The sequence below is a fragment of the Stegostoma tigrinum genome, chromosome 18 (genome assembly GCF_030684315.1).
Source record: "Stegostoma tigrinum isolate sSteTig4 chromosome 18, sSteTig4.hap1, whole genome shotgun sequence".
Taxonomy (NCBI): domain Eukaryota; kingdom Metazoa; phylum Chordata; class Chondrichthyes; order Orectolobiformes; family Stegostomatidae; genus Stegostoma; species Stegostoma tigrinum.
Window position 1 is genome coordinate 48,143,550 of NC_081371.1, and position 144,179 is coordinate 48,287,728.

The window sequence follows — 144,179 nt, forward strand, 5'->3', positions numbered from 1 at the left end:
AGGTTCTTTACTCTGAGGGTGGTAAGGGCATGGAATGTCCTGCCTGCCAATGTAGTTAACTCAACCACATTAGGGGCATTTAAACAGTCCTTGGATAAGCATATGGATGATGATGGAATAGAGTAGGGGGACGGGCTTAGATTAGTTCACAGGTTGGCGCAACATTGAGGGCCGAAGGGCCTGTTCTGTGCTGTATTGTTCTATGTTCTATGTTCTATGAAATAAAGACAAAGAAAGCTGGAGAAATTCAACAGTTTATGGCATCATTGGTGGAGCAAGAAATGGAATTATGTTTCATCGGCACAGTAAAGAATGGGAGATTACAGGTTCTGAGCAAGGGATGGCTAGGCCAAGGGCAAAAGGAAACTGACTTGGGGTGAAAGACATGGGACAATGAATGACAGAAGAGTTAGTCTAACAGGCCCAAAAGGATGGCTGATGGAGCAAGAATAGAAACAAAAGGAAACAGTCAGAAATACTCAGCAAGTCTGTCCGCACCTGTGGAGATAGAGAAACAGAGTTGACGTTTCAAGTCTAGTAAAACTCTTCTTCAGAATTAATGAGGCCTACAGAGAATCAGAAGGTATTGCTGTCTGAAAGTGAAACGAGAAACCAAAACATGGTAAGTAAATGAAAGAAAGTAGGCACGGAGATTAAAGTCTGACATTATTAAACTCGTGTTGTTAAACTCAAATGTTGAGTCTGGCGATGGTAAAGTGCCTGACGTTTCTCTCCCACAGATATTCTCATAAACTGCTGAGTACTTCTAGCATTTTAAGAAAACAAACGGGACATTGGTCACAACAATAGCAACTTTTTAACAGAATCATCTGCAATGAAGTAGGGGACTGACTGTGGGATAATGGTAATTCCATTGTCAATGGAATAGCAATCAGAGGCAAAGGCTAGTACTTTGAGACATGGGTTTAAATCCCACCACAGAAGCTGATGTAATTGAAATTCAACTAATAAAAAAATTGAAGTAGAATATTACTCTCTGTAATGGTGACCTTGAAATTACATTCAAAAATCTGCTGCTGGTCTAACCAGGCACACGGCAGTGTGGCTGACTCCATAATGCCCTCTGAAAGGGTCCGGCAAGTTACTCCATTCAAGGGATGGACAAAAAATGCAGACCTTTCCAGAGCAGCATTGATGTGCAGAGGGATCTTGGAGGTTCAAGTCCACAGTTCCCTGAAAGTGGCCACACAAGTGGGTAGGGTGGAAAGAAGGCTTATGGCATACTTGCCTTTATTGGTCGGGGAATTGAGTACAAGGGTCAGAATGTTATGTTGCAACTTTATAAGTCTTTGGTTAGGCCATACTTAGAATATTGTGTTCAATTCTGGTCACCACATTACATGAAGGATGTGGAGGCTTTGGAGAGGGTGCAGAAGAGGTTTAGCAGGCTGATGCCTGGGCTAGAGGGTGTGAGCTATGAGGAGAAGCTAGAAAAACTCGTGTTGTTTTCTCTGGAATCACAGAGGCTGAGGGGAGACTTGACAAAAATCTAAAACATTATGAGATGCATTGATAGGTTTGGTAGTCAGAATCTTTTTCACAGAGTTGAAATGTCTGACAGGGGGGTGGTGGTGGAGCATGTATTTAAGGTGAGGGGGGCAGGTTCAAAGTAGATGTTGGGGGGAAAGTTTTTTACTCAGAGTGGTAGGAGTCAGTAACACACTGCTAGGGGTAGTGGTGGAGGCAGATACAATAGGGGCATTTAAAGGACTTTTAGATAAGCACATGAATATGCAAGGAATTGAGGGATATGGGTCAAGGGCAGGCAAAAGGGATTAGTTTCATTTGGTGTCATGTTGGCACAATATTGTGGGACAAAGGGTTTGTTCCTGTGCTGTACTGTTCTATGTTCCAGATACTCACATCCATAAATGAATAAAAGAAATTGAAGACTAACATGGAATTACTGCATCTCAAGCATGAATTTTGGATTAGGTTCCCCTTCAGTGTAAACTCCAATATTGCACATAAAACATTCAGATTTGTACTTTGAGGACGTGACAAAGTTGATCGATGAGGGAAAGGCTGTAGATGTCATATACATAGACTTCAGTAAGGCGTTTGATAAGGTTCCCCTGGCAGGCTGATGGAGAAAGTGAAGTCACATGGGGTCCAGGGTGTGCTAGCTAGATGGATAAAAAACTGGCTGGACAACAGGAGACAGAGGGTAGTAGTAGAAGGGAGTTTCTCAAATTGGAGAGTTGTGACCAGTGGTGTTCCACAGGGATCTGTGCTGGGACCACTGTTGTTTGTGACATATATAAATGATTTGGAGGAAGGTATAGGTGGTCTGATCAACAAGCTTGCTGATGACATTAAGATTGGGGGAGTAGCTGATAGTGAAGGGGACTGTCACAAATTACAGCAGAATATAGATAGACTGGAGAGTTGAGCAGATAAATGGCAGATGGAGTTCAGTCCAGCAAATACAAGATGATGCATTTTGGAAGATCAAATTCAAGGGCGAACTATACAGTAAATGGAAAAGTCCTAGGGAAAATTGATGAACAGAGAGATCTGGGTGTTCAGGTCCATTGTTCCCTGAAGGTGGCAACGCAGGTCAATAGGGTGGTCAAGAAGGCATATGGCATGCTTTCCTTCATTGGGCGGGGTATTGAGTACAAGAGTTGGCAGGTCATGTTGCAGTTGTATAGGACTTTAGTTTGGCCACATTTGGAGTACTGCGTACAGTTCTGGTCGCCACATTACCAAAAGGATATGGATGCTTTGGAGAGGGTGCAGAGGAGGTTTACCAGGATGTTGCCTGGTATGGAGAGTGCTAGCTATGAAGAGAGGTTGAATAGATTAGGATTATTTTCATTAGAAAGATGGAGATTGAGGGGGGGGACCTGATTGAGGTCTACAAAATCATGAGGGGTACAGACAGGGTGGATAGCAAAAAGCTTTTTCCCATATTGGGTACTCAATTACTAGGGGTCATGAGTTCAAAGTGAGAGGAGGAAAGTTTAAGGGAGATATGCATGGAAAGCTCTTTACGCAGAGGGTGGTGGGCACCTGGAACGTGTTGCCAGCGGAGATGGTAGACATAGACACGTTAGCGTCTTTTAAGATATATTTGGACAGGTTCATGGATGGGCAGGAAGCAAATGGACACAGACCGTTAGAAAATAGATGACAGGTTAGACACAGGATCTTGATCGGCGCGGGCTTGGAGGGCCGAAGGGCCTGTTTCTGTGCTTTAGGCTTCTTTGTTCTTTGTTCTTTGTACACAGTCATTGCTGCGTTGCGCTGCTGCAATTATCAAATGATATGGAGCCAAACTTCTCATTTTGTGTGAAAGGTGTCCCTGTTCGTAATGCAACACAGAGTGTATTTTGCGCTCAACTTCAAAATCATGCTGCCCAACTTCGTTTCAACTTCAGTTTCTCAGTAGAACTCATTGTTGTGGAAGGCTGTGGAGGCCAAGTAATTGAGTGTATTTCTGATAGAGATAGATAGGCTCTTGATAAGTAAGGGCATCAAGGGTAACGGGGAAACGGCAGGAGAATAAGGTTGGGAAAATAACAGCCATGATCAAATGATGGAGCAGATGTGATGGGTTGAATGGCCTAATTCTGCTATTATATCTTATGGTCTTATGTTTTACCTGAAGCAGCGAAGTTTGAGTGCAGATGTCACTGAGGTCTACAAAATTGAGGGCGATAGATAGGGTCGATAAGAATAAACTTTCTCCCTTAGTAGAGGAGATTACTAGAGGGCATACATTTAAGATAAGAGGTTTAGTGAGGATTTAAGGTGAAATATTTTCACCTAGAAGGCAGAATACCCGGAACTCACTGGCAGAAATGGTGGTAGAGGCAGCAGCCATTACAACATTTGAGAAGTGTTTAGATGCACACTTAAAATGCCATAGCACACAAGGCTACAGTCAAGTGCTGGGAAATTGGATTAGATTATATAGATGCTTGAAAGCCAGTATGGACTGAATGGGATGAAGGGCCTCTTCCGGTGCCGTAATACTCAATGACTCTATAATTCAGCATTATTAAAGTTCAGATAAATTCCTGGGGAGTAGCACTTCCTTTGGGAGAGATGTGATCTGATAATCTCCTCTGACAGAAATCGTCACTGAGACCTCAGTATGTCCTGCTCTTGAACTTCTTAAGGGACACAAACAATGCTGTACATTACCAAGGAGTGTTGCCTCTATAAGGGGTTCAGTACTGGAGGCTGGTTTGTGATGTAAAATGACACCAACAGCATGGGTTCAAACCCTGAACCAGCTGAGATTACCATGAAGGCTTCTCCTTTTCAAATGCTCCCCTGGTCTGGGGTATGGTGACCCTCATATTAAAATGCTGCCGAGAGGTCAGTGGGATTGATTAAGAGTGGAGGTAGTGGGTGTAGCTTGAAATTGATACAGGGCTATGGTAGGGATCAGGTAGTGGTACTAGGTTGCAGAATTGATAGGCTGGCTTTGTCATTGTCTGTTCCAGTACCTAGGTCAATATGGTCCTTCCAGCTTCAGTTCCTTTGTTCAGACTTTGTAGTGTTTGATACAACTGAATGGCTTGCCGGGCCATTTTAGATGTTTGAGAATCATCATATTGCTACGGGTCTGGAGGTAGCCGGAGGCCAGCCCAAGGAAGGGTGGCACATATTCATCCCAAGAGGACATCAGTGACCAGCTGTCCTTTAGCTGTAGTTCAGTGGATAACATTCTCATCTCTGAGTCACATAGTTTTCAAATCAAGCCTAACACCAGGACAAAGGTAAAGCTGTTGATAGGAATGATACTGTTGTTCGAGGTCCCAGCTTTCAGACTAACTGATAAACTGAGGCCCAGTCTACTCTGTCTGGGTGGGTGTAAAAGATTCTATGACTCAATTTCAAGGGAGAACAAGAGAGTTCTCTGGTGGCCTGGTCAATGTTCACTCATCAACTGAGATTATTTAATCAGGATCATATTGCTGATTGTGGGAGCTTGCGGTGCACAGTTTTGGCAGATGTCTCATATTGCAGCAGTCCGAAAGGGTACCTCAATAACAGAAAAGCGCTTTACGTTCGTGAGGATATGAAAGGTGCTCTAGAAATGCTGTTTAGTTCTTTCAGTCACATCTTAGTGGCTGAAACACATACAAAACCTAAACCAGACAAATTCCAAGGTTATTTAACAGAGTTAATTTGGAGGAACAGCCCGGGACTGGACTGATGAGAACAGTCTGGTTATAAAGGCCAGTAACATGTGAACAAGGGTAGTGAGTATCTGGAACTTATTTCTGGAAATGGTGGTTAAGATACGATCCTTGTGGTGATCCTCAAGTTAAACTACTGCCAGCCATCTGTCTCTTTAATGAGAGCATCCCTATGGTCAGGTCAGAATATGGAGACCTCACTTTACTATACCTCTCTACAGTAGGGACTGACCACCTTGAACGCAGGATTTGCAGTTGCTAAATGGTAAACTAGAATGCAGGGAGATGGCAGAGAGGCAGAAAATTGGCACCACGCAAAAGAATTTGGGTAGCGCTGCAGGCCAAATGGCCTCTTTCTACTCTGTAACAATTCTTTGATTTGGTGAAATGAATAAATAAAATCATGGCTTTGTTTTTGAAATAAAAACACAGTAACTGACAATTTCATTCAAATAAACATATTAAAAATAAGACTGGCACTTTGCAATATGAATCTCCGGTGTGTAAATTCACCCAATTTCCATTTGTTTTTCTGTTCCCTTATGGATTACCTTTTTGCTTGGAATAGCTACCCTTTTGGCAGAACACTAGGTTGCCCCGAGACGTGTCCAGCTTTCAACAGAACATCCAACGACTGGATTGGCAAAGTTTATGTTCCTGATTGCATTTCTTATCGCCAATAACGTGAAACCGAGAGTGGGCATTTGTCACAAGTTCTTTTCCACACACACACAAAAAACACACACAAATCGCAAGTGGGCATGATTAATGAATGCCAGGAAACGGAGCCGTCCTTTTCCTGGCTGGTGGGAGAGCGCTCTCAGGAACAAAAGTTGCTGTCCCCACTTTGCCTGGTTGGTCCACCAAATGACTTGAGCCCCTGAAACGAGGGGGTTCCCTCACGCACCACTTTCAATCCCATTTGTCTTTTCTTTTGTGGGGGAAAGGGACTTTGTTCTTAACGGCGGATCCCACGGCAGACACCCCCCCGGCCAGGCTGGATGCCCCTCCTCTGAGCAGCCCGATGCCCAGTGTTGGCACCGCGGTGACGGTTGTCCTGGTCACCGTGTAGCCCTTGATGCCCAGCCAGGCCACTCCGCCCACCGTGGCCCCGACAGCCCCCTTGGTCGCTCCGAGAACGCCACCGGCCACCCGCGACAGCAGACTGCTCTGACACTCCGGGTGGTCCTTCTCAACATCTGGAAATGGTAAAGACGAAGATCTGTCAGTCCCCACAGCCTGATTCTTCCAGGCTCAGTGTGCCAGCCCTCCACTACCCCCACCCCCCTCACCCCAATGCCACCACCCGCACCTCCTCACCCCTCCACGGGGTGCCCTGGGGCCACTCTCTCACCCCAACTAAAATTACAACAAGCATCTATTTTCCGCTGCCGCTTGTGGGATCTTGCTGTGCAGTGGACAGATGCACTGCACTTCAAAAAGTCTCTCACTGGCTGCGAAGCGCTTCGAGGTTTGAGTGGGGCGGCGGGGTGGGGGAAGCGGAGGCTGCGATGGAAGCCACACAAATGCACCTCTAGTCAAGGTGCACTGCATCGTCTAAGGGCGGTCTGACTGCAGCGCTGTATTGGTCTCCCGCGTTGTTCCTGGTACGTGTCCACCCCCGCGACAACTCGGAGGAAACAGTGCAGGGGGACTGCGGTCACCTATACACCTGGCCGGGGTAGAGTTATCTCATCTGAAGGGAGTTCCCGGGGCTTTTACCCCATTTGCTGGGGCCGCTGGCATTCCACAAATAACCAGATGCTTTGAATTCCGTGTTGCATTTGGCCCTGTCCGGAAGGTGAACTCGGAATCTCGGTGTAAATCCATCACCTTCGTTGTACCATCAGTTAATTGGGGTGGGGTGGGGGGGGGTGATACACAGTGAAGAACGATTTTTATAAAAGTGATGCTCCAACAATCCTCACAAGATTCCTCCCGAGAGCGGTTTGGTGCATTGACAACACATCCCAGTCATATATATTTATATCTAGCTCTATCAGAGCATTCCCCAGCTCATCCTGTGCTACAGATTGTAGCAGTCTTTCTATTCAATGTCTCAATTAGAGGCGAAGAGTCCGAGGTCGACAATATCCCACGCACCGTGCAGGGCACAGACACAGGAAATCAGACGCTGAACCAGAATCAGGTCAGTGGTGGGAGCTAAACAGAGTCCCTTGGCACAGAGCCGAGTGTAAGCCTCCCAGAGTGTAACCAGCCCCTCCTCAGTGTGTCTGAGCTAACTGCCCCCCAACAGCGACAGACGGTGGAGCACGAACTCTATCGGTCAACTTGCGGGAAATCAGACACCAGCTTCCCTCTCTTTAGTTGTTCAAATGTTTAACAAGAGCTCGGAGAAATTGTCACATACTTCCAGAGCAACACAAAAACAGGATGGCGTCTGATTAGAAATACCTGCCCTTTACTGACCGTCCTTTGGCAAAGGCGCTATGCCGTATCGTAAAATATAAGTTAGCCATATATGAATTTATATATAATGTTTGACAGTATGTATGAGTTGTCAATATATCCGAGTTTGTCTACATAATATATATTTGTCAGATTCTTAAATGATCACGATTGATTAGGTTATCCTATATTTACAACAGGGCACTGGGATGGGGGTATGTAAACAGGACACTGGGATGGGGGTATTTAAACAGGACACTGGGATGGGGGTGTTTAAACAGGACACTGGGATGGGGGTATTTAAACAGGACACTGGGATGGGGGTATTTAAACAGGACACTGGGATGGGGCTATGTAAACAGGGCACTGGGATGGGGGTGTTTAAACAGGGCACTGGGATGGGGGTATGTAAACAGGACACTGGGATGGGGGTAGGATGGGGGGTATGTAAACAGGGCACTGGGATGGGGGTATTTAAACAGGGCACTGGGATGGGGGTATGTAAACAGGACACTGGGATGGGGGTATGTAAACAGGACAGTGGGATGGGGGTATTTAAACAGGGCACTGGGATGGGGGTATGTAAACAGGACAGTGGGATGGGGGTATGTAAACAGGACACTGGGATGGGGGTATGTAAGCAGGATAGACACTGGGATGGGGTATTTGTGAATCCAAATCTTTAGCAATGGAGTGGAATGTTGATGGTCCTGTAGTAAGCTACTCAGTTCAAGGATAATTAAGGTTGGGCAATGAATGCTGGCCTTGCCAGTGATACCCACATCCTATGACAGACCACATCCTATGACAGAATAAGGAATGGAGGATTTATGTGTGTAGGCGCTACAGCATGACAGCTAAAAGGAACAATACCTCCACTGTCAGCCTGAGCTGGATGGGGATAAGTCCCACTTGACTGTGTTGAGAATGCAATCTGCACTGAGATGCCAGTGCGGAGGGGGGGGGGGGGGCTGCACTACTGAAGGTGCCAACTTCTCATTCTCTTGTTATACCAAGACAATCTGCCTGCTCACTTGGACATTATTGAGAGAAGTTTAAGGAATTTGCCTTCTAATCTAAGCAAGACTCCTCTTTGTTAAAAGACTGTTGTATCTCTTAAATAACCAACTGGTAAGAGAGGGAGAGTGGTGGGGCTGTTTCAGAGTGGGTCAGATGCTAATCCCAAATCTCTGCAGATTGATGTAATGGCATCTGCTTGAGATGAGAGTTTGGTTGGGGGTGGGGGTGAGAAATAGATACTCCACATCTCATTTACAACCAGATCACAGGTCACAGAACCCAGGCTCAGTGTGTTAATGAAACATACACACATAAATATTTACATATAGTCTCTCTCTCTCTCTCTCTCGCTCTCTCACATACACACACACACGCACGCACAAAGTATCTCTCTCACACACACACGGTATCACACACACAGACTATCTCTCACACACACATAACTCAAACACAAAACATAAACACTCTCTCATAAGCACAAACACAGACTCACACATGCACACACACAAGTCAAACACTCTCTCACCTGCGCGCACGCACACACACTCACCGATGTACACACACAGCTCAAACACACTCTCATGCATATGCACACACTTTCACACAGACCTTGCACACAACTTACAAACACAGTTTCTAACACTGTCGTACAGGATCTCACATGGTCTCACATCAATACACACACACATACACACTCCCCACCCCCAGACACTCTCTCCCACACACACACACACACAATCTCTCTCTCTCTCTCACATACACACATCACCCTCACACACTTTCATACAAACAGTGTTGCTTGGGTAATGAGCAGGGACAAGGGGACGTTGAACCATTAAGTGAGTTGCTTCAACAGTGAGAATGTGAGGTCGGGCCAATTACATGAGGCTGATGATGGCGTGGTGTGGATGCCCAGCAGAGCAGGGGCATCTGAGGGCAAGAGTTGCTGCCAGTTGCAAATTTCTGCATGCAGAGTTCCTTCAAGGGCTGCTTGAAACAAATTTTGCAAATGAAATGAGCAGCTACTGAATGAGAAAATTTTCAAAGGCTCATGTCAGAATTCCAATTATAATCAAGCTAATTGCACAGTTCATCTGCACTTGACATTTCTTCCTCTGCATCTGTCCTTTGCGTTCAGTACAGAGGATGCAATGGTGCTAATTCACAGAATTACTACAATACAGAAGGGGACCATTGTGTCTGTGCTGGCTCTCTAAGCATTTTACCTTGGCAGCAGTCCCCTGCCTATTCCCTGCAAACCTGCAGACGGTCTCTATTGAAATAAAAATCCAGCCGCCTCTATCGCCCTTCCAGGCATGTATATTCCAGAACCCAACTACTCACTGATGGGGAATGTTGAGGCAATCTCCCAGCCCAAAGTTTATTGGTACCAAAATTATAAAGACAGAACATGTAAGCATTTATCTTTTGGGAATTTGCTGAAACTGGCTACCATTCAGAACTTAGGTACTAGAAGTTGGAGAAAGTTATTGAGCTTCTCGAGCCTGCCCTGCCATTCTATAAGACATGGCTGATCTGTCCTGAGCCTCAACTCCTCCTTTGTGACAGCTCCTCAAAGCCCTCAACACCCCAATATATCATGAATCCGTCTGCTTTGCCTTAAAACGTTTCAGCGATGTTGCCTCCACAACTCCCTGGGGTAGGGAGTGCCAGGTATTCACTACCCTCTGGGAGAAGAAATTCCTTCACATCTCAGTTTTGAATGAGTGTTTCCTTATTTGTAACTTTATTCCCTTGAGCTTCTCGAGCCTGCCTTGTGCGCTCTTAGGAGGTGAAAGTATCAGCATTTATTGTCCATCCCTAACTGCACTTAGAGAAGCTGGTTGTAAGCTGCTGTCTTGAACCACTCAGTCCACATTGCATAGGGACAAACACAATGCTTTCAGGAGTTCCAGGATTTTGACCCAGCGACACTGGAGGATAGGCAGTGTATTTCCAAGTCAAGGTGGCATTCGTGGCTTTGAGAGGACCTTACAGGTGCTGGTGTTTCCATTCTTACCCATCAAACATTGTGGGTTTGGAAGAGGCGCCTACATCTGTTATACCAGTTGTTCCAACAAGAGCTGCACTTTTTAAGTGGATGCAAAGCATTCTGGGGCTTCCTAAGGTTACATGCAAGGCATGACATTTCTGTGCAATGTATGCCTGCAACTTCATTCTCAAAGGTTCCTATAGGAGTTAATAGCATCGGCTGTTTATATGAAAATGGTTCTACTTCAGTCTGAAGTGCAGTGGCAAACAAAAATAAAACTAATGAAACTAATGGAGCACTTTCTTTCCCCATCCAATAGCTTCCACTTGAATATAACACAGTGCACTGGGCAAATCAGAGTAGGAAGCAATTCATAATTTATAACTGCATGGGGCATTGCATGTGCACCACAGAGATTTAACAACACACCTTGACTGTCAGCCCGTTACCTTTCTAAACCCTCTGAAATATTTATTGAGAATGAGGGAACAGAACAGTGGTTAGTGGGGGTTGTTCTTGCCACTCTGCAGTCTCTTTGCATTATAACTTGCGTCTGCATTGCAGGATGAATGCTGCATCGTATGTTCGCTATTGCTTTGAAGTCAGGCATTTGTTGTGGAGCAGAGTGCAACTAAATTTATCTTGGTGTTCCCTTTTGTCATGCTGATTCTTCCAGGGCACATTTGGGCTTAGTTTCCTAATTCCTGGTCAGTTCTCTGGACTCCACGCGGTTCCCTGGCCTCTCACAATCCTGTGGATTGTCCAGTTTCCAGAGTGACTCCCAATTTAGAGTCACAGAGGTTTACAGCATGGAAGAAGGCCCTTCAGCCCACCAAGTCCATGCCACCCAGTTTTCACAACCATAACTACGGGGGTTCATGGACTCACAGCCCAAATGTTTGTTTTGTGACACAGTGGAGTCCATGGGAAATGTATATATTGGGTGTGGGTGTTTGCACTCCCTTTTTAGTTTTCTGAAAGACCGCCTCCTTGTTTTTGGTAGTACTTCAGCCCCATGCTCCTGATCTTTGGGCACCTGGTGCGAGGGGAGTAGGCAGGTCAGAGGATCTCCTTGTGGGTCTATTCCTGGGCCTGGCCAACCTGGTCATTAATCGGTCCAGGCAATGGGCTGTGAAGGGGGTCATTTCAGCCAATTGCCTGCCTCTCTTCCATGGCTGTGTTCGAGCCCACAGGACCTTGGAGAGAGTGCGGGCAGTGTGTTCCAACTCTTTTCATTTTTTTAGGGAGAGGTGGACACCATGGGGATTGGAGTGATTTATTTCCCCCGCCAAATGCTATTTTGATTTCATCCTTACCCTCCCCCTTACTTTTGCTTTCATGGAAGCATTGCTCCTACCAGGACACTGCTTGCCCCTGGTTCCCTGGCCACATGGATGTCTTTTTCTTGGAGGTAGAAAATGTTGAATAAAATTAGTTGCAAAAAAAAATGTCAGGCTCACTAATATTCTTTAAGGAATCATATCTGCTGTTCTTAATAACAAAGTGTGGAGCTGGATGATCACAGCAGGCCAGGGAGCATCTTAGGAGCACAAAAGCTGACGTTTCGGGCCTGGACCCCTCATCAGAAAAAGGGGATGGGGAGAGGATTCTGAAATGAATAGGGAGAGAGGGGGAGGCGAACCGAAGATGGAGAGAGGAGAAGATAGGTGGAGAGGAGAGTACTGGGGAGGGTGCAGGTAGTGAGGGGATAAGTCAGTCCAGGGAGGATGGACGGGTCGAGGGGGTGGGATGAGGTTAGTAGGTAGGAGATGGAGGTGCGGCTTGAGGTGGGAGGAAGGGATGGGTGAGAGGAAGAACAGGTTAGGGAGGCAGAGACAGGTTGGACTGGTTTTGGGATGCAGTGGGGGGAGGGGACGAACTGGGCTGGTTTTGGGATGCGGTGGGGGAAGGGGAGATTTTGAAGCTGGTGAAGTCCACATTGATACCATTGGGCTGCAGGGTTCCCAAGCGGAATATGAGTTGCTGTTCCTGCAACCTTCGGGTGGCATCATTGTGGCAGTGCAGGAGGCCCAGGATGGACATGTCATCTAGAGAATGGGAGGGGGAGTGGAAATGGTTCACGACTGGGAGGTGCAGTTGTTTATTGCGAACCGAGCATAGATGTTCTGCAAAGCGGTCCCCAAACCTCCGCTTGGTTTCCCCGACGTAGAGGAAGCCACAATGGGTACAGCAGATGCAGTATACCACATTGGCAGATGTGCAGGTGAACCTCTGCTTGATGTGGAAAGTCATCTTGGGGCCTGGGATAGGGGTGAGGGAGGAGGTGTGGGAGCAAGTGTAGCATTTCCTAAGGTTGCAGGGGAAAGTGCCAGGTGTGGTGGGGTTGGAGGGGAGTGTGGAGCGGACAAGGGAGTCACTGAGAGAGTGGTCTGTCCGGAAGGCAGACAAGGGTGGGGTTGGAAAAATGTCTTTGGTGGAGGTGTCGGATGCGTTGTATCCAGAGGTTGGTGGGTGGTATGTGAGGACTAGGGGGATTCTCTTTTGGTGGTTATTGCAGGGCCGGGATGTGAGGGATGAGTGCGGGAAATGCAGGAGACGTGGTCAAGGGCGTTAACCTCCGGATACAACTTTGCAAAGTAAAACATAAATTGTGGTTGAATGGCTCCCCCCAGTGGAGGTAAGGGCACTCACACAGCATTGTGCCTTTGGCCAGGAATGAGACCTCTCGTTGTCAAATCGATTCCAACTCTGAGACAACACAGATTTCCAAGTGCACTGTGTCTGGAAGACACCAACCCTTCAGTAATCCCGAACGTCTGATGATGTAGAGAGAATTGCTGGATTCAAAACAGATGGAGGGGTGGATCTGGTAAAGGACTTTTGGCCAAATGCAAGTTTCTGAATCAGAAGGTTATGTGTTGCAAGGTTCCAGTGCAAAGATTTGTCACAATCCTGTACCAGCCTCTGCGCTGTGTTACCCAGGCAGTGTTGTTGGAAATTGATGAATTTTCCTATATACTTACTATGTTGCAAGAGATTTAATTTAACAGCTATTTCAGCAGTGATTAGCTTTCCATATTTATGGTGTGGGAAAACAAAGAGGAAATATGCACCAAAATACAAAGGTCACGATGCACAATGAACTTACTTCAACAATTGATTGGGCATAAAATGCACCCTATTATCGGTGTATTATTATATGGGAACCTAAGAAGGGTTTGTACTTAGAAGAGATGGGAAATAACCTTTAAATGGAGAAGGGCAGTTGACAATGGTCAACCTGGCATCATGAGTACCTGCCTGTGGTCATTGGTCAAAAAGAGGTTAAAATAATTGATTGAGAAAAGATTTACAAGGATGTTGCCAGGGTTGGAGGGTTTGAGCAATCGGGAGAGGCTGAATAGGCTGAGGCTACTTTCCCTGGAGCATCAGTGGCTGAGAGGTGACCTTATAGAGGTTTATAAAATGATAAGGGGCAAAGAAAGGGTGAAGAGCCAAGGTCTTTTCCCCTGGGGTGGGGGGAGTCCAAAACTAGATGGCAAAGGTGAGAGGGGAGAGATTTTAAAAGGACCTGAGGGACAACATTTTCACGCAAAGGTTTGTGTGTACGGAATGAGCTGCCAGAGGAGGAGGAAGCTGGTACAATTATAACATTTAAAAGGCATCTGGATGGGTATGTGAATAGGAACAGTTTAGAAGGATGTGGGCCAAATGCTGGCAAATACGGCTTCATTAATTTCGGATATTTGGTCAACGTGGATGAATTGGACCAAAGGGTCTGTTTCCATGCTGTACATCGGTATGACACTGAATGTGGGTGCCATGGTGGCACTGTGATTAGCATTGCAGCCTCACAGTACCAGGGACCTGGGTTCGATTCCAGCTTTGGATGACTGTTTGTGTGGAGTCTGCACATTCTCCCTGTGTCTGCGTGCTTTTCTGAAGATATGTGCATCATGTGGATTGCTGATCCTAAATTGCCCAGGTATGCCACAGGTATGTGCAAGTTAGGTGGATTGGCCGTGGGAAATGTGGGGTTATGGGGATGAGGTAGGCAGGTAGGGGGGATGGGGGAGATGTCTGGCAGGATGCTGTTTGGAGGGTCAACGCAGACTCAGTGGGCCAAATGGCCTCTTTCTACACTGTAGGATGATTCGAATCATGGGGACTGGTGTGGGTTTTGGAGTGTGGGGAGATAAAGGCCCTTTCTGGGGATTAGCATGTCCTTCATTAAGTACAAGATGCAAAAACACAAAGCAGAGCAAGGTGTCCAGCTTTTCCCAATGGATGACTGCTCCTTCAATCTGCCACCATGAGTAATATCTCCAGGGCAATACCACCACCTTGTACCTTCCCCACCTGTGAATCCCCCACCTCCCGTACTCCAACAAACCCAGTGCAAGGGGGGAAGGATGGCCCTAAGTGCAATGGAGGTAAAGTGCAGGATAACTCCATTTCCTTCCTGCTCCCAGTGATCATGTCAACCCATGTACACTTCAGGCAGACGTAGATTTAAAGGTTTTTGCCAAAAAAGACAGACTTGAGAAGTAAAAAATTAATCACACAGTGAGTAGTTGGGGAGATTCATTCTCTGAAAATGAGGTGGAGGCAGGTTCAATAAAGTATTGGGTCATCATTGGGTTAGAAAAATACGCAAGAATTTGTGTAAAAGCCCGGAGACTGACTCTAGGCAATGATGCGTACTGAAGTGCCAGTGCAGGCATGATGGGTAGAATGGCCTCTGTAACTGTTCTGTGATTCAGTGAACCCACAGAAAACAATTTAGAATGAAACTGAAAATCCTCATGCTCATCTCCATCTTTTACATGAGGTGGCTATTGATTACTCTGCTCTGATCTTGCGCCAAATATGTTTGAGGACAATACACTAGAACATGGAAACAGGGGGAGGCTATTCAGCCCCCATTGAGCCTGTTCCACCTGACAATAACTTGGTAGTTGATCCATTTTCCCCAATTTTGCTCTATATCTTTTGACATCATTACTCAACAAAATTCCATTCTGCAAAATTAATTAAGTTCCAGTTGAACCCCATATCCAAAGCCTTTTGAGGGGACAGAGCTATTCCGGAGAAATTCCAGGTTTATTAATTGAATTTAAGTGTCTTTGCCATTTCCCCAGGCCAGTAACCTGGGTCTCTGGATGACTGCAATACCAGTGTGTGCTATCAATACAGCAGCTTGCTCATGGCCCACAGATACTGTACTCACCTTCAGTTGGAAGCTCCCTTAGGTACGAGGGGATGTCCTTCTGATCACCACTTGCTTGTTCCATTGGCTTCTGTCAAGAGAAATATGTGAAGAAACATTTCTGATTGATTGAATTTTCTTAAGTCTTGCAGATCCCTAGGGACAAGGGGGGAAAATTGATAAGGGGGAGCTGGTGGATAGTGTTTACTTAAACTTTCAATAGGGCCCCACAGAGGAGATTAGCATGTAAAATCAGGGTGGATTTGACATGGATAGAGAACTGCCTGGCAGACAGGAAACAAAGACTATCCCTGGAAGATTAAATGGGTCTCCTTCCAGGTGGCAGGCAGTAAGAAGTTGTATACCACATAGATCAACCCTTAGATCCCAGCTATTTACAACGTACATTCATGATTGAAATGAGGGAACTACATGCAGGTTTCCAAGTTTGGGTGGAAGGGTGAGCTGTGAGGAGGATGCAGCGACATCTCAGTGTGATTTGGACAAGTTAAGTAAGTGGGCAGATACATGGCAGATGGAATATAACGGGGTAAATGTGAGGATATGAGGCTGAGAGGTGACCATAAAGAGGTTTATAAAATCACAAGGGGCATTGGTAGGATGAATAGCCAAAGTTTGTATCCTAGGTGGGGGAGTCCAAAACTAGAAGGCAGAGGTTTAAGGTGAGAGGTGAAAGATTTAAAAAGAATTTAAGGAGCAACGTTTCATGCAGAGGGTGGTGTGTGTATGGAATGAGGTGCCACAGGAAGGGGTGGAGGCTGGCACAATTACAACATTTGAAAGGGATCTGGATGGGTTATATGAATAGGAAGGGTTTCGAGGGATATAGGGCAAATGCTGGCAAATAACACTAGATAATTTAAGATTGAGATAAGTAGGAATATCTTCACCCAGAGAATGGTCAGCCTGTGGAACTCTCTCCCATAGGAAGCAGCTGAAGCAATAACATTGAATGTTTTCAAGAAGGAGTTGGATAAACTTCTTTGAGCTTAAGGGATCAAAGGGTATTAGGAGGAAATGGAAAAAGGACTGGGCTTGAATCGCATTGAATAGTAGAGTAGGCTGAAAGGGCTGAATAGACTTTTCGTGCTTCTATTATCTATGCTGCTTTGAGAATCCACTTAATGGGTTGAGAGGTATTCCGATGCAGCGTTAAGGGGATAGGTGGGCTGGGGTAGATATTGATTTTGTTCAATGTTCACAAGTAAGGAACAGTGAATTGCTATTTAAGCTGAAGGGTTAATCCCTCTCTGGCCTAATTTTTATTTATATTTAGCAATTACCTGCTAGCAATCATCTATTGTTATCTTGAATGCCTCAACTGAACCATCCAGTCATTACCTTATAGAATCGCAGGGCAAGCTTGAGGGGCTGAAACTGCTCTTAACTCATATGCTATGCTTTCATGTTCTTTCTGCTGAATGGTCTCCATCCATGCTGCACCATGCTGAGTCTTCGATTCGTGCCCTCCCTGATACAAGTCAGCTTCCTTCTTACATGGGCAAGATGATTAGGGCAGGAGAATGTTGCTTTAGAAGTGTGTTAAAGACCACAAGTTCATCATAGCTGGTGACTTCAACCAGGCCAACCTCAAGAATGAGCTACCAAAATACCACCAACACATCTCCTGACCCACCAGAAATCCAAGCATCTTTGACCATTGCTCCACAACTATCAAAGACGTCTACCACTCCAAACCCCATCTGCATTTTGGAAAATCAGATCATAATGCTGTGCTCCTCCCCCAGCTTTCAAGCAGAAATTGATGTGTGATAACCCAGTACATAAAGTAGTGCAGTATTGGTCTGAGGCAACTGAAGGGCTTCTATGGAACAGCTTAGAGTCGGTGGACTAGTCCATATTCAGGAACTCAGTGAACAACCTAAATGAGTATGGCACCACCATATCAGACTTTGTTAGAAAGTGTGTAGGTGACTACATGCTTCCAACCAGAAACCATGGATGAACCTGGAGACCCACCCCTTACTGGAATCCAGGTCTGAGACATTCTAGTCAGTCAACCCCGACCAATACAGGAAACACAGGTATAACCTTGCTAAGGCCATCAGGGTCGCCAAGATACATACCAAACTAAGCTTGAGTCCCAGACCAACCACATGGACATCCCTTCTTTCTCGCAAGGCTTATACGACAAAATGGACTACAAAGCAAAGTCAAACAGAATCATGAGCAACAGTAAACCCATATACTATGAATCCAATGATTTCTACGCTCGCTTTGAACAGAAAGGCAGTGAAACAATGTCACCTATCCCATCAGACTCAAGTGTACCTGCACCCTTAGATCAGCCTTCCTAATAGTGAACGTTGGGAAGTGACTGGTCCGGATGGAGACCCCAGCCATGCACCCAGGTCCTTTGCTGACCGACTACCAGGAGTACAATCTGAAGTCACCAGCTGCTTCAAGAAGACCGTCATCACCTCAGTGCCAGTGAAAAATCAGGCAGCGTGCCTCAAAGGCTGTCGCCTCTGGCTCTGACATCTACAATCATGAAGTGCTTCAGGATCATGGTTCACATCAACTCCAGCCTCCCAAAATGCCTTGATCCTTTGCAACTTGTCTAGAGGCGCAACAGGTCCATGGCAAACATCATCTCCCTAGCCCTACGCTCATCCCTGGGACATCTGGATAAAAAGAGTACATGTGTCAGGCTCCTATTTACTGCCTCCAGTTCTGCCTTCAACAGTATAATTCCAAACAAACTCATCTCCAAACTCCAGGACCTAGGTCTCTGCTCCTCCTGCTGTAACTGGATTCTTGACTTCCTGACCAACAGACGGCAGTCAGTAAGGACCGGCAAAAACAGCTCCTTCATGATAATCCTCAATACCGGTGCCCTGCAAGGCTGCATATTCATCCCCCTACAATACTCCTTATCCACACACAACATGTGCAGCAACTCCGTTTACAGGCTTGCTGACGACACTACCATTCGAGGTCGAGTCTCAAACAACGTCTAGACAGAGTACAGGAAGGAGACGGAGTGCTTGAGGCATGATGCAAAGACGACAATCTCTCCATCGACGTTAGCTGCTCGTTGACTTCAGGAGGTGGAGTTGAGGGCACACCCTTGTCTGTATCAATGGTGCTGAGGTGGAGATGGTTCAGAGCATCAAGTTCCCAGGAGCGATGATCACCAACAAACTGTCTCACTCCATCCACATTGACACTACAATTAAGAAACCACGACAAATCTCTTGTTCTTCAGGGGGCTTTGATGTTCAGCATGTCCATAAAGACTCTTACCAATTTCTACAGATGGACCATAGAAGTATTCTATCTGGATGCATCACAGCTTGGAATGGCAACTGCTCGTCCTTTTCGCAAGAAACCACGTGGTGCGTCAAGTCTGCTCTGCCATTCAATGAAATTGCGGCTGAACTGATAATCCTCAACTCTGCTTCCCTGCCTTCTCCCAATTGCCCTTAATTCCCCTCCTGTTGAAAAATCTGTCTGTCTCTACTTTGAACATACTTAATGACCCACCCTTGACAGCCCTCTGTGGTAAATGCACAACACTCAGAAGAAATTCTTCCTCATGTTAGCCTTAAATGGACCAATTAATTATTCTGTCATTGTGCCTTCTGGTTTGTGACTGTCCCTCTAGCAAGTTCCCCCAGAATATTATACCTTTCAATAAGGTCACTGCTCACTCTTCTGCTTCCAATGAGTAACAGGCCTCACCTACACATCCTCTCCTCAAAAGGCAGTCCCTTGTGGTGTTTGTGGTGTGGGGAAGAGGTCAGGGGTAGGGGCGGGGAAGGAATTTTGCACGAGATTTCATCGCGAGGTAACCTCAATATATTTGCGACGTCTCTGCAGGACATCCTCCCTCCTTTCACCGATGTTGTAGGAGCCGGTCGGAAGATCCTGTATGGGAATCAATAGAAATAAAGACTTTTAATGGAAGAAGTTCACACTCCAGGATTGACCCCACCTCCAAAGCGTGGATGTCTGAGTTACCTGTATGGCTCACATCCCTCCACAAAGAGTCTGAATTGAGAGTTGGTGTTCTGCCAAAAGGAAATTGGTGTTTGTGGCAATGTCTGGAACTGCAGGGTAATGCAGTCAAAGGGCCTGGGACGGTGGAGAATTTCCAACATTTCACCTTTTCTCATTGTCTCACCGAAAGTGATTTTGGCCATGGGCAATTGATGCATTTGGGCCTGGGATTGTCCCAATTATTTCAAACCGCTCCGTGAGTTTCCTAACCATCTTTGGGATAAGGTTACATAGAATGGTTTTCAAAGAGCTGGTTACTTTTACTTCATGCAGAATGGAAGATTAGCCTCCAGGAACATGTAATCATCTCAGTTAGAAGCACACATAGGCCTTTCAGCCCCTAAAACCTGCTCCATCATTTAATAAGATCATGGCTCTTTGGATCATGGTTTTCCCCATTTCTGCTTACTCTGAACAACCTTTCACTTACATACTTATCAAGAATCTATCTCTTGTCTTGCAAAATATTCAAAGGCTTTGCTTCAATCAGCTTTTCAGGAAGAGAGTTCAAATAAACATATGAACCTCTACGAGAAAAGAATTTTCATCTGTATGGTAAATGGGTGATCACATTCTTTAAACTGGTTCTAGACGATGCTGAAGTTGGGAGGGCAGACTTAAATCATTGGGCCAACAGAATAAAAGTACTTTCTTTCAACACTGCTTTCTCTCAGCACTAGCTATCAAAAGGTTTGTGTAGGGAAAAAGAAAGGATCTTGGACAAACACCTAAGAACCATCCAATTAGAAAATAAGGAACACATTTGCTTTCTGAGAGATAGTAGGAACTGCCGATGCTGGAGAATCTGAGATAACAAAGTGTAAAGCTGGATGAACACAGCAGACCAAGCAGCATCAGAGGAACAGAAAGGCTGACGTTTCGGGTCAGGGCCCTTTCAGACCCAAAACGCCAGCTTTCCTGCTCCTTTGATGCTGCCTGGCCTGCTGTGTTCATCCAGCTCTACACATTTGCTCTCTGTTTGGCTGTGAGAAGGTAACATAGTACAATGACAGACAAGTCAGGCAAACAACTGAGAGAGAGTGTTGTTGGGGGAGGGGTGGTGGGGGTGCGGTGGTGTTTGGCAGAACACAGCAATGTGATGAAACCTCTGGATCACCTTCCTGCAGGAGCTGGCAACTTTGATGTTACTCATTATTTTGTTATACTGACCATGTTAATGCAATCATTACCCAGACAAAACTTCAACTTTAAAATAATCTTTTCTCAGAATGTTTGTCCCCTACACCAATTGGACAGCAAGCAGTTCAAGAAAGACACTCACCATCACCTTCTCCTGGGCAATTAAGGATGGGCAATAGATGCTTGCTTTGCCAGTGACACTCACATCCCATAAATGAATAATGTTTTACTAAAGGAAAAGCAGATGTTAGCAAACTGGAATAAAAACATGAAATGGTGGAAGGGATAACAAAGTGTGAAGCTGGATGAACATGTGCTCCTAAGATGCTGCTTGGCCTGCTGTGTTCATCCAGCTCCACACTTTGTTATCTCGGATTCTCCAGCATCTGCAGTTCCCATTATCTCTGATCACAAATGCTGGAAGGGGTCAGGAAGCCTGTGTGGAGACAGAAACAGAGCTAACATTTCACTGCACTGATAGCAGCTATCATATCAGTTTCCACAGCTCCAGGCTACAAGATGGAAGTGAAGGTGGGCGTTGAAAGAACTGTCGACACACCTCACCAGTGCACAAAAGGCAGGCTCAGCAGTGGATACAAAAAGGCCAGCTCACACACAAAGAGCAGATCACACACAGTATAAGTAACTCTCACAATATAACTCACACACGATAACACACACAGTAAAACTGACACAGTGTGTCTCAATGTAACTCACTCACAGTGTCACTCACTGACACAGTGTAACTCATTCGCAGTGTCACTCACACAGTGTAATCCACTCTCAGTGTAACTCACAGATACAGTGTAATTCAGTCTCAGTGTCAGTCACACACAGTGTAATTCACTCTTAGTGTAACTCTCATACAGTGTAATTCACTCTGTGTAACTCAAACAGTGTAATGCACTCTCAGTGTAACTCACACAGTGTAATGCACTCTCAGTGTAACTCACACACAGTGTAATTCACTCTCAGTGTAACTCACACACAGTGTAATTCACTCTCAGTGTAACTCTAATACAGTGTAATTCACTCTCAGTTGTCACTCACACACAGTGTAATTCACTCTGTGTGACTCACACACAGTGTAATTCACTGTGTGACTCACACACAGTGTAATTCACTCTGTGTGACTCACACACAGTGTAATTCACTCTGTGTGACTCACACACAGTGTAATTCACTCTGTGTAAACTCTCATACAGTGTAATTCACTCGCAGTGTAACTCACACAGTGTAATTCACTCTGTGTCACTCACACACAGTGTAATTCACTCTCAGTGTCACTCACATACAGTGAATTCACTCTGTCAGCCACACAGTGTAATTCACTCAGTGTCAGTCACACACAGTGTAATTCACTCTCAGTGTCACTCTCACAGTGTAATTCACTCTCAGTGTAACTCTCATACAGTGTAATACACTCTGTGTAACTCAAACAGTGTAATTCACTCTCATTGTAACTCTCATACAGCGTAATTCACTCTGTGTAACTCACACACAGTGTAATTCACTCTCAGTGTCACTCACACAGTGTAATTCACTCTGTGTAACTCACACACAGTGTAATTCACTCTCAGTGTCACTCACACAGTGTAATTCACTCTGTGTAACTCACACACAGTGTAATTCACTCTCAGTGTCACTCACACAGTGTAATTCACTCTGTGTAACTCACACACAGTGTAATTCACTCTCAGTGTCACTCACACAGTGTAATTCACTCTGTGTAATTCACACACAGTGTAATTCACTCTCAGTGTAACTCACATACAGTGTAATTCACTCTCGGTGTAAACTCACACTCACACGGGGCAGCTCCATGCTCTGGGCACAGGCTCAGCATCGCCTCTCGGAGTGAGTCCGGGGGGGGGGGGGCGTCCCACGTGGGAACCGCCTTATTCACGTCACCATGGAAACCAGCTTTTCAATTTCATGTGTCAACATTTGGACAGGTCACTTCCGGTCAGTGCTGTGACAGTGCGGAGCCCAGGACAAAAACAGAAGTGGCTGGAAAAGCTCAGCAGGTCTGGCAGCATTTGTGCAGAGCGAAATCAGAGTTAACCTTTCGGGTCCAGCGCCTTTTCCTCAGTTCTGAGCTTTTCCAGCAACTTCTGATTTTGTTCCTGATTTACAGCATCCGCAGTTCTTTCAGTTTTTATTGCGTTACCCCGGGATCACTGAAGAGGGAGGTGGGAGTTAATTGGTATATTCTCAGTTTTGTTAAATTGCCAAAATTAGTAAAAAGAAGTAAACAATTCATCCAACTAACCAAACTTAATTGCAATGACCAGTAAAGATATAGCTTTGATTCCCAGAATCACTCATTTATCATATTCTTGTATTTAAACAAGTTACATCTATAGAGCACCTTTAACATTAAGAAAACATCCCAAGGTGTTTCACAGAAGTATGGTACAAAATTGCCCAAAGCACTTTAGAGGTGATTCAGATGGGAGGTTATAAATGTTTCCAGTCAATCTGTTAAAACTCACCTCTGGAGCAGCTGGGACTTGGGCCCAGATCTGCTGGTTCAGAGGAAGGGACATGACTGCGGTGCAACAGCTGTTATAATCTTGGTCAAAGGAGTCGGTTTCAGGAGAAATGAGAGGTTGAGAGACTAGATTTCAGAACTTGGGATCTGGATGCTGAACACACAACGATTGTATGTGGATACTTTAGGGGTTGGAGCTGGAAGACCACAGATCGCCAGATATAGGGCTGGAAAGGGTTACAGAAATTAGAGAGACAATGCCATTTGAGGGCTTTGAAAAGAAGGATCAGACCTTTAAAACTGGGTTGTTGCCTATACAGCTTAGCAATGACCTCCTGAGCATCCATTCTTATAAGACAATGACTATGAATGCATTAAAGACCACAAGATGTAGGAACAGAAGCAGGCCATTCATATTGAATTAGAGAGGGATCAGAAAAGATTTACCGAGATGTTGCTGGGAAAGGAGGGTTTGCGTTATATAAATGGGCTGGGAATTTTTTCACTGGAATGTAGGAGGTTGAGGGGGTGACCTTATATAAGTTGATAAAATGAGGGGCATAGATTAGATGAATAGCAAAGGTCTTTTCCCTAGGGTGGGGGAGTTCAAAACAAGGAGGCATATTTTTAATTGAGAGGAGCATGCGTTAAAAGAAGTTGTCCCTCACTGTCCCTTTTAAAACTGAGAGTGATTAGTGTGTGAAATGAACTGTCAGAGGAAGTGATGGATGCAGGCACAGTTACACAGTTAAAAAACTTTTGGATAAGTACACAAACAGGAAAATTTTGAGGGATTTGGGCCAAATGCAGGCAAATGGGACTAATTTAGTTTGGGAACATGGTCAGTGCGGATGAGTTGGACCAGAGGGTCTGTTTCTATGCTGTATGACTCTATAATTGTCTCTAATTGTCCTCAAGGAAATGGTGGTGAGCTGCCTCCTTGAACCATTGCAGTCCTTCAGAGGTTAGGTGTTGGGGAGGGAATGGCCCACTCTGCCATTCAATAAGATCACGGCTGATCTTTTCGTTGCCTCAGTTCTACATATCCACCCTCTCACCATAACCCTTAATTCCTTCATTGTTCAAAAAAATTGCCTTAGCTTTCGAAACATGCAATGAGAAAGCCTCAACTGCTTCATTGGGTAGGGTATTCCACAGATTCCCACCCTTTGGGTGAAAATGTTCCACCTCAATTCAGTCCTAAATCAGCTCTCCCTAATTTTGAGGCAATGCCACCTAGTTCTGGTTTCTCCTGCCAGTGGAAACTTCCTCTCTACTTCTATCTTATCTATTCCCCTCATAATTTTATGTGTTTCTACAAGAAACCCCCTCATTCTTCTAAATTCCAATGAAGATAATCCTAAACTACTCAGTATCTCCTCATAAGCCAACTCTGTCAACTCTGGAAACAACCTAGTGAAGCTCCTCTGCACCCCCTCCAGTGCCAGTACATCCTTTCTCAAGTAAGGAGACCAAAACTGTACACAGTACTCCAGGTGTGGCCTCACCAGCACCTATACAGCTGTAGCATAACCTCCCTGCTTCTAAACTCCATCCCTCTAGCAATGAAGGAAAAATTCCATTTACCTTCTTGATTACCTGTTGCACTGGCAAATCAACCTTCTGCAATTCAAGCACAAGGACACCCAGGTCCCTCTGTACAGCAGCATGCTGCAATTTTTTACTGGTCAAATAATAGGTCTTTTTACTGCTATTCCTATCAAAATAGGTGACTTCACATTTGTCAACATTGCACTTCATCTGCTAGACCTTTTCCCATTCACTTAAACTACATCCCTCTACAAACTTTCAGAGTCACCTGCACACTTTGCTCTGCATCTGTCACACTCCAGGCGGTAGAGTTTGGAAGGTGCTGTCAAAGGAATCTGGTGAGTTTCTGCAGTGCATCTTATCATGTCTTTGTCAGGTACTGTCTTCCAGTTGTCAGTGTGAACATCCACTATCCTCCTCACACTTTGCTTTCAAGTGGGCATGTGTAATACAACCAAGCAGAGTCTGTATGGCTTCATGGAGGGGAAATTTTATTGGAGCTCTTTGAAGATATAACAAGGAGGATAGATAAAGGGGAAACAGTATACATAACATACTTGGACTTTCAGAAGGCATTAGATAAGGTGTCACACATTAGGCTATTTAATAATAGAGGAGCCCACAAAGTTGGGGGTAGTATATCAGCATGGGTAGAGGATTGGCTAGCTAATAAAAGCTGCAAAAATGGGGACAGAATGGCAACCTGCAAATTAGGGGTGTGCCACAGGGATCAGTGCTGGAGCCACAATTACTTACAATGTATATTAATGGCATGAGGCAAGTGAATGTACTGTCACCAAGTTTGCAATGGTACAAACGTAAGTGGGAAGGCAAGTGGCGAAGAAAACAGTCTGCAGAAGTCTAAGTGAGTGGGCAAAAGCTTGGCAGATGAAATGCAACGTGAGAAACTGTGAGGTCATGCATTTTGACACAAACAATAGAGGAGCTGAAGATTATTAAAAAGGAGACTGCAGAAAGCTGCTGCAGTGAGGGATTTGAGACTCCTCGTGCAGGAATCACAAAAAAAACTAGCACATGAGTTCAGCAGGTAATAGGGCAGGCCGATGGAATGTTGGTTTCTATTTCGAAGGGAATGGAGCATAAAAATGGAGAAGTTTTGCTAAAACTGTACAAGGTGTTATTCAGGGCGCAGCTAGAATACTGTGAACAGTTTGGGCCCCTTTATCTAAGGAAGGACATTTTAGCATGGGAGGCAGCCAAGAGGAGGCTCATTAGGGTGATCCTGGGAATGAAGGAACTGTCTTCTCAGCGCAGTTTGGAGAGATTTGGGACTATATTCATTGGAAGCAAGAGAGGTGACACAATTGAAATAGAAGATTGTTGGGAATCTTGCCAGGATAAATACAGAAAGGTTGTTTCTCTTGTATGTGAATCTAGGACCAGAGAGCATCATCTCAGAATAAGAAGTCACACATTTAAGACAGAAATGAAGAGGAACTTCTTCTTTGAGGGGATGGTGCAGGACGGAGGGTTTAAGATTCCTGGGACACTGGGACTGGCTCTGGGGAAGGCAGATCTCCTGTACAAGCCAGATGGTTAAACATGAACAGAGGTAGGACTGGGTGCCTTGTGGGGTGTTGTGTTGATACTGTTGGAAGGGCTTTAAACCAACTTTCAGCGAACCAAGACAGAATAATAGAGATTAATGCACAAAAATGCTGTGGAAGTAAGCTAGTTCTAGTGTAGAGAATAGTAAGTTTAATAGGTGAAGTTTGAGTAGGGGAGAAAGTATTGGAATCTGAATATAGTGTAATAAATAAGATTAGGGAGTTACAGGCACAGATTGCCTTGTGAGATTCTGATGTTGTGCTAATAACAGAGGCCTGATTTAAGAAACATTTTCCAAAAATATAGTGGGGGGGTTGTTGGTTGGTGGCAGTAGGTAAGTTGCAGTATTGTTTAGGAAAACATTGCAGTGCTAGCGAAAGTGGATGTTTCAAAGGATTCAAAGTTAGAATCTGTTTGGCTTTGTCTAAGGAATGAAGATGGTGTCAGGTGTAACATATAGACCACCAGTAAGTGGGAAGGATGAAGAGGAACAAAGTTGTAAGGGAATTACTGAAAGATGTAAACATCACAGAACAGTTATAATGGGGGTCTTCGATTACCTGTATGTTAACTGTGTTAGTGGTAGGTGCAAGGGCCCATAAGGGGCAAGGTTTCCATCATTGTTGTTCAGGACAACAACATATAGTTGTTGGGTACTCAGTGTAACAGGAAGGGAGGCATTCTTAGACCTGATTCTTGGGAATGAGATGGACCTTTTAGAGCAAGCGACAGTGGGTGAATATGTGGGGGACAGTGATCATTGTATCATAAAGTTTCGGATGTCAGTGGAAAAGGGCATTGGTCAAACCAGAATAAGAATAGCCAACGTAGGGAGAGCAAGATTCATTCAGACAAGGACAGAGCTGGGTCAGATAGACCGGAACCAATATTTGGCTGTGAAAATAGTAGCTGAACAATGGGCTACCTCCAAAAATGAGGTGGCTTGGGCACAGTCAAGATATATTCCCTCAGAAGCGAAAGGCAGGACAAACAAATCCAGAGTTCCGTAGGCCAGCAAGGAGATGGCAATTTAAGATAAAAAGGAAACAGTGTACTTATGATGGGTGCCATCTAGTAAATACAATTGAGAACCAAGTTGAACATAGGATTGAGAAATGAAGGTGAGAAAACAAATACGAGAAGCAAAGAAGTACAGTAAATTTATTATTAACTAGCACCAATGGGACCCAGAGTGTGTTGATTGATTGAATATTCTAGATAAAGAGGTCCATGTAAACAATGTAAAAGCACACACTAAATAATATAGGGGGTATACACTTCACTGTTATACAGCATAAACCACTTAAACAATAATACTACTTTGCCTTAAATAAAATTTACCAGCAGAGAGCTTTCAACTGACAACTGAGATCGCAATATTTGAAGAGAAATAGAATCAACTGTTGATATTTCATTTGACTATTCAATTGAACAACCATAATATTTACATTGCAGTAAATAAGTTTAAAAACTATAATAGTCAGAATAATACAGTAAGCATCACAGTATTTGAGGTGTACAATTTTAATATAATGAGATCTGATTGTCTCTGTACATAAATCATTAAAAGTTGCAGGTCAGGTAGAGAGGGCTGTTAATAAAGTATACAGTCTTCCAGGCTCCATTAATATAGTCAGTACAAGAGTGAGAAGGCTATGTTGATTTTATAGGACTCTGGTTAGATCTCATCTTTTGTGCACAGATGTGGGCAGCTCCTTAGGACAGAACCGAAAGTGTTGGAGAGAGTGTGGAAGAGGTTTACCAGAATGGGATGAGAAACTTAGTTACAAACAAAGATTGGAGAAGTTGAAATTGTTTCCTTGAGCAGAAGGATGATTCAACATTAAATAAAATGTTTCAAAATCTTCTGAGGTCTGGACAGAGGCTGAAGAAGGGTCTAGGCCCGAAACGTCAGCCTTCCTGCTCCTCTGATGCTGCTAGACCTACTGTGTTCATCCAGCTCTATACCTTGTTATCTCAGATTCTCCAGCATCTGCAGTTCCTACTATCTCTGGTTTAAACTTTGCTCGTGGTTAAAGCAAGATAATTTTGATTTTAATCTTGGCGTTCCAATTTTCTGGTGCAGTTCACAATATGAACACTGGAGGGTGCTCAAAGCTAACAGGATGCTTCAAAATAATAAAATGTGAGGCTGGATGAACACAGCAGGCAAAGCAGCATCTCAGGAGCACAAAAGCTGACGTTTCGGGCTTCAAAAACCCTTTCTGAATCAAGCCAAAAGTTTTACTCCAATCCACGGTCCAGTTGAAGACTGTTATCCATCCAGGATTAAAGCTGCTCCTTTCTCAGGTTCGCTCCATTCTCAGGTTCGCTCCATCCTGTGCATCCAGGTATCTTATTGTGCCACTTCACAAAAGTGCCTTGATTTTATTTAATGTAGATAAAATTTCTCTTCAATAAGTTTTTAAAGGTTTTATCTAAAGTTGATGGAGGGAAACCACTTCCTCCATAGAACAAGGGAGAATCATCTGAAATTCTAGGCCATTTGAGGATAACATTATGTGCAATGTTTTCATACAGAGGATAGAATAGGCCCTGTTTTACCTCAGGTTACTTTAATAGAATCTCTACAGTGTGGAAGCAGGCCATTTGGCCCATCAAGTCACACACTGACCATCTGAAGAGCATCCTATCCAGACCCACCCCCCACTGACCCTGACCCTGACCCTATCCCTGCATTTCCCGTGGCTAATCCACCTAATCTGCACATCTTTGGACTGCAGGAGGAAACGAGCAGACAGAGGAAATCCACACAGACACTGGGAGAATGTGCAAACTACTCACGGACAGTAACCTGAGGATGGAATCGAACCAGGGTCACTGGAACTGTGAGGCAGCAAGTCATAACCACTGAGCCACCATGCCAATGCTTTAAAGAACTGTGCTCTACAATCTAAAATGAATGGTTAAGTGTGAAACCTGACAATCTGAGCAGTGATGAAAGATCTCTAGCTGATGAACGCGGCTCAGTGGGTAGCGTTTTTGCCTCTGAATCCAGAACTTTTAGCATGAAGGTCACGGCCAATATTCCATTGTGATACAGAGGGTGTGCTGCACTGCCAGAGGTGCCATCTTTCAGGTGAGATGGTAAATTGAGGCTCTATAGGGGAGGTGATGGCCTAGTGGTATTATCACTGGACTGTTAATCCAGAGACCCAGATAACATTCTGGGGACCAGGTTTGAATCCCACCATGGCAGATGGTGGAATTTGAATTCAATAAATATCTGGAATTAAGAATTTAATTATGATCATGAGTCGATTGTTGGAAAACCCATCTGGTTCACTAATGTCCTTTAGGGAAGGAAATGCCATCCCTATCTGGCTTGGCTTATATGTGACTCCAGACCCACACCAATGTGGTTGACTCTCAATGCCCTCTGGGCAGTTAGGGATGGGCAATAAATGCTGTCAGTGATGCTGTCATTCCATTAATGAATTTTTTTTAAAAATTTGCCCTCTGTTAAATGGCAACACAGCATCTTTCATGTACACCAAAGGGATGGGGAGTGCCCCCTGGTGTCCTGACCTATACTTACCCCTTCATCAACATTGTGGGAGGGGTGGTGTTGAGGGGGTAAAAAGAAGCATTTTCCAGTCACTTGTCACATGGCTGTATGTGTGGGAGCTTGTTGTATGCAATTTGGCTCTTTCAAGTCCTACATCATTGGCTCGTTTCTACTTATCAAGCCCACCCTTGTAGGCAAAGCAGTTTGGAAATAAAGCACATCCCTGATCAGAAGCCGGATAACTTTAACCAAAGGGCAGTGGGGTTCAATCAAAAATCATAACAATAGCTTAAGGGAGAGCCATCCTTCTCCTCAGGTCTGAGACAGCCAACGGAAGGATGTACGTAAGAACATAAGAAATAAGGGCAAGAGAAGGCAGTCCAGTTCATTGAGTCTACTCTGCCATTTGTTGAAATGATTGTTGATCTATACCAACCATAAACTCTCTCTCGTCCATGTTTAGACCAAATATTGTTGAAACCAACAAGTAGATTAGGAGGTGATGGTTTGGTAATATCACTGGGCTAATAATCCAGAACCTCTGTTTAATGTTCTCCGGTCATGGGCTCAAATCCCATAATTGCAGGAATTGAAATTTGAATTGAATAAAAACCTGAAATACAAAGCTAACTTAATGGTGACTGTATAGCCATTGTCAAATTTTGAGACAAAAATCTGTCTGGATTAAAGAAAATCCTATAGGGAAGGAAATCTGCTATCCTTGGTTAGCCTGGCGTACATGTGACTCCAATTTCACAATAATACAGATGTCTCTTAAGTACTGTCTGGGCAGTTAAGCATGGACAATAAATGCTCACATCCCACGAACAAATTTCAAAAACAGGTTGTAAAGATTTAATCCATCTGCATCCTGTCTCTAATTGCCAGACAGGACCTGGGATGGTGGGATGAGAGCAGTTCTCTGGGAATCCCTAGCTAGAATTATTGTTTTTTTCAAGTAGATCAGATTGTACCCCTCTCATCCCTGATTTCTTTTCAAAATGTTGCTTCATTTTATGAGAAGGTAAGTTCTATTCACATTTACATAGCCAAGCTCTTTGATAGCATTTCTGATTTTTCACATTCTGGTTGGAACACCATTAGAATTATTGCAACCTCCCTGCAGCCTTCAGCTTTCTTTGTCACCAACAACCACATGACCAATTTTTATATTGTCCGTGAGCTTTGTAATCCTGCCTTTTTCCCAACAGTTAAATCTAAAGCATTGGCACATATGTCAATAAGCAAGGGCCCTGTTACCAAGCTGTGCATTTTTCTGTTTGTCACAGCTTTGCTAAAATCAATGCAAGTTTCGTCTAATGTGCTCTCTGCCAAGCAGCCTCATCAAAATCAGCTAGGCTCAAATTTCCCTTAAATCTGGGTTCTCAATGAATGTGTGCCTTCCTAAATGACATTTTACCCAATTTCTCCAGTTTTTACTAAGATTTTCCCACCACCAATGTTCAGATGACTGGTTGGTTGGTCTATCCCTTCCTCTCTTTTCAAATGAAAGTATAACAAGCAATCATGTAGTACCACGCTGATAATCTGAGAGAGGAACAGAAACAATAGACAGACCCTCTGATTCTTAAAGAAGAAAACATAATAGCAGGAAAAGCTATTTGCCAATATTTTGCCCACTACTTCACCTATTAATATCTCTCTGTAAACTGTATCCCTCTGTAAATTTGTTTTTTTATGCCTATTATAGTGTTGTCTGCAAATTTGGCAACAGTACATTTACTTCCTTCTTCCAAGTCATTAATATATATTGTCTATAGTTGTGGTTCCAGCACTGATCCCTGTGGAATCCCACTGTGTCTTGGGCCACCAACCTGAAAAAGAATCCCTATGATTCACTCACTGTTTCCTGCTCATTACCCAATTGTCTATCCACGTCAATGATTTCCCTCCAACTCCTATCTTATGACTTAACCTTTTGTGAGATATCTTGTCGAATGCCTCTGGAAATCCAAACACAGCACATCTACTGGTTCCCCTCTATCCACTATGGTTGAGACATCCTTAGAAAAACTCTAAATTAGTTGGATATGATTTCCCCTTCATGAAGCCATGCCGAGTCTGCTTGAATAGATTATGATTTTACAAATACTCTGCCGTTACTTCCTTAATACTTGATTCCAATGCTTTTCCAGTAACAGTTGTTAGACAAATTGGCCTATAGTTATCTACCTACTTTCTGCATCCCTCACTTTTTGAATAGAGATGTCATATTAACAGTTTTCTAATCCTTTGGTACATCTCCAGAATCCAAGGCGTTTTTGAAAATTACAACAAATCTCTGTAGCTATCTCTTTAGGATCCTAGGATGCAAACCATCAGAGCCAGGGGACTTATTTGCCTTGAGCCCCCATTCATTTATCTAATACTCTTTCTCGAGAGATGGTACTTAATTCCTCCCTTTGTCTCCTCCCTCCCTTATTCTGTGATATTAATGGGATGATCAAGGTATCTTCCATCATAAAGACTGATGCAAAATATCTGTTTAACTCTACTGTCTCCTTGTTATCCAAAACTGTCTCCCCAGATTCCTTTCCTATGTTGATTTGTGACCTCTCTTCCTTTTTATAAATTCAAAGAAATTCTCATTGTCGGTTCTTATATTTCTCACTAGTTTGCCCTCATGGTTTATTTTCTCCATTTTTTAAAATCTTCTTTTGCTGGATTCTGAACTGATCCCAGTATTTGGGGCTTTCATTGACTTTTTGCCTCCTAACAAGTCCATAGGACATAGGAGCAGAAACCAGGCTGTTCAGCCTATCGAGCCTGCTCCATCATTCATTCATGGCTGATCAATTTCTCAACCCCATTCTCCCGCTTTCTCCCCGTAACCCTTGATCCCCTTGGTAATCAAGAACCTGTATATCTCAATTAAATAGACTCAATGACCTGGCCACAGACTTCTGTGGCAGTGAGTTCCATAGATTCACCACTCCCTGGCTGAAGAAGTTTCTCCTTATCTCCGTTCTAAAAGATTTTCCCTTTACTCTAAGGCTGTGCCCTTGGGTCCTAGGCTGTCCTACCAATGGAAGTATCTTCCCAAAATCCACCCTGAGCACGCCGTTCAGTATTCTGTAAGTTTTAATTAGAATCCCACCCCATCCTTCTAAACTCCATTGAGTACAGTTCAAGAGTCCTCAAACGTTCCTCATATGTTAAGCTTTTAATTCCTGAGATCTTTCTCATGAACCTTCTCTGTACACCTCCTGGGCCAGTACATCCTTCCTGAGGCATGGGACCAAAATTGCTGACAATACTCTAAATGTGGTCTGACCAGACCCTTATAAGTTCTGCTTTAATATTCTAGTCCTCTTGAAATATATGCCAACATTATGTTAGCCTTTCTAACTACCAAATCAACCTGCAAGTTTACCTGAATAGAATCCTGGAATAGAACTCTCAAGTCCCTTTGCACTTCAGATTTCTGAATTTGCTTCCCATTCATAAAGTAGTCTATGCCTCTATTCTTCTGCATGACCTCACACTTTCCCACGTTGTATCCCATCTGCCACTTCTTTGCCCACTCTCCTAAACTGTCCAAATCTGTCTGCAGCCTTCCTGTCTCCTCAATACTTCCTGTGCCTCCACCTATCTTTGTATCATCTGCAAACTTGGCCAGAATGCCCACAGTTCCTTCATCTAGATCATTAATGTAGAAAGTGAAATTTTGCGGTCGCAACACTGGCCCTTGTGGAACTCCACTTGTCACCAGCTGCCATCCTGAGAAAGACCCCTTTATTCCACTCTGCTTTGTGCCAGACAGCCAATCTTCTATCCATGCTAGCACCTTGCCTCAAACTCCATAGGACCTTATCCTAGCCCGGGAAGCTAACTTCCATTGACGTCTCTTGATCTAACCTGCACATTAACTCCTCAAAGAATTCTAATAGATTCGTCAGGCATGACCTCCCCTTGATGAAGCCATGTTGACTTTGTCCTATTTTACATACACTTCCAAGCATTTAGAAATCTCATCCTTCACAAGGGACTCCATAATAATACCAACAGCTACGGCCAGGCTAAGTAGTCTGCAAATGCCCGTCTTTTGCCTTCTCCTTTCTTAAACGGGGGGATTATATGCTTTTTCTTTCAAATTAACACTCTCCTTAACTTGCTTGGTTAGCCATAGTTGGTTTGCCCCCTCCTCAGAATCACTCCTTCTTGGTTGGATGTATTTTTGCTGAGCTTCATGAATTACCTCCTTTAAGTGTCTGCCACTACTTGCTTACTGTCATTTCTACTAATCTGGCTACCCAGGAAGGAGATAACGTCTCCAGAGGAACTGCACAGGAGATTTAAAAGAATGTTGCCCGGACTTGAAAATTGCTACTATGCGGAAAGGTTATATAGACTGGCATTGTTTTCCTTCGAACAGAGGAGACTGAGGAATGACTTCATTAAGGTCTCCATAATAATGACGGTTGGATACGAGTGGACAGGGAAGATCTGTTGCCCCCTAGTGGAGAGGTCAGATATCAGGGGCCGTAGATTTAAGGTGATTATTTGAAGGATTAAAGGGGGCTTGGGAAAAAAAGACTGATTTTTCCTGGATGACTGGAATGTGCTGCCCAGTTTCGTGATTGAAGCTGAAACCCTCAATCACTTAAAAAGACCCTGGATCTGTACCTGAAGCAGTGTATCCTGCAAGGCTACGGACCGAGTGCTGGTGGGTGGCATTAGAATGGGCTCATACAGCAAGTGCAGATACAATGGGCTGAATGGCCTCATTCTGTGCTGTAACCTATTTCTGCATCTGAGGTTCTAAGTCAGTCTGCTCGCAACCTTGGTGTAATATTTGACCCCAAGTTGCGCTGTTGACCATGTATCTGTATCATCACTGAGGCTGCGTATTCCCATTCATATTACATTGTCTGACTTTGTCTCAACCAATTTGCTAAAGTCCCCTTGTGTTACCTCTTAACTTGGCTATTCTAAAGCCTCCTGGCTTTCTTTAATTTTTCTAAGGTCATTCAAAATTCTGCTGCGTGTGTCTTGACTTGTTCCCAGTCCTGTTCCCCATTGCCCCATTCTGCATTGCCTCCCAGTTGAGCAATGCTTTGATTTTAAAGTTCTCATTCTTGGTTTCAAACCTCCCCACAATCTCATCCCTCCCATTTCATGACTTGCTCCAGCGTCCACAAGTCTCCAAAATATCGGTTCCCCTGTCTACATAGCTAAATGGTGAGTTATACAATTCGCTGTGAAAAACAGAGACAGAATATTATTTAAGTGGTGATATTATCAGGAAATGTGGGTGCGCAGAGGGATCTGGCTGACCTTGTGCACTGTTCAATGAAAGCAGACAGGCAAGTGCAGCAAGCAATTAGGGAGGCAAATCCATTGAAAAAGGATTTGAGGTCAGAAGTAAGGATGTCTTACTGTAGATCTGTAGAGCCACGCATGCAGTTTTGGTCTCCATACCTAAGAAAGGATAAACTTATCATAGAGAGAAAGCAGGGAAGGGTCATACACTGATACTGAGAATGGCAGTACTGTTCTATCAAGAGAGAGTGGTTCAACTGCTTTAATTTGATTTTAGAAAGAGACGAGAGGATCTGATTGCACATATATCTGAATGCAGTTAGGCACTTATTGTAGGCGCCACAGTGGCTCAGTGGTTAGCACTGCTGCCTCGCAGTGTCAGGGACCCGGGTTCAATTCCACCTTCAGACAACTATCTGTGTGAAGTTTACACGTTTGCTCCTTGTCTGCGTGGGTTTCTTCCCAGAGTCCGATGATGTGCACACTAGGTGGATTGGCTGTGCTAAATTGCCTGTAGAGGGATGTGTAGATTCAGTGGGTTATGGTGGGGGGGTGGTGGTGGTTCTGGCTGGGATGCTCTGAGGGTCAATGTGGACTTATTGGGCTAAAGGGCCTGTTTCCACACTGTAGGGATTTTATGATATAGTTGTAACAGGGCTAGACAGACTAGATGCATGGAGTCTAGAAACAGCAATTACAGTCTCAGAATGCATTGAACCATTTAGGACTGAGATGAAGCAATATTTCTAAACATAAGAGACAAAATTGTCAACTACCCTAACACAGAAGGGCGTAGAGGCCAAGCCACTGAATATATTCAAGAAAGATATATTTTTTTTCTATGTATTAAAGACTATAAGGGTTATTTAGGGATGAAGAGATAATAAGCCATTGAGAGAGAAGATCAGCATGATCATGTTCAATGTAGAACAGGATGGAAGGGCCAAAAGGCCTACTCCTGCTCTTAATTTCTTTGTTTCTTATTCAGCCCTCTTAAGTACCTGCCGTCAGTGACTGCCCTTTTAGCTGCCTGGATTTCAATCTGCCCATACCTCTTGTGATCTAAGATGTGTGTTTTATATAAATTTTAATAATGTATTTTAAGTTTAGATTTTGAACTAGTGGCATGTGGGCTTTGGCCAATGAGGGAGTTTAATGATTAACTTGACTGTATTTCTGGAGCAATGTTTTTTTTTGAAACCAGTAAGTGTAAGAGTGGGAGAGAGAGCGTTCCTGAAGTGCTTATGGGAAATCATTTCCACTGGGCCAATTTTAAGATCAGAGTAAACATTAAAAGTATTAGCCTATTTTCAGTTAGAACAGTCAAGAATTGACTTTATTCTCCCCTTGGGTAAGAGGAAAATACCCAAACTTTGGAAAGCCTTTGGTTTGATGGTTGCTGATGTCCTGGTTGAAGTGTCTGTAGGTCATTTTTCTCCGTTAAGACATTACATAAAACACACCCCCCTCAACCAAGCTCTTTCTCACCTGACATAGCGTTTCCTTATGCAACTCCACATCACATTTGATGTGGAGTTGCGTAAGTGAAGTGCCGTGGGATGTTTTGAGGCATTGTGTAAATATTTGTTACTGTGAAAAGGGACCTTGGGCTGCTAATTTTCTGCCACGGGTTTAATGGGTAATTAATGTGCAGTGACATGGAGCTGACTGGGAGGCTGTGCTGGAGTTTTCAGTTTTGCCGGGCTGTGCGTAGATAGGCACAAATTGCCTAGCAACTTCCATCGTGTTCCCAGCAAAACCCTGGGAGATGCTGCACAGTATCGTACGAAACCAGCTGCGGTGTCAGAAAGCAGGGATGTTGGGAGGATGTGGTGTGGAATTCAGAGGAGATGTGAGGGGGCGTCCACAACAGGAAACTGAGCCTGGGGTTGGAGTCACTGTGACAGTTCCCACCTCCCCATTCAACTGCTCTCTGGGCTGCATCAAACTAAGCAAACAGTCGAACCACTTTTGTTTCTGCAAGTGCTTCGGCTAAAGGGATTAGTCCGTGCTCCAGGTTTGGGTGGGAGGAGAGCAGGAGGAGGGTGCTCTGACCAAAGCTGGCAAGTAAAGACAGCCTGTGAATGAAGGGCAGCTGTAATGAGATTACCGTAAGCACAATAAGTAGTTTAGCCTGGTGGTCTGGAGGTCCCAGAGCGGACACGGATTGCACTCTCTGGGTCTCTGGCTGCCTGACTGAATGTTGAGGGAAAATCCTTTTTAATCTAGTTTGCAGTTCTCTTGGGGGATTTATTTGTCATTAAGTAACAATCAGGGGGATTTCACCAACATCAATCAGGATAATTAAATCAACAATGTGAGTTCCTGGTTTCAGAATCCTGTATCAAGGCAAGAAAAAAATTAACCTCTCTGAGTGCTGTCAAACTGGTAATATTGTGCATGTAGCTATTATTTCTCAGTTCAATTATTATCATCAGGTAGGATCTCTCTTTTCTTGTTTTTTTTTCTTTTTCCTTTTCTTGTTCTTTTTCTTTCTCTCTGTCTGTCTGCCTTTTTCTCTCTCTCTCTCTCTCTCTCTTTCTCTGTCTCTCTTTCTCTTTCTCTCTTTCTCTCTGTGTGTGTCTCTCTCTCTCTCTCTATGTGTCTCTCTTTCTTGTGTGTGTGTGTGTGTGTGTGTGTGTGTGTGTGTGTGTGTGTGTGTCTCCCTCTCTCTCTGTCTCTCTCTATGTATCTGTGTGTGTGTGTGTGTCTCCCTCTATGTCTCTGTCTCGCTCGCTCTCACACACGTGCTCTCTGTCCACTGTTGCTATGTTGCATGACTATGAAAGCTTAAACTTTGCCCAGCCCGTGCTAAACTAATTTGAGTCAATTAGTTGACATCCTTTTAACAATCACTCAATGCATCTCGAAGTGAACATAAATGGTGACACATTGAAAAGCTGCTAGCTGCTCATTCCAATCTGCCCTCTCCACTGCCACTTCTTCACCATGGTTTCTGGGCTCCCTGGTCACAACTGCATCTCTCCACCATTAACGAACAAGACTGGCTAGTTATCACCAAGAACATAGAATCACCTCTTTTATCCCAGATATTTCAGTCCTTCATTTACTTTTAAAAGAATTCGCTAAGCAGGGGAGCATAATTATTTTGATCTTTCTGAAATTTGAGCAGATTATTCTGTGTGTTTGTGCTGTTCAGACAGGTTGGGGGCAGAAAGGGGACTTGTTCACTGTCTCCTTTGGCAACCTTTTATTTTTGTGACAGCGACATTTAATCTGTATTGAACATGGGTTGGTAAGGAAGCCCCTCTCTGATGTTGGGGCCTCTGCCACATTTGCTACAGAGGGGGACAGCGGGCAGAGAAAGGGCACGATTCGCTGACATCTGTTTTCCTAGGGCCCTCCTCTGTCCAGGTTGGAGAACGGGAGTGAGAGATGTCCTCCTGAATGGCCAGAGGTCACCGCCGCCGTTGGCTGTCTCCCAGTGATCCCTCCCCAGTCTGTGCCATCTTCTCTCTCCATCTTCCTTCTCCCATGAGGGAGGGATCTAAGCCCCCACTGGTCACAGCGTTGTTAATGCTGAGCCCAAATGCACAGGCCAAGAGCTGAACAACTAGATCTGCTATGAGTACAATGATTCCCAGCCATTCGGCCCAAAGTTTTTTTTTCTGTTACCCTTGCTCTGGAGAAATCTTGCTCTGCATGAAACAGCCATTCTATAGCATCTTGACTGACTTTCCTGGGTTCACTTCAGAACCTCAGCTCCCCTGAGAGAAACCACGGAGTAGGGAGAAAGACTTAGGACTGAAGCTGGAGAAGGAGTGCGGAAGGGGTCGTGTGCACGTACCTGGTAAAATCTTACAATGTTATTGCCCATTGCCTGTTTCTGCAGCTACCCCTCACTGTACACCTGCCCTCTGCCTTGGCGTGCTTCCTCTGGCTTGCTGTGAAATGATTAACCATTGTGTTTTATGTGATGAAACCCTCCGAACAAAGTGAATTCAGAAAGGAGCTGTCAATTATTTGGTCCTGATTTTTGTGAAGAATCCTAGATTGAACTAAAACTTGAATTTGTCTAGTGTTTTCCATAAGACAGCCATTCCCTGTAGAAGGAAATCTCCCATTTCTGATGTGACCAGTGGTGTTCTGGGTCACCATGGTGGAGACTGGTGACAGAAATTCCAGTCTGTTGGAACTGTGACAGTGTGATTTTAAAGAATGTGCTGAGAGCGTTTTGAGTAAACCCCTGTGCTCCTTCCAGGTTTGAAATAGGAAATATCCAAACCAGGGCCCAGGAGTAGGACATTTTCATCTCTCGTGTAGATCCATCTCAATTGTCCTCTGGTTATACCCTCTGTGCTGTGCTCTATAGCTGTGTTAACACCCTGCACACAGCATCTTCAGTCTCATGTGTTTGTTAATGTCTTGTTGACCCTTAGTTACAATCCTGTTCATCCACCAGCACATGTTGTCTCCTCTTCCATTTAATTGGATGGGGTAGACATCTTGCTTAGCCAAAGCTTCTATTTTAAAACATTTTCCCCTGCCTCTATTGCCCAACCCCCAACATACTGCATTTTCCCCTGAACTAGAGAGCAAAATAAAGTTACCAACCTACTTCACAACCTCTAGCCTGAAATGGAGCTTCCCTGCTGGTGGTGCTAATTGTGTGTTTGGAAACTCTCAGTACCCCTGGGCCTTTATAGACAAGGCAGTCTACAAATAGACACCAATTCAGCTGGTATTACAGAGGTGATCTTGCAATGTGTGTGTAGGCTGCTTTTCAAACATTTCCAGTTCTCGGTTTTAAAATGCTTAAGTTCTTTTAGATAATTTAGACAACCTGTTCAGAAATGTTATGACACATGCCTCTTGAGCAGGCAAGACTTGAACTTGAGCCTTTCAGCTCAGAGGTAGGGACACTATCACTGCACCACATGTATCCAGTTTAAGTTGTTTATGGAGCAGCTGATTTACAATAACATGGGCTTCGATTTTCAAATGAGGAATATTAATAAATTAAGTTGTTGACTGTTTTATCAATAAGTTGAGTCTAGTAGGGATACCTGAGGCCAACTGAAACTGGAACAGATGATGGCCATCTGTTAAGGGATAACTGCGTAAGTACATTTTTAACGTGTGTGCACATCTATATTGGCAACAAATAATAAGCATGCAGGGGTTTTGTGATGTGTAATTTGATGTAAACCTCTGATTCTGTCCAAGTGATCTCTAACCTCTGGTGTTTGACAGTGACTACAGTACGATCACTTTTCAATTTTACTGCATCCCTCCCCCACCTGAGAGCAATGACTATTTTCGGCATCAAAACTTTTTTTAAGATTTGTTTTCGGGATGTAGGTGTCTCTGGCTGGCCCAGTATCTATTGTCCGCCCCTGATTGTCCTTGAGAAGGTGTTGGTGAGCTGCTTTCTTGAACCCCTGTAGCCCACCTGCTGTGGGTTGACCCACAATGCCATTAGTGAGGAAATTCCAGGATTTTGACCCAGCGACAGTGAAGGAATGGCGATATATTTCCAAGTCAGCACGGTGAGTAGCTTGAACAGGAATTTGGTGATGTTCCCATGTATCTTTTTTTTTCCTTTATTCATTCATGGGTTGTGGGTGAGGCTGGCTGGGCAGCATTTATTGCCCAATCCTAATTGCCCAGTAAGGGCAGTTAAGAGTCAACCAAGTTGCTGTGGGTCTGGAGTCACATGTAGGCCAGACCAGGTAAGGATGGCAGTTTCCTTCCCTAAAGGACATTAGTGAACCAGATGGGTTTTTCCCGACAATCGACAATGGATTCACAGTCATCATTAGGCTGTTAATTCCAGATATTTTATTGAATTCAAATTCCATCATCTGCCATGGCAGGATTCAAACTCAGGTCCCCAGAACACTATCTGAGTCTCTGGATTAACAGTCCAGCAATAATACCACTCACCTCCCTTATCCTTTTAGATGGTCGGGGTTACCAGTTTGGAAGGTGCTGTCAAAACCATCTTGGTGAATTGCGACAGTGCATCTTGTAGGCAGTACACACTGCTAGTTGGGATGATCAACAACCTTCTGGATAGTGTTGAGCATTTTCAGGATCTGCTATTTTCCTCTTCCCTGTGTTGCTGTCTGATTTATTTATCTAGGGTTCTTGGAGTTTTAAATCTTCTTTCTGTATGATTGTAGCAATGCTAGTAATTTTGGCTCTTTCTGTTGCCAAGCAGTTTCAGCGGAAGAAACCAGTTGTCCTTGAGTGAAAAATAACACAGTCCAGGGTTTACCATCAAGATTTCAACATTTATTTAAGCTTGCTCCTATGGATGAGTCATTGAAAAGGCTGAGTTAACCAGACACAAAAACAAAGTTGCTGGAAAAGCTCAGCAGGTCCGGCAGCATCTATAGAACATAGAACATTACAACACAGTACAGGCCCTTCGGCCCTCGATGTTGTGCCGACCTGTCATACCGATCTCAAGCCCATCTAACCTACACTATTCCATGTACGTCGACATGCTTGTCCAATGACAACATGAATGCACCTAAAGTTGGCGAATCTACTACCGTTGCAGGCAAAACGTTCCATTCCCTTACTACTCTCTGAGTAAAGAAACTACCTCTGACATCTGTCCTATATCTTTCACCCCTCAATTTAAAGCTATGCCCCCTCGTGCTCACCATCACATCCTAGGAAAAAGGCTCTCCCTATCCACCCTATCTAACCCTCTGATTATCTTATATGTCTCAATTAAGTCACCTCTCAACCTTCTTCTCTCTAACGAAAACAGCCTCAAGTCCCTCAGCCTTTCCTCGTAGGACCTTCCCTCCATACCATGCAACATCCTAGTAAATCTCCTCTGCACCCTTTCCAAAGCTTCCACATCTTTCTTATAATACGGTGACCAGAACTGTACGCAATACTCCAAGTGCGGCCGCACCAGAGTTTTGTACAGCTGCAGCATAATCTCTTGGTTCCGGAACTCGATCCCTCTATTAATAAAAGCTAAAACACTGTATGCCTTCTTAACAGCCCTGTCAACCTGGGTGGCAACTTTCAAGGATCTGTGTGTATGGACACCAAGATCTCTCTGCTCATCTACACTACTAAGACTCTTACCATTAGCTCCGTACTTTTCCTTCCGGTTACTCCTACCGAAGTGCATCACCTCACGCTTGTCTGCATTAAACTCCATTTGCCACCTCTCAGCCCAGCTCTGCAGCTTATCTATGTCTCTCCGCAACCTGCAGCATCTTTCGTCACTATCCACAACTCCACCGGCCTTAGTGTCGTCTGCAAATTTACTAACCCATCCTTCTACGCCCTCATCCAGGTCGTTTATAAAAATGACGAACAGCAGTGGACCCAACACCGACCCTTGCGGTACACCACTAGTAACTGGTCTCCAGGATGAACATTTCCCATCAACTACCACCCTCTGTCTTCTTTCAGCAAGCCAATTTCTGCTCTAAACTGCTATATCTCCCACAATCCCATTCCTCCACATTTTGTACAATAGCCTACTGTGGGGACCCTTATCGAACACCTTGCTGAAATCCATATACACCACATCAACCAGTTTACTCTTATCTACCTGTTTGGTGACCTTCTCAAAGAACTCAATAAGGTTCGTGAGGCACGACCTACCCTTCACAAAACCGTGCTGACTATCCCTAATCAAATTATTCTTTTCTAGATGATTATAAATCCTATCTCTTATAACCTTTTCCAACACTTTACCAACAACTGAAGTAAGGCTCACTGGTCTATAATTACCAGGGTTGTCTCTACTCCCCTTCTTGAACAGGAGAACCACATTTGCCATCCTCCAGTCTTCTGGCACTATTTCCATAGACAATGACGAGTTAAAGATCAATGCCAAAGGCTCAGCAAGCTCCTTCCTGGCTTCCCAGAGGATCCTAGGATAAATCCCATCCGTCCCAGGGGACTTATCTATTTTCACACTCTGTTGGATTTCTAATACTACTTCCTTGTGAATCTCAATCCCACCCAGTCTAGTAGCCTGTATCTCAGTATTGTCCTCGATAACATTGTCATTTTCAAGAGTGAATACTGTCGAAAAATATTCATTTAGTGCTTCCCCTATCTCCTCTGACTCCACACACAACTTCCCACTACTACACTTGATTGGCCTTAATCTTACTCTCGTCATTCTTTTATTCCTTAAATACCTATAGAAAGCCTTAGGGTTTACCCTGATCCTATCCGCCAACAACTTCTCATGTCTCCTGCTGGCTCTTCTGAGCTCTCTCTTTAGGTCTTTCCTGGCTACCTTGTAACCCTCAAGCACCCTAATTGAGCCTTCACATCTCATCCTAACATAAGCCTCCTTCTTCCTCTTGACCAGAGATTCTACTTCCTTCGTAAACCACGGCTCCCACGCTCTATAGGTTCCTCCATTCCCTGACAGGTACATACTTATCTAGGACACACAGGAGCTTTTCCTTGAATAAGCTCCACATTTCTAATTGCCCATCCACTGCAGTTTCCTTCCCCATCCTATGCTCCCTAAATCTTGCCTAATTTCATTGTAATTGCCTTTCCCCCAGCTATAACTCTTGCCCAGTGGTATACATCTATCCCTTTCCATCACTAAAGTAAACATAACAGAATTGTGATCGCTATCACCAAAGTGCTCACCTACTTCCAAATCTAACACCTGGCCGGGCTCATTACCCAGTACCAAATCTAATGTGGCTTCGCCCTCTATTGGCCTGTCTACATACTGTGTTAGGAAGCCCTCCTGCACACACTGGACAAAAACTGACCCATCTATAGTACTTGAACTGTCGTGCTCCCTGTCAATATTTGGAAAGTTGAAGTCCCCCATGACAACTACCCTGTCTCTCTCACTCCTATCGAGAATCATCTTTGCTATCCTTTCCTCGACATATCTGGAACCATTCGAAGGCCTATAGAAAACTCCCAACAGCGTGACCTCTCCTTTCCTGTTTCTAACCTCAGCCCATACTACCTCAGTTGACGAGTCCCCAAACATCCTTTCTGCAACTGTAATGCTGTCCTTGACCAACAATGCCACACCTCCGCCCCTTTTACCATCTTCTCTGTTCTTACTGAGACATCTAAATCCTGGAACCTGCAACAACCATTCCTGTCCCTGCTCTATCCATGTCTCTGAAATGGCCACAACATCGAAGTCCCAGGTATCAACCCATGCTGCTAGTTAGAACATAGAACATAGAAAAGTACAGCACAGTACAGGCCCTTCGGCCCACGATGTTGTGCCGTGGAATAATCCTAATCCAAAAATAAAATAACCTAACCTACATTCCCCTCAATTCACTGCTGTCCACATGCATGTCCAGCAGTCGCTTAAATGTCACTAATGACTCCGCTTCCACTACTACCACTGGTAAACTATTCCATGCGCTAACTCTCTGGGTGAAGAACCTCCCTCTGATGTCTCCTCTATACCTTCCTCCTAACACCTTAAAACTATGACCCCTTGTGGCAGTCAATCCTGCCCTGGGGAAAAGTCTCTGGCTATCGACTCTATCCATGCATCTCATTACCTTGTACACCTCGATCAGGTCACCTCTCTTCCTCCTTCTCTCTAGAGAGAAAAGTCCGAGCTCAGTCAACCTCTCCTTGTAAGACAAGCCCTCCAGTCCAGGCAGCATCCTGGTAAACCTCCTTTGCACTCTCTCCAAAGCCTCCACATCTTTCCTATAATAGGGCGACCAGAACTGGATACAATATTCCAAGTGTGGACTCACCAGGGTTTTGTAGAGCTGCAGCATAACCTCACGGCTCTTAAACTCAATCCACCTGTTAATGAAAACCAAAACACCATATGCTTTCTTAACAACCTTATCCACCTGGGTGGCAAATTTGAGGGAGCTATGCACTTGAACACCAAGATCTCGCTGTTCCTCCACTCTGCCGAGAATCCTGCCTTTAATCCTATATTCAGCATTTAAGTTCGACCTTCCAAAATGCATCACTTTGCATTTATCCAGATTGAACTCCATCTGCTATTTCTCAGCCCAGCTCTGCATTCTGTCAATGTCTCGCTGAACCCTGCAATAGCCCTCTATACTATCAATGGCACCTCCAACCTTTGTGTCATCAGCAAACATACCAATCCACCCCTCAATCTCCTCATCCAAGTCATTTATAAAAACTACAAAGAGCAGAGGCCCAAGAACAGAGCCCTGCGGGACACCACTCAGCACTGACCTCCAGGCAGAATACTTACCATCTACAACCACTCTCTGCCTCCCGTCAGCCAACCAATTCTGAATCCAGACAGCCAAATCACCCTGTATCCCATACCTCCTGACTTTATGAATAAGCCTGCCGTGGGGAACCTTATCAAATGCCTTGCTGAAGTCCATGTATACCACATCCACTGCTCGAACCTCGTCAACCTGTCTCGTGACTTCCTCAAAGAACTCAATAAGATTTGTTCACCCACCTTATTTCGGATGCTCCTGGCATTGAAGTAGACACACTTCAAACCAACGTCTTGCTTGCCGGTGCCATCTTGCATCCCTGAAACTTTATTTCGGACCTCCCTACTCTCAAGCTTTTCTATACTCAGAGAAAACAGAGCTAACCTTTCGGGTCTGGTGACCCTTCCTCAGAACGCTGTTAACTCTATTTTCTCCTGCACAGATGCTGCCAGACCTGCTGAGCTTTTCCAGCAACTTTGTTTTTGCTGATTTACAGCATCCACAGTTCTTTTGGTTTTTATTGCGATAACCAGACTATGCTGAAGGAGTAGTGGAGAGGGACCAAATGGTTAACTCTTTCAAAGTGTTGGCACCAACGTGATGGATTAAATAGTCTCCTTTGGTGCAAAGTGATTTTGGATTTAAAAATTAAATTTCTTCCATGGGATTTAGCTGCTGCTGGAAAGGTCAGTACTTATTGCTTATCCCTGTTCGCCTTCGAACCTGGTGACTTGCTGGACCGTTGCATGGGACAGTTAAGAGTCAATTACATTGCTGTGGATCTGGAGTCACAAGTATGCCAGACATGAAGGCTGACAGAGCTCCCTCCCTAAAAGACAGTCATGAACCAAATTGGCTTTTGGGACAATCAGTCATTGTTTGATGGTTTTGATTATTGAGACTCATTTCAATTCCAGAAACGATTGATCGAATTTTAAACTCCTCAATGATGGGAATTGAACCCATATCACCAAGGCATTGACCTAGGGCTTTGAAATTAGCAGAATGGCATCATCTCCCCCTTTACATGTATGTTGTCACATTACTTTTTCAAAATATATATTTTACTCATTGTCAAAATGCATGATATAAGTTTAATGTAACATAAAGTGCAATGCAGTTCAATTTCTTTTAGTACTTAACACATTTACACATCTTCTGTTTCCAATATCTGTTTTCATTTTATGTCGATAGTTTTGTGGTATTACCACTGAACTGTTAACCCAGAGAACCAGGTAAATGCGGGGGACCCAGATTTGAATCTCGCTGTAGCAGATGGTAAAATTTGAATTCAATAAAAACCTGGAATTAAGAGTCTAATGATGGCCATGTAACCATTGTTGATTGTCAGAAAAGCCTATCTGTTTCAGTAATGTCCTTTAGGGAAGGAAATTACCATCATTACATGGCCTGGCCCATATGTTACTCCAGCCCTACTGCAATATGGTTGACTCTTAACTGCCTGTGGGGCAATTAGGGATGGGCAATAAATGATGGCCTAGCCAGCATCAGCCACATCCTGTGAATGAAATAAATTCACTGGTATATACAGAATGAGGAACTCTGTGAACTTCCCAGTCACCTGGTGGGGAGGACCTGTCTCCTTTTTGAGGCTGCTCCAAGCTTTCCAATGTCCTCAGCACATAGTCCTAGACCCTGCATTGTTCCAGCCTGTAACACTCAGTCTTAGGCATCTCATTGTACTGGGAGACCAAAACATTTCAGGCAAGACAGAAGTCTTCACTGATTAGTTTTGATTTATTATTGTCACAGGTACTGAGATTATGTGAAAAGTATTGTTTTGCATGCTAACCAGACAAATCATACCTTACATAACAACATCAGGGTAATAGAACAGAATGCAAAATATAGTGTTGCAACTACAGAGAAGGTGCAGAGAAAGATCAACTCTAATATATGAGAGGCCCATTCAAAAGTCTGATTTCAACAGAGAAGTAGCTGTTCTTGAATCTGTTGAGATGTATTTTCAAACATTTGTATCTCCTGCCCAATGTAAGAGTGTGAAAGTGAATATAACTGGGTGGGAGGGGTCTTTGATTATGTTGGTTGCTTTCACAAGGCAGTGAAAAGCATAAGTGGAGTCAATGGAAGGTAGGCTGGTTTTAATGATGCACTGGGCTGTGTTCACAACTTTTTAGTTTCTTGCAGTTCTGGGCAGAACAGTTGCCGTACCAAGCTGTGATGCGTCCAGATAGAATGCTTTTTATGGTGCATCTAAGCAAATTCATAAGCGTCGATGTGGACAGGCTGAATTTCCTTAGCCTTTTGAGGAAGTAGAGGTGTTGGTGAGCTTTCTTGATTGTAGTGTCAACATGGATGGACCAGGACAGATTGTTGGTGATCTTTACACCTAGGAACTTGAAGCCCTTGACCACTTCCACTTCAGCACCATTGATACAGACAGGGGTGCATTGTCCTCTCTGTTTCCTGAATTTGATGACCTACTGCTTTGTTTTGCTGACACTGAGGGAAACATTGGTCCTCCAGGTGCAGCGGATTGAATAGCCACAGAGTGCAGAGTCCTGAGTTACAGTGCTGCTCAGGATGGACCTGTGTAATAACTACAGCTTCTAGAACATTTTTTAGGACATTTAGAACATGACAGCACAGTACAGGCCCTTCGGCCCTCAATGTTGTGCCGACCTGTCATACCGATCTGAAGCCCATCTAACCTACACTATTCCATGTACGTCCATATGCTTATCCAATGACGCCTTAAATGTACCCAAAGTTGGCGAATCTACTACCGTTGCAGGCAAAGCGTTCCATTCCCTTACTAGTCTCTGAGTAAAGAAACTACCCCTGACATCTGTCCTATATCTTTCACCCCTCAATTTAAAGCTATGCTTCCTCGTGCTCGCTGTCACTATCCTAGGAAAAAGGCTCTCCCTATCCACCCTATCTAACCCTCTGATTATTTTATATGTCTCAATTAAGTCACCTCTCAACCTTCTTCTCTCTAATGAAAACAGCCTCAAGTCCCTCAGCCTTTCCTCATAAGACCTTCCCTCCATACCATGCAACATCCTAGTAAATCTCCTCTGCACCCTTTCCAAAGCTTCCACATCCTTCTTATAATGCGGTGACCAGAGCTGTACACAATACTCCAAGTGCAGCCGCACCAGCGTTTTGTACAGCTTCACCGTAACCTCTTGGTTCCGGAACTCGATCCCTCTATTAATAAAAGCTAAAACACTGTATGCCTTCTTAACAGCCCTGTCAACCTGGGTGGTAACTTTCAAGGATCTGTGTATATGGACACTGAGATCTCTCTGTTCAGCTACACTACTAAGAATCTTACCATTAGCCCTGTACTTTGCCTTCTGGTTACTCCTATCAAAGTGCATCACCTCACACTTGTCTGCATTAAACTCCATTTGCCACCTCTCAGCCCAGCTCTGCAGCTTATCTATGTCTGTCTGTAACCTACAGCATTCTTCATCACTATCCACAACTCCACCGACCTTAGTGTCGTCTGCAAATTTACTAACCCATCCTTCTATGCCCTCATCCAGGTTCCCTCTCTTTATCGATCAGCTCTGCATTGTCACAGTGCATGTTGTCACATTGAATGTTCTTGGAAAATAGAAGAACTGGAATAGCTGATAGTAGCCTTGCTCTGTCCTTCTGGTGTGCATTGACTACAGTTGCCTGTATGGTGTCTGGTAAATCTTTATAGTTATATGCATGCCGTCCTTATGCCTGTGCCTCCTCTCTCTTATTGACAGTAGATACTCTGTGACCAGTATGGCTATGTATAGTGCTACAAAGGTATGTAGAGTATATGAAAACACAGTGTGGATCTGGAGGAACACGGCAGGCCAAGGCAACAACAGAGGAGCAGGAAAATTGACATTTCAGGTCGGGACCCATCTTCAGAATTTTTTGTGAAGAAGGGTCCCGACCTGAAACGTCAACTTTCCTGCTCCTCCGATGCTGCCTGGCCTGCTGTGTTCCTCCAGATCCATACTGTGTTATCTCTGACTCCAACATAGGCAGTTCTTACTATAACTGTATAGGGTATGTGGTGTATTTAAGAGATAAAGTGCTTTTCTAAGCTTAGAGATTTATACAGAAAAAAGGAAATTGTCTGCATGTAGCCGAAGATGTACAGCCAGTTCTAAATTTTGAAATGTGTATCAATTAGCTGTATGATTGGAAACTTTAGGCATGCTTTGATGTTTTGGCAACGGCTAGACTCTGCCAATTAATTTAAACCAAGCATTTAGCAGTTGAAAGCCAATTGAATTTAAATCTAGTGGTTTTGACCCACAACCTGAGCTACAAACCTACTCAAGAACCTCGGACCAGTGCTATTGTAAGAAAATTGATATGCCATCCAAGGTGTATAAGGAGAGGGTTTTTGACAATCAGTGTGACAGCAAACTGAGAAATAAGCACCCAGCTCTCATAAGAAACTGCTAAGCTGTCTAAGAAAGCATTATCTTATCCATAAAAGGTACCAGAGCACTTCTAACTGAGAGTCTTCAGAGAGAAAACATCTGTGACAGCAGGATCAGCAGAAGAAAGGCATTTCTGACTGGGGAGACAGTGGAGAAGTCAGAACATTCCAGAAGACACATTCTATGTGGATTTTGAGAGACTAAGTTTTAATTTATTTTTCTTACTACTTGGGTTATATAAGTGGGACTTGTGTTTATTGGAATAGCATACCAGTAGAAGTTTTTTCAGTTAGGGAATAGTTAGGAGTTGGGGGGATTGTTTAGTTCGTTAGTAGTTCTGCTAATGTGTTCACTATTAGGGTTAAATTAATAAATTGTTGCTTTTTACTTATTAAGTGAATATCAGGGATGTTTTTTTCATTTAACCTCCCTTCTCCATGACAGTAACTTGTTGAATTCCCTCATTAGAGCAAATAACCATGGTTTTGATCAACGCTTTGATATGAGAAGAGATTGGTGTTTTCAGGAGTTTGTATTAATTCATTCATAGGATGAGTGCATCACTGCCTAGCCCAAACCTAACTGCCCAGATGGCAGTTAAGAGTCAACTACATTTCTGTGAGTCTGGAGTCACATGTAGGCCTGACCAGCTAAAGATAGCAGTTTCCTTCCCTAAAGAAAGGAAAAAGGACATTAGTGAACCAAATGGGTTTTTCTGACAATCAACAATGGATTCATGGTCATCATTAGACTCTTAATTCCAGAGTTCTATTGAATTTAAATTCCACTATCTGCATCGTGAGTTTCAAACTTGGGTCTCTGGATTAACAGTCCAGCAATAATACCACTAGGCCATCACCTCCCCTTTTAGATGGGACTAGTTTACTGTCAAAGGAAAAGAAATTTTGTTTCGGTTTCACCTTCTCCCAACCCTCTGAGTGAAAGAAGTTCCCCTCATCCCAGCCTTAAATGGCTGTCCCCTTTATCCTGAGACTACAAGCTTTCTCCTCAATTCTGCTCTGATCGCGTTGATGGCCCCAACATGGTTAACCAGGACTGGAAGAGTTAATGCACTTCACTCTTTTGTGAGATTCCCAAACATTTTACTGGGAGGTTCCATTGTGCTCAGCCTTGGCTCCTGTATCCTTTATTCTTTGGCTAATTTTGCTCATTTCTCTTGTAAGCTGTCTAGCAGAAAAGAAAGGCTTTGGGTCTGGTAATGCCCTGTAGTCTGTCTTTATTGAATTCCACGTCGTCCTTTTAAATGGGAGCATAATTTATCTTGTTTTTTTTAAGCACTGCAATGAAGGCTTTCAAAGAGCCGCTGCTTTCTTTCCCAGCTGCATTTGTTGATGGTACAGTCAATCTGGGTCCCCACTCTCTTCCTCCTCTCCCCTCCACCTACTCTCTCCAATGGGCCATAAAGCATCTACAGCTGTGGTCATTATTGGCTGAGATTTTCTGAATAAAGCACATTGGGGACTTAAATATACAGCTCTTCCAGACCCCTCATCAAAAGGTGACAGTTATAAAACATTTCAGCTTTTCACACTGCAAGCGAGGAGAAGCTGTGAAAAGCACTAATTTAATTGTAAGTATTTTTAAATATAGATCAGGAGCAGGGTGGAAAAGTTCAAGGCTCAAAGAGCAGTGTCTCCAACAACACAAAGGTAGTGTTTCAGGGAGGAGAAAGAAAGATACGATATCTCTGGAAATGGTCAGCAATTATACAGTTGGAACTTTTTAAAATAGATTTGCGGAATTAATTCAAGCATTGTCCACTCTTTGCTTTAGTTTTACCGGTAAAGTAAGACAGATTCCTGCAATTAAGTGGGATTATAGGCAGAAGACGTTTCAGTTCATAACATTCCTACCAATAAGCTTCTCTGTTTAAGTTTTTGACATGTAACATTTCATTACTGAGTGACATGCCTAGAAAGCATGAAGCTGGGGCTGGGCTTTGTGACCACAAATCAGGCAGCCTCTTTCACACCCCCCCAATAAATGATTGACTTTGATCAACTTTTTGTTTGCACCCTAACCCTGCTCCCACTAAGGGTTTTGTGGCAAGTTGCTGTGTCTAGGGGAGTTGGGGCAAGGGAGGCAATGGGGGTGGGGGTTGGTATCAGGAGGTTTGAGACCCACCTGAGGATGGGCCGTTATTGAATGGTGGAGCAGATACAGGGCTGAATGGCCTACTCCTGTTCTTATTTCCATATCTACTTGTGAATGCCACAAAGGTATATCACAACCCATTAGATTGACATTTTAAAATAAAAACCTCCCTTCCGCCTGATGCCCAGCCTTTCTGAACATGAAATGGCTGTTTTATTTTTAAAGAGAAAGTAGTATTTTTTTTGGCGTGTGAACCAAATTGTTCGCATTGTCGCACTAACACAAACCTAATTGTTGCAAACGTCAGAATGAATCAGGACCACCAACCTTTTGCACTGCAACAGAGAGGCTTTATTCACTTTGTACAATCCTCTCCATCTCTCGGTCATGTTCAGCTGCAGACCCTTTTACTCAACACTAAGAGGTTTGCTGACATTTGTTTGTCATCCCTTCCCAGAAGCCAGTCTGTAACCAGCAGATGATGACACACCAGTTATTCAGAAACTTTCGTCAAATCTTCATTAGTATCTTGGATTCTTGTGGCCTCCAATGATTGTGTTTTTATGTTCGTAAGCCTAATCATAAGTGTTTCAAAGTTAGAATCATGGAATGCTTATGGCACAAAAAGAGACCATTCAGTCCGTTGTATCCATGCTAAATCTAAGAGCTACACAGCTAGTCCCACAGTCTTTCTTCTAACTCCATTGATCACATACATTTCTCTTCAGATTATAACCCACATCTTTCTTAAAGCCCTTTAATGGCAGTATCCTCCATCACACTGTGTTTTATGACTGTTGTTGCATATATAACTGGGAATATAATGTTAATTCATTGGGCCATTGTTGATGTCAAAGAAGCCATGTTCATAATTGGGAAAAGTCTGTTTTATGCGTCTTAAGTGGTTTAATGTATTAATGTGATAAGTAAAATCTTAAATGCAACTTAAATCCCTTTACTGAATTCACAGTTTGAACTCATGATTGCAGAATGTTACCCTGGGATCAGATGGGACATGAGGAAAAGCTTTTTTACCAAGAGGCAGGTGGGTGTCTGCAATTTGCTGCTGGAAACGGTGATGGAGGTAGGGACCCTAAACTCTTTTAAAAATGCACCTGGATCTGCACCTTAAGTGCTGTGAGCAATAGGGCTATGTGCAGGAAGATGGGATTGGAAAGGAAGCCTGGGTGTCTTTGGGTCAGCATGGACAAGATGGGCCAAACATCCCACTTCTGCGCTGTATCATGTCCATGGTATCGTTCTAGGTAGCTAGTCCAGTGACATTACCACTACCACTACACTGCTGTCTCTCCCACAATCTGTTTCAGGCACAGAAGGGGTTTTGGTACAGCTTTAGGGCTCCTCTTTATTTCTTGGTGGTACCCAGCCCAGTTTTCTATCCTGTATTCATGTAACCTGGGTGATATCGTCTCATGATCTATCATTATAGTGAATCTTGGGCTCTGCAGTAGACAGAACTAAGTATAACCTTAAAAAATTGAATTTTGTTTTTCTATTATGTGTTAAGAGGAAAAGGTTTATGGTTTTTCATTTCTGCGAGTGGTTAGAGAGTGTTTACAAATGTTTGTTCTCAAGTGTTTGAATGAGGTAAATAGCTTAGTGTTTGGGCAAAAAGAAAAGGCTGTAAGAAAGTTAGGCTGTTGCCTAGCAACAGGATATCCTTTGACCAGAAGACAGAAACAGTTATCTTTTAGACAGTCCATCCAGATGAACAGTACATCACTCAGGAAGAGAGAGCCTGCAAGAGTAGCAGTGCAGTTTAGCAGTCTCCAGAACAGTCAAGGTGGGAGCTCTGAGTGGATTCACGTTAAAGTAAGGGAAAGCTCCAGAAACAGAACTGTTAACATTTTGGGGTTCAATGACCCTCCTTCAGAGCCTTCATTGAGACGAGTGATCAATTTCAATGTTGTTAATTGAGGGGCTAACTGTTCCCTACCTGCCTTTCAAATGATGCCAGGCTCAGGGATTCATCGAGCTTCTCTGTGGACCTGCCCGCACAGTAAGAGCAACCCCCCCTTATCTGGCATTATTGGCACTACTAGAGCTACCAATCCCACCCTCCCACTGAGGAGGCTCACTCTTGGCCCGATAGCATGTTCTGACTGAAGGGCAGATATCTTTAGGTACATCACCAGCCTTGTGAGGCTTTGGAGAAGTGGGCGGAGAAAGGAGAAACAACACAAACCCTACGCTTCAGAAAGTCCAACTGTCAGCATTTGAGCTTAGAAAGAAATCAAGGGTGACTCTGTAGTGCAGTACTGAAGGAGTGCTGCACTGTTGGAGATCTTCCAGCTGAGATGTTAAACTGAGGTTCCATTACCCTCCTATGAATGTTAAAAAGAACCTTTGGCACTATTTTAAAGAGGAGCAGCAGAGTTCTGGCTCAATTTATCTCTCAATCAACATCACAAAAATTGTCAGATTTGTTAGTGGTGGGATCTTGCTGTGAACAGTTGAGCTGCTTTGTTTCTGCATTACATTACAGTGACTACTCTTCATTGGCTGTGAATAATTTTGAGAATTCCAGTATTAATGAATGGCAGTAGATAAATGAGAAGCCCAGACAAAATTTAACATCCACCTATGTAAGGAGGTATTAGGATGGAGACCAAAGGCTTGGTTCAATGGATAGCCTTCAATCCAAGACTTGAAGGAAGCGTATTTATCGAGGGAATTTTGGGATTCAGCGTGGCAAAGCCGAGGCCTCCAGTGGGAGGGACACGGTAACGTGTGAATGACCACCTGGAGGGATTGGGGTGAGCAAGACGTCATTGGAGGGGTTTGATAGCAAGGATGAGCATTTTAGATCTGAGCATTTGTTTTAACACCCTGAAAATATCCCAAAGAGCTATCCAGCCAATGAAATACTCCTTGAAGTAGAGTATATGGGAAATGTAGCAAGCTTCAAAAGCGTCAACTGGATAAATGAGCATTTATCTGGTGCTAGCTGAAGTTAAGTATTGATCCAGGTGCTCTGCCCTACTCTTCAAACTATACCTTGCTAGACTTTTTGGGGGTTAGTTAAGAGTCATCCACATTGTTTTGGGTGTTAGTCTGGAGTCACAAGTAGGCCAGATTGATGGCAGATTTCCTTTCCTAAAGGGCATTGGTTAATGAGATACTCTTTTTAAAAAACAAATTGATTCACAGTAAACATTACTGAGTTTAGATTTATTCATAGAATTCTGCTATGGTAGGATTTGAATCAATATCCCCAGAGTAGTATACCAGGCCTCTAGTCTAATGACATTACTACAATTTCACCATCTCCCTTTAAGGATAAAGGGTCTTGAGTCATAGCAAAGGTGTTGCCTTCTAGTGTCTCAACTAACACTCAGCTTTTACTCAACGGCAGCCAAAACAAAATACTTGATTCTTGATCTCACTCTGTTTGTTTGTGAGATCTTGCTGCGTGCAAACTAGCAGGCCTAGACATTAATTAATTGCTTGAGAAGGGAATCATAAAGTATGTGGTACTTTGCTATGTATTCACTCATTACCTGGATGCAATTACATTTTGCTCAAAACATAAGTTTGGAACTTATCAGGACCAAAGCAAGAATACCAAATGATCACAATGATCCCAAGTGTGCTTATAGCTACATAAACGACCAATTAAAGATAATCATTACAGTCTGTAATGTCTATACTTACCAGAAAAGACAGAACTCTTCTATTAGCACTCACTTTCTACAAACAGGAGGAATGTATTCAAACCTTGTGACTTTCTTGAAATACTTGGGAGTTTGAGGAGCCTATAGTATGGAATTAAGGAGCCCTAGCAAAACTGGAGGCCAAGGGAAGCAGTTTGTTGGAGCCATAGCAACACAAAAGAAGATGCTTGTGGTTGATATTGGTGAGTCATCTCAACCACAGAACAATATTACAGGAGTTCATCAAGTTAGTGTCAGAAATGAGGATGTTTGCTGATAAATGCATAATGTTCAGCACAGCTCTCAACTTCTCAGGTATTGAAGCAGTCCTGCAGTAAGACCTGGACAACATACAGGCTTGGACAGACATGTGGCAAATAACAATGGTGCCATTCAAAAGCCAGAGAATGACCATCTCCAACAAGTGAAAATCCAACCATCACCCCTTGACATTTGGTAGCACTGCCATCACTGAATCCTCCACTATCAACATCTTGGGGATTATATTGAACAGAAACTGAACCCAACCAGCCATTTAAATACCACGCCTAGAAGAGCAGGTCAAAGGCAGCGAATTCTGTAGAATGGAGTCTGTCCATCATTTATAAAGTATAAGTCAGAAGTATGATGGGATACTCGCTACTTGTCTGGCTGAATGAGCTCCAACAACGTTCGAGATCAATACCATTCGGCACAAAGCGACTGTTTGGTTGGCTCCTTATCCATTACTTTCAATATTTCCTGCCTCCTCCATCAATGCACAGTAGCAGCAGTGTGTATTATCCCCGATACACTGCAATAACTCACCAGGACACCTTCAAGAGCACTTCCTAAATTTGTGACCCCTGAGAAGGACCAGGGCAACAGATATATGGGAACACCACTAAATGCAAGTTCCCCTCCATGCAGCACATCATCCTGACTTGGAGATGTGAATATTCCTTTGCTGTTGCTGGTTCAAAATCCTAAGAATATTTTTGTTCTTGACACCAAATAGACTGCAGTGTTTCATGAAGGAAGGCCATCACCCCCCTTCTCGAGGGCAGTTAGGGATAGGTAACAAATGCTGGCCTGCCTGGCCAGTGAGACCCAAAAACCGTGGAATGAATTAAAAAGAAAGTTCCCTGGGTGTTGCCATGGAGAAAGCTAATCAGTGTAGATTGGCCAGCCAATCAGCATCCTTGTGTCCAGTAGCATAAATTGTTGTGATTATTTGAATTTTGGCATTCTTGTGTTTGTCCTGATGAGTGCAAAATGAAATGGAAAGTTTCGGAAACATGTCTCACTTTTCAGCAAGATTGAAATGACAAATGACTGAAATATAATTTTGCTCTGACTGCTTGAAGTACAGCTAGCCATGTAAGTGAATAGTGAAGAGAGAGTGCAGCCTGGGCGATGAATCCACACAAATTGCAAGGACTGGAGAGGACGTTACCCTGCTAATGGTTTCATTTGTAGGTGTGATTTTGAACTTTGTGTGATCTGTAAGTGAACTCCTAAGGAAAGAAAAAGTGGGAGCCACTTGTCTTCACTTGGGGAGGCTCCTAGTTGCTTCAGTTGATGTTGCTTCCAAGCGTTTGAACCTCCGCAATATCGCTGCACATATCGGAAATCGTCACACAGGAATGTTGCAGTGCTAGCTGGGGCAGGAATCAACACATCCAGTGGGATCCCAGTTTTCAGGCGAGGCTGATGGGAACAACAATACCCAAGAAAAGCTGATTGCTACAGTGCAGGTAATTCAAGAGGGAGTTAAGTCTGTCTTATTTTCTTGGCTGTTTTACAAATTGGTTGAAAGGTAGGATGGAAGCAATTTAATGGAAGTTTTCAAAAAAATCGGATAATTACCGGAAGAAAAGACTTGTCCACGGGGTTGGGGCAACCAGACAGCTCTTTCACAGAGCAGCCCTGATGGTCTGAATGGCCTACTTCAACAGCAACATGTGTTTATATTAGCACCAATTAACATATTCAAAAATCCCAAGGCCCTTCCCGGGAACTTTACAAAACAAAATTTAATCCTGAGCCAGAAAAGGTATTAAGGCAAAATAAAACTCCAAAGAATTGCAGATGCTGGAAATTAGAAACAAAAACAGAAATTACTGGAAAATCTCAGCAGGTCTGAAAGCAGAGTGTCATACAACACGGAAACAGACCCTTCGGTCCAACTAGTCCATGTTGACCATAATCCCAAGTTAAACTAAACCCACCTGCCTACACTTGGCCCATATCCCTCCAAACATTTCTTATTCATGGGGAGGCAATGGCCTAGTGGTATTATCACTGGACTGTTAATCCAGAGACCCAGATAACGTTCCGGAGCACCTGGGTTCAAATCCTACTGTGGTAGATGGTGGAATTTGAATTCAATAAAAAATATCTGGAGTTAAGAATCTAATGATGACCATGAATCCATTGTTGATTGTCAGGAAATACCCGTCTGGTTCATTAATGTCCTTTTAGGGAAGGAAACTGCCATTCTTACTTGGTCTGTCCTACATGTGATTCCAGACCCACAGCAATGTGGTTGACTCTGAACTACCCAATGGGCAATAAATGCTGCCTGGCCAGTGATGCCCTCGTCCTATGAATGAATTTAAAGAAAACTTTCCCAACGTCATTTGAAAAGTTGTTACTGCAACTGGAAGTTCATTTCATATACTGTATGTTTAAAAACAAAAAACAAAAAAGAATTGCGCCTTGTGCCTTATTTAAATCTTTTTCATCTCACCTCACCTTAAAAACATGCCCCCTAGTTTCAAAAAATCCACCCTAGAGAAAATACATCTACCACTCACCTTATCTGTACCCCTCATTATTTTGTAAACCTCTATAATGTCATCCCTCATCTGTCTACACTCCAGTGAAAGAGTTCCCAGCCTTTCCCAGCCTATCCTACCTTTCTTTATGACTCTAATCCTCCACTTGTGGCAAAATCTTGGTAAATCTTTTCTGAACCTTCTCCAGCTTAATAATATCCTTCCTATAACAGGGCGACCAGTAATGGACACAGTGCTCCAGAAGAGGCCTCTGTGGAGAGAAAGACATTAAGGCAGTTGCTCAAAACCTTTTAAAGGTGGAAGGAGAGTTTTGAGAAGGAATCTTTTGGATGAGCGTGGGGCCCAAGCAGCTGAATGCATGGCTGCTTAATGGTGCAATTAAAATTAGCAGGTCCTTGTTGCAGAGTTAGAGAGCAGACATCATGAAGAGTAGTAAAGCTGGAGATTACAAAGATACAGAAGGCTAAGGCTATTGACAGTTGGACGTGAGGATGAGAATTTTCAAGTGCAGGTGTTGCTTGCCTACTTAGTGAGTGTGATGCTGATGTGCCAACATGAGTTGGCATCAGTATGAACATGGACATGTTATGGACCAGACCAGACCCCTCAAAATATTTTAAGAATGTAGACCAGATACTATATTTTTCTTATTTTTAATGGTAGATGTGAAGTGTGTGTCCCAGAGGTAATGTAACAAGTCAAACTACTCAATGTTAAGCAAAACACAATTTATTTAAACAGTACAGTTAAAATACAAACAAAAGATAGAGGAATTTGGAATAACTTAACTATTGGAAGACTCAACGGAATAATAGATAGCATACCTATTACTAAATAACTGTTCCAATATAGTAACATCCCATAAACATACCTCTTAGCAGAAAGGAAAATTCAGACGAAGATTCTTACATGCAGTTCTCCAACCCAAGAGGAAACAACATCAAAAGAGATTTCAGAGGAAGTAGCAGCTAGGAGTTATTTACTGATGCTTCTAATTCTTCTGGGACCCCAAACAGCTTCTGATTGCTAAAGCTAAAAAAAACCCCAGAAAGCCTGGTTTGTGACAACTGGCCATTCCCTTTCATTGTTACAGCTGTTTAAAAAAAAGGCCACCTAATTTATTTACTTAAGCTGTTTTCTGAGAAGTAACAATAGCGTGAATGAAGATTTCCACAGCAGATCAGCCGCCAGGGACAAAGCCGAGCATTGCTACAGAGATGGAGATAGATGGTCTTCAAGATGCCCTGAATGTGTGATTGGAGGCTTATCCCAGTGTTTGACACCAGGATTGAAAACAACCTGTGTTAAGAGGTGATGCCACATTCAAAGGTTTTGAAGAGGAGAGGAAGGATGGAGCTGGGAAAGTGGTTTGTAAAGATAGAGGTATCAAAGACTGGATTACCAGAGATCATGGTCTACATTCTTGGAGCATTTGATGAGGAATAGAGAGGAGCCCTTCAAACAGTTTGTAGGGAGCTGGGAATGCTGTTAAAAAGCAGTAATCTCAGGATTACTCTCACTGCCACACACTAGTGATCATCAGCATAGGATTGGTCACTCACGCGAGTGATTGGAGAATTGGTGAGAGAGGTGGGGCATCAGATTTCTGAGGCATTGGGACAGTGAAGGAACAGCACTATATTTCCAAGTCAGGATGGTGAGTGACTTGGAGGGGAACTTGTGACTGTTGGCATTCTCATGTATCTGCTGCCCTTTTCTTATCAATGGAAGTGGGCATAGCTTTTTGAAGAATCTTTGGTGAATTTCTGCAGTGTATCTTGTAGGTAGTACACGCTGCTGCTACTGAGCTTTGGTGGTGGGAGGAGTGAATATTTGTGGATGTGATGCCAATTAAGCAGGATACTTTGTGCTGGATGGTGGTCTTATTTTGTAACCTTGTGTGTGGTACCTCTTCAAATGCCTGTTGGAATTCTGAATACATCACATCTACTGGTTTCCCTTTATCTGTTGTGCTTTTTACTTCAAAAAATTCCAATAATTTCGTCAGGCATGATTTTCCCTTCATTGAGCCTTGTTGACATTGTTTGATCGTATTATGTATTCCTAAATACTCAGCTTTTGCATTCTTTATCACAAACTCTTAACATTTTCCCAGTTTCATAAGATAAGCTAAGTGAACTATGGCTAGCTGTGTATTGTTGCCTCTCCTTTTTGAATAAGGGTGGTGCATTGACAGTTTTTTTTATTTATCTGGGAGTTTTATCTCACTCAGAGGATTCTTGGAAGGTTAATACCAGTGAAATCATTGTTTCTGTACTGCACCTACTGTTCTGTATCTGAGGATGCACCTTATCATGTCCAGGGGACTTCCTCACTTTTATCACCATTAATCTCCCTCATACTTTTTCTCTGGTGATATCATTTTTGTACTAATTTCCTCTTCTCTTTCTGTCCCTTGATTATTTGGTAGTTTTGGAACGCCATTAGTGGTCTCTACTGTGATGACTGATACTAAGCATTTATTCAAATCCTCTGCCATTTACTAGTTCCCCATTATCATTTCTCCAGCTTCAATCCCTAAAGGGCCTCTGGTATTGCCACAGTTGGATTCCAAGAGGGCTAACACGTTGGTTTTGTTACTATCCCAGTGAATTTAAAGTTTTTTTTTGCTAACAGATTATTGGCGCATGACTTCAAGCTTTGAGATGCCTTCTATATGTTTACGAGGAGTTGGGGTCATGCAGGAGGATTGAAAAAGTAGATCTTGTTTGTACTTCATTCCTAGGACGCTGAGTGCAATGTTACTGTGCAACCTCTGTGACTCAGTTGAGCAATACTTAAATTATTCATAGCCTCTTACATTTCCACCACCACATCACTGCCCCCATCCCCAGACCACCACTGTTTTCGCTTCCCCTGAAGAGACTGCCAGGGTCCAGCCTGTATGATAACCTGAAGCATTATGACCTCCCATATCCGGAGGCCCTCTTCGACCATTTTAGCTTGAATACAAAGCCATTCTTCTACCTGGCTAAGAGTCTGTATCCTGGAATCTACAAGCCAAACGACACCTACTTCTTTGTGTTGTCTCTACATGACAAGAGTTTCTCACTGTGATTACATACACAGAACATTGACAGACTGGAGTGGGGTAGGGGGCCTTTTCAATTCTCTGCAGAGACAGCTGCAATTTTTTTTTCAATTTATTTGTTGGATATGGGTATTGTTGGCATGACCTTCATTAATTTTCCTTGAGAAGGTATTGGTGAGCTTCTTTCCTGAATCACTGTAACCAAGGGACATTCACAGTGCTGTTCGGGAGAGAGTTCTAGGATTCTTAACCCAACAAGCAGTGAAGGTATGGTGACACATTTCCCAGGATGGTGTGCAGCTGGGGAGGGAACTGCAGACAGCGGTGTTCTCATATATCTGCTGCGCTTGCCCTCATGGGAGTTAGAGCTTATGGGTTTGGAAAGTGTTGTGAAGTGGGCGTTGGTGAGTTGCTGTAGTTCATCTTGTAGACGGTGCACACTGATGGTGGTTACTGATGTTTCTGACCAAGTGAACAAACTGTGCCATTGACTTGCTGCACCCTGGACATGCCACTAAATGGAGAGAATGTTGTCACCTGATCCCAGCAGATGGGCAAAATCAATTTGTCTGTTTTACGTGAGATTGCTTGTGCATGTACAGATTCTAAAATTACAATTTCCAGCTGGCATTTTAGATTTAGATAGCTGACATGGAAGATTTATTTTTAAAGGGGCATTCTTAAGGAAATGTAACATTCAGTTATTTTAATTTTAAACATTAAAGAGCAGCACGGTGGCTCAGTAGTTAACACTGCAGCCTCACAGCACCAGAGACCTGGGTTTGATTCTACCCTCAAGTGACTGTCTGTATGGAACTTGCATGTTCTCCCCGTGTGTGCATGGGTTTCCTCCCACAATCCAAAGATGGGCTGGTTAGGTGGATTAGGTATGGGAAATGCAGGGTTATAGGGATAGGATGAGGGCGTGGGGTGCTGTTAAGAGGGTTGGTGTGGACTCAATTAGCTGAATGGCCTGCTTCCACATTACAGGGATTCTGTAAGCAGATTTTATCCACCTAATCTTTGCATTAGTTTTTCATTTCTGCCCCAATGTTGTTACACCTTTTTAATACTACACCTTAATTAGATCTGTACTAAAGTGACCCTGAATTGAATAAATTGAACTGACCAATGCTTCACTGTTCCTGGATATTGGTTTCTACGCGGTAATGGGTGAGGGTTAAGTTTGTGATAAGGAAACAATGCCGAGAAGGGCCAATGTAAATTAATGCCACAGGCTGTTGTGAAAGCAATATTTCATTTACATGCCTGTTCTATTAGGTGTTGCTCACAGTCAATATGCTGATATTTTCATGAAGCAGTTGGGATTCCTGCAGAGAAACTGGTAGAGGCTCCCAGGACATTTTCAACTACATGCACAGTGGTTAGCACTGCTGCTTCACAGCGCCAGGGACCAGGGCTCAATTCCACCCTTGGGCAACTGTCTGTGTGGAGTTTGCATACTCCCGGTGTCTCTGTGGGTTTCCTCCGGGTGCTCCAGTTTACATCCACAGTCCAAACATGTGCAGGCTATGTGGATTTCCCGTGCTAAATTGCTCAGTGTTCAGGGATGTGTAGATTAGGTGGGTTATGGGGGGATGGATCTGGATGGGTGCTGTGAGGGTTAGTGTGCATTGTTGGGCCAAAAGGCCTGTTTCTACACTCTAGGGATTCTTGCCTAAGCCCCCATTAAAATACATCTGTCCATTTCATTTCAACTATTGCCTGTGGTGATGAATTATATATAGAGTTTCACCTCTCTCTTGGCTGCATTTTTCCTGAATTTCCTCGTTCATGTCTTGGTGATCAAAAATTGATGATCGCTTTATTGACTGCACTTTAAATTGAAATATTCTCAGTGTCTACACGACCAAAACATATCGCAGCTTTAAAAGATCTCTATAGGTCATCCCTCCGTCATCTTTTCTTCATGAAGAAAAGGGAATCGGTCCACTTATTCAGCCTCTCCTTGAGGAATGTTTATTCCACATTTCTGACATCACCTACATTAAATTTCTCTGGTACCCTTCTCCAGTGCTTCCATTGTCATTTTTGTAACAATATGGTCACAACAAAACTCTACCTCCAACGATGTCCCCATGATAATCCGGAGGTCACTCTGTTTCAAATCCTTTCTGTAGCACAAGAAATTTTCAGGGATGCTTTTGCCAAAATATACAATGTCCAGTTGCATGATTCCCAAACTGGTCTTACATCTTGGAATGTCATTATTTAGAATTACAGCCTGGAAGAGGAAAAGTGTTCGGGAGAACAAGCAGACAAGGCATAAAACACTCAACACAAATCTGTAACTGAGCCACAAGTATCACACTCAGTTCTGAGGGTCACTCGACCCAAAACGTTAACTCTGATTTCTCTCCACAGATGCTGCCAGACCTGCTGAGCTTTTCCAGCAATTTTTGTTTCTGTCTCCGATTTACAGCATCCCGCAATTTTCTTTTGCTTTTCATACTCAGATTAATTAGATTGGATTGGATTGGATTTTAAAAGCTTTTATAAAATAAAATTCAACAAGTTTGGAAATGTTTTATGGAAGCTGTGACAAGGTGCTCACGTGGAGGCAAGCGGAAAAAAATAGCAGGGACTGTGAATTTTCAAAGCCTCCATGGGTGCCAGCAGACTGGGGGACAGCTAATGTGGCACTGTTATTCAAGGGTGGTGGGGATAAACTAGGAAGCTACAGGCCAGTAATAAGAAAAATACTGTAGATACTGGAAATCTGAAACTAACAGCAAATGTTGGAGAAACTCAGGAAGCCTGGCAGTGTTCATGGAGAGAGCAAGAGAAGTATGGTTAACACTTCAAGTCTGGTATGACTATTTAGAATTTGAAAGACATTGGAATTTTTATTTATATCTTTGACAGAGGCAGAGGTCCAGTGTAAAAAGATAAATGGTAAAAGATAATGTCAATTATCAAGAAGAGAGAGAGATGTGAGAGATGTGAAATAGTGTAAATTAATGCATAAAGAGAAGAAATAGGTCCTGTATACTAAAAGCAAATTAGAATGCTGTGTGCAGGGGTGGGGGTGGAAGAACATAAGGAGTTGATGAGATAATGCAGTTAGCTTCTGAATTTGTTGAATTTAATACAGAGACCTCAAGACTGTAAATTGCAAGTAACCACAGGCCAGTGATTTTTGTTTTAATATATTCTTCATTCACAGGATGAGGGCATTGCTGGCTAGTCCAGCATTTATTGCCCATTCCTAATTACTAGTAATCCACATTACTATGTCTGGAGTCACATGTAAGCCTGACCAAGTATGGATAGCAAATTCCCTTCCCTCAAGGACATTAGTAATAAAAGATGGGTTTGGCACCTGATGGGATTGAAGAAGTTCAGAGAGGCAGAATTAATCTCCACTTAGAGGCATAGATTAGTCAAGGATTGAGCACGGGTTTATCAGGAGGAGATAATATCTAACAAATTGGATTGTATTTTGAAGTGACTAGGTGGGTAGATGAGGGTAGTGCAGTTGATGTAGTCTACCTTGCTTTGACAACAACTTGCATGACAGATTCCTTAAGAAGCTAAGAGCCCCAGGCTTGAGGGTAGTTGGGATCCAAAACTGGCTTCATGGCAAGAAGCAGAGGATAATGATCGCAAGGTGTTTTTGTGATTGAAAGCCTGTGCTGAGTGGAGTACCACAATGTTGGGTACCTTGCTGTTTGCAGTTCCCATCATTGTTTTAGTCACTATTGTAGCCTGGGCTAGATTGATTCAGTTTTGGAGAGACTAAATAGGCCCAGCCTATTTACTTCACAAAAAAAAAGGAGAAGGCTGACAGGAGACCTGTTTGGCATACAAGGTTAAGGGGTATTGGTAAGGAGATAGAGGGGCTAGTAAACAGGATTCCAGCTTTATGGTACGGAGTAAAAGTTATGGCAGAGATCAGAGGATAACTTTTTTTCATCCAGAGGGTTATGGGTATCTGGAACTCTCTGCTTAGAAGGGTGGTAGAGAAGTGACTGCTCCAGGCATTTAAATAATATTTAGATAAAACATTTAAATACCAGAACATAAAGGCCAACTGCTAGAAAATGGGATTAGATATACACTTGATGATCAGCAGGGTCACAGTGGACCACAGAGCCTTTTTCTGTGCTGTAAAGCTCTGACATTTAGCAATTCAGTTGTGTAAAATAGCATAATTTTAATTTGTCTTAAAGCATACATGAATGAGAAATTTAACAGTGTGTCAAGCAAGACCGTGATTTTTATTTCAATGGATTCAATGCAGTTATTAAATTGGCAAATACATGCAGCTGCCTATATATCCCAACACACCTGAGTCATACACTTACTGGAGCTGAGACTGTAGAGCTCATCAAATTTTGTGATCACTTTATTGGCTTATATGATACAGTGTGCAAAGATATAAATTACTGGAGGAAGGCTAATTTCCAAACCTCATTTTCACTCATCATAAACAATAAAAGGATTGAAAGTTTCACAGATGCAAGTTTTTTTTTTAAAAATCAACCCCCACCACAACCCAAGCTTAATTTTGGAAAGTGATGGATGTAAGTACCAGGGATGAAATTGAATTTGTGCCCTTATTTGGCAGTCAGTTTCTGTTCATAGAAAAGCCTCACGTGAAAAAATTATCCAAAGCTGATTGTTTCTGAAACAACAGAAACTGCAGTGGCTACAAGAGAATAATCATGCTTAGAGAGCTGGTGCTGATAAGATAGGCTGAATGGCCTCCTTCTGTACAGCAATTCTCAGAGTATATTGCAAAAAAAGTCATTAACACTCGGACAATCTTTCATCCCATAGCTGTGTCAAAGAAGCCATTTCTCTTCCGTTCAGTTACACATTTCTTTTTGCAGAATCACAAGTTAAAAAATGTCTATCCACCTTCAAAACATTAAAAATCAGATTAATTTCCTTTTCTTAAAAAGACAAATTTCAACATTTATAAATAACCTTGCTCAAACTCATTTCCATTTCAAGCTATTAAATGTGATGACATCTTATGTATATTGTTATATTAGATTAATCATGAACACAGGCAATAAATGCTACTAGATGCACATTTGACAGGAAAAAGTTCTATTTCTCAAGCCTACAAACTCAGACATGTTCACTAATCCATTATTTTTAGCCTGCTGCTTGGTTGTACAGAATTGAATATTGCTGAAAAGGAAGATTTTGCTGAAATTTTTGACTGTGCGCTCATCAAGACAAACCTATCGGCGCATTTATCTCGTGCAGTATAAATTTGAGATTGTTTGAATTTTGGCTTTCTTGAATTAGTCCTGATGAATGCAAGATAAGAAACTTCAAAACATCTCTCTTTTCAGCAAAATTCAATAAATTTATTTAAATTACATTCCTTTCTTACTGAAGGCAATATAAAACCCAGATTGCATCAGTGTGGGGAAATCTTGGTCACAAGGAGCTGTACTCTCAGCTTTTCTAATTAATATTAAATCAGATTATTCCAATTGCCACCAATTTTGATTTTTTTTGAAGAGAATTCAGTTATATGTTTTCAAGAATAGAGTATTTGGCTAGCATCCTGGTTTACATTCATCCTTCAATAACAGCACTAACAACAGATTAACTAGTCATTCATGTTCACTGTTGGACCCTGCACTGTACAAAATGGTTACTGTGTTTACCTGCATAACAGTGGTGCCTAAACTTCAAAAGTAGTAAACTGATTGCGACATGACTTGAAATACTCTGAAAGACAATGTGTAAGTGCAAATCCTATAAATTCTGGCAGAGTTCCTTTGGAAATAAATTTCAATATGCTGAATAATTTTGATTTATGAAATCAAACATGATTCTGTAGATCTCACAAATAGCTAATTCTGGAACGGCCACTTCATTCTCTTGAATCAAACTGACACACTATCGATTTGCTCCTTGTGCTTTCCAGTGGAAATTGATCATGGATAGCATTTCTCCTTTTATTCCAACTCCAGTGCAGGTCTGGGAAATAACAGATTTCTTGGCCAGTGTGCTCATACTGTTAGCTATGGACAGTATAAGTAGTGTGGAAGAAATAAATAGAAAATCTTTTCTCTGCAAGTAAGGGCTGCCTTTTTGGACAGCTGTCAGACAACATTACAGAGACGATGCAATGCATTTAGTGCATTTCATACCGCAAACCATTTTTTTTCCCTCTGGAAAACATATCTTGTGAAAATAATAGATAATAAAGTGTGAAGCTGGATGAACACAGCAGACCAAGCAGCATCTAAGGAGCAGAAAAGCTGACGTTTCGGGCCTAGACCCTTCATCCTCTCTGATGAAGGGTCTAGGCCCAAAACGTCAGCTTTTGTGCTCCTGAGGTGCTGCTTGGCCTGCTGTGTTCATCCAACTTCACACTTTATTATCTTGGATTCTCCAGCATCTGCAGTTCCCTTTATCTCTTGTGAAAATAATAGGCTGAGTTTGGTAAAGGGATTTCAGTCACACTGCTAGATGTTTTCATCAGAATCTGAAGTGGAATTGTGATCACTGGTGTATTCATTTGCTGCTTCCTCCAATGGACCCATTGTGCCATCCGGTTTAACCCTCATTGGCTTAATTATCTGCTCCCTGGAAAGAAAAGTTAATTTCCATGAATGGTTGGGCTCATACTTTACTGCTTACCAAAAGCTTTCAATAGAAAAAGTCAAAAATATTCCCCAAAACATCATTATGCCAGAATTGATTTAATGGTTCATAATGCAAGTCAAATCCTAATGAAGGGGATTTAAAACCACTCTCTCAGTCACTGGCCCCCTTAATGATATTTACCCAACCTACTGCCACAGCTCCCCCAAAACCCCCACCCTTCCACAGCATCCGCAACCCAACTTCCATCTCAACACTCTCTCGTGTCAAAATAGATTTAATTTCAGTAAATAGAATGATCTTGTCTTCCAAATGCATCCTGTGTGAATTCAAGTGATCTTTAAGTATTTTCCAGTGGTTTCAGACTGGCAAGCTCCATGTCATATTGTCATTGTTTAGGAGAGTTTAATTATAAAATTGTCAGTCAGTTTAATCTCTTCAAAGGGAACTTTTTATACTTCTTCACAGATAATCCAATTACATCTATCCTGTGTTCTGCCTGCCTTAAAGATGATTTTCTAATCGAAAGCATAAGCTGCACTATGCACAAATACAACACAAGTTGCCTCATAACGTGCATTAAAAGTTTTACAAGTTTACGGATTAAAAACTTTAAAAAAGTTTAGACTTCACTCACTTGTGTCAATTTAGGTTTTTCTTTCCCTCATTGTTTTATGTGATATTAGGATAACTGACAAGACTAGCATTTATTGTGCATTCCAAATACCCTTTGGAGGTTGTAACCTGCCTTCTTGAATTCCTTTTGTGCATCTGGTGTAGTTACAGCCATTGTGTTCATAGGGAGTTCTAGGAATTTGACTCAGGTGACGGAATGGTGATGTATTTGCAAGTCAGGAACGTGGGGGGCTTGGAGGAGAATTTGCAGGTGGTGGTGTTCCATGTGTATGCTGTGCTTGTCCTTCTAAAAGATAAACTTCATGCAGATGGGGGATGCAGTGTATATGTACATGCCACACAGTGCTGTGTGCGCATTTGTGACAGAGGGACTGAATGTTGAAGCTGACAAATGAGGTGCTGATCAACAGGTCACTATATGTTCAACATACTCCACACTGGCAAGCAAAGTTACCACACACTCATTCCACCCGACTATGTAGCACAGACCACACAACAGCAGGAAAGTTATTGGAAATCCATGACCTGTTCCTTCCCTCCCATTCACAAACATACAAATTAGAAGCAAGGTAGATTCACACTGTTGGGTCTGCTCCTCCAGACAATACATTACTGCTGACCAGATTACTCCATGTTCCTGCCAATCCAAAGACCTTCCAGGTTCTTTCTTATCAAGAATCTACCTACTTCTCAAAAACATCCAAAGACTCTGCTTTTGCTGGAACTCTGTTCCTCAAAAGGGCAGTGAAAGTATATTTTTCTCTTTTGAGGAGAGTTCCAAAGACTCATGACCATTAGGAGGAAAAAAAAAGTTTGTTTATTTCTGTTTAAATGGCCATTCCTTATTTTCAAACAAACAGTGAGCTCCCCGCTCCTTTGAGATCCTCCTACAAGAGCTTTTCTTCCCTGATGTAGCCTGGCCGAGACCCCTCAGGTTTCAATTAAATCACCTCTTACTCTTCTAAATACAGGCAGGCAATGGCTAGTGACATTATTGGTAGATAATTAATCCAGAGACCCCAGTTTGAATCCTGCTGTCGCAGACAGTGGAGTTTGGATTCCATTAAAAAATTCTAATTAAGAGTCTAATGATGACCATGAAATCAGTATTATTTGTTAGTAAAACTCATCTGGTTCACTAATGCCCTTCGGGCTACGAAATCTGCCATCATTACCTAGCCCGAGCTACATGTGACTCCAGACCCACAGAAATATGGCTGACTCATCAGTATTTTGTTAATACTGTAAATGCTGGCCTATCCTGACATCTAGATCCTTTGAATGAATACAAAATAGTTGAGTGGATACAAGGCTATCCTATCCGACCTTTCCTCAGAAGAAAAGCCATTAATTCCAGGTATTCGTCTGATAAACCTTCTGTGGGCTAATGCAGTTAAGTCTTTCCTTTAGAAAGAAAACCAATAGTGTACACCACTACTCCAATTAAACAGGGCATTAGTGACACATCTAAAGTATAACCTTCCTACTTTTGTATTCAAGTCCCTTCATAATAAACAACAACATTCTATTACCTTTACAGATGACTTGCTGTACCTGCATTTTAACCTTTCACATTTCATGTACGACACCCAGATTCCTCTGTATTTCAGAGCTCGAAATTTTTTACTATTTAGATAATACATTTCTTTCTTTTCCCTGCCAAAATGGAAAATTCCACATTTTCCGCACATTATACTCTATTTGCCATGTCTTTGCTAATCACAACCTATTTATATACCCTTTCTAGCTTCCTTATGGCTTCTTCACAACCGAGGTTCCTACCTATGTCATCAGCAAAGTAAGCAACCATACTTTCTGCTCCTTCAACCAAGTCATTTATATAAACTGTAAAGAGGTCAAGGACTTACAGTGCTGATCCTTGTGGCATACCACTTTTATATCCTGCCAACCAGAAAATGAGATGCATACTATTTCCTTTTAATGAATGTTTTTGAACGGTACCAATTTGTCACCCGCTATACCAATGAGCTTTTATGTTCTGCATAGCCATTGACCTGACAATTTTTCAGAAGACATTTGACAAGATAAGTACAGGCAGTTCCCCGGGTTACAAGTGGGTTCTGTTCTTGAATCCATTTGGAAGTCAGTTTGTTCAAACAGGACAACATAAAGTAGCTGTTCAAAAGTACAGAAAACATTTGGATGTTTAAAATTACACCCATGAAGGATGGTGTTTGCAACTCGGACATCGATAAAGCGGGGAGGTCCCATACAGTACATCCATCAATTCCCCTTTATTCACAGCACATTACTTCCTCAGACAACGCCAGTAAATTGGTTAAACATGACTTTCTTTCTTTGTACAACAGTGCTGAATCAGATCTCTACATATCTCACTTATCTTGGGATGAGTTTTAATCCCATGACTGTACCTGCACCATGCGCTCATTTCCCAAGCCAATTCAACCGTACCGTAACAAACACCATGTGATGAAAACAGAGGCTGTTGAGGCAGAGATCATTGCTTGAACTTCAAATGAGAAATAAACTGAAACGTAAGCTTGCTCGAGCCTGTAGCTGCCTGTGCTGTTCATTTCTGCTCCAGAATAGGAGCACCACAATACTCTCCATCCATAGTGAAAAATAAAACAAAATTGCATCCCATCCGAATATTGCCAGGAACTGCACAAAATCTGGATAGTCATTCAGGGCTGAAGCAACTGCAGCAATCAGTGAACTCACTAGTACAAATATCCAATAAAAGGTGTTCCCTAATAGCAAGCTGGGGACTGAACCAGCCTGCAACCCGGCTGTAGGTGTAAATGTAAACCATCAAGGGTAATGGTGGTTCTGCAGGTTTCAGAGTTCAGGTTGAAATGCTACCATATTGAATGTCTGTTTAAAATTAAGTCAAAAGGCACAAAATGGTTGATCACAACATTGAGGCCATTTGGCCCCTTCAGCCTGTTCCTACCATTCAAGTAGATCCTGTGTCTTACCCTTTTTCTCTCAGCTTTCAATAATAAATCTTGATATTTAACCAATTAGAAACAATTAATCTCTGTTTTAAAGACTTCAAATGATCCCAAGCGTCTACAACATTTTCAGAGATAATTTTCCAGGTTTCCACCACCCTTTGCTTGAAATAGGGTTTCTCAACATGGCCAACAAAAGGCTGATCTCTAACTTCAGATCATAACTCCACATTCTGGACTGCATAATCAAAGAATTTTATTCATATATAAGCCTTTTATTCATATATAAAAAGCAGTAGGTTAACTAGAGAAAGGATTGGCCCACTTAAGGACAAAGAAGGAAAGTTACGCATTGAGTCAGAGAAAATGGGTGACATTCTTAATGAGTACTTTGCATCGGTATTCACCAAGGAGAGGGACATGACAGATGCTGAGGTTAGGGATAGATGTTTGATTACTCTAGGTCAAGTTGGCATAAGGAGGGAGGAAGTGTTGGGTATCCTAAAAGTCATTAAAGTTAACAGGTCCCCAGGTCCGGATGGGATCTATCCCAGGTTACTGAGGGAAATCGAGAGAGGAAATAGCCGAGGCCTTAACGGATATCTTTGCAGTGTCCTTAAACACGGGTGAGGTCCTGGAGGACTAGAGAATTGCTAATGTTGTCCCCTTGTTTAAGATAGCAGGGATAATCCAGGTAATTATCAGGGCAGCACAGTGGTTAGCACCGCAGCCTCACAGCGCCAGGGACCCAGGTTCGATTCCAGCCTCGGGCGACTGTGTGGAGTTTGTACATTCTCCCCGTGTCTGCGTGGGTTTCCTCCAGGTGCTCTGGTTTCCTCTAGGCTAGGTGGATCGGCCATGCTAAATTGCCTGTAGTGTTCAGGGGTGTGTGGGTTACAGGGGGATGGGTCTGGGTGGGATGCTTCAAGGGGCGGCGTGGACTTGCTGGGCCGTAGGTCCTGCTTCCACACTGTAGGTAATCTAATCTAATCGACTGGTGAGCATGATGTCAGTGGTAGGGAAGCTGCTGGAAAAGATACTGAGGGATAGGATCTATTCCCATTTGGAAGAAAATGGGCTTATCAGTGATAGACAACATGGTTTTGTGGAGGGAAGGTCACGTCTTACCAACTTAATAGAATTCTTTGAGGACGTGACAAAGTTGATTGATGAGGAAAAGGCTGTAGATGTCATATACTTGGACTTCAAGAAAGCGTTTGATAAGGTTCCCCATGGCAGGCTCATGGAGAAAGTAAAGTTGCACGGGGCCCAGGGTGTGCTAGCTAGATGGATTAAAAAAAACTGACTGGGCAACAGGAGACAGACAGTAGTAGTGGAACGGGCTTTTTCAAATTGGAGACCTGTGACCAGTGGTGTTCCACAGGGATCTGTGCTGGGACCACTGTTGTTTGTGATATACGTAAATGATTTGGAGGAAGGTATAGGTGGTCTGATTAGCAAGTTTGCAGAAAACACGAAGATTGGTGGAGTAGCAGATAGTGAAGGGAACTATCAGAGATTATAGCAGAATATAGATAGATTGGAGAGTTAGGCAGATAAATGGCAGGTGAAGTTCAATCCAGGCAAATGCAAGGTGATGAATTTTGGAAGATCTAATTCAAGAGCAAACTATACAGTAAATGGAAAAGTCCTAGGGAAAATTGATGAACAGAGAGATCTGGGTGCTCAGGTCCATTGTTCCCTGAAGGTGGCAAAGCAGGTCAGTAGAGTGGTCAATGCAGCATATGGGGTCATGAGTTCAAAAAGTGAGAGGAGGAAAGTTTGTGGGAGATGTGCGTGGAAAGTTTTTTTACGCAGAGGGTGATGGGTGCCTGGAACACGTTGCCAGCGGAGGTGGTAGTCGCAGACACGATAGCCTCTTTTAAAGATGTATCTGGACCGGTACATGAATGGGCAGGGAGCAAAGGGACACAGACCCTTAGAAAATAGATGACACATTTAGAACATAGAACATAGAACAGTACAGCACAGAACAGGCCCTTCAGCCCACAATGTTGTGCCGACCATTGATCCTCATGTATGCACCCTCAAATTTCTGCGACCATATGCATGTCCAGCAGTCTCTTAAATGACCCCAATGACCTTGCTTCCACAACTGCTGCTGGCAACGCATTCCATGCTCTCACAACTCTCTGCGTAAAGAACCTGCCTCTGACATCCCCTCTATACTTTCCACCAACCAGCTTAAAACTATGACCCCTCGTGCTAGCCATTTCTGCCCTGGGAAATAGTCTCTGGCTATCAACTCTATCTATGCCTCTCATTATCTTGTATACCTCAATTAGGTCCCCTCTCCTCCTCCTTTTCTCCAATGAAAAGAGACCGAGCTCAGTCAACCTCTCTTCATAAGATAAGCCCTCCAGTCCAGGCAGCATCCTGGTAAACCTCCTCTGAACCCTCTCCAAAGCATCCACATCTTTCCTATAATAGGGCGCCCAGAACTGGACGCAGTATTCCAAGTGCGGTCTAACCAAAGTTTTATAGAGCTGCAACAAGATCTCACGACTCTTAAACTCAATCCCCCTGTTAATGAAAGCCAAAACACCATATGCTTTCTTAACAACCCTGTCCACTTGGGTGGCCATTTTAAGGGATCTATGTATCTGCACACCAAGATCCCTCTGTTCCTCCACGCTGCCAAGAATCCTATCCTTAATCCTGTACTCAGCTTTCAAATTCGACCTTCCAAAATGCATCACCTCGCATTTATTCAGGTTGAACTCCATCTGCCACCTCTCAGCCCATCTCTGCATCCTGTCAATGTCCCGCTGCAGCCTACAACAGCCCTCTGTACTGTCAACGACACCTCCGACCTTTGTGTCGTCTGCAAACTTGCTGACCCATCCTTCAATTCCCTCGTCCAAGTCATTAATAAAAATTACAAACAGTAGAGGCCCAAGGACAGAGCCCTGTGGAACTCCACTCACCACTGACTTCCAGGCAGAATATTTTCCTTCTACTACCACTCGCTGTCTTCTGTTGGCCAGCCAATTCTGTATCCAAGCAGCTAAGTTCCCCTGTATCCCATTCCTCCTGACCTTCTGAATGAGCCTACCATGGGGAACCTTATCAAATGCCTTACTGAAGTCCATATACACCACATCCACAGCTCGACCCTCATCAACCTTTCTAGTCACATCCTCAAAAAACTCGATAAGGTTTGTAAGGCATGACCTACCCCTCACAAAGCCGTGTTGACTATATTTGATCAAGCCATGCTCTTCCAGATGGTCATAAATCTTGTCCCTCAGAATCCTTTCTAACACCTTGCAGACGACAGACGTGAGACTTACCGGTCTATAATTGCCGGGGATTTCCCTATTTCCTTTCTCGATTGGCGCAGGCTTGGAGGGCCGAAGGGCCTGTTCCTGAGCTGTAATTTTCTTTGTTCTTTGAAATAGTTCAGCCTGGGTCATTAAATGGGCAGCTGGATACCTCAGAAACCAATTCAACCACACTGTCTTAAAAGTTTTTACCATCTTCCTCCTGATCACCTCTCTGTCCACCACTATCCTGGCCAGCTCACCTGTGGGTCTCAGCTTTATACTATTAGTTAGGTCTTTAGCAGGCAGGCGTCAGATCTCAAAATCTTCTAATTGTCTATCAATCACCAGAATGACAGTACAACGAAACCTGAGGAGTAATCAAACATTCATCCCTGTACCACCAAGGCACAGTGGCAGCAGAGTTTGTAATTGACAGTAACTCACTATGGCCCCTAGTACAGCACATTTCAAACTCATAAATCAACTACAAGCACAGGGGTAACATGCACACAGAAACACTACCAAGTTCAAATTCTTTACAAGCCAACCTCATGGAAGAAAGGTCTCAAAAAGGGTCCCGACAAGAAATGTCAAGCTTTCCTGCTCCTCTGATGCTGCTTGGCCCACTGTGTTCATCCAGCTTCACAGCGTGTTTTCTCTGATGTGGAAGTGTATCATTCCTCATTGTGGCTGAGTCAAAAGCCATGAACTCCCTCACTAAAAACATTATTGGTGTACCTAGAATCAGAGGACTGAGGCAAACCAATAAGGCAACTCACCACTTGGGCATCTGGGATAGGCGACTGCTACATACTACAAATAAATTAATAAAACTTGTAAAGGAATGTTCTTACATGACTTTATCTCTAGTTATGGTACTCTAAACAATTCCTAGCTGACATCCTAAGGTGTTCCGTAAACCTGAGGTCATCTGCAATTTTTGGTGCCTAAACTCTAGCTTGTACCAAATTTCATTCACCCATTACTCCTGTCCTCAATGACATATACTAACTGCTGGTTGCATTGATTCCCCGTTTTATTCTCTATATAAATAGCACCCTAAGCTCCAGAATTCCATCCCTAAACCTCTTTTAAGAAACTTTAAAAACTTTGGGTCACTGTCTCAATCTCACATTATGTGCCTCAGGGTCAAATTATATTCGATAATACTCATTTGAAGCACCATGAAATGTTTCACATTGTGCAAAGTGCTACATAAATAGAATGCTTTGTTATGTGGATTGATTAAGAGATTTGATTAAAGGATTTATGCGTACAGTTCAATATGATCAACAGATTTGTGAATTGTCACTGTCAAAAACTCTGGGAACGTGTGTAAACTGGATGAGCACAGGGAGAGCTGGCCATCAGACTGACCTTTACATGATTTGTAACTCGGAATGTGAATGCACGTTTCAAATTGTACTGATATATAAACCTGATCTGTTAGAAGGTAGAAAAAGGCACCAACATCCTGAGAAATAAGAACAAACACCCTAAGCCTGCCTCTGACATAGCCACCAGCATCACATTCCAGCTCACTTTGCTAATTATTCAATATAAATAAAACATCATCCTTAGAGTGGCTTTGTGGAAAGGAGTCTCAATTAAGGAGCTGGATGCTTGCATTCCTATCTGCGCCTTCAGGTCTCCCGAGAACCCTTTTCACTGATGCAGGTTACATCTTCGCATTGCCATTTAGCTTGATTATGACTGTGAGTCAGGCCTTTTGTACTCTAATTTTTCTGGTCTGTTGTGCGTCTGTCAGTACCAATACCTGGAATTAATTATGCCATTCGTACCTTTGCCAATTTAACAAAGCAGAACCCCACTCTCTCTGGGTAAAACACTTTGGTTAGTGTTGGAGGGACTGGTTCATCTTTCTCTAATTGAGTGCCACACAATAGGTGCGACCTTTTCATGAGGCATCAACTGTGAGATGGATTCTGAAGAAAGAAAAACTCAAAGCTGTACTGTCGGCCTCAATGATCTGTTAATTAAACCAGTGCTCATAATGAGAGCGGTCGACAGTAGCACAGGTTCTAGTATATCCTCTCAACTCTAACCTTTGTGCGGCTTTCTATCCTATGTCTGGATCAAGTTAATTGGTCCGCACTAATTTATAGACATTCCAGCCTTCTGAAATAGGTTGGCAAGGAATCATTCTGGTGTATTATTTATTTTAAAATTATCACAGAATTTTGTTAGTCAACTGTACTAAAGGGATATGGGGTAAAGGCAAGTAAACAAAGTTAGTGCATATATTAGCCATGATTTAATTTAAAATCATAGAACAGGCTCAAGGAAAAAGTAGCCCCCTTCCTTCTTTTTATTGCATCAATATGTTCAAAGGTCATATTTGATCAATAGAAAATAAAAATGCTTGACTTTTGACAAAAGGAACCCACCCAAAACAGTAACCTGCCAGTTTATAGATGCTAACTGATGTTTTGTACATTTGCTGCTAATGTTTGTTTTTAAGCTGTCATCCTGTGACTAGTATGCAAATCTTTCAAATCGTTCAGATGACGGTCATTACAAATAGCAAAACAGAAAAGAATTTTATTTTTTAAACGTGCAAATAGGGTTTCAGTTGTGTTTGATTTGGTATTTATTCCACTTAACTAAAACTTATTTTCACATTCGAGGCAGGCTGTCCCCTAATTTCTATACATTAGTGCCATCTAAAATAAGCTGAATATTCAGCACTACCATCTGAAATCAGACAGTCATTAGTGTGAAATGGTTCTTAAACAAAGAGGAAGAATGAAAATAGCCAGATCACAAAAGTATTTCAAAATCAAATTAAGTCAAACAGCATTCAGTTTTACACACAATGTTTTTGCAAGTTTGAAAACTGCAGTGATAGAAGGTGACAAGAATTTCATTAATGAATAACAGATTGTGCTAATGAAGCTTGAACATTTGCAGATCAGGAGGAAGCCATTTGGCCCATTGTGTTTGTGCTGGCTCTTTGCTGGTGTAATTCAAAATTAAATCCACTGCACTGCGCACTCTTCATAGTCCTACATATTCTTAATTCAAACATTTATTCAAAAGATTGGATTTCTACAAAGACACTGGTAGTGTCACAAATTAATTTGTTATCCTGTTAAACTAGTGACTTAACATAATTTATTAATGCATGCATTTAAATTGAGCTCTGATAACAATTTAACAGAAAATGAAGCAAAGCAAAACAGATCTGACTATAATTCAAAAAATACAAAACCTATTGCACTTGATGCATTTAAAATCTCATTAAAACTGCTGCACTAGTAGGATTGTCTGGTAGAGGTTACACCCACTCTGGCTTCCTGTACTCCAGGCTACAGTATCCAGGCATGAATTTAGCAGGTATATCCCTGGGAGTTCTTGGCACAGATCCCTTTGCAAGATCCCTAAAACTGATTATGGATGATGCAATTTGGACCATTCATCTTATCTGTAGGTCAATTAATTTATTGCCTTCCAGGTATTGGTGCAAGATTCACTTGAATTATTCAATCTTACGGTAGCCCAGCTCCTCTTCAATGGTGTTATTAAAAGAAAAAACAGCCAATGTTACGCACTTCACCCAACTTTGTCCTTCTACAGCACATTTGATAGAACAAAACAGAATCCCTACAGTGTGGAAACAGGCCATTCAACCCATTCAGACCACACTGACCCTCTGAAGAGCATCCCAACCCAGACCCAATCCACTAACCTATCCATTTATTTCCCTTGGCTAATCCACCTAACTTGTACATCTCTGGCCGGGGCAGGAAGGATGTTTTGCATGCAGGCGAGATTAGCAGCGTACTGAATTTCTTTCACTTTTGCTGCTACTACTGAACACTCCCCAACCAACTCTGCTCAGCTGTTGAAGGTTCATTATCTCATGGCAACACAAAGTTTGAAACACAGAAACAAGGTCATGCTAGAAAAACAAAGCACTGCATTAGACCAACATAACATTCAAAGGAAAACAGCTAAATGCAGACCAGTAAATACGGAGAATGAATGTAAACAGATAAAAGGAGTACATAAAAAACTGGTCAAAAACATCGTGGGAAAAAGAAATAAAATCTGATGAAGATAATACAGTGTGAAGCTGGAGAAACACAGTCATCTCTGACTCCAGCATCTGCAGTTCTTACTATCTCAAAATCTCCCTTCAATACTGGAACATTGTCACCTCACATTCATCTAAGTTAAACTCCATCTGCATTGGACAGCAAAGGTTATCTCAGAGTACAGCGGGTTATTGATCAGATCGGCCAATGGAGTTTAATTTAGATAAATGTGAGGTGCTGCATTTTGGAAAGGCAAATCAGGGCGGGACTTACACACTTCATGGTATGGCCCTAGAGAACATTGCTGAACAAAGAGACCTTAGAGTGCATGTTCATAATTCCTTGAAAGTGGAGTTACAGGTAGATAGGACAGTGAAAAAGGGTTTTGGTATGCTTGCCTTTATTGGTCAGTGCATTGAGTACAGGAGTTGGATGGTGGTGTTGCACTTGTACAGGGCATTGGTTTGGCCACTTTTGGAACACTGTATACAATTCTGGTCTCCCTGCTATAGGAAGGATGTCATGAAATTTGAAAAGAGTTCAAAAAAGATTTACGAGGATGTTTCCAGGTTTGGATAGTTTGAGTATAGGGAGAGGCTGAATAGACTGGGGTTATTCTCCCTGGAACGTCACAGACTGAGGGGTAAATTTATAGAAGTTTATAAAATTATGAGGGGCACGGTTACAGTAAACAGACAAGGTCTTTTCCCTGGGGTTGGGGGTACCAAAACTAGAGGGCACAGGCTTAAGGTGAGAGGGGAAAGACTTAGAATGGATCTCAGGGGCAATTTTTTCATGCAGTTGGTGGTGTGTGTCTGGAACGTGCTGCCAGAGGCAGTGGTGGAGACTGGTACAATTACGACATTTAAAAGGCATTTGGATGGGTATATAAATAGGATGGGTTTAGAGGGACATGGGCCAAATGCTGACATTTAGGACTAGATTAATTTGGGATATCTGGTCAGCATGGATGACGTGGACTGAACAGTCTGTCTCCGTGCTGAATATCTCCATGACTCTAAACTCGTTATGCAAACATATGAATTAGCAGTGGTAGGCCACTCAGCCCATTAAGTCATCTCTACTATTTAATAAGACCATGACGAAAGTGATTCTGCCTTCAAGTCCATATTTTTGCTTACCTTGACAGTGACAGATTCTTGATTAACAAAGAAATCAGGCTACCTCGGCCTTAAAAATACTTAATGATCCCACTTCACTGCTCTCTTGGGGAAGAGAGCTCCCAGAATAAAACTCAAACCTCAAAAAAGTTTCTTGTTTCCATCTTAAATAGAATATCCCTTAATTTTTAAACTCTGTGTCCCCTGATGCTCAGTTTTTACCCATTAACAAAATCTGATATAGTCTTGTGTTATAAGCAGTACTGAAAGGAATGAATGATCGTGTTACCTGGACAGCTTGTCAAACATATTGACGAGTTTCATTGCTTCATACTCTTTCTGTTCCTCTGTCATTCCATCCATTGGATTGGGCATTGGATCTTCCACATGACCAGTGATAGGGTTAATGCTAGAAATCAAATGATGCACACAATCATGTCTTAGCAATCTGACATTACGTGCACTTGGTTCCAAATAACACAAGAGTTAATTTTCTTAAAACGGCAGCAGGTATAAAACACTGCTCCCACCCTTGTCAATATTTTCACCCACTTTATTCTGGGTGTGCCAGCCACCATTCCTCTTTAGATTGCAAACGTAAAGGGTTCAAGAACCTACATCATCTTGCCAGTTAGAGAAGATACTTACAAAGATTTGACACTTTTGTATTCTTCGGTATCGGTGTCCTCATCTTCAGAATATTGCCCATCACCTCTCCCTCCAGCCAGAAGCCCATGGGCAGCAAGTAGCCCCGCAGCATTACCATAGCCAGTGTACTTTAACAAGCAATCAACTGGAAGAATGCAACATTCATCAGTAGGTTATACATCATCCAGCAGATGCATTTTCCAAATACTAAGTGAAAAAATAGTCAGCACAAGGTATAATCGTTTAGAATGAAAAAAGGTAAATGAAATTTTGTTTTTGCATTGCCACAGTCTTTCACTGGCAAACCATATGAAAGGTAGTGTTCATATGGTTTCTGTATCATTAGTAACTAAGTACTTATTTGTTCATAAAATGATACACAGAAGACCATTTTACTCAACAAGACTGTGCTGTCTCTTGAAAGAATCACCCAATTAGTCCCACTCTACTGTTCTTTCCCCATTGCTCAGCACTTTGTTTCCCTTCAAAAGTATTTGTCCAAAAGTTACTACTGAATCCTCTTACAACCTCTCAGAAAGTTTGTCCTAGATTATTACCAATGCATTAAATACCTCTCCTCAAAACACATTTTTGTTTTGCCATTTAACAGCATCACTAAAAATTGTCAATTTGGTTCAGTTGGGAGCACTTTCAACTAAACTGGAAAACTGTGATCAAGCTCCATGTTGGACTCGAGCTCTCAGTCTAGGCTGAGGGGGATCTGCAAGAGTCAGTGATGTAATCTTTCCAAAGAATCATTAAACTCAGGCTCCATTTATCATTCTCCAGTCGATGTAAAAAAGATTCCATGGCACAAAAAAACTGAAGCGAAGCTAAGCAGCTATAAAACACCAGCAGCTGATCATCAGAAACAAAAACAGAAATTGCTGGAAAATTCAGGTCTGGTAGCATCTGTGGAGAGAGAGAGCAGAGTTAACGTTTCGAGTCCAGTGACCCTTCTTGAGCACTCTCACAGATCTTCTGTAAAGTGCATGTTGAGAAGCTAGAAGTTTCAGGAGCTGAGGAGAAGAGCAAGTGAATGGATTTAAATGGCTAGCTCTTTAGCATAATGGCATATAATAGCAACTGGCATAATGGCTCAAGTGGTCCATCTGTGCTGTGTTATCCTATGTAATACCAAGGCACTACAGTCCTATATACAATTGGTGGTATGGAAATATTCAGAACTGAGAGGCATCTGCACAGATTGGATAGGGAGAAACTGTTTCCATTCATAAAGGATTGAGAATAAGAGTACATGGATTTAAAGAAGTCAGTAACTGAAGCAAAGGTGGTATGAAGATAAAATTTTTCAGTGAGTTGCTAGGATCTGGAATTCACTGATTGAAATTGTGGTGAAGGCAGGTTAAATTGGTTGATATCTGAAAAGGATGAACATGCAGGGTAATGCATAGAAGGCAGAGTGAATTTTTCATTGGAAGAGCCAGCACAGACATGATGGGTTAAACGGTCTCCTGTACATTAAAGAACTGAGATCCTGGGAGTGATTAGTGCGGTAAGTTTGCATCAGATATTTTCAGTGAAAGCAACTGGCTGAAAGTACACACTGAATTTCAATATATTAAGAAATAGATACTGACGAGATGTTGCTTTCCCATCAGAGTTTAATGCAATTATCAACCTGTATGTCACCAATCAATATCATGTTGGTCAGAAACTAAATGTATGAGTCCCTCCCCACAACAAAAGACTGGAATAGGAGACTTGATATTCTACTGTTACTGACCACTCTCTTTGCAGAGTACAAACAGGAACTCTGCTGAAGTGTGTTTCACTCCAGTATCGATGTGTGTCATGAGGCGAACCAGCTTATTTCTAAGAGTGGTACCAATTTCTGGACGATGCTTTACGTCTTTTAAAGGAGGCAGGACCTGCCAATGTACAAATGGCTTCAGATTAGAAAACACTGAGTACATCAAAATACATGAACAACTTTCAACACGCATGGGCAGAATTCTCATTAGGATGGACAACAAATGCTGGCCTTGCCAGCGACAAAGACATCCTGTGAAAGTATAAACTAACTCACGAGGACATTAACTCAATGATAGCTCAATCACTCGGTAATACCAGTTTAAATGCACTTCAAACAGTTTAAATTAAAATCAGATAGTGAATACAACAGAGAAATTAATTCTGAAAAGGATCTGTATTTATACTAACAGCTCATTGCACTTCAATTCCCATACATGTAGTGGAGTTCCTGCTTAGGCTTCCAGTAATGCTTAAGACAGCAGAAAATACAAACATTAAAAACTTTTCTCTGGTTTTCAATATCTTTGCATCTCTGCGTCTTTATTCTCATCTGTTACTGTGTAACTGGCATTTGGAGATGCATGACAGCTGGTATATAAAGGATCCATGTTCTGTGCCTAGTCTGTCTTCACTTGACTGAGTATTTTCATTGCATAGTTTGCAGATTCAGTTAACCATTTAATAGCCAAACTATAAACTGTTTTCATTTTCGTAAGGGCAATATTTCAAAACTGGAGATTTTCCAAGTATGACATGCAGTTTGATTGCATTTATTGTCATATCCTTGGTGGATAAACTAGCAAAGTTGGGGTTGATCCACTTGGAGAAGGTTGAAGAGGAATTTTATGGGGTGGCGGAGGGTTCTAGATAGAAAGAGAAAAATTCCGATTGGAAGAAAGACAAGAACCACAGGTGTCAGGCATAAGATGGTTGGCAAAAGACCTAAACAGAGAAGAACTCCTTTTAAGCAGCAAATGGTGAGAATCTGGATTGGACTACTTATCAATGTTGTCTGAAGACAAATACAATTAGGACTTTCAAAATAGAGTTGGATATGCACCTGGTGAGAGTTAATTCTTAAGGTTATGGAGAAAGAGCAAAGCAGTGAAACAGTTGTTCCTGCACAGTCTGACATTCTGGTAAAAAAGTTAAATATTTGTTTTACAGACCCCAGTAATATCACTGTAAACCACCCTTTGGGCATGTAAGGATAGTCCACATCGACAAACTCATCCAATGGACAAATAAAAAATTAGGAAAAAATGCACTTTTGGGATTTTTGATGATTTTAAAATGTATTTTCATCTCCCAGCTTTCCAATAATAAATAGAATGTGGATAAAATTAGCCAGTTGTCAACAAGATAGCTTTTGATACTTATTTCTGGCACTTTTAACCACAAAGATAAAGAATCAATTATTTTCTTTCCTGTATGAGCTTTTCAAATCCTTACCCGTGAGCGGATATATTTTCTCATATCTCTGTGCGTCCTGCAACATTCTGTCAGAACACTTAAAACTGGAGTCAACCCTTCCTTTAAATTGGACCCCTGTCAAATATGAAAATAATCAAATCAAAAAGTCACAAAAAAAAATTGCTGGATATGCTGCACATTTTGCTCCTCCTGATGTTTTTAGCAATATTCAAGAATGACTTAGATTGTTTATTTTAATATTTCACTGGATTATAAACAAACAATCTTAAGAGAAGGAACAAAATAAAAACATCAATATTTTTAGCGTGTCAGTGTCATTACCTAAACCTTAGCCAGTGATACCTAGATAATGTATCAAGATAATCAATAAATTATTTTCATCTTTTCATTTCAAATATTAGAAATACTCAGTGGGTCTGGCTACATCTACATAGAGACAGAAACAGAGTTAATGCTTCAGGTTGATGAACTCTCAAAAAATGACCAGCACAACAAATTTGAGATAACAAGGTGTAGAGCTGGATGGACACAGCAGGCCGAGCAGCATCAGAGGAGCAGGAAGACTGACATTTTGGGCCTAGACCCTTCTTCAAAATAACAAATATATTTTAATTTGTATTTAGCACATGTTCGATAAAAGTAAATTTTACTGTGTCCAGACATTTGTATGTTGGAAGTAGTCTGCAAATAGCATGAAGGGAACAAATAATTTGCTCCAGAATTGTGCTGTACAGGAAAAGACTGTTTTGCCTGACTAAAGACTTATTTTACTCAATAAATCCCAAACCCTGCTCTCTTTCTGTAGCCCTGCATATTTTCCATTCCAAGCATTTATCCAAAATGCTCGAGAGTTACTACTAATGAAGCTCCCACATCCTCTCAGGCAGCATATTCTAGCCGATAACTGGGTGCATTAAAAATGTTACCTTAATCCATTTCTTTTGTAATTTAATGCCATCAGTGCTAAGCTATCAATGCCACAGGGGTTGTGGGAAAAGAGAATTAACTGTTCCTTAGGGACAAGGACTGGCATCACAACCAGCTCCTGCCTGAAGTCTCCTTTTGGCAGGCAAACACAACACTATTTATAAGCTCATGTACATTCTGATGGCAGGAGCCAACCTTTCCACTTTGAGATCCTTCTGCACTGTTCACTGGTTGGGGCTTTGGTAAAGGACTATTTTGATTCTCATTAATTTCAGTTCTTCCTCCAAGTTGGAGCATATTTACTATCCTATCCCCAGTCAGGAAGCTGTACCTCTGTGCAGCCTGTTTTTGCAGATAAATGTATGATTGGGAAGGCAAACCCATCCCCCAATTGATTTTATATGCAGCTGGAGAGAATCAATACTAGATTATTTATTCCTTCCCTTGGAATTGCCCCAGGAAATCAGGTGTAAGAGGAGTGGAGTGAGAACTGAGATACCAAGGTGTAGAGCTGGATGAACACAGCAGGGCAAGCAGCATTAGAGGAGCAGGAAAGCTGATGTTTCGGGCCTGGACCCTTCTTCAGAAATGGGAGAGGGGAAGGGGGTCCTAAAATATATAAGTAGCGGGGTGGGGGGACGCGGATAGAAGATGGATAAAGGAGAGGATAGGTGGAGAGGAGACAGACAGGTCAAAGAGGTGGGGTGGAGCCAGTAAAGGTGAGTGTTGGTGGGGAATGAGAGGGGGGAAATAGGTCAGTCCAGAGTACGGACAGGTCAAGGGGGCTGGATGAGACTAGTAGGTAGGAAATGGGATTGTGGCTTGAGGTGGGAGGAGGGGATAGGTGGGAGGAAGGACAGGTTAGGGAGAAGGGGACAAGCTTGGCTGGTGTTGGGACGTAGGTGCACCTCCCAGTCACGAACCATTTCAACTCCCCCCTCCCACTCCTTAGACGACATGTCCATCATGGATGTCCTGCAGTGCAACAATGATGCCAACTGAAGGTTGCAGGAACAGCACCTCATTCCACTTGGGAACACTGCAGCCTAATGGTATCAATGTGGACTTCACAAGCTTCAAAATCTCCCCACCCCTGACCGCATCCCAAAACCAGCCCAGCTTGTCCCCGCCTCCCTGACTTGTCCTTCCTCCCACTTATCCCCTCCTCCCATCTCAAACCCCATCCCCATTCTGCTACCTACTAGCCTCATCCCGTCCATTTAACCTGTCTGTCCTTCTATCCACTCCCTAACTCCCCACCTACACTCACTTTTACTCTCTCCAGCCCTGTCTCTTTGAACTGTCTCTCTCCTTTCCACCTATCCTCTCCTTTATCCATCATCTTTTTATTTCAGAATCCCCTTCCCCATTTCTGAAGGAGGGTCTAGGCTCGAAACATCAGCCTTCCTGCTCCTTTGATGCTGCTTGGCCTGCTGAGTTCATCCAGGTCCACACCTTGTTATCTCAGATTCTGCAGCATCTGCAGTTTCTACTATCTCTGAAGTGAGAACCGAGTGGATGGGATTGTCATCCTAGATGAAAAGAGGAGACTAATGAGTAATTTTGACTAAATGCATCAACTTAAATGTTAACTGATAATGGGAACTGCAGATGCTGGAGAATCTAAGATAACCAAGTGTGAAGCTGGATAAACACAGCAGGCCAGGCAGCATCTCAGGAGCACAAAAGCTGATGTTTCGGGCCTAGACCCTTCATTAGACTTAAATGTTAATTCCACTTTTCTTTCTACAGATTTTGCCCAAACTGCTGAACGTTTCCAACATTTTAGACCAACAGCTGAAACAGTTCAGTACATTGTGAAGGGCAACAAAATGGTGGGAAATTGGAGGTGGTTAAGGTCGCTACAAAATTGCAGTCCTACGGAAAGGTTCACCTTGACTGTGGTGAGAAATTTGCACATCTATCTATATGGAGAAGTCTGCTCAACTGTGAGAGAACCAAAACACAATAAAAGGTGCTTGGATTTTAATTACTGGAAGCAGCTTTATTTTAAGAAAGCTTATGCAACCAAAACTGCATGTTTGCAATATTAATCAACATTCTACCATCTGCAGGGCAAGATTGCAGAGCAATCTGTAATATTTAAAATGAAATCCCAGTCATCATCATTCCGGGGAAGAAATTGATCTCAGGTGCAGCACAACACAGCAAATCAACAGCAAAATTACACAGTTCTTGTTCCATTACTCTCAGAATACATTGTGAAGTCTGAGACACATAATTCTTCCCAACTAACAATTAGCATCAATAGAAAACAAAGCTGAAGGAAATGTAAAACATATTGCCGATTCCTATTTACTGTTGTGCTTCGCTGCATGAGATAAATTTCATTTTCTCATGCCCAGTATCAAGGGAGTCTTCACATGAAGTGTCGTTGACAATTAAGGAATTATCAAACCAAGAAAACGTATTTGTCATCGTCACAATCTTTTGCATAAATAAATGCCCATGTTGTAGACAGAGATTGTTTCCACTGGCTGGGGAAAATCAAGAAAGAAGAGGTATAACTACAGGCTGATCATCTAAGACTAAGGACAAACATCTTTGCACAGAGGATCAGCCATCACTGTACTGAATAGTTGTGCAGTTTCAAGGGATCAGATGGTTACTCCTGCTCCTGTTTCTCAAGTTGTGTCGTAACTTTTAGTGAAAACCTCCAACGTGAATTTGTTACAGCATAATTAAACTCTCCCACCAGTGATAGCACTGCATTTGCGTGGAGATTGTGGTTATAATTTATCATGTTTATATGCACAGTTCTGATTATAAATGGAGGATTGCAGGCATTCATAATTGAAAACCTTGGTGAGAAATTCTCACAGATGCAGAATTTTATATTATGTGCCAGTTTTATATTTTTAAAAAAGTCAAAATGACAGATAGACACAACTGGTTCATTATATCCCTACCGCCCTAAATAACTGGTATCATTAATTGTTGTAGTCACTTTATCAAAATATAAACATGCAAACAACAAAATCACTGACCTCAGGGTGATTTTAAGACTTTAATGTGCAATAGGTCTTAGCTTTGGCGGAATCTGTCCCTCAGCACCAGTATAACTCTATTCTCGACATCATCCCTGCACCATCATACTTGCTGTTTTAAAACGTAAAATGCCTTACTTTGTCTATTCGGTTTTCCATGAAACCCAGCAAAACCTCAACTGCATCCATCTTCTTCCCATTGTATTCGACTGTTCCACACTTGATGCTGGGGCTGAAGAGGAGATCAAGGCTTGATGCTGGAATGTTGTTCAAAAGGTTGACTGTGTGGCTGAGGAAGATTAAAATTTTGAGTGCCCATAAGTTTTACTTTGTAATTTGAAAAAGTTCACATTTTCGGTCCTTGCACTTTTACTAGTGAGAAAATAACAAAAAGACTCACCCACAATTTATTTCTTTGAACGTATTTCCTATTTGCAATGCACTAGCTCATGATGGAAAACCCCCTCCTTAAATTCTGATCCACAGTCGTGTCACTCTCATACATTCACTGGATCTAAACACAATTCTTTCTTCCGCCATGCAAAGAAAATATTGCTCTTGGACAGAAGGGGAAGAGACTGGCAAGTGCAGAATTAACAAACTTCAGCCATAACCTTGTTATTATAAAGAAAAGGGAGATAAAAGTCACTCAAAATCAGTACAGCTTTTTGAAACGCTGATTGTTTGCAGATACAAAGCAAAGCAATCTGCTTCTTTACACCACCAGCTGGATTTTAGTTTCTCCCATCAGTGTTAGCAAGAACTATTTACAATTGTGATAACTGCATATATGTCATCAGTTTAGCATTGGAATTTGCCACAGGGAAAATCCCCAAAATATTGAGGACAGGTGAAGAAAATTGATAATGGAATTTGTGTGATCAAGAGGACAAACACAAACCTACAAGCCCACATCAACATTGTTTTTACAGCTTCAATAAAATAAACACGCCAAATTCTTGTTCTGTTTTACACCTGACTTCTGTACTCTAAGTTAGTATTCTAATCCCCACCAAAGTGCTGTCCATCCACATTATACTTTGGATGGTTCACAGGTAACACTCATATTATCATCTTTTGACAGCAACACAAAAGATTATTGCAAAAGTTATCCCAGGTAAAATCAGAATTTACAAGTGCATTATATGGCGAAGCAGCACTTAGTTTTAATCACTATAACATGCCAGGAATTAACTACTAGGACAGAAAAGGTTACAATGCAGGCAATCTGTTGTACAATTCTCTCAAAAGACAATAAGTTCCAACACCAGGGTACAGGTGCAGATATGCAGAAATCAGGAAGGGTTACTCTGATTCCCAGCAAAAACTCATCACTCACAAACAGTTGTACAATGTGATCCATGTTCTTAGTAGCACTTACCCAATGCTACCCTCAGTTAACTCCTGTGGAAGGAATTTGTCTGCTCTTCTAAACATTTTATTCATTTTCTGATCTTTTAAACTAGCAGAGGTTGAAGTGTCTGATACAGAATTTGCATCCTTGCTGTTCCTGAGTGGGCATATCACACTCTTTTCTGCTGTGACGTCCCCTTTCATGCAGTAATATGCAAAGAAGCTTCTCCAATACCTTTAAATTTAATTTTATGGATCACTGTGTTTCAGTTATTCTTTTCAGTAATAGATGCCTGACTTTCTGATCTCTGTCACTCCACTGACAGTTTTATTTACAGAAAAGGGTATGACATTCCTCAGCTTCCACCAAGTCTGCCACCATAAACAGGTCTATACAAAGCCATTAGCATTCTTCCCCCCAGGAGGTAGAAATACACATTGGTATGGAGCATATATTAGCCCTTATTACACCCTACAGAGTCCATTAATCATCCTTGGACGACACTCACCCCCTCAGCTCTCAGCCCCCTCCTGACCAATACACTGAATAAAGCTCTTGACACTTCCAGTCACTTCTCCTAACCCATCCACAATGTGTGCACACTGAGACAGATCAGTCAGCTGGCTACATTCAACTCAGTAACACATCAGAGCTTTCATGCATTCCAAAAGAAGGAGCTTCTGACTTGCAATTCTCCTTAGCCTACTGTAGATTCAACCAAGTCATGTTGCAGATTGGGAACTATTCGTGTGCATGTTGCTTTAAAAGAGGACCCAATTTGTAATTTATTTTTCTTATAGTCCCAGAAGCTGTTATGAAAGTGAGACAGTCTGATGCATAGTTCTTCACAATAATATTAAAAATCTAATAACTAATGAGCTGAATTAGAAGAGAAACAGGAGAGGGAAACTGATTTTAAAAAATGTTGCTTATTTCCTCGATTCTGAAGACTGCACCCCAGCACAGCCAGCAATCGTAATACAGGTCTCATAGGAGGCGTAGAGTGTGACAATTCTTGATATCATCTGTTCAAAACATTCAAATTGATTTTGCAATATTACTAATATTAAAAATCAAATTCAAATACTGACGTTTTGGAAAGAAATTATTCAAGTGCTCAGCTCCTTTAAGATGTAAACAAAAAACAAAGTTAAAGGGCTAAAGTCTATCATGTACAAAAGTACAGCAGTTGAAATGATTTATAAAGTCAAAGTCCAGAAGCATTGATTAAATTTCACTTGTTTCACTTTCCATCCATAGTCCTGATGGGCAGGCTTAACTCAGAGCTGCACGACAGCTCCCAGTTTCAGGACTGTACCAGTGAATGCTGAATGAACTAGCAAGTTCAAAGGAGAAACATTCATAGTTGTGAAAGAGAACGCTTACACGGAAGAGAAATTATCCATTCAAAACCCCTGTTTTTGCAGTATCAAATTAAGGAGGAAGATAGAAGAATTCCCCCAGATATGGGACTAATCTTCAACTCTCAGACAGACATGAGCTTCCAGGGTAAGATAATAGCATGGTCAAGAATGTTGATAAATTGAAGACCAAAACAGAAGAGGAAATCATTATACAAAAGTAAACGAGATAATGGGAACTGCAGATGCTGGAGAATCTAAGATAATAAAGTGTGAAGCTGGATGAACACAGCAGGCCAAGCAGCATCTCAGGAGCACAAAAGCTGACGTTTCGGGCCTAGACCCTTCATCAGAGAGGGGGATGGGGTGAGGGTTCTGGAATAAATAGGGAGAGAGGGGGAGGTGGACCGAAGATGGAGAGAAAAGAAGATAGATGGAGAGGAGAGTATAGGTGGGGAAGTAGGGAGGGGATAGGTCAGTCCAGGGAAGACGGACAGGTCAAGGAGGTGGGATGAGGTTAGTAGGTGTGGGAGGAAGGGATGGATGAGAGGAAGAACAGGTTAGGGAGGCAGAGACAGGCTGGGTTGGTTGTGGGATGCAGTGGGGGGAGGGGACGAACTGGGCTGGTTTTGGGATGCAGTGGGGAGATTTTGAAGCTGGTGAAGTCCACATCGATACCATTGAGCTGCAGGGTTCCCAAGCGAAATATGAGTTGCTGTTCCTGCAACCTTCGGGTGGCATCCTTGAGGCACTGCAGGAGGCCCATGATGGACATGTCATCTAAAGACTTGGGGGGGGGGGGGGGGGGGGGGGGGAAGAGTTGAAATGGTTCGCGACTGGGAGGTGCAGTTGTTTATTGCGAACCGAGTGGAGGTGTTCTACAGAGCGGTCCCCAAGCTTCCGCTTGGTTTTCCCAATGTAGACTCCGTTACATTGATGACTGGTGCCGCCTCTTGCTCCCCAGAGGAGCTCAAACAGTTCATCCACTTCACCAACACCTTCCACCCCAACCTCAAGTTCACCTGGGCCATCTCCAACACATCCCTCACCTTCCTGGACCTCTCAGTCTCCATCTCAGGCAACCAGCTTGTAACTGATGTCCATTTCAAGCCCGCCGACTTCCACAGCTACCTAGAATACACCAACTCCCACCCACCCTCCTGCAAAAATTCCATCCCCTATTCCCAATTCCTCCGCCTCCGTGACATCTGCTCCCAGGATAAGGCATTCCACTCCCGCACATCCCAGATGTCCAAGTTCTTCAAGGACCACAACTTTCCCCCCACAGTGGTCGAGAACGCCCTTGACCGCGTCTCCCGCAACACATCCCTCACACCCCGCCCCTACCACAACCGCCCAAAGAGGATCCCCCTTGTTCTCACACACCACCCCACCAACCTCCAGATACAACGCATCATCCTCTGACACTTCCGCCATCTACAATCCAATCCCACCACCCAAGACATTTTTCCATCCCCACCCTTGTCTGCTTTTCAGAGAGACCACTCTCTCCGTGACTCCCTTGTTCGCTCCACACCGCCCTCCAACCCCACCACACCCAGCACCTTCCCCTGCAACCGCAGGAAGTGCTACACTTGCCCCCATACCTCCTCCCTCACCCCTATCCCAGGCCTCAAGGTGACTTTCCATATTAAGCAGAGGTTCACCTGCACATCTGCCAATGTGGTGTACTGTATCCATTGTGCCCGGTGTGGCTTCCTCTACATTGGGGAAACCAAGCGGAGGCTTGGGGACCGCTTTGCAGAAAACCTCCGCTCGGTTCGCAATAAACAACTGCACCTCCCAGTCGCGAACCATTTCAACTCCCCCTCCCATTCTTTAGATGACATGTCCATCATGGGCCTCCTACAGTGCCACAATGATGCCATCCGAAGGTTGCAGGAACAGCAACTCATATTCCGCTTGGGAACCCTGCAGCCCAATGGTATCAATGTAGACTTCACCAGCTTCAAAATCTCCCCTTCCCCCACCGCATCCCAAAACCAGCCCAGATCGTCCCCTCCCCCCACTGCATTCCAAAACCAGCCCAGCCTGTCTCTGCCTCCCTAACCTGTTCTTCCTCTCACCCATCCCTTCCTCCCACCCCAAGCCGCACCTCCATTTCCTACCTACTAACCTCATCCCACCTCCTTGACCAGTCCGTCTTCCCTGGACTGACCTATCCCCTCCCTACTTCCCCACCTATACTCTCCTCTCCACCTATCTTCTTTTCTCTCCATCTTCGGTCCGCCTCCCCCTCTCTCCCTATTTATTGCAGAACCCTCACCCCATCCCCCTCTCTGAAGAAGGGTCATGGCCCGAAAAGTCAGCTTTTGTGCTCCTGAGATGCTGCTTGGCCTGCTGTGTTCATCCAGCTTCACACTTTATTATCTTATACAAAAGTAAAAGTCTGGTTGATACTTGTGTCAACAATTGTACAGCTAACGTCTGAACACAAAACTTGGGTTCCATAAGAACATGATGTCCACTCCCAGATATGATTGAGAGTTTGGATCAGAAAACCTAATAAGAACAAACATTTGATGCCATCGGCAGTGGATGCCTTCAAAAGGACTCTTGGCACTGGAGGGAAGCTTTACACCCAACACCATGGCATACTGGTATTCATAACTCTGACAAGTACTTGATGAATAAGCTGAGCTGAATAGCAGCTGGCGGAACATTAGAAAGCTCATCAAGAACGCCCATGTGAACATTTTTGTATTTCCATATGCCAACAATTGGGTGGGTGGGAGCCAGTGACCTTTCTCCAGATTACAGTGAACTGCATCTGCATTGCCAAGAAAAGGAAAGGTAAGCAGAAACAGGCACAGGGATAAGTTTGTAGGTGGAGTTCCTGAGGCTTATGAAAAGGATAACAATAGAACCAGAGGTTTTATTGAACACCCAAGACAGAAAGATTATAGAGAACTGAGGGGAGAGTGGGCAAGCATCCAGAAGCAAAGTGGAGCAATGTTGAATGTGTTGTTAGTAGGTTTGCCCCTTACAGTTCGTGAATGCATATGCGATAAAGAACAGAGTACTAGCGGGAGTTAAGGAGCAGCACTAGTGGACGACAATCCAACCAACTGGCAACATGTTCATGTAAATGTTACTTTACCTCTACTGAATAATGCCAGCACTTGACTGAATTCTTTTTGCTCAGTGACGAAAGTAGATGGCATTTTACAAGAAATAGCTTTTATGGAATCTGGATGAGCAAAGTAAATATCATACATTCTATGTTTCATTCTGACTTCCAGCGACTTTGAGGCTGATACCAAGGGGAGCTGTATTATCACACGCAAAGATGAAGTCTGAACTGTACCGGATGCTTACAGCATATTACAATGTGAACAGACTGATCAGATATTAAAACATTTTTTCTACCACTTTGGATGGGCCAATCGTCAATTTATTGCCCTCATCTTTTAGATGTCAATTTTAAAAAGAAGTCCACAGATGTCTTCTGTTTTGGGGAAAACAGCAGGCAATAGGGTTTCTCATTCAGCATTCTCAGTGTATGTGAGTATGCCAAGAGTGCTTGTAAAATGAGCAGTTTCAATTATCATGAGACATGGCAGTGATACTATTTACTGCCCATCCTTAGGGGTGATGGGCTGCCTTTCACTACTCCTTTTTCTCTTTTCCATTGATGGAGCCTCATGAGCTGCTCTGAGCAAAACACAAGGCAGAATCAGTAAGGGTGATGGGCTCCTCAAATTAGAAAGGCACAAGTGAAACAATTCATTTCTACAAGAACCGTTATTTATTTTCATGATCTACAAGTCACCTAATTTACAAAGTTTGCCTTGATGTAATTTTACTTCACAATCGCTGGTCCAGTCTCCAAACCACTGCGTTGTCAAATACACTACACAAGGTGTGGTTATTTAATTGTAAGCTATTTTACTTTTATAACGAGCATTCTAGCCCATAAGCCACAGCTATTCAGTTTCAAGCAAATGGAATGCCTGTGCCTTTTTTTTTACAGCAATATGCATGTCATATTTTTGTAAGTTTAAAAAAATGACTTTGCAACATTTCAGGTGTCCTGCCAAAAACTCCAAATCACTGCAATGCAATGAATTTTTGCCTTGCATACTTCCATTACACACTTGAATGAAGTGCTTCCCCTACTCTGTCTTGCTCTTCCCTTTTCCGGTGATGTCCCAGCATACAAGAAACAAGTTCAAATCTATGCACCACAGCAGCAATCCTATGGCCAAAACATGGTGGAAAGATTTCTCTAACTTGCTGGTGGGTTGTTTTATGTAAACCCCGCACAATCGACAGTGTTGAGGAATCTTGTGATTATCTTGATTTTGAGAGTAAGGTAGGAATTAGGAAATAGCCTTCTGCATGTAGATTTTAAAACCTTCAATGAACCGACAGCTTTCTTTGCATCTCTCAACAAACACAAGTCACTGAACACTAACTGATAATCGCTCAAAGATGCTGCAAGACTTTCAGAAAAGTTGACAAATACCAATGTGCATCAAAGAGTACCTTGAGGAGGAGACTGTGCACACAACATGGTTGGCCCTTTTTGAGAGTTCTAAAATAACTGTCACAGAAAGTAGACAGTAAATGAGGCACTGCTAATTTCATCCACAAACTGAAACAAGTTTAAAAGAAATCTTACTACATTCAGCATAGAAACAGGCCCTTCAACGCATGTTGTTATGCCGAACATTGCGCCAAATTAAACTAATTCTTCTGCTTGCCCTTGGTCCATATCCCTCCATTCCTTGCATATTCATCTGCTTAATTAAAAGTACCTTAGACACCCCTATTGCATCTGCCTCCACCACTACAATCGGCAGTATGTGCCAGACTCCTACCACTCTCTGTGTAAAGAACTTGCATCTCACATCTCCTTTGAACTTTCCTCCTTCACCTCAAATGGATGTTACCTAGTATTAGACATTTCAACTCTGGTAAAAAGATTTGACCATCAACCCCACGTATGCATCTCGTACTTTTACAGACTTCTTTCAAGTCTCCCCTCAGCCTCTGCCGTTTCAGAGAAAACAACCCAAGTTTTACTAGCCTCTCATTATAGCGCAGACCCTCTAATCCATGCAACATCCTGGTAACCCTCTTCTGCAAAATCCTTCACATCCTTCCTGTAATGCAGTGACCATAACTGAAAGCAATACTCTGAAGCGTGGCCTAACCAAAGACTTAGAAAGCTGCAATATGACAACCTGACTCTTGTACTCAACTCTTCAACCAACAAAGGCAAGCATGCCACCTGCCTTCTTTATTACCCTATCTACTTGTGTGGCCACTGTCAGGGAGCTATGGACTTGAACCCCAAGATCCCTCTCTACATCAACACTGTTCAGGGTCCTTCCATCATCTATATACTTTTCCTTAACATTTGATCTCCCAAAGCACAGCACCTCATCCTTATGCAGATTAAACTCCATTTGTCATTTTTCCACTCATATCTGTGACTGATTTATATCCGGATGTATTCTTTGACACCTTCTACACAATCCACAACTCCACCAATCCTTGTGTCATCTACAAAAACTTTCTCACCCACCCATCTAAATCTTCTTTCAAGTAATTTATATATATCACAAACAGCAGAGGTCCCAGTACAGATCCCTACAGAGCAACACTAGTCATGGACCTCCAGTCTGAAAAACATCCTTCCCCTGCTACCCTCTGCATTCAATGGGCAAGCCAATTCTAAATCAGAGTGGCCAAGTCACCACGGATCCTATGCATTTTAAGATTCAGGATGAGTCTACCATGGCGGACCAAGTTGAATGCCTTACTAAAATCCACGTAGGCAACATCTATTGCTCAACTCTCATCACCACCTTGAAAATTTAAACAAGTTACTAAGACATAGCCTGCCTCACACAAAGCCATGCTGACAGTCTTTAATTAGGCCATGCTTTTCCAAGTGCGTAAATCCTATCCCTAAGAATTTACTCCAATGGTTTTCCTACTACTGACGTGAGACTCACTGGTTTATAATTTCCTGGGTTATCTCCATTTCCTTTCTTGAACAGAGGAACAAAATTCGCTACTCACCAGACCTCCGGGACCTCTCCAGTGGCTAGTGAGGATACAAAGATCTTAGTCAGGGCCCACGTTCACCTCACAAAATCACGGGTAAAGTAAATTATTTTACGATTCTCTCTAAAATGCTGACAGTTGTGGTCACTGTAGATGCAACAAAATGTACGCTAGTCTGTTGACATTTTAGGGTGACTGACACTCAGACAAAAACCTGTTTCCTTCTTGCTTTCACTCATGCTCATAGTTGGCGATGAGGTTGTGAGGGGAAAGAGAGGCTGTTGTTATAAACAATGCACTTACCTGTGAAATTCTTCAGTTTTGTCTTCAGACTGAGTCTTCAGCAACAAACAGTGACAGAGAATAGCAGCAAGGTGCCTGTTCTGATGGGCGCGATCCTGCCCAAAAGAAATTAGTGGTACTGAAATAAAGTTTTCACCAGATTATAAAATTCTGGCACATGGCAAAGCGTTTCTTCTTCTATAACCAGTGGAAGTCACAAAGGAGTCTACAACAGAATTCTAAACTCAAATTTTACTCAACCTTACTCAATTTTTCAGTCTCAATTGCTAGCTTTCTGTTTTCATCATCCATCCTCAGGATGTGTGCATCATTGGTGCAGGGAGCATTTATTGCCCATCCCTAGTTGTCATAGTCATGCCAGTTTGTTACAGCTAGTGGTTTATTAGATCATTTCAGAAGAGTTAGGACTCATGGTATCAGTGTGGAATTACAGTCATACACAAGGCAAACATGATCAGCCAGCTCCTTGTATAGTAAAGTAGAAAGACTAGGGTTGGACGTCCTCCTTCCCTGTATCATTGATTCAGGACCTAATGGAATTAATTGTTTGTGCTAGAAAACAGTTTTAAGTCACACTGAATTTTTATAAGTTTTGAAGGTTACTTTTTCTGTAACTGTGATTATAAATTTGTTCAACAGTATTAGGAACACGAATAAAGAGAAGTGGTGAAGCAGTTTTAAATCAAAATATTCCCCTTCTGACACAAAACTAAGTGAGAAAGTAAGTTAAGGAAGATAAAGTCTGCAAAGAGATATAAATGGGTTAAGTGAGCGAGAGAGAATGGAATCTGACAGAAGGGAGCACCTCATGGGTAAGTGAGAGACTATTCATTTTGGCAAAAACAGAAAACAGACTATTTAAATATTGAAGAACTACCAAATGTCAGCTTTCAGAGAAATTTACGCCCCCCTTTACAAAGGGCATATAAAGTTAGCATGCATATGCAATAAGAAAAAGCAAAATGCTAGGTTTCAGAGTGAGGAAGATGGAGAACAAAAGTAAGGAAGTCTTTACTCCAGCTGTACAAGGATCTGATTTATTTTGTACAGCTCCGGTTCTTTGTACAAATATAAAATATATTTAACTAAGAAGGCTCACTAGACCAAATCCTGGGATGACAGGATGAGTAGAATGTGCCTATATTGGGTTTAGGAGAATGAGAGATGATCTTATTTAAAGATGACATGATAGGGTAGATACTGAGAGGTGGTTTCCTTGCCTGGTGAGTTTGAAACCAGGGAGCACAGTCTCAGGATGAAGAGTCAGCAATTTAGTAACGAGAGGAAGAATTTCTCCATTTAATCTCTAGAATTCTCTACCTCTGAGAACTGTGGATACCTAGTCATTGAGTAGTATCTGTAGGTTTTTGGACTCCAAGGATACTAGGGATATGGGGTTTATGTTGCGGTTTTAATAAATGGTGCAGCAGGGAGGAGGAGCCTGTACCTACCCTATTTCTTACGCATATATTCTTTATAGATGAGTAAACATAAATGTTGTTATCATAAAACAGCTTAAGAATTTTAGAAAAACATTATCTTTGGTCCGTTAGCCCCTCTGATCCCAGCCATCCCAGTTAGTCTACTAGTATCAGGTGTCAAATACACTAATCTGTCTAGTGCTGCAACAGAATTGAGGCAACATGTCAAAAGACTGAAACAGCTTGATATTCTGGAAGTATTTCTGAGTTGAAGGAATGGATTTACATGTTTATGGTACTTTGTCACAATTGTGCTTTATATCCAGTTATTTCTGAAATGTCACTATTTTTAAAGAAAACCTGACTGCCCCGTCAACAATGAAGTGAATGACAGCGTTGATGAAGGAGGGGGCATTGGTTAGCCAAACAGCTGTTTTGCAATGTTAAATGATGCCAATAGTGTGGATTCAATACTTGCTCCAGCTGAGGTTACCATGAAGGTCCTACCTCTCATCCGAGGTGCGGTGAGGTTAAACCGTCACTAATCTCTCCCTCTCATGTGAGAGCAGCCAACATCAAGGAGATAAAAGCAAGACATAGGACAAACTCATTGGGCTAATTGGATTGCGCTTATTGACTTATGCAGCCATTTCAAAAGTGACAGAAGCCTCGGTTTAAGGGTGCACCTTCAAAATAGCAATACTGCCTTCTCCACGGCAGCAACTTCACCAATCATGAAACTTGACAACCAATCAGCACCCTACTGTCCTGCAGTTTAGATTATTGTGACTGCTTGAAATTTGGCATTCTTGTCTTTGACAGACCACATTTCCTTATATCATTAACATAGTGCCTATATATTTAAAGATAGGTCGATGAGCGAAAGCTTTTAACTATGCAGCTATTAATCATTCTTCTGACCTACAGAGTCGGTGCAATATTACATTACAATGCATTATACCCCTCAACTCCAACATTGGGACTACTACTGAAAACAAGAAATGTTGGCGATCACAGCGGGTCAGGCAGCATCCATCGAAAGAGAGCAAGCTAACATTTTGACTCTAGACGACGTTTTATCGGAGCTGACATGAAGTGTAGAGGGGGCAGCATTTATGCTATCATTGGTGGGGGGTGTTGGAGGGTAGAGTGCTGGGGGAGAAAAGATATTGATAGCTCAGATTAACTGATCGGAACTTGAGAACGGTAGAGCAATGGTGTGTCTAACTTCCAGACTTGAAAGAACATACAGTTCCATTGGGGAGAGAAGACAGACAATGATAACAGAGAATGTAACAAGTAAAGCTAAAAAGAAAGGCTTGAAGTGGGTGTGGTTCACAACTTGAAGGTCTAAATCATCAACATCCCTTCTCCCACAGCAATCTACATTCCAACCCCGCTACTCCAACTACAGCACAAGCGTTGCCTCCCCCACACTTCATTGTCAGCTCTGAAGAAGTGTTATATAGAGTTGAAACATTAGATTTCACCGATCCATGGATGTTGTCTGATCCATTGTGATCTCCAGCATTTGTTTTCAGTACTGATTCAAGCATCCAGTAATTTGCTTCTACAGTGGGACTACTATTTATTTTTGTAGCTCAATTCAGCAAACTATATCACATGGCAACACAATAACATCACTCAAAACATCTGCCCAAAAAGTTATGAAGCATGAGATGAACATCGGAAACTTACTTCATCAATTTGCTGCTGGTTGCAGTCATAAGTGACATTAAAGAGAGCTTTCAGCAGTTCCACGGATATATCCACCTGCTCATTAGACAAGGGAGGTCCCCTGCAGTCTGTGGCCACCACATATTTATGTGACCACTTGACATCCAATGTGCTCTCTAGGATATCAGTAAGCAACAGTAGCCCTTGTTCTTCTTTTAGCTGAGCCCTGGCATCCATTCGCAATGCTGACAACAGGAAAAGAAGGCGCAAGTCAAAGAACTTAATTTCATGAGGCAGATTTTTGTCTCTGTGTGTCTTTAAGCGTTCACAGGCTCCACTGACAAGCTTGAAGTCCACACTAAGTTGCTGCGCCTTCTCACTATTGAATACAATATTGCACAGGCATTTTAAAGCCTCAATTATAACATTAAAATTGGATATCTCCTGTTTCGAGCTTTGTGCATACTCCAATCCAGCCAACCTCATTAGGGCCAGCATTGCTGGTCTGGTTGTCAAAGGAGCCAAAATTTTCTTGTCCCTGGAGAGAATGCGGATTGTTTCTAAACAGGTGGCTTGGCAAGATGGTCCCAGGTCTTTCTGCAGTGTTTTCAATATTTCATCACACATTTTCTGTCAACATTAAACAGACAGTTAGAAATCATCTGCAACAGTGAAACACAGCATTTCAGAACTACTAAGTGAAAAGGCCACAACAGCATTGATCAATGAAACAGTTAGGGAAAGTATTGACATTTTGATAAGGTATTACAAAGTAATCTGTGTACAGGCATTTATTGGGCTGAATGGTTCTATTTTTCACTGTGAATACTTAATTAAAGCATTAAGAACTTAATTAACTTCTGGTATCAATTTTAAATCATTTGTTTGCATTATGACTTATGATTTACATCTATTTTGCTAAACATATAATTTCTATTCTAAAAATACGCATTTTTTCATAAATAGTTCATTTAATACCACTCTAATTTCATTGACACTGCTACCTTGATTATATTTCCAGATTCCTCTTAAAAACTCCACCCCATTTTCCAGCTCCTCTGTTGACAATGTCACTTTCCACACCAGTGGTTCAGAAATGTCTTCCTTATTCCTCAATGGAGGACTCCTCTCCAACCCTGTCAAGGTTGGCAGGTGCCTCCAGCTCTGTCTGTTTTACTGAAAATTTTAAGTAATGAAAATCTATGCTTCCTTTCCAGGAACCGACATGGTTTTCTCTCATTTTGAATAAAATGGACAGAGTTATTGCTGAATCCAGGCTGATTTTCTCCCCTCAGATGCTATCAGGCCTGCTGAGTTTCTCCAACACGTTTAGCTTTTGTTGTTTTAGACTTCCAGCATCCACAATCCTTTTTTTTTTGCTTATTTATAAAAAACCTTAACATTACCAGATGTTGCTTAGTCACCACTATTTCTCATCATTTTCATACAAATACTAATATTGCCCATTTAACTACAAGTAAACTTGCATGCCGAAATCCTAACTTTAGAACTTTTAAATGATATAGGGAAGAGGATGGAGGAATTTTGAATGACCATATAGGTGTTATGGTTCATGGTTCATGACTTGGATTTGAATTCCCATTGTCATCTATGTTGCTAATCTTTGAAAGCAGCAGCCAAACCAAACGTCCAAGATTGCACAGGGAATCAGAAAATGGTATGGTCACTGATCACCTTCTCATTTGACTTATAAAGCAGCTCAAACTACGCCAAAATAACAGGGTGCCTAGAGGTCACCGTAAATCTAGAGTGGAGACAAAGGATTCTTCCCTGCCAGCCAGCTCGGGGCCCCAAGGAGATCCACTACACTGTTAGCTTGTCTTTTCGCTGCAGCATAACTTTGCCTAGCTAAACATCCTCTAAGCCACTGGTGTGCAACAAGGAAACAAAAGAAAGTACAAAGAGTTGAAATAAGATAAAAGGGACTTTAGAATCACATTGAAAGAAGTTTGCATTTTTACAAGCCTTGCATGTTCACAGCCACTGGCAGACATTTTTTTTCTAAATCTATAAATAACACAAATGGCTAAAAGTATCTAGTCATGTCTCCTAGCAACAAGTTTGGGGGCTTTTCTGCTGCCTACACTTCTCTTGCTAACCCACAGCAGTCAGAACCACCTGCGGTGTTTGAGCTCAGCCAGATTAACCCTCATTGTCAGTGTTTCATTGAGAATATAGGGCTCTTAATATAGAAAATATAGATATTTACACATGCGTACACTCGGCCATTCCAAGTACCATACATACATAATATTACTCAAAGTGTGCATTTTAATCTGATGCCAGGAGTAGAAAGCACTTGTAAGTTGTATCCTTTTAATTTCCTTTATAATTCAGCAGCAAGTTTCTTTTGCCTAATGTCCTTCAAACCTTGATATTTAAGCAACATCTTTCCCACTCAACTTCAGTTGTTTTTGCAAAAGTGAAAGACAGAAAATACAAATACCAAAAAAGAGAGAAGATCCAAAAATCAGTACTAGGGACTTGGTTCAAAAGAAGGAGGAAAGATATTGACACCTAAATATCATTGTGCTTACTGAACGGAAAAAGCCAGAAAGACCAGAAGAAAACATTTTTGTTTCTGGGAGGTTACATGGCAACATGGTTACATCGGGTGCTTTGGGAAACGAGAAATGCAATTGCTCCGCCACTTGTGAAGATCTTTGCATCCTCGCTCTCTACTGGAGTCGTACCTGAGGACTGGAGAGAGGCAAATGTAATTCCTCTCTTCAGGAAAGGAAATAGGGAAATCCCCAGCAATTACAGACCAGTAAGTCTCACGTCTGTCGTCTGCAAGGTGTTAGAAAGGATTCTGAGGGATAGGATTTATGACCATCTGGAAGAGCATGGCTTGATCAAATGCAGTCAACACGGCTTTGTGAGGGGCAGGTCATGCCTCACAAACCTTAGAGTTTTTTGAGGATGCGACTAGAAAAGTTGATGAGGGTCGAGCTGTGGATGTGGTGTATATGGACTTCAGTAAGGCATTTGATAAGGTTTCCCATGGTAGGCTCATTCAGAAGGTCAGGAGGAATGGGATACAAGGGAACTTAGCTGTCTGGATACACAACTGGCTAGCCAACAGAAGACAGCGAGTGGTAGTAGAAGGAAAATATTCTGCCTGGAAGTCAGTGGTGAGTGGGGTTCCACAGGGCTCAGTCCTTGGGCCTCTACTGTTTGTAATTTTTATTAATGACTTGGATGAGGGGTTTGAAGGAGGGGTTAGCAAGTTTGCAGATGACACAAAGGTTGGAGGTGTCGTTGACAGTACAGAGGGCTGTTGTAGGCTGCAGCGGGACATTGACAGGATGCAGAGATGGGCTGAGAGGTGGCAGATGGAGTTCAACCTGGATAAATGCGAGGTGATGCATTTTGGAAGGTCGAATTTGAAAGCTGAGTACCGGATTAAGCTAGGATTCTTGGCAGTGTGGAGAAGCGGAGGGATCTTGGTGTGCAGATACATAGATCCCTTAAAATGGCCACCCAAGTGGACACGGTTGTTAAGAAAGCATATGGTGTTTTGGCTTTCATTAACAGGGGGATTGAGTTTAAGAGTCGTGAGATCTTGTTGCAGCTCTATAAAACTTTGGTTAGACCGCACTTGGAATACAGCGTCCAGTTCTGGTCACCCTATTATAGGAAGGATGTGGATGCTTTGGAGTGGGTTCAGAGGAGGTTTACCAGGATGCTGCCTGGACTGGAGGGCTTATCTTATGAAGAGAGGTTGACTGAGTTTGGACTTTTTTCATTGGAGAAAAGGAGGAGGAGAGGGGACCTAATTGAGGTATACAAGATAATGAGAGGCAACGATAGAGTTGATAGCCAGAGACTATTTCCCAGGGCAGAAAAGGATAACACGAGGGGTCATAGTTTTAAGCTGGTTGGAGGAAAGTATAGAGGGGATGTCAGAGGCGGGTTCTTTACACAGAGAGTTGTGAGAGCATGGAATGCGTTGCCAGCAGCAGTTGTGGAAGCAAGGTCATTGGGGACATTTGAGAGACTGCTGGACATGCATATGTTCACAGAAATTTGAGGGTGCATACATGAGGATCAATGGTCGGCACAACATCGTGGGCTGAAGGGCCTGTTCTGTGCTGTACTGTTCTATGTTCTATGAATGAATTCTTGGCTTAACTTTCATGAAAGGGCCCTAGAAAATATCCAACTCTACAGAATGTCACAGCATCTAACTGTTTAAGGTGATACCAGGGATTTATACCCAGGATCCTTTCCATCTGTCTGGGTGAAGACTTTTCTGATCAGATTTTTTTTCTGTTCCTGTCGCTGCCATCATAGTTAAGCCTGAAGTGCGCATGACAGAAACAGGCCATTCAGTTCAACCAATTTGTACAAGTGCGTATACGCCACTCAAGCTTCCACTCATAGATTCAAGAGTGGAACAACGGTCATAAATTTATATTCCGTTCTCTCTCAAATGCATGATTAAACTCCTCTTAAGCCTATTGACATTATTCACTTTAATCACTCACCAAGGCAGAGAGTTCCATATGCTCATTGCTCTGAATAAAGATGTTTCTTTCACATTTTTAGTGACTTATTCCTCATCATGTCCTCCATTTATGGTCTTCCCCATAACAGGTAAGATTTTTTCTATACCCATTCCGTCAAAATCTTACCATTTTAAACACTTCTATCATATCTTTACATCTGCCTTCTTCTTCTAAGTGTAGACACTTAACGTGCTAATCCTTTCCTGCTATATGCCCATTTATTTTTGGTAGATTCTGACTCTGTCCAAAAGTCTCCATATCCTTTGTTTAATATGACAACCAAAATTCTACAAAAAGTAGCCCAAATGTGGTGTAAACATTTCAACATAATTGAAATTATACTTTTCAATTCTATTGCTATAGTAGTGAAAGCCTAATGATTTTTAGCTGTCTTTTCTTCCTGGCGTTGTTAATGTTATCCCTCACAGGAATAGCATGCTGGAAACAAAGTTCCACTATTTCTAGAGTCATCGCAAAAGTTAAAGGCTTTTGTGGTAGGTTGGCTCACCAAGCTGGTTCGTTGTTCCACAGAAGTTTCATTACCCTGCTGGTACAGTCTCCAATGAAGCACTGTTGTGTTTTCCTGCCTGTTAGTTAAACTCTGGTGTCCGTTGAGCTGGATTACCTCACTTCCGGTTTTCCTTCACGATAGAGTGTTTATGGGGTCTAGCTCTATTCTTTAAACCACAACATCCATAACCCGAACTACAAATCTGCTCTAAATCCTTAGTTAAAAGGTTTTTAAAAAGTGCACAGATTTCCTTAATTTTTCTGACTTCTTTACCCAGGTCAACAGAAAGCAGAAACTAGATTTCTATACTTAACAAGAATTATTATTTGTAAGAAATAACTAGACTCTTGCCACAGGTAAACAATTATGAACTATACAAAACCACACACACACAGCTTTGTGATCTTACTTCTCCAGATACTTTTACTCATTTGCACAAGGCACAGGATGACAGGTTCACGCTTATAAAGGTCTTTGACTTATCAATTAAAAGTCACAGTTTATATCACTGGAAACAGGAAATAAATTGGCTATTTTCAACCCTGAGGTTTTTTTTTAAAAATGACAGAGCAAAAACAGCTTCTTCTCCTCCAGAGGTATGATTATTTCTGCCAAAATGTTTACACCCAAAGCTGTTAAGCTACCTTGGATGCTAACACAGTTGTTAGTAGATAGAAGGCTGATAACTGGTGGGTAGTCCACAGACCAATCAGCTATTTGTTGCCATCCACAGTTCCATTCACGCACATCCCTTGACTCCAGCAAGTCTGCAAATTAGACTTCGGCTAGTGCTCGAACAAGTGGCTGTATAAATAGTACTTACGATAAGTATCAGGTTACTTGCTTTAAAAAGGTTTAGCAATCTTTCAACAATCTTTGGCTTTTAAAACAGTATCTTTCCCATTTTGGTCCATAAAAAAATACAGAAAATTAAAAAGATAGTCTTTACATGAATCTGTGGTGAAACTGCTTGCAATTGATGTAGTTGTACTTGAAGACCCCCTACATCATATACTCCACCTGTACTTGCAACTTCTGGATTAATAAGCAACTTCCCTATTCTTCCTATCAAGAAGTCCAACTTTACATTTATCTACGTTGAACTTAATTTGTCAATGATGTGCCTTTCTGCATTCTTATTATCTCCTTCGGCAATATGTAACAACTTTCCTCAATATTAACTGATTTAGAAATCGTGTTTGTGATTCAAAAGTCCAAATCATTCATGTAAAATTGCAAACAGCAGTGATCCCAGCACTGATCCTTGTGAAATGCCACTTCAGATCGTCTACTATTCTGAACAGAAGTCAGCTTTTTTCTCATTCAATACTTGCTGCTCCAAAGCAAACCAGCAATCCATTCTAAAACTGGTCCCCTTATTCCCCATTTTCTGACCTTATTAGTTAGTCCATAAAGAAGCATCTATCAAAATCCAGTTAAAATATATCCAGTGAATTACCACTATCTAGTCTCTCCGTTGCTTCCTCAAATTTTAGTAAAGTTGTCAAGTAAAACTTCTCCCTTCAAATTGATGCTGACTATTCATTATTATAGTTCTCATTTCCAGATGTTCTTCTATTTGTTTCTTTAATTGGAAATCCATTATTTTAAATATCATTAATGTTAAGATGAGTGGTCGATAGATCCCCGGATTTGTTTTTCCATTTCTTAAATGTAAGGATTATATTAGCTGTTAAACCGTTCCCTGGCACAACATATTTATCTACCGACAGATTTAATTGTAATGTTTCTGCTACCTCTTCCCTAGTTTTTTTTAAAACTGTGGATGCAATGCAATCATACTAGAAATTTCATCCTCAGTCTGTTCAGTTTACTCAATGCATTTTTTTTAAGTTAGGAAAACTTTAAATGCACCTATTGCATTGCTTATCACAGCATTCAACATCACGAGGAACTGCTCCATCTTTCTGGTAAATACTGAAGTTAAATGATTATTGTAGTATTTCTAGCACCTATCATTATATATGGCATTGTACGTGGATGAATGTAAAATATTCGAGGGCACTATTGGAAACCAGGCTATCCGCTGGCGTTTGATCAATATTCTTCCTTCAAGCCATATCAAACTAAAAAACAAATATCAGATTAATCTAGTTGGTTATTCATATTTTTTCTAAAGCTACAAAAACTCATTCAGCTACTGCTTGTTTTAGGACCTTCCTCAGAAGCGAACAGGGCTACATCAATACAGATTTTTCCATCCTAGTTTCAGTGATGCTGTAAACTACAAACTGAGTAGCTTTACAGTGCTTTTCAGTACATTAGTAGCAATTTGCAAATATCTTTATTGTTAAAATACAGCTGTTCAAAATCAACTTAGGAAGCTTTGAAAAAAAAAGCCCGTCCTCCCTCATTTCAACCTGTAGGGGCCACCCTAAGGCTTGAGCGAAGGCCAAATTTGCAGTACTTTGTAAGATGGCTTAATGCTACATTGCTTTCAGGCTCCTACAGCGCTGATCTCAAGCAATTGGTTCCAAGCAAAATGCAAGGACTGCTTAGTCTGCTAAGGTAGGTCAGGGATTCTTTGCAAATTCCAGCAGTTTTATCTTCACTTTGAAGGCATGCTTCAGAACTCAGCAGCACCAGCACTGTACAAAACAAAACAATTTCAATTTTCAGTTAAAATTATCCAAAATTTATACAAATTATATAAACATTTAATGGCCAAAGACATTCACATTTTAAATATTTCCAAATCCTCAGATTACACTTTATATTGGTGTTTGAGAATGCCAGGCCAGCACAGCTCAGTAGTATAATTACAGTTAAGTACCTTTGCTTTTATCAATAAAATACTGTAATGTCATTTTCCTACCTTTCTCTCTTCTTCCTCACTTTGATCAAATGTGAAAGTTCGACTGTTCTGTAAAATAAGAACACAAAAAAGGATTGCAGCATATAGCATATAGAAATATCCATTACTATACAATGCTTTATAATCCAAATGGACAGTTTTTTAACAAAACAAATCTCAGTTTCTTAATGTTTCTCTAGTTAAATTGCTCTCCGATTCTGTTAAAATCGGGTACTCCTCACTTTCCTGCAAGCTTTCATCTTTCTTGGTATATATCCTCAAATTAAATTATCTGTGCACTTTTCCTTATCTTTGATTAAGCCCACGTCTTATGAATAATTGAGAGGACAGGAATATAGAAAGTCCTCCAGTTATTTCCCAAGCAGCACCATCTGAAGAAAATATCAAAACACATATGGCAAAAGCACTGTTTTTTTGAAAAATTACCTGTAGAATCTGGGAAATGAGCAGATAGATTGATGCATGAACGTTATTAATTTACAAAATGCAGGATAAGTCCAAGCCAGTCAATTGCCAACCCATCAGCCTGCTCTCAATCATCAAAAAGTGAGCAAGGTGTTGTCAACAGTATCACCAAGTGGCATAAAGCAACAACCTGCTCATCTCCTGATCTCGTTAATGTATTGGTTGAAAGAGATGAACCTAAGACATCTTAGACCAATCACAAAAGAAAATAGTTGTGACACTGGAGAGCAATTATCCGTCTCAGACTTGGACTGCAGGAGTTCCTCACGGTAGATATTTTCAAATCAACCTGTTCAGAGATGTTTTTACACACTTCTGGAGTAGGTGAGACTTGAACTCTGGTCTTCTGGCTCCGAGGTAGGGACAAAACAAGAGTTGAATTCCTCAGGGTAGCATCCTAGACCAAAGACTCACTCACTTAATAACTGCTTCGAGCCTGTTCATCATCTCTATAAAGGCACAAATCAAGCAGTGTGATGGAATACTGTTGGATAAGTGAAATTCCAAACTGCTGAAAACCCTCAATATTATCTAGGACAAAATAAAATGCTTAACTAGCACCCCTTCCAATAATAATTTCTGCCACCATCAAGCAGTGTGAACCATCTACAGGTAATTCTGCTATAATGCAATTTCGTTAACACAAATTAGCTATAACATGATTAATGAATAGTGCATAAAAACAAAGTTGCTGGAAAAGCTCAGCAGGTCTGGCAGATCTGTGAAGGAAAAAGGAAGGGTCACCAGAGCCGAAAGTTAACTGTTTTTTTTTCCTTCACAGATGCTGCCAGACCTGCTGAGCTTTTCCAGCAATTTTGTTTTTGTTCCTGATTTACAGCATCTGCAAGTCTTTCATTTTTATTTATGATGAATAGTGGACTCTGTTTGGATAATGCAAACTTTCTGCTGTATAGATATGATTATTTCCCTATAATGCAATTTTCTATGGCACAAGGTCACGCAACTACGCAAATAGTGTGTTATAGGAGAACTACCTGTCTAAGATGCATTGCAGCAAATCACCAAGGCTCCTTCAACATCTATCATCCAGAAGGACAAGAACAAAACACATGTGGGAACACTATCATCTGCAAGTTTGCCAGAATGATAGCTGGGCAATGTTATGTGAAAAGATTACACAAATTAGGCCTAATTTCTCTAGAATCTCAAAGGATAAGGGGTGATCTGACTGAAGTATTCAAGATATCAAGAGAAAAAGGTAGGCTAGATAAACTATTGCCACTGGTTGGGGAATCTAGACCTAGGGGGCATAGTCTGAGAATGCCGGCCAGACCATTCAGGAGAGATGGTAGACCTTTAAATACACAAAGGATAGTAGCAGTTTGGAATTCTTTTCCCCAAATGGCAGTGGATGCAGGATGAGTTGTTAATTTTAAACAAGATAAACTGTTTTTCAAACATATTTAGAGGTATGTGGCAGGTACATGAGAGTTAGACCATAGATCAGCCGTGATTTCATTGAATGGCAGACGCAGCTCAAGGAGCCAAATGACTTACTCCTGGTCCTAAGTTCCTCTCCATCCCAATTCGGAATTATATTGTTGCCCCTTCAGAGTCACTGGATTAAAATTCTGGAACTCCTTCTCTAACAGCACTATGTCTACTTACACCACATGGACTGTAGTGTTTCAAGAAGCTGAGGACCTGTTTCCACACTGTAGGGAATCTAACCTAAAGAAAGAAAGCAGCCCACCAGCGTCTTTTCAAGGGCAACTAGGAATGGGCAATAAATGCTGACACCCACATCCCATGAAAGGCAGTAAAAATATTCTGCTGGGGATATTCCATTGGGGAAATAATAAGGGGAAAGCAGGAAATGACAGAAGAGTTAAATAAATACTTTGCATCAGTCTTCACAATAGACAATACTGATAACACTCCAAAAATACTAAATAGTCAACAGGCAAAAAGGTAAGGAAATAAATACAAAGATTACCGTTAGAGGGAAAAAAAACAGCTAGGGAAACTAATGGGGCTAAAGGCTGATATATCCCCCTGGACCTGACAGGATGCATTTTAGAATTCTGAAAGAAGTTTCTACACAGACATTGGGCAGTAATCTTTCAAAAGTCATTACATTCTGCAGCAGTACTAGAGGACTGGAAAACTACCAGTGTAACACCTTTATTCAAGAGGAGAGGAGACCGAAAAGAAAAAGATAACTATAGGTCAGTTAGCTTAGCATTGGTCATTGCAAAGATGTTATGAGTTTATTATAAAAGGAGCTATAGCAATTTAGAAAATACATAATACAATCAAAAACAGTCAACATAGCTTCATGAAAGGAGAATGCATGCCTAGCAAATTTATTAGAACTCTTTGGGGAAGCAACAACAGGATAAATAAAGGGTGACCAGCATGAGTAATTTACATGGATTCCTAAAAAGGTGTTTGCTAAGGTACCACACATACCTAATGAAGATGCTCATGGTGTTAAGGATAGTATATTTGCATGGATAGAGGATTGGATACAAATGGAAGATGGAATTAGGATAAAAGGTGGGAGGAGGGCATTCTCAGGATGGCAACATGTAGCTAGTGAAATGCCACAGGGATCAGTGCTGGTGCCATGATTATTCAATAGAGCTGGATGAGGGACGTGAATGTACTATAAAAATAGGTAGGAAGACAAGTGGTGAGAATGACACAGAATCCACAGAGAGATACAGACAGGATAAATGAGTGGGCAAAATTTGACAGATGGAAAGTTACATCAAACACTGTGGCAGAAACAATTCAGGAACTGAAAAGGGGAAAGATGCCGGGCAGGGTGGTGGGGGGAGAAATGTGATTTGGAGGTCCTTGCATGGCACTTTTTTCATTTCGGCGCAAGTGCAGCAGATAATATGAGAGATACGTGGAATGTTGCTTTGAATTTAAAGGAAATGGTGAGAAAATAGGGTGCTTTTGTAAAACTATATAAATCACTGGTTATACCATACCCACAACAGAGGGAATAAGGAGAGGCAGTAAAGTACTGATATTATTGCTAGGCTGTTAATCCTTAGACCCAGGTAACGTTCAGGGAACCCAGATTCAAATCTCACCGTGGCAGATGGTGAAATTTGAATTCAATAAAAATTTGGGATTAAGAGTCTAAATGATGACATGAAACTGTTGCCAATTGCCAGGAAAAACTACTGGTTCACTAACATCCTTTCTGGAAACAACTCTGTTAGCCTTACCCAGACTGGCCTACATGTGACTCCAGACCACAGCAATGTAGTTGACTCTCAACACTCCTGTGGGCAATTAGGATGGAGAATAAATACTGGCCTGGCCAGGGATGTCCACATCCCATGAATGAATAATAAAAGGAAAAATATTCTGAAGTGTTGTTCCCTTACCTAACGAGAGAGAGGCTGGCAGTAGAATCATAGAATCCCTACAGTGTGAAAACAGGCCATTTGGCCCAGTGAATTTACACTTACCCTCTGAAAAGCACCTCACCTAGGCTCACCCCATTACCCTATCCCTGCAATTCTGCATTTCCCACTGCTAATCCATCTAGCCTACATATCCCTGGACACTACACGTAATTTAGCATGGCCAAACTACCTAACTTGCACATCTTTGGACTGTGGGAGGAAAACAAAGCACCCAGAGGAAATCCAAGCAGACATGGGGATAGCCAAATGATTTACTTCTGCACCTTATGGTCTTATAATCACCACATTCTAAAATCCAGTTCAGCCTCACCATCTCAGAGTGCATCAAACTCAAATCCTTACCATTCTTTACAAAGCTCTTTCAAACTTCATCCCACCATATCATCAACACGTTCTTCAATCTATGTAACACACTGAACTTCCAACCATGCTCAACCACTTAACCACAGGACCTTGCCTACGTTATACATCCATCTCTACTTCTTCTTCCCCCATGGGTGGAAAAGTATTCAGCTAATGTAGCTACTCACTCAATCTCACCACCTCAATCTTTAAAACCAGCACAATAATCTGTCCATTCTCACTTCAGTGAGGTACCTTTCAATGATTTACATCATTAATAGCTGTTCCACAATTTTTTTTAAATTGACAGTTTATAGAATAACTTTAAAGAGTTGATAAGAAGTTATTACAATTATCTATTTCTCGTGTACACATGTATTTGCTATCCCTACCCTTACATTGCTTTTTCACGTTTTACATATATATGCCAGCAAAAATTCTCCATTTTGGAAGTGCTAACCTTTTCAAACAAATTCAAATTATGCACAAATTCACAAACACCGGATTTTACTGGAATGGACGTGTCATAGAATGACCAATTAATCAGATTTGTTCCGGCATTCTCCAGCTAAAACAAGGCCCATCAAATTATTGGAAGCATGAGCTGAAGGCAATGCGGCATCAGCAACATGTGAACCAGCAGCGACCAGCACTATATCTGTTTAAACAATGAGGTTTAAAGACTTCACAGAGAAATAATGGAGAGGGAATTAAAATGAATTTGAGACTCAGACAGAAAAAGAAAAAAGATTGAAAAAAATGAAGAAATTAAAATGAAACATGCGAAGTAAAATTTTAATGTGATGTACTACCTGATGGAATGAAGTGTCACAATTTTAAGTATTTATTTTATTTGAGAAACAACGTGGCAGTAATTAAAAATTATGATGTTGAAAAGGGTATTGACCCTATTACAGATATTTCTGTCATAACACGTTTCATGAGGACAAATCGGCATAACATAATGGATGAATAGTGGATGCTGTTTGGATAACATGAACTTTCTACTGTACAGTATAGCGATTCCCCTATAATGCGATTTTCTATAGCGCAAGGCCACACAAATATGCCACTATCGCATTATAGGTGAAATACCTGTATTTACTAAATGTAATGTTCACTTCCCAGTTTATTGAGCAATTAATATGCAAATATAATAAACTCATGAAAATCTCAGTGAGATTAAAGCTAGGAAGGCATTTGTGCTGATTTGCAATTCATCAGGTATATCTCCCTTGCCCCAAGTTAACAATCATGTTGCACATTAACAATAAAGACAGGTATTGCGATCGCATTATTCTCAGCAAATTCTGGACAATAAAGTTATACAGCTGTGATATGCAGGAGATTGTTTACATTGCTAGATGATGCTAACTGTCACAAGCTATATAACTGGGAATTTACTAGCCCTTAAAATAAGGATATCCACTTGTGGTTCTGGTTTATCTAAAACAGCCCCTCTGGGCAGTATGTAGTGCTTTGGCTTTGAAAATTTCTACAATTCATCAGAATTTAGAAGAATGGAGGGTGATCTTATTGAACCATATTAGATTCTGAGAGAGCCTGATGAGACAGATGCAGAGAGGACATTTCTTCTTGTGAGGGTATGTAAAGTATGCGAGGTAAGGAGCCTCAGAGATAGGGAGATGAGACAAATTCTTGAACTGTAGGGGATTCGAGGTTTGCTGGGAAACACGAAAGTGAACATGAAGAACGATTACCAGTCACATTTGGACATTGAGCTGTTTTTCCGCTGCCTCCCCCTCTACGCTTACTTCTTTAACCACAAGCCTAATCCTCATTCTACTGACCTGTTCACCCGCCACCAACACAAGTCCTCCTCCGCCTGGACACCACGCCAAGGCCTCCAACCCTCCCTCGACATCTTCATCTCCAACTGCCATTAAGATACCAATCGCTTCAACTTCTCCACCCCTCTCACCCACTCCAACCTCTCCCCGGCAGAATGTGCAGCCCTCTGCTCCAATCCCAACCTCACCATCATACCCGTGGACAAGGGAGGCGCAGTTGTAGTATGACACAGTGACCTTTACATCGCTGAGGCCAGACACCAACTCTCTGACACCTCTTCCTACTGCTGCCTGGAACATGGCCCCACCCCCAAGCACCAAACCATTATCTCCAAAACCATCCACAACCTCATCACCTCAGGTGACCTCCCACCCACAGCCTCCAAACTCATTGTTCCCCAAACCCGCACCGCCCGCTTCTACCTCCTTCCCAAAATCCACAGACCTGTCTGCCCTGGTCGACCCATTGTCTCTGTCTCCTCCTGCCCGACCAAATTCATCTCCACCAATCTGGACTCCATTTTCTCCCCACTGGCGCAGGAACTCCCTACCTACGCCCTCCACCTCCTCCAGAACTTCCAATTCCCCGGTTCCCAACACCTCATTTTCACCATGGATGTCCAGTCTGTATACACCTGCATTCTCCATGCAGATGGCCTAAAGGCCCTCTGCTTCTTCCTGTCCCACAGGCCCGACCAGTCCCCCTCCACTGACACCCTATTCCGCCTAGCCGAACTACTCCTCACCCTCAACTACTTCTCTTTTGATTCCTCCCAATTCCTACAGATAAAGGGGGTAGCCATGGGTACCTGCATGGGCCCAAGCTATGCCTGCCTCTTTGTAGATTACATGGAACAAACCCTCTTCTGTACCTACACTGGCCCTAAACCCCACCTCTTCCTTCATTACATAGATGACTGTATCGCCATTGCCTCATGCTCCCACAATTCATCCACTTCACCAACACCTTCCACCCCAACCTCAAATTCACCTGGACTATGTCTAACACCTCCCTCACTTTCCTGGAACCCCCTGTCTCCATCTCCGGCAACCACCCCGAAACCGATATCCATTTCAAGCCCACCGACTCCCACAGCTACCGAGAACACAACTCCTCCAACCCACCTTCCTGCAAAAATGCCACCCCCTACTCCCAATTCCTTTGTCTCCACCGCATCTAGTCCCAGGATGAGGCATTCCACTCCTGTACATCTCAGATGTCCTCATTTTTAAAGGAACGCAGCATTCCCCCCCCCACAAATTGGTGAGACACCCTCAACCGTATCTCCTGCATTTCCCGCAACTCATCCCTCACATCCCATCCCTACAATAACCACCAAAAGAGAATCCCCCTCGTCCTCACGTAGCACCCCACCAACCTCCGGATCCAATGCATCATCCTCCAACACTTCCTCCATCTGCAATCCGACCTCACCACCAAAGACATTTTCCCTCCCCACCCTTGTCTGCTTTGCAGAGGGACCACCCTCTCCGTGACCCCCTTGTCTGCTCCACACTCCCCTTCAACCCCACCACACCCGGCACTTTTCCCGGCAACCGCAGGAAATGCTACACCTGCTCCCACACCTCGTCCCACACCCCCATCCCAGGCCCCAAGATAACTTTCCTCATCAAGCAGATGTTCACCTGCACATCTACCAATATGGTATACTGCATCCACTGTAACCATTGTGGCCTCCTCTACATCGCGGAAACCCTCCCATTCCTTAGATGACATGTCTATCCTGGGCCTCCTGCAGTGCCATAACGATGCCACCCAAAGGTTGCAGGAACAGCAACTCATATCCCGCTTGGGAGCCCTGCAGCCCAATGGTATCAATGTGGATTTCACAAGCTTCAAAATCTCCCTCCCCTCCACTGCATCCCAAAACCCCAGCTCATCCACCTCCCTAACCTGTTCTTCCTCTCACCTATCCCCTCCTCCAACCTCAAGCCGCACCTCCATTTCCTACCTACTAACCTCATCCCGCCCCATCGATCTGTCTGTCCTCCCCGGACTGACCTATCCCCTCCCTACCTACCTACACTCACCTCTACAGGCTCCATCCCCGCCTCTTTAACTTGTCTGTCTCCTCTCCACCTATCTTCTCCTCTCTCCCTATTTATTTCAGAACCCTCTTCCCCACTCCCTTTTCTGATGAAGGGTCTAGGCCCAAAATGTCAGCTTTTGTGCTCCTAAGATGCTGCTTGGCCTGCTGTGTTCATCCAGCTTCACACTTTGTTATCTCGGATACTCCGGCATCTGCAGTTCCTACTATCTATGAAGAATGTCAGATCAGGCATGATCCTGTTGAATGACAGAGCAGGCTGGAGGCCAGCCGGCCCACTCCTGTTTACGGTTCTTATAGTTGTGCTTGGAGGGGGGGGGTGGAGGATTTATCTTCCTCAGGATTGGGTGGGGAGGGCTAATATTCCTGGAAGATTGGAGGGGGTGTGCCTGAGGATGGTGGGGGAGGGTGGGAGAAGGGATGTTCCCAAGTAGGAGAGACGGGGGATGGGGGGAAAGAGGAGTGAGAGTTTTTCCTAGAAGTGGGATTAGGTTAACGTTCCTGGGAGAGCGGGCAGAAATATGATGGGGAGGGGAGATATGGATGTGCCCGAATTAAATGGTGGTGGTGGGGGATGTCCCGAGTCGTGTCATTGCCGCCAGCCCGGTGTCACTCACCTGACGGTTATATCCCTGCAGTACCCGCTCTACCTCCTCCTTGTTGCCACTCTCCAGTGCTGCCAGAGCCGGTGCGGAAGAAGGATCCATCGTTGACGCCGGAATGGAGCCTGGGCCTGGATTAGTGTCTAATGACCGAGCCCCAAGAGATAAGGAGCTCCGCCCAAACTGAACCTTCACCCCAGCAACCGGCGCGGCTCACACCCCGCAGCCGTCACCCCGGCAACCGGCCCGCCCCCACCACCCCGCACCCGTCACACCGGCCGCCTCCAACCAGGCAACCGTCCCGCCCCCACACCAAACTCGGCAATCTCCCGCCCCCCCGGCAACCGGCCCGGCCCCCACTCCGCACCCGTCACCACGGCAACCGAACCGCCCCCCCCCCGCACCCGGCAACCGGACCGCCCCCCCCACCCCGCACCCGTCATCCGGAAACCGGCCGCCTCCAACCCGGCAACCGTCCCGCCCCCCCAACTCCACACCCGGCAATCTCCCCGCACCTGGCAACCGTCCCCCACCCCCCCACTCCGCAATCTCCACCCCTCTACCCGGCAATCTGCCCCTGCCCCCGGCAAATTCCCCCCACCGCACCCAGCAACCGTCCCGCCCCCACTCCGCAATCTCCCCCCCCCCACCCCCGACAACCGTCCCGCCCCCACTGTGCACTCGGCAATCACCCCGCACCCGGCAATCTCCCCCCGCACCTGGCAAACTCCCCTCCCGTCCCCACTCCACACCCGGCAATCTCCTCCCACTCCGCACTCGGCAATCTTCCCCCCCCCCCGGCACCTGGCAAACTCCCGCGCACCCAGCAACCGTCCCACCCCCACTCCGCAATCTCCCCGCCTCCGCATCCAGCAACGGCCCACCCCCACCCCGCACTCGGCAGTCGCCCCCCCCCGGCAACAGGCCCAACCCCACCCCACACTAGGCAATCGCAGCCGGCCTGCCCACCCCGGACCCGGCCATCACCTCCCCCACCGCGTCCGACCCGCCCCCGGCAACCGGCCCATTCCCCCTCCATCTGGCTACCGGACGCTCCCCACACCCATCACCCTGGCAACCAGATTGGTGGGGTACAGAGGAGAGTTTGGGAAAGGGTGAGTGAAATGATGTTTGGGTGGGGATTGGATTGGGGGTTTGTGCTGGAGTTTGGGTGGAGATTGGATCAGTGGGGGGTGTGCTGGTATTTGGGTGGGGATTGGATCAGAGGGGGTGATTGGATCGGGTTGGGGTTTTGGGTATGTGCTGGTGTTTGGGTGGGGATTGGATTGGGGGGGGGATGTGATGGTTTGGTTAGGTTGTAATGGGGTTGGATTAGGGAATGCAATGACATTTGGGCTAAGTCACAACCTCACATTTTGGGAGGCAAAGAGCAACTCGAAGCCTCTGGCAACTGTCCGTGTGGAGTTTGTACAAACTCCCCGTGTCTGCGTGGGTTTCCTCGGGTGCTCCGGTTTCATCCCACAGTCCAAAGATTGCAGGCTAGGTGGATTGGCCATGCTGAATTGCCCGTAGTATTCAGAGGGGTGTGGGTTATAGGGGGATGGGTCTGGGTGGGATGCTTCAAGGGGCAGTGTGGACTTGTTGGGCCGAAGGGCCTGTTTCCACACTGTAGGGAATCTAATCTAATCAGTCTATCTAGCACAACAGCCTGACTCAAGTTGATTGTTAAATGACTTTAGAGTTTTCAAACCTTGCGTTGCTACATCCAGAAATTGTTGCTATGTTTTGTGAAAAATAGTTCTGCACTTGACAAAGAAGGAATAGCATTTTTGGTCTCACCATGTTCTGGTAAATGTTCACAGTCACCAGCAACACCTAAAGCTCATTCAGCTGATGTGTGTTTCAGGGATCATGGTATTGCAAACAGTTTACAGTGTTTGCTTTCATAACAACAGTCTGCATTTTACATTACATCACAGCAAACCATTAGAATCACATACAATCCAGAGTACAAAGGCCATTCAGCCTAGAATGCAATCCCTGAGTTTATGTTCCACACAAATCTCCTCTCCACTGAAGTTACCTCTTTCTAACCTGCTACCATTTCCCTCTATTCCAGTTCTCTCAAATATAGGGTGACATGGTGGCTCATTAGTTAGCACTGCTGCCTCAATGCTGGGACCTGGGTTTGATTCCACCTTTGGGCCACTGTCCATCTGGAATTTGTGTATTTTCCCTCTATCTGCGTGGGTTTCCTCCAAAGTCCAAAGATATGTAGTTTGGGTGGATTGTTCATGGGAAATGCAGGATTATAGGGATGGGATAGGGTAAGGGTGCAGGTCTGGGTGGGATGCTGTTCAGAGGGTCAGTGTGTACCAGATAGGTCAAATGGCCTGCTTCCATAGTGTAGGGATTCTATGAAAACCATCAGATAATAGGAGCAGAATTAGGCCACTTTATCCATCAAGTCAGCTTTGCCATTCAATCATGGCTGGTATGCTTCTCAAGCCCATTTACCTGCCTCCTCCTGTGACCCTTGATTCCCCTTAGTTAAAAAATAACTATCTGTTTTAAATACATTAAATACAGTGGCAATGAGTTCCACAGATTCACCACCTGACTGAAGACATTCCTCCTCATTTTTGAGGGGTTGTAAAGGGTTGGCCCATCACTGAGGCTATGCCCTCGGGTCCAAGTCTCTCCTGCTATTGGATACATCCTCTTCACACCCACTCTACCCAGGCTCAGTATTCTGTAAATTTCAGTAAGAACCCGCTCTCATCTTTCTAAACTCCATTGAGTAGTAGCCCAGAGTGCTCAACTGCTTCTCTTATGGCAAGAGGCCCCCCAAGGCTTCAGATAATAGGCCCAAAACTGCTCACAATTTCTAAACATGTCTCTGTTCTTGTATTCTGATACTCTTGAACGGAATGCAAATACTGCATTTGCCTTCCCACACATTAACCTTAAGAAAATCCTAAACTAGGTCTCCCAAGTACTTTTGTGCTTCACATGACTGAAGCCTTTCCCACGTGGGAAACTCCTGCTATTGCTACTTTCTTTTAAAAATATAGAATCCCTACAGTGTGGAAACAGGCCCTTCGGACCAACAAGCCCACACCGGCCCTTGGAGCACCCCACCCAGACCCATCCCCCCCCATAACCCACCTAAGCTACACATACCTGAACGCTACGGGTAATTTAGCATGACCAGTCCACCTAGCCCGCACGTCTTTTGACTGTGGGAGGAAACCAGAGCACCAGGAGGAAACCCACACAGGCATGGGGAGAACGTGCAAACTCCACACAGACAGTTGCCCGAGGGTGGAATTGAACCCGGATCCCTGGTGTTGTGAGGCAGCAGTGCTAACCACTGAGCCACCATGCTTCCCTACTAGGATTCCCTTCCAATTGCCTTTGGTCAGCACCTACCTCACGTCTTTGTAGTTACCTTTACGTCTGATTCAAGCTTCTCCCTCTCAAACTGCAGGGTGAATTCTTTCATATTATGGTCACTGTCCCCTAGTGGTCCATTCACCTGAAGTTCCCTCCTCACACATCACCAAATCCAGAAATTCCTGTTCCTTGGTGGGCTCTACCACAAGCTACTCCAAAAAAAATCTCATAGACACTTGATGAATTATTTTTCCTCAGGATTGCTATCAACCTGAGATTCCCAATCCAGCTGCATGATTATTGTCAAAATGCCTTTTCTATCTCCTGACCTATCTTCTGTCTCACATCCTGACTACTGCTAGGAGGCCTGCACATAACTCCCATCAGAGTCTTTTTCCCTTTGAGGTGCTTCAATAGAAGATTTTATACCTTGCAACTCTGCATTGCTTCTTGCTATCAATTTAATTTCATTTCTGACTGAAAAGGCAACCTGCTGTCTCTGATCATATGCCTGTCCTTTCACTGGGACATGTATCCTTGGATATTTAGTTCACAGCCCTGATCCCCTTGCAGTCACATCTTGGTGATGCCTACAACATCGCACCCGCCAATTTCAGTCAGAGCTACAGGCTCATTTACCTTGTTTCATACACTGCACTCATTTCAGTACAACACCGTCAGCCCTTTGTTCACTGCCCGCTACTCATAGTTATACTATTATCTGCTGTGCCTGAAGTTAGATTCCTGACCCTTTCCATAATCTCTTGTGCTATTGCTTGTCTAGAAACTTTCATAACCTCTCCTTAGCTCTCTTCTCCTTTAACCGTTTTGAAGTCAATCTTGATTTACCTCCGCTTGCAGCATCCACTCAATACGTTATTACAAATAAGATACAAAGTCTGTTCCATTGTCAAGTTTCCCTTTCCTAATATGTTTTCTTGGTACAATATAACATTCACACATTCTGTCCTTTTTATTTTTCCAGTAACAGTCAACCCCATCACTAACCAGCAATTTTATCTTCACCTTTAATCTTACAGTTTACTATGCAACTGAGCCTACTCCCCAACTACTGAGTTTAAATCCCCATCAACAGCTCTAGTTATGCAGATAACAAAGTGTGGAGCTGGATGAACACAGCAGGCCAAGCAGCATCTCAGGAGCACAAAAGCTGATGTTTCAGGCCTAGACCCTTCATCATCAGCTCTGGTTATGCAATTCACTGGGGCTCTGGTCCCAGCATAATTCAGGTGCAGTCTGTCCTATCAGAACTGCTCCCTCCTTCCCCAGTGCTGGTGGCAATATCCCATGAATTCAAACCTGTTGCTCCCACACCTATCTTTCTGCCACTCGTCTATCTCTTAATTTTGTTAACCTTGTGCCAATTAGCTCATGGTTCAGGTAGTAATTGGAGATTATTAGCTTTTTGGTACTTCCTTGTAATTTAGCCCCTAACTGCTCCTATTCCCTCAGCAAAACCTTTTCCCTCTTTCTACTTGTATCATTGGTACCTGTATGGACCATGACAAATGGATCTTTCCCCTCCCACTCCATGTTCCTCTGCAGTCCATATGAGATATCCTGAACCCAGGCACCAGGCAGATAACATAGCCTTCAGAACTGTCAATCCTGGCACAGTGAACAGTGTCTATTCCCTGATGATACTATCCCCAATTGTAACTTTTCTCTGTCCCCTGTTTAATGACTCCCTGTACCATGGTGCTATGGTAAATTTGTTCATTCTCCCGACAGCCCCTGCTCTCATCCACACAGGGAGCAAGAATCTCAAATCTGTTAAACAAGCTCAAGGGTGGAGGCTCCTTCAGCACTCCCTCCTGGATCCATTTACTTGCTTCATTCACACCCTCCCATCCCTGACCACTGACTGACTTTGAAATGGTTAATCTGAGGCATGCGACTGCGTCCTCAAACCCAACATCCAAACAACTCTCTGTCTCCCTGATATGTCAGTGCGCTTGGAAGTCAGACTCCGACTCATCAAGTCTGAGCCAGAGTTCCTCAAGCAACCAACGCATACTACAAAAGTAGTCAGTATGAACCACAAAAACAACCCACCATCTCCCACATCATGCACATACAACACACTGCCAGCCCTGTATCTCTATTTACTTAGTTGTTAATTTGTTGCTTTTTAAAAATTCCCACTAGTCTTTCTGTTTGTAACATTTAAATCTTTTTCCTAATTACTTTCAGCCTGAAAGTAACCTCTGCTGTCTGAGAATGGACTTTGAAGCTTTACAATAGGCTGGATAAGATGCGTATATTTATTTATGTGATTCAAACAATTTAATTTTTAAACTTTTTTTGTTCAAATTAACGATAACAATTCTTCATGGAAAAGCTGGTTAATATCGCGCTATATCTTGTAAATTGCTGCAGTTGTGCTGTACAAAACCAGTACTTGCTTTGGGAATAGTTGATACTGTAACTGGTGTAAAGTGAACACATGCTATCAATGTCTTTCACCTGCAAACATGCATACAACACTCATTCAAAAGGTTAGCATCATTCAGGAGCAACACTTGTGTCCCCATCAACAGATTGTAACAGGGCCCTCAAACTTAACCCACTTGACCCCAATAGGCCTAGAATCCTTGTAGTCATACTCCTGAATTACCCAGTCAAAGGCAAGATCCTCTGTGCAGCCAGAGAAAAAGGCTCGTGACCAAACAAACCATGTATGCAGTTAGCACTGAATCTCCTTGCAAGTGGCCTACGCACTCACCTCTGAGTCTGAAGGTCAAGGGATCAAGGCCCACTCCATGACTTGCTCATACAGGGCCACACTTCAATTACATTGCAGCACTCTTTGTACTGAAGAGTAGCACCTGCAACAACTTTAAATCAAGGCCCTGTCTGCCTGTTCAGGTGAACACTAAAGATCCCACATCACTGTTCAGGGCAGAGATGAGAATTCTCTCAATGTGTCAGCCATCTTGACTGTTGCCGTTCAAAATAGGTTTATTGGTAACTCTTTCCAGGACACTGCTGTGCCCAAAACAGCTCCAATATTTTACAGTTAGCAGTAACTCAAATTCAGCATAATAAATTGTCTACGATAAACTATAATAAGTTGATAAACAACAATGCATAAGCAAATCTTTCATTCAGTTGATGAGAGATAATGGGAACTGCAGATGCTGGAGAATTCCAAGATAATAAAATGTGAGGCTGGATGAACACAGCAGGCCAAGCAGCATCTCAGGAGCACAAAAGCTGACGTTTCGGGCCTAGACCCTTCATCAGAGAGGGGGATGGGGAGAGGGAACTGCAATAAATAGGGAGAGAGGGGGAGGCGGACCGAAGATGGAGAGTAAAGAAGATAGGTGGAGAGAGTGTAGGTGGGGAGGTATGGAGGGGATAGGTCAGTCCAGGGAAGACGGACAGGTCAAGGAGGTGGGATGAGGTTAGTAGGTAGCCTTTCATTCAGTTGATGACTTTGTGACATTAACTACGCATTACATTTCCCTAATTACAGTTTATAAAGTGGGAAGGTACCATGATATAGATTTAAGTAAGGTGCATTAAAAGCAATAATTCTTTTGATCTTACGGACTACAGAGCTAAATCCATTCCTGGAAATTTCTTCAGTTTCTGATAGAGGCTGAATTGGCTGGGGTTATTTTCCTCAGAATGTTGGGGGACTTAATAGAGGTTAATACAATCATTAGGGGCATGGATAGGGTGAATAGCCAAGGTCTTTTTCCCAGGGTAGGGGAGTCCAAAATTAGAGGACATAGTTTTAAGGTGAGAGAGGAAAGATTTAAAAGGGACCCAGGGGGTAATGTTTTCACACAGAGGGTGGTACATGTATGGAACGAGCTGCCAGAGGAAGTGAGAGGCTAGTATAAAGACAGCATTTAAAAGTCATCTGGATGGGTACATGAATAGGAAGGGTATAGAGGCATGTGGGCCAAATGGGACTGGATTAATTTAGGATATCCGGTTGGCATGGACATATTGGACTGAAGGGCCTGTTTCTGTGTTGTACAACTGGATGAATAGGAGTCTATAACTCCACAGCAATTACATTTTAAACTAGTTTACTTAATAACAACTTGACCTATAAAACTTAACAGCAATTTCACCTAAAAGAGCCCAGAGAACATTATAATTTCCGACATCTACATTTACAATGCAAAATTAAAAATAAGCAGAATCTGTAGCCTATTTGCTCCTTTGAGCCTGCTCTGCCATTCAATACGACCATAGCTGACCTTCCAACTCTGTACCCTGTTTCCTCTTTCTCTCCATACCCTATGATCCTTTTAACCCTAATAACAACAGCCCCGTAGTGAAATTGTTCACTGTTTCAACCAATTTCAGTGGAAGAAAATTCCACAGGTTCACCACTCATGCCAGTCTTAAACAAACTACTCCATATCCTTAGACTGTGACCCTCTGGTTCTGGATTTCCCGCTATTCGGGAAGACCTTTTCTGCATTTAACTTGTCTAGTCTGTGAGAGTTTTATAGGTTTCTATGTGATTCCCCTCATTCTTCAAAACTTCAACGTTTGTGGCATTCCCACCATAGGCAGAACATCCTTTCTCACATAAGGAGACTGAAACTGTACACAATACTCCAGATATGGTCTCACAAAGGCCCTGTCCAATTGCAGCAAGACATCCCTGCTCCTGTCCTCAAATGCTCTCATTTTTAATATAAACATTAGAACAAGATTTGTCTTCTTCACTACCTGCTGCATCTCCATACTTACGTTTGGCTGTTGTTGTGCCAGGAAACCCAGGTTTCACTGCGCCTCCCTTCCCCAATCTATCACCATTCAGATAATAATCTGCCTTCCTGTTTTTGATAACAAAATGGATATTCTCCTATTTATTCACATTATACTTCATCTGCAATGAATTTGTCCACGCACTCAACTTGTCTAAAATCACACTAAAGTATCAATGCGTCTTCCTCACAGTTCACTCTCCCACCCAGCTTTGTGTCATCTGCAAATTTGGAGATTTAACATTTTGATCCCTCAAGAAAATCACTGATATATATCATGAATAACTGGAGCTATATATAGTGATTTTTATCTTTTTAGCAAAACTTCCCTATTTTTATACTCCATTCCCTTTTAAATTTAAGGCCAGCAGTCCATTTGCCTTCCCTATTATCCAATGAACTTGTACACTATCTTTTTGCGATTCATTCTCTCAGGCCCCCAAATGTATCTGTGCTACAGCTATCTGCATTCAATCTTCATTTAATGATATTCAGCTCTTTTGTTCTTCCTGTCCAAGTGCCTCAGAATTTCCCACAGTATATCCCGTCTGCCACCTTTGCCCATTCACTTAACCTGTCTGTATCCCTGTATCATCCTCATCAACCTTCCCATCTATTTTTGTAGGGACCACACATATGACTATGGTGTACTCACGTCCCTCATCCCAGTCTGTAAATAATTGTGACCACAGCACTGATTGCTGTGGACAAGTCACTGGTTATTATCCTGAGAAACCACCCACACCACACACCCCGCCCCGACCTGACCCCCAACCCCTCATACTGACTCCTTGCCTTCTATTAATTAGTCACTCCTTAATCCATACAAACATAACCACATCCAGCACCATGGGCTTTAATAAGTAAAATAGTCTTATGTGTAGTGCCCTATTTGAAAACCTCTTGGAAACTCAAAATGTCACACCTATTTGTTCCCCTATCTATCCTGCTTGCTGCCACTTTAAAGAAATCAAGTAAATTTCTCAGATATGCTTTCCCCTGTTTTTGTCTCCTTTCCTTTGTGGGAAGGGTTAGGTTGGCAGTTTTCTATTCCTTTGGAACTTTTCCAGAATCTAGGGATTATTGCAAGATTATCTGCAGATACTTCCTTTGATATACTATGATGCCAATCATCAGGTCTGCAGGGTTTATTGGCCTTTAACCTCATTAGTTTCCATAATATCTTTCACTAACAATGGACATTGAATTCATTTCCTCTCCACCTTTTGTCTGTTGATTATTTAGTAATTTTGGAATGCTGTTAATGTTTTCTCCCACAAAGACTAACACAATATTTATTCAATTTCCCTGCCATTTTCTGGTTCCCCATTATTATGTCCCCAGCTTTATTCTGTAAAAGTTCATTTGGTCTCTGTCATTGTTTTTTTAACATACTTAAAGCTCTCACTGTCTGTTTTTATTTTATTTGCTAGTTTACCCTCAATATTTATTTTCTCCTCTGGCTTACCACTAATCTTTGCCACATTATATATTTTATCTTTCAATTTGATACTATCCTTAACTTCCTTGATTAAACATGGTTGGTTTAACTCCTTCTCAGAGATCTTCTTGTTCACTCAGATGTCTATTTATTGTAAGTCATGAACTACTTCCTTAAATGCCTGCCATTGTTCATCAACTATCTCTTCTGCTAAACTCCTTTCCTAGTTCACTTCAGCCACTTCTGCTCTTATTCCTTTGTATTACCCTTATTTAAGTTGAGCACCGTTGTTTCCAACCACATTTCTCACTCTCAAACAAAATACTAAATTTGATGATGAGAATATTCACTGAATGCCCTCATCTTACATCACCACATCTGAAATAGCCTGATCTCTGACTGGATCCATATCATATTGTTCCAGGAAAGTGTCCTGAATATACTTTATGAATTCTTTCACATGGCCACCTCTGCCAAATTTGTTTTTTCCAATCTACAAGAAGATTAAAGTCACCACATGATTAATGTACTGCAATTTTTACAAGTCTTCCTGATTTATGCTCTGTCATACAATATTGCTACTTTAAACAGTCTACATACACCCTGGTCCCTTCATGACATGGGTTGATTTCAGCATAGACAACCCATTGTCTCCTACAGTCAGCTCTCATACTTAATCCTTTAAAAGAAATTTGGAGTCTCTTCATTACAGGAGTATAAACATTGACAGAGGCAAATTGGGCTGAATGACTGGTGTTTGCCTTGTACTTTCTAAGTAATTCCATATGTAATTACGTGGATACAAGTGAAGGAGCATGAGAAAGCCTGACCAGGAAAGATAAACTGGCTGAGTGGATAACTAGGAATACCCAGGAATTTAAAAAAAAATGAGAGCAATACTTCATTGTAGATCATTCTTACAGCCATGTGTACAGAGGTACACATAAGATGTGAAGAATGAGAAAATGATGGATCAAGATTACTGTGGTATCCCTGCTCTTTACACCTGAAGAATTTCTCACTTTATTGTAATTAATTTCTACACCAGTGTTTTATTTTCCACATCTTATACTTAACAAGCCATTTTTAAGAAAAGAGAGATGGAAAAGGCTTGCCATCTAAACACAGTTTCAAAATTGGCCTGTGACAAAAAGGAACACAGACGAATGAGATGATTTGGTTAATTCAGAGCCAGATAAAGTTTAGTTTATTCGCTTATATATAAACTATGTCTTTTTTTTTAAAACGGCTGCAGAATATAATGTAAAAGGACTATAACCCAGAGGGCCGTGTTAATACTCCAGAGGCAGGAGATCAAATCATACTATAACTTTTCTTTAATTCACTCATGGGGCATGGGCATCATTGACTGGCCAGCATTTGTTGCCCATCCCTAGCTGCCCTTGGCTTGCTCAGCCGTTTCAAAGGGCAGTTGAAAGCCAACCACAATGCTGTGGGCCTGGTGAGGATGGTAGATCTCCTTCCCTGAAGGATGTTAGTGGGCCACTTGGTTTTTTTCCCCCGAAAATTGGCAATGGTTTCATGGTCATCAGTAGATTCCTAATGCTTGACTATTTCTAAAATTGAATTCAAATTCCACCATCTGCTGTGGTGGGATTCAAAGCCAGCTCCCCAAAACATTAGCTGAGTTTCTGGATTAATAGTCTAGCAATAATGCCACCAGGCAATCGACACCCAGGCTGGAAAATTTGTCATGGAGTTTTCCAGGGGTTGGCAATGAGATGCTTGTTTTACATCACATATGTAAAATGTTCTAGACCTTGGTGTGTAAGGATCTATTTCAATGTTTGTGGATAACACAAAACTTGGAAGAATTATAAACTGCGAGCAGAACTGTGTAAAACTTTGAAAGGATGTTGACAAGTTGGTGGATTGGGCAGATAAGTGGCACATTATGTTCAAAGCACAGAAGTGTTAGGTGATGAATATTGGTACAAACAACATGGACAAAAAGTATAAGCTAAAGGGTACTATTCTGCAAGAGCAGAGAGACCTAGTTGTATAAATGCATAAGTTATCAAAAGTAGCAAGACAGGCAGAGGGAGCTATAATAAAAGATATCATTTCTAGAATTCACGAATGATGCCATAGAATACAACAGCAGAGAGGTTCTGTTGAATTTATAAAGGATACTGGTTAGACCTAAGCTGGAGTGCAGTTCTATATTTCTGGGTGCCACAGAATAGGTCGGATGTGAATGCATTGGAGAGAATGCAGAAAGTGTTTACAAGAACAGTTCCAGTGATGAGAAACTTCAGTTTTGAGGATAAATTGGAAAGGCTCAGCTGCTTCCCTTGAGAGGGGAGGATGAGGGAAGATTTAATAAGACATTTTCACAAACACAAGGGGTACAGAGATGTGGGTAGGAAGAAACTATTCCCACTCACAAATCAATTGAGAACCCGAGGGCAGTTATTAAGTGTTTCACTAAAGAAGGAAGTTTGATAAGAGATGTACCTTTTTCACACAGTTCAGGTCTGGAAAGCACTGTGTGATGGAGGCAGGTTGAATTGAGGCATTCAAAAGGGCACTGGATGATTTTTTTTAAGATGGAAATAATGTGTAGGATTGCAGTGAAAATTAAGGAGTTTGGCTCTCAGCGTGCAATTCTCATCTCCCTGATATAGGAAGGATGTTGTGAAACTTGAAATGGTTCAGAAAAGATTTACAAGGACATTGCCAGAGATGGAGGGTTTGAGCTATAGGGAGATGGTGAATAAACTGGGGCTATTTTCCATTGGGCATCGGATGCGAAGGGGTGACATTTTAGAGGTTTGCAAAATCATGTGGGAGTCCGAAACTAGAGGGCATAGGTTCAAGGTGAGAAGAGAAATATTTTAAAAAGGACCTAAGGGGAAACATTTTCACACAGAAGGTGATATATGTGTGCAATGAGCTGCCAGAAGAAATGGTGAAGGCTGATGCAATTGCAACATTTAAAAGGCATCTGGATGGGTGCATGAATGGAACTGGATTAGAGGGATATGGGCCAAATAGGACTAGATTAATTTAGGATACGTAGTCATCATGGACAAATTGGACTGAAGGGTCGGTTTCTGTGCTGCATACCATGCTGGTGCAGGCGATCATTGGCTGAATGGCCTCCATCTGCACTGAAACAATTCAATGATTTTGCAATTCTATAGCACAGAGGTCTTGAACTTTGCAATACTTTATTTGTTCACCACACTAATCTGCAGTCAGTGATCACACTTCAAAATGCACAACCTTTTGACTATAACAGCCTAGTATCTCCAGAGAAAATAATGTAACAAAATTCCAGGTTCTTTATCCTCTTAAATAACGTGAATCCACACTAATTTGCATACACAAGTTAATTGTCCAATCATCTATAATGTGCAATGAAAAGACTTACATGAGTTGCCAAAACTAACATGCAGAACAATTTTTTTTAAAAACGGATTTAAACACAGATAAAAATGTAACCTTAAAACAGAAGTTTCACTTGTGAAATAGAAATGTTTACTTCCCAGGGGTTCAGTTATCCAAGCTAATTATACAGGTCGGTATTCAGTTACCACTGAATAAAACAAACAATCTGCTTAAATCATTCTGTTCCTTTCTGAGGAAAGAAAAAGTCAAAGCGCACACAGTCACATTGTGAAATGGACAAATGAACTGCACCAGTTTCACAGGTGATCAATCCTGCAACATATTAAATAATGATGTGTAGTGGATCCTATTAATTGAGTACAAACAGAATAATTGTTAATTCTTTGTATCATTTAACGGGTAAAGAAGTGGGATGTTAATTATCTTAACGATCAATTCCAGATAAATGAATCACACCATGTATCCATAGAACATAACAGCACAGTACAGGCCCTTCGGCCCTCAATGTTGTGCCAACCTGTCATACAGATCTCAAGCCCATCTAACCTACACTATTCCACGTACGTCCATATGCTTATCCAATGACGACTTAAATGTACCTAAAGTTGGCGAATCTACTACCGTTGCAGGCAAAGCGTTCCATTCCCTTACTACTCTCTGAGTAAAGAAACTACCTCTGACATCTGTCCTATATCTTTCACCCCTCAATTTAAAGCTATGCCCCCTTGTGCTCGCCGTCACCATCCTAGGAAAAATGCTCTCCCTATCCACCCTATCTAACCCTCTGATTATTTTATATGTTTCAATTAAGTCACCTCTCAACTTTCTTCTCTCTAATGAAAACAGCCTCAAGTCCCTCAGCCTTTCCTCGTAAGACCTTCCCTCCATACCAGGCAACGTCCTAGTAAATCTCCTCTGCACCCTTTCCAAAGCTTCCACATCCTTCTTCTAATGCGGTGACCAGAACTGTACGCAATACTCCAAGTGCGGCCGCACTAGAGTTTTGTACAGCTTCACCGTAACCTCTTGGTTCCGGAACTCGATCCCTCTTTTAATAAAAGCTAAAACACTGTATGCCTTCTTAACAGCCCTGTCAACATGGGTGGCCACTTTCAAGGATCTGTGTACATGGACACCGCGATCTCTCTGCTCATCTACACTACCAAGAATCTTACCATTAGCCCTGTACTTTGCCTTCCGGTTACTCCTACCAAAGTGCATCACCTCACACTTGTCTGCATTAAACTCCATTTGCCACCTCTCAGCCCAGCTCTGCAGCTTATCTATGTCTCTCTGCAACCTACAGCATCCTTCATCACTGTCCACAACTCCACCGGCCTTAGTGTCGTCTGCAAATTTACTAACCCATCCTTCTACGCCCTCATCCAGGTCGTTTATAAAAATGACAAACAGCAGTGGACCCAACACCGACCCTTGCAGTATACCACTAGTAACTGGTCTCCAGGATGAACATTTCCCATCAACTACCACCCTGTCTTCTTTCAGCAAGCCAATTTCCGATCCAAACTGCTATATCTCCCACAATTCCATTCCTCTGCATTTTGTACAATTAATAGGTCTATTTTCTCTGATGCTGCCAGTTTTTGATTAGTGTATTAACATAACTTCATATGAACAGTGAAGTTTTACTTCTCAGTTTTGAATGACAAAATGTCAAAAAAGTCAATGCTAAACTAAAGGGGCTAAAATTCCAATCCAGTTCCAAATCAATGTTTGGGGTTTGGAAAATGGGGCAATATCAGGGATAAAAAGGTGTAGAGCTGGATGAACACAGCAGACCAAGCAGCATTAGAGGAGCAGGAAGGCTGACGTTTCAGGCTTAGACCCCTTCTTCAGAAAATTCTATACACTATATACCTTGTTATCTCAGATTCTCCAGCATCTGCAGTATTATCATTCCCCTTTGGGTACCATTAAGCAAAATCACGAAATTTGCTGAAAGAACTGAAAATGAAGAAATTACTAACACAATTCCATTTCCTGTAGCTTTTCCTCTAATACAAATCAGAACCACTGCAAATTAGATATTTCAAATAAAAAAATAGCTTTCACAACATAGTCGACACAAAGATCTAATGTCTTACATAACCACAAATAATAACACAAATCTGGCACTTAACAGTACGCCGTTCCATAAAATGTTGTTGTGTAGCCGCAGTCGGTCAGTCCAAAGTCTTATCCAGCTAAAACCTTCACTTTTAATTCTCATAGCTACAATTATCATCAAAGCAGTTGTACAAACCCTCTCTACTTTGAGTCACAATACTGGTGAGATTTTCCAGACCACCTCTTTAAGTGACCAACCAAGTCACTCTGAGTTCACTGCTTGGCCAGTTCTGAGAAAACATCCCACCTCTTTAGCATCTCTTAGATATCTATTCAGCTTTCCAAACAAACTCAGATTGAGATGACATTCTCAATAGTGAACAACGAGAGGCCTATTAATAGGGCCTATTGCTCATTATTGCCTTAATTATTACTTCATCTACCTCATTAATCTGCACTGTCCCATTCTCCAACCCACTCAAAAAAAACAAGGAACTGAGAATTCCTGACATGAAAAGTCAGGACAGGTAACTGGTGACTCCAGCTGACTGCTTGTTTCTCTGGCTTTCCATCCAGCACCAACATCTTAGGGGTCACTCCATGGGCAATGATGGCGGGCAATGATGGCACGCACCTCGCATCCACAAATATTGCCATTAGACACAAAGCAGCCTCACCACACCTTTATGGCCCATCTTTGACTCACTTACTGGACAGTTCTGCACTTTAGATTGCACTGGCACCATTCATTGAAAGACAGCATGCACACAGGGATGAGGACCAGCCTATGGATTGAATCAATCTGCATCTCATGAATCTTTACATGGTCTCTTCATGCTCCATCACTTTGAGCCTCACAGCATTGCCTTTTTGTGTCTTATCACCTCGGAACTTCCAGACAGACTGATATGGTCATCAACGGTCATCATTCAAAGAGCTGGACATGTTGCTGTACGGCACCATGCTATTTCAACCACGCACCTTCATCATGCACCAGCAATGCTTGCAGCAAACACATTGTATGTCTCAAAGTCTAAAGGGAGGATGTCCTCAGTCAGGGGAGGCACCCTTTAGTTATGGTAGCCTGACACAGTAGGTTGAGGGCAGCCTCTGATATCAGTCCAGGGACTTGGACACAGTCAGTCAGCCACTGAGGGCAGTCACAGTCAGGTTCCTCTCCTCCTAGTGGGCGAGGAGAGAAACCTGACTGTAACTGCTCTTAGCAGGCACCCTTCCACCCATCTTGGCACTTTTTGCTCCATTATGGGACAGGTTTTTCATAAATGAGAAAAAGGGATGGATTGACGGAGGTAAAAGTTGTTGGCAGAGCTGTAACTGCTGGTGCAAGTGCATGGAAGGTGGTAAGGATCCTAAGTGAGTGAGTAGACAGTTAGCGAGTTTTGAGAAGATTTGTAGCTCAGGTTGAGGTTCTGGATGTGAGTTTGCTCGCTGAGCTGGAAGGTTAGTTTTCAGACGTTTCGTCACTTTTTTTTATTTGAAAAAAATATACTTTATTCATAAGGTGTACAAAAAATAAAACATATTTCTACACCCACCCAGTCATGCAAGCCGCTCTGGGTTACCCAGGGGGTATGTACACCAACTAAAGGAAAAAAACAAAGCAAAGAAAATACCCTGGCAGTCATCTCCCCGCACAGACCCTGTTGACCCCCTGACCAGTTGGGGAAAGCACCAGCTGGGCCCAGTTACCAGATAGGGCCCTTTTTTTTCCATTCTGGATGAGGGGTTTCATACGGTGGTCTTGTCCCACCTTGCCTTGGCGGCGGCTGCCCCAAGCTTTAGCGCATCCTGCAGCACGTAGTCCTGGACCTTGGAGTGCGTCAGTCTGCAACACTTGGTCGGGGTCAGTTCCTTCAGCTGGCAGACCAGCAAGTTGCGGGCAGACCAAAGAGCGTCTTTCACCGCATTGATGGTCCTCTAGGCGCAGTTGATGTTGGTCTCGGTGTGCGTCCCGGGAAACAGCCAGTAGAGCACAGAGTCCCGCGTCACAGAGCTGCTCGGGACGAACCTTGACAAATACCACTGCATCCCCTTCCAGACCTCCTGCGCATAGGCACACTCCAGAAGGAGGTGATCGACAGTCTCCTCCCCTCTGCAGCCGCCTCGAGGGCAGCGTGCAGTGGCGCAGAGATTCCAGGCATGCATAAAAAGGATCTCACTGGCAGTACCCCTCTCACCGCCAGCCAAGCAATGTCCTTGTGCTTGTTTGAAAGTTCTGGCAATGAGGCATTCTGCCAAACGACTTTGGCAGTCTGCGTGGGGAACCACACGATGGGATCCACCCTCTCGTTTTCCCGAAGGGTCTCGAGGATACTACGTGCTGACCACTGCCTGACGGCCTTGTGGTCAAAGGTGTTTCCCTTCAAAAATTTCTCCACGAAGGACAGGTGGTACGGGACGGTCCAACTACTCGGAGCATTCCGCGGGAACGAGGCCAGGCCCATCCTTCACAATACCGGGGACAGGTAGAACATCAGTAAGTAGTGACACTTGATGTTTGCGTACTGAGGATCTGGGCACAGCTTGATGCAGCCGCACACAAAGGTAGCCATCAGGGCAAGGGTGGCGTTCGGTACGCCCTTTCCCCCATTTTCCAGGTCTTTGTACATGGTGTCCCTGCGGACCCGGTCCATCCTCGACCCCCAAATGAAGTGGAAGAGGGCCCGGGTGACTGCAGCGGTGCAGGTCCAGGGAATAGGCCAGGCCTGCGCCACGTACAAAAGTACCGAAAGCCCCTTGCACCCGACAATCCTTACCTGCAATGGAGAGGGACCGGAGCGTCCACCTGCCCAGCTCTGCTTCAGTTTCGTGAAACGCTCCTCCCAAGTCTTAGTGCACGCGCCAGATCCACCGAACCAAACACCCAGCACCTTCAGGTAGTCTGTCCTGACGGTGAAGGGGATGAAGGAACGGTCGTCCCAGTTCCCGAAAAACATGGCCTCGCTCTTACCCCTATTGACTTTGGCACCAGAGGCCAGTTCAAACTGGCCGCAGATGTCCAACAGCCTACTCACCGACCGACGATCGGTGCAGAAGACGGCGACGTCGTCCATGTACAGGGAGGTCTTGACCTGAATGCCTCCGCTGCCTGGGATAGTCACGCCCTTCAGGCTCACGTCCTTCCTGATGGATGCGGCGAAGGGCTCCACACAGCACACGAACAAGGCAGGAGAGAGCAGGCAGCCCTGCCTGACTCCAGATCTGACGAGAAAACTGTCCGATTCCCACCCGTCGATCAAGACTGCGCTAGCGATGTTGGCGTAGAGCAGCCGGATCCAATTGCGGTTGCCCTCCCCGAACCCCAATTTGGAGAGGACGTCCCTCATGTAAGCATGAGAGACCCTGTCGAAGGCCTTCTCCTGGTGCAGGCTGACGAGGCAAGTGTCCACCCGCCTGTCCTGCACGTAGGCGATCGTATCCCTGATGAGCGTGAGGGTCTCAGCAATCTTCCTGCCCGGCACAGCACAGGTTTGGTCAGAGTGAATCACCGACTCCAGGACAGACCTGACCCGGTTGGCTATGACCTTGGCCAGGATTTTGTAGTCCACGTTCAATAGTGAAATGGGACGCCAATTCTTAATTTCTTCCCTCTCTACCTTCCTCTTGTAAATGAGGGTGATGATGCCCTTCCTCATGGACTTGCACATTTCCCCTGCCCAAAGCGCACTATCGTACACCTCCAGCAGGTCCTGGCCGACCAGGTCCCACAGAGCGGAATACAGCTCGACCGGTAAGCCGTCGCTCCCAGGAGTCTTATTCCTCGCCAAGGACTTGAGGGCTCTGGTCAGCTCGTCCAGGGATATTGGCCGGTCCAGCCACTCCCTCGTGCCGTCGTCTAAGACTTCCGTGATAGACGACAGGAACGACTCGGAGGCCGTGCTGTCTGTGGGCTTCGCGTCGTACAGTCCAGCATAGAAGGATCTGCTGATCATCAAAATGTCGGGCCGAGACAACGTCACCGAGCTGTCTTCCTCCTTCAGCCGGCTAAGCACACAGCTCTCTTTGTGCACCTTCTGAAAGAAGAAATGCGAGCATGTCTTGTCCTGCTCCACGGAGCGGACCCTGGACCGGAAGATTATTCTGGAGGCCTCCGCGGTGAAGAGCAAGGCTGGCTGGCCCCTCACCTCACGGGAGGTCCTCCATGACATCGACCCCCATCAACTGCAGAAGGAGCAGGTTCTGCACCCTTTTCTGGAGTTGCGACAGCTTTCCCCGCCTCTCTCACGCCTTCCGAACACCCTTGAGGACAAAGAACCTCTTGATGTTCTCCTTCACCGTCTCCCACCAGTCGCCCAGAGACTCAAAGAGGGGTTTCACGGTTCTCCAACGGGCGTACTCCCTCTTAAGCTCCTCGACGTTCTCTGGGGTCAGCAGAGTTGTGTTGAGCTTCCACGTCCGCTTGCTGGCATGCTGGTCATCCTGTAAGTGACAGTTGGCCAGCAGGAGGCAGTGGTCAGAGAAGAACACCGGCTCAACGCCGGTGGACCTGACCGAGAACGCCCGTGACACAAACAGGAAGTCTATCCTTGAGCGGATAGACCCGTCTGGCCGCGATCAGGTGTATGTCCACTGCGCTCCATCTACAGGGGTGCTGAAGACGTCGAGCAGCTTGGCGTCCTTCACCGTGCCCATCAGGAATCTGGATGTGACGTCCAGTTGACTCCCCCCACCCGCTGCCCCCATGCCGGATCTTCCATCGGCATCGATGATGCAGTTGAAGTCTCCGCCTAGGATGACCGGCCTGGACGTAACCAGCAGGGGTGGAAGCCGCTGCAGGACGGCCAACCGCTCACTCCGTACCGCTGGGGCGTACACGTTGATCAGCCTCGGGTGCGTTCCAGTGGGTGACATCAGCCACTAGGAGGCGACACCCCCACCACCTCCTGAACTTGAGAGATGGTGAAGTTGCGCCCCCGTAGCAGAATAGCCAGGCCCGAGGAGCGACAGTTGTTACCCACCCGACCAGATCGAATACCCACAGGTCCAGGCGCCCGACCATTTCCCGTACCTGCTGATGTGCGGTATCCCGCACTCCTGCGGAAACAGGAGGTCTGCCTTGATGGTGGTCAGGTAGGCCAACCTGGACACACATCTTGTGGTGGACTTGACGCTGCGCACATTAATGCTCGCAACTCGTACCCCCATTGTGGGCAGTGACCGCAGTACCCTCCCCAAGTCCAAGGTCCAGCCCCTCCATTTGTCCCTTCATGCCCATTGACCGGGCTAACTGCTGGACGCTCTCTGGGCTCAGGAAACCGTCCATGCTGCCTTCGGGGTGGCATCCCCCTGTCGGGGGTACGGAGGCAGGAGAGTCCAGCTCTGGGTCAGGCTGGGGACACGCTGTTTCCTTCTTCCTGCCTGAAAGTCCCGGGGGGGCCCTCCAGGGCCCCAGTGGCGCCTGGCTGGGTGTCGGAGGGAGCCTCAGGACACCTCCTGTCACCTGGAAGCGGGGTGCTGCTTTCCTTCTCTCTTGAGATCTTTAGCTTCTGCTTTGGGCGGGCCTCCTCTGAATCTCCCTCGTCAGAGGAGCTCTTATGGCCCCCCTGTAGCTGCCTCTTCCCGCCTGATGGTTGCGGTGCCTGGACCCACCAGCGCGCCTTCCTCCTCGCTTTCCGGACCGTCATCCACTCCCCTGTCACTTCCTCCATTGAATCCGGGTTGTCGGGGTTCAGGGGTGGGGGGACCGGAGCCTGCAGGGGTGCTTTGCTGGCCTCGGGTCCATCCTGCAGGGCTGGGCCCTCCTGCACGAACTGGCCCTCCTGCACATTTCGGGGGGTCCTAGCAGGGCCCTGGTGCCTTCCTCTCCTCCGGGGGGGGGGGGGGTGCTTGCCCCACATTGCCCCTGCCAGCGACCTGGGCGTAGGTGGTCCCCTGCTGCGGGCATGCCCTATAGAGGTGGCCCGCTTCCCCACAAAGGTTGCAGCTTTTTTCTTTTGGGAAATCCTTTGCAAGGTGTCCCTCCTCCCTGCAGATGGTGGCTTTGCAGTCGGCCGCCACGTGACCTGACCTACCACAGGCATGGCAGACTTTAGGTTCCCCTGCGTAGGTCAGGTAGCCCTTGCTCCCACCTACCGCGAAGCTGTACGGTGGGTGTACGTTGATCCTGTCCGCGCCCATCCTCAGCATCACCCAGACCTGCCTCTTACTGGTCCAGATCCCGAAGGGGTCCATGATGTTGGTTAGGTCCCCTTCCACCTTCACGTACCTTCCGAGGAAGGTCAGGACATCAACTGCTGGCAGATGCGGGTTGTACATGTGTACAGTCACCATACGGCTCCTCTGCACCAGCATCACAAACAGCGGGACAGCAGTCAATACAGAGAGGGGGCCCTCACCTCCTTTCTCCTTGAAAACCTCCAGGAAGCACTCGCAAAGCTTGGAACTCCTGAAGGTCACGTCGTAAAAACCTCCTCCGGGGAAATCCTGCAGGCAGTAAATGTCCGCAGCAGCGAACCCACAACAGTCCAACAGGACCCTCTTCACGAAGAAGGTGCGGTCCACAGGTGCACCTTCATCCACCTTCTTTACAGAAACACGGATGGTGTTCCGGACCCCCTGACCTGGGGCACGAGCACTTGCCGCAGCCATCGTTGCAGGTTGGCTGCTCCCCTGAACCAGCGTTAGGCCGAAGCCAGCATTAAGATCCACTGGTTGCATGGGTGCACAGCCAACCCGACGTCCTCCTTTCACCTCCAAGACAGCACTCTCCTCCTCTTGGTCCACAAGAGAGTGGGTCTTTATTGTGTTCGAGATGTAAGCTAGTTCACTGAGCTTGCCGGTTTGTTCCCAGATGTTTCGTCACCATTCTAGGTAACATCAACAGTGAGCCTCCGACAAAGTGCTGGTGTTATGTCCCGCTTTCTATTTATTTGTTTAGGTTTCCTTGGGTTGCTGATGTCATTTCCTGTTCTTTTTCTCAGGGGATGGTAGGTTGGCTCCAAATCAATGTGTTTGTTGATGGAGTTCCGGTTGGAATGCCATGCTTCTAGGAATTCTCGTGCGTCTCTCTGTTTGGCTTGTCCTAGGATGGATGTGTTGTCCCAATCAAAGTGGTGTCCTTCCTCACCTGTATGTAAGGATACGAGTGATAGTGGGTCATGTCGTTTTGTGGCTAGTTGATGTTCATGTATCCTGGTGGCTAGCTTTCTGCCTGTTTGTCCAATGTAGTGTTTGTCACAGTTCTTGCAAGGTATTTTGTAGATGATGTTCGTTTTGCTTGTTGTCTGTATAGGGTCTTTTAAGTTCATTAGCTGCTGTTTTAGTGTGTTGGTGGGTTTGTGGGCTACCCTGATGCCAAGAGTAGACCGTGTAGAGGCCATGCAGGGTTAGTAGTGTGGGGGGATTGTGCTGCCCTTGTCCTTCTAGTTGGAAGTAGTCATGGTTTGAAAGTATGGTCTAAGGAATCTTGATGAATTTCTACAATGCATGTTTTAGAGAGTACACACTGCTGCTGTTAAACATTGGTGGTGGAGGGAGTGAATTTTGTGAATGTCGTGTCAGTCAAGTAGGCAGCTTCATCCTGGATGGTATCGAACTTGAGTATTGTTGGAACTGCATTCATCCAGGCAAGTGGGAAGTATTCCAACACACCCCTCCACTTGTGCCTTGTAGATGGTGGACAGGCTTCAAGGAATCAGGAGGCAAGTTACTCACTGCAGGATTCCTAGCGTCTGAACTACAATTGAAGCCACTATAATTATACGGCTAGTCCATTTCATATCTGGTCAATAGAAATCCCCAACTGTTAATAGTGGGGGATTCCGTAATAGAAATGTCATTGGCTATCAAGGAGCAATGGCTAAATTCTCTCTTGTTTATGATGATTGTTGCTTGGCACTTGTGTGGTGTGAATATTGTTTGCTGCTATTCAGTCCAAGCCTGGAAATTGTCATTTGGGCATGGACTGCTTCTGTATCTGGGGAGTTGCAAATGGTACTGAACATTAGTGAACACCCCACTTCAGACCTTATGACAGAGGAAAGATTCAACAAGAATTGTTTGCATCTTTACATTGCCCATTACTTGGAAACATTAGAACTGAAATAGGCCATTCAATCTGTCAAGTCTGCTCCAACTCTTAATTCAGTGATAGCTGATAAACATTTCAATGTCTCTCACCCATACTGTTTCCATTTCTTTTTGCCATTAGTAATTAGAAAGCTATTAATCTCTACTTTAAACACACTGAAAGGCTTAGCTCCCGCAGCCCTTCGGGGTACAGAGATGTGTACACTGAGCTTATAATTTCTTTGGTTCTCCACTCCCAGATCATGCAGATTCCTTCTCATGGCTGGATTTGTTCTGATTTCTTTATATCCAATGCTTGTGCTAACCACTCAGGATGGTGGCAGCACTCGATCTGCAACCTATTTGTTATATTTTTAAATTCCTGCCCTCTCAGCCTGAATGACAGCACCATTTAAAGTTTTCCTTTTGCACCAGGAATTTTCAGCTTTCAATCACACAACCTGTGATTTTCATTCCCTCAGACTCGGAATGACTCCCACAGAGCACCTCTTCATGAGGCCCCCTGTACCTCTGCCTTGGAGCTGCAGATCTCCTCTGCCCCAGCACCTCCCTTGCCAGGTCTGAAATACTTTCAGTGTTGATCTTTGAAACATTTTTTTAGCGTTGAGAGTTCCCACGAGTTGTTTTGCGGTTTGCTGTTCTCAGCAATTAGCAATATCTGTTTTCCACAAAATCCTCTGGGTTAGCACTACGGTTGCCCCATATTGATCACAATGCTGCTGCTCTAATATTCTAAGTGTGTGAGTTCTTCAGGGGCTTATGTGATCTACGTGTACAATGGTAGCCACTTTCTTGTCTAACAAGAATAGTCTTGTAGTGCAAATAAGATGTAGTGCATTGCTTCTCTGAAACTATTTATAGATTCTAAGAAAAGGCTGTCAAAGAGTAGATCATGAGAATCTCTTCCCCATGGCAGATGTGTCAGTGACAAGAGGGCATAAGTTTAAAGTGAGGAGTGAGTGGTTTAGAGGAGATCTGAGAAGAAAAGTCTCTACCCAGGGTGGTAGATAGGTGCTGCTTGAGAGGATGGTGGAGGCAGGTGCTCTCACAACATTTATGCATTATGTAAATGAGTACTTAAAATGCCAGGACTTAATAGGCTATGCACCAAGTGCAGGCAAATGGGGTTAGTATCGTTTGGTATTTGTTGGTCAGCATAGATCTGGTGGGCTGAAGAGCCTGTTTCTATGCTGTATGACTCTGTTACTCTATTACTACAAAGACTATTGAGGATCAAGCCTTAGTCTGTTTCTGACAAAATCCTACTTTACTCTCCCACCATTCTCATTATATCATCACAGTGGGTGATGCTTGTCTTACTCAATTAAGTTCTAACCCTTTCTGACCTTTCCTGATCCATTTATAACAACCACCACCTTCACAAGACCATTCAGAGATTCACAATAAGTGCTGGCCTAACTAGCTACACCCACGCACTGTAACAAATAAAAATAAATTGTTAAAGATTCAATGTGAGGTTATGTTGAATATTTATGAAGCTCAAAGAAAAACATTTGGAATGAGATAAACTCAAAATAACAACACTTTATAAAACAGGCAGTAAAAGTGGAGTGTCAATGATGAATTACCAATATAGTCCAGAAGAGCTTTTGATCAAAGGAATTTGGGACTGGTTGCATGTTGTCCAGAGGAGATTAGTGTGAATGTTTCAGGAAATTTTGTGGAAATGACAGAAAGCAAGTTTCCTCCCACTGGGATCTTGCTCTGCCAGAAGGTTTTGGGCAAAGCCAAAGTGTGTTGGGTGGGAGGGGATGCAGTGATCAGGCTGATGTGGATCTGGAATACCTGCTAGCACTTTCTTGCAAAGGATACTTCAGAAGGAGAATTTCAATCAGCACAGTGTTGCAGCTGGAGAGATTGCATTGATAGCAAGGAACACAGGGTATCTGTATTGTGGTAAAGCAAGTACTTGCATCATTTCTATCAAGGGGAGAATGGATATGTCGTTTGGGCTGACATGGTGAAGTACAAACTGACAAGCTGGCACAAGCCACAAACAGTTTTGCTGCCACTGCTAATTGATGGAACCTGATTCAATTCATGCATAGAAACAAATTGAAGTCATTTATTCATCCGGAAACACCACTTTCAGGTTTAGACAGGGAACTGAAAACCAACAGCTTTTAAAGCCACTGATCTTGCCCTTTTGTTTCAAATGTTTGCGTGGGCATAGCAGTGTAACCTGGAACCACTGAATTTTACAGCACAAGGGACCATTCGACCCATTGCTGCAATGCCAGTTCTCTGAAAGAATGCCTGCCTCAAACCCGATCCCTTGCTCTTGTCCTACAGGAGGACTGGCAGATAAGCAGGTAAAATAATATTCCACTTCTGAGCAATATTGTTCTTCCCTTGAATGGGAGCAACAAACAATACACCAGTGAAATATTAAATGTAATTTCACATGATATTGTATAAGACAACTGCAAAATACTTCAGATAACAAGGTGTAAGAGCTGGATGAACACAGCAGGTGAAGCAGCATCAGAAGAGCAGGAAAGCTGAGGTTTCGGTTCTGGACCCTTCGTCAACTTTTCAGCTCCTCTGATGCTGCTTGGCCTGCTGTGTTCATTCAGCTCTACACCTTGTTATCTCAGATTCTCCAGCATTGGCAGATCCCACTATCTCTGCTAAAGTACTCGCATTTTTACAGCTCCTATGACATCTCAGTAGAGTTGCAGAACACTTTGAATGAAACAAACTGCAATGAAGCAAAGTTACTGTAAACTACAGGGAACATCTTAACCATTCTGTGTAGGGCACTGCCCCACATAATGGGATGAAAGATTTGCATTTATTTAGCATTTTTCACGACCGCAAGACATCTCAACATGCTCTACAGGCCCCCGTAAATTACTGGTTGAAGAAAACATTGCTACCAGTTTATTCAACGGAAGGGCCCAAAAATTGCAATGTGATAATGAGCAGATAATCTTTATTAGGGTCTTAAATTAAGGGATAGATATTTCCCAGGATACAGAGTAAGGGGAAGGAGGTAAAATGTGGTGTTGGATGAATGGTTGCACGCTTCTTCAAATATATGTCATGGCAACTTTTTTTTCATTCATGGGTTGAGGGCATCGCTGGCTGGCTAGGCCAGCATTTATGCCCATTCCTAAGTACACAGAAGGCAGCTAAGAGTCAACCCCATTGCTGTGGGTCTGGAGTCACATGTTGGCCAGATCAGGTAAGGATGGCAGTTTCCTTCCCTGGAGGACATTATGAGCCAGATGAGCTTTTCCAACAATCAACCATGGATTCATGGTCATCATTAGACTCTTAATTCCAGACATTTATTGAATTCAAATTTCACCATCTGCCGTGGCAGAATTCAAACCCGGGTCCCCAGAACATTACCTGGATCTTTGGATTAACAGTTTAGCAATAAGTCCCCTTTCGCATTCACCTGACCAAGTGGGTGGGGCCTCAATTTAACATCTTATCCGAAAGATGACAGCTTTGATTGTGTAGCACTCACTGGATTGTCAGCCTTGCTGTTTATATTTGAGCTGTGGAATGGGATTTCAACTCAGTACCTTACATTTTAAAGATGACCAACTGGGTCACAACAAATGTACTGAATGACCAGTTATTCTGCTTTTGCTGCTACTTATTACAACGTGAGGGAGAACTCCGATTTGAACAGTGCCATGTGTTACATGTTTTATGCTTCAGAGATATACGGACATGGCACGCCAACTTTTGTGTGTTCACCTAGAGTCAATGCTTTAAAGTGTATGGTCCATGCATGTAGCTGCAAGCTGCTGGCTTTTTCGTCAGCTTTGTTAAATTTTTCTAAAGTTGCCACATCTAATCTTAACTTCCAGTAAGATGGCAGTGGAGGAGAATGATCCAGCTGGAGCTCCTCTGCTCTACCCATTCTTTTTCTTCTTCTCCCTCTCTCTCCTCCTTTCTCTTGGCGTCGTGTACCCAGGGTGTCAACGGATGGTAGAGACACCAGTGGCCAGAGCAGCCCAGTGCGAAGCACGGAATATGGGGCTCGCTGCACAGGTCTGCTGTGGAGAGCAACTGTGATATTTGTCTTTTTAGCTTTGCTTCTTGATTTTCTGACCTATGGTTATATTGTGTATAGCTGTGATGTAACTTTTTTTCTTCTTTGTTCTTTAAGTAAGGATTGTACCTCGGTACCTTTGTACCGAAGATGGCACTGTATACACTTTTCATTGTATTCACTTGAGTATATGTGACAATAAAACTAAATCAATTCAATTATCCGATCACAGGCAGTCAATAGACACACATACATAATAAAACATCAGGCAAACAAGTAATACATTAAGAGATTATTTGTATCCACAGTAGCAACAGCCAGAATTTCCTCAGAGCTGTTCCTG

General features: G+C 43.2%; 2 protein-coding genes across 4 annotated transcripts; both read right to left on the bottom strand.

Moving 5' to 3' along the window:
• Positions 1-5,658: 5,658 nt before the first annotated feature.
• tmem263 (transmembrane protein 263) lies at positions 5,659-22,785 on the bottom strand. The gene is made up of 4 exons (XM_048548454.1): positions 22,763-22,785; positions 19,607-19,681; positions 15,791-15,860; positions 5,659-6,376 (listed from the first exon to the last, which is right to left on the bottom strand). The coding sequence occupies exons 1-4, from the start codon at positions 22,775-22,777 to the stop codon at positions 6,090-6,092; spliced, it is 447 nt and encodes a 148-aa protein (XP_048404411.1). The 5' UTR covers positions 22,778-22,785; the 3' UTR covers positions 5,659-6,089.
• A 45,160-nt stretch (positions 22,786-67,945) lies between these two features.
• ric8b (RIC8 guanine nucleotide exchange factor B) lies at positions 67,946-116,984 on the bottom strand. 3 transcript variants are annotated; one of them, XM_048548450.2, is made up of 11 exons: positions 116,773-116,836; positions 108,059-108,106; positions 107,651-107,831; positions 100,201-100,809; positions 97,082-97,176; positions 88,163-88,313; positions 84,108-84,203; positions 82,627-82,771; positions 80,880-81,024; positions 80,521-80,640; positions 67,946-68,175 (listed from the first exon to the last, which is right to left on the bottom strand). In XM_048548450.2, the coding sequence occupies exons 4-11, from the start codon at positions 100,804-100,806 to the stop codon at positions 68,055-68,057; spliced, it is 1,479 nt and encodes a 492-aa protein (XP_048404407.1). In that variant the 5' UTR covers positions 100,807-100,809; positions 107,651-107,831; positions 108,059-108,106; positions 116,773-116,836; the 3' UTR covers positions 67,946-68,054. The 3 variants fall into 3 exon arrangements, with proteins under 3 accessions (XP_048404407.1, XP_048404405.1, XP_048404408.1); XM_048548448.2 differs by lacking the exon at positions 107,651-107,831 and having other exon boundaries at positions 116,773-116,984; XM_048548451.2 differs by lacking the exons at positions 107,651-107,831; positions 108,059-108,106; positions 116,773-116,836 and adding an exon at positions 105,867-107,626.
• Positions 116,985-144,179: the final 27,195 nt, after the last annotated feature.

Bases quoted from the DNA above. Each gene is read 5' to 3' on its own strand.
- tmem263 (XM_048548454.1), bottom strand. The intron at 15,861-19,606 runs GTTACCTCGCGA...TTCTCTTGACAG, and splicing joins GACGTCGCAAATATATTGAG to AAGCCAATGGAACAAGCAAG. The intron at 6,377-15,790 runs GTGAGTACAGTA...TACCATTTCCAG, and splicing joins AAGGGAGCTTCCAACTGAAG to ATGTTGAGAAGGACCACCCG.
- ric8b (XM_048548448.2), bottom strand. From the start codon at position 116,862: ATGGATCCTTCTTCCGCACCGGCTCTGGCAGCACTGGAGAGTGGCAAC. The intron at 108,107-116,772 runs GTGAGTGACACC...CTTATTTTACAG, and splicing joins TGCAGGGATATAACCGTCAG to AACAGTCGAACTTTCACATT. The intron at 80,641-80,879 runs GTAAGTATCTTC...TTTGATTTCTAG, and splicing joins TACAAAAGTGTCAAATCTTT to CATTAACCCTATCACTGGTC.